Raw genomic sequence first — 124,889 nt, forward strand, 5'->3', positions numbered from 1 at the left:
AAAGAAAACAAGTCACACAGCCACCACTGCTTCATAGTGAGGAGCCATTATTAGAGTAATCCTCCGGGGCCAGCTCGGTTGCGGTTGGTCAGTCATTCACATATTCCTATCCGGCTGCCTTCATGCTGTCCAGGACATGAAGCAAATGAAGCCTGGCTGTTGCCCAGATGATCCATGATGTTGTGACCAGATGGAACTTCGCTTACAACATGTGTAGATGCCTGCTGGACAATAAACAGGCTTTTGCTGTCTTTTGCTCTGATGAACTCAAGGGGGTTACTGGCAGGTTAAAACAATCACAGCTCTCAAAAGATTTTTTTTTTCTTTAATTTATACCAGATGAGCAGAACAACAGGGGAAAAAAGAGGTTAAATAGATGTTTCTTTTTTGTGTTAGTGTTGATCTCTGGGTTTGTTTTTTTTTTCCATTTAACTTGGGATCAACAAAGAAAAATAGCTGCATTTCAGCTCATAAGCTTGTATTCGTTTATTTTTTTTTTGTCTTTAAATTGTGATAGCTGTAAGAATGGGTTCACAGATAAAGCAAAACAAATTTTATAGCCTCATTTCAGCTCTGTGGGGATAAGTATGTGCATGCATGTGTGCTCCCTGCCTGTACTTCTGCATGACTGCCCATCCTACCTTCCAATAACTTTCTACTAAATTGGACAATTTCAATTAAATACAATCTGAATTCTTGTGAATAAAAAGTAAATAAAAAGCCAGAGATAGGAGAAAGAGGCAGATTACAGTTCATGCTAAAAAGAAAGCTGCAATGCACACTCCTTTCTTGCTACACATCAGAAATAGGAATAAAGGAACTGAAGAGAGAGAAAGATAGGTACATACACACACATACCCTCTGTCTGTCCCACCTGCCGGAAAAGCCTTATTAGATACCTAACAAGATGCTGCTCCACAGACAGCCAGGCTTCAGTGGCCCTACTGCTCCATTTCTCAGAGTATGGATGTGTGAAACCCGAGTATATCATCAAAAAAGGAATGGGCAGAGGTCAAAGTTCGTGCAGAAATCTCATTTCTCCTCTGCACTCTTAGTTTTCATGATGCTAACAAAACCTTTGGCTTTTCTCAACATGAAACAAATACAGCTTCCTCGAAAGAACCAGAACCCAACAGCTCCTTGTTCCAAATTTCCTTGTTCATATCAGAGAATGCAAAGGCAGATCCCAACAACCACGCTTAATATGAAAATTCTCAAGCTTGTTTGATTGTTCATCACTCAGACATAATCGTCAACTCCAGCAGATGAACCTTGTAACAGCACTCCAGTGTGCTCCTGGAGAAATTCAGCTTGCTTAGATGAAACTGTGGTGGAAGCTTACACTAACATACATGTTTTTATGATAGAGGAAACACCCATCAGATCTGTTCCACCAGCAGCTCAGCTGTGGGGTCAGCAACATCCAGCTGAAAAGTCATAATGAACAGCGGGGTTTTTTTCAGTTGTTGTCTCTCAGATGATCTGGTAACCTCAAATGATCCCTGCAAGAACAGGAATCAAAGAAGAAGATGGAAAACGAGCAGTATTAATCATATTATTTCTTATAGTTCTATAAAAAAAAAGTTGTGTTACTTTCTTGAAATGCCACGTTAGTGTTAGGATTATGAAAAAAAAAAAAAAAAACCAAAACATGGTAAACAGAACACAGAAACTACAGGAACTTGGCAGCCTTTTAGTGAAGCTATTCTATGGCTGAATTTGCTGAGTGCTTATATTAATTTCAGTTCCTTTTTTTTTTTTTTTTTTTTTTTGTGCTAACTTTACTGATCCTTGTATTCCTATGTTTTCTGTTCTTTCTAAAAAAAAAAAAAAAAAAATTGTTTCCCAAGAGCTATTATGTGTTCATGAGGTTGAGGAAGAAATGGTGACCTGTACATTTATATTTTCATTTCCTACATCCCAAAGGAGAAGCACATGCCACAGTAACAGCCTAAGCAACTGTGCAACCGTTACACTTTTAAAACAAAACTTTGAAGAACAGGAGCTTCACAGATAATGTTTGCATGGATAATTGGTGCCAGAATTCCAGATACGAGAGCAAGGGAAGTGTGATGTCAAGAGGATTTCCTAAGGAAAGAAACTGACGGATGTCTAATCTTAAGAGGGGGGGAAAGCTCTGCATTTTATCATAGTGAATTCAGACACATAATAAGAAACTGTGGTGCAGAAATTAGTTTCCAGAATTGGAGACTTCCTGCCCCAGAGATGTTCTGACCAACAATGAATTTTCAATTTAGAGTGACAAATAACTCCGATGGAGTGGACACTTAGGAAGAATGCTCATCGGAAACATTTACAGAATCACAGAATTACAGAATGGCCAGGGTTGGAAGGGACCTCAAGGATCATGAATCTCCAACCCCCCATTTAACCACCAAACTCCCCATTTAATACTAGACCAGGCTGCCCAGGGCCCCATCCAATCTGGCCTTGAACACTTCCAGGGATGGGGCATCCACAACCTCTCTGGGCAGCCTGTTCAAGCACCTCACCACTTTCTCTGTAAAGAACTTCCCCCTGATGTCCAACCTGCCACCTGGAAGTAGAGAAGAGCTTCAAGGCAGCATGGTTAACCTACAGCTCCTTAGGAGGGGAGCGAAGGGGCAGCACTGCGCTCTGCTCTGTGTGACAGCAACAGGGCCCAAGGGAACGGCATGGAGCTGTGTCAAGGGAGGGGCAGGGTGGGAGTTAGGGACAGGGTCTGCACCAGAGGGTGGAGGGCATGGAATGGGCTGTCCAGGGCAGTGGGCACAGCCCCAAGCTGATGGAGTTCAAGGAACTTTTGGACAAGGCTCGCAGACATAGAGTTTGGATTTTGGGTGGTGCTGTGTGGAGCCAGTGGAGGTATTATATGATTTTATGATTCCAGCTTACTGCAGTCCCGGGCAACAAGGAGCAGCTTTCACAGCAGAAAAAGAGTGTAAAATGTACACCTGAACAGCAAAAAATCATGGTAACAATCCAAACCAACTGGGATTATTTGCCTACTCTCATCAAGCATCTCCCCCTTAGCTACATCATCCCTCTTTGTCTGAGAATAAAATACTCCCTTCTTTTCACTCCCTTTACCTGAAGAGGCTGTTTCCACTTTCCACATCTCTTCCCTACACTTTTCTGCTGTGGTTTAACTTAGCAAGTGTCTAAGCACCATACAGCAGTTTGCTCATATACCCCCATAGTGAAATGCGGAAGAGAATCAGGAAAAAAACAAAGTAAAATACAAAAAAAAAACAAAGTTGAGATAAAAACTATTTACTAAGACAGAAAAAGGAAGGCAAAAAAACAAAACAAAACAAAACAAAAAAAAAAAAAACAAAAAAAAACCAACCACAGGATAATAGTTATAATAATATGCATATATACATAAAAAAGCAATGCACAAGCAATTGCTCACCACTTGCCAATCAGTGCCCAGGCAGTCACTGAGCAGTAGCAGTGCACCCTCCCACCTCCTCACCATTTTCAGGTTTTATCCATGTTATGTCATTTGCTATGAATATCCATTTGGCCAGTTTAGGTCAGCTGCCTTGGTTCTGTCCCCTCCCAATGCCTTGTGTCCCTCAACCACCCTCACTGATAAAACAGTACAAGGAGCTGAAAAACTGAAATGTCCTTGGCTCAGGACAGCATTGCTCAGCAACAGCTGGAAACCCTGGTGCATTATCAGAATTGTCTTTCTCCTTAAGACTGAAAACAGCACCACAGTAGACAGAGTAGTGAAGGAAAAATCAACTCCCAGCTGAAATGAGGACACTTTCACAATCTAAAACTGGCTCCAATTGCTCAATTCCTTCTGTATGAAAAACAGACACACACAAAAAGATATACAAGATGATCATCTCCAGCTGTTTAAACCTCAAATGAAAGGGAAGAAAAAAAAAAAAGACAAGTTGTTATACATTATTGTAAGGACATTTTTTTGTCTGAAAAATAGCTGTCTCTGTTGTTAGCCTTCTTTCCCACCAGAAGCCACTGGCATTTGAAGTTCAGCAGTTTGGGTCAAGAAGAGGCAGCACAACAGTGTCAGCACTGCCAGAGGCAAGAAATTGACTTTATGAAGTCCCCGAGGGTTCTTTTGTCTTTTGCATGTCCTTCAGGACAGAAGTACATAATGTCAACTTACTGAGGTGTATTATATTGAAAGGATTTTAAAATTCCTTCAGGGAAATGATGGTTGAAATATTTCATAACATAGGTAGCACTCTTGCACAACTTCTGCAGTCTGTATTTTCTTAGTAGACATGGTAATTTTTGCAAATTCTTATGTACTCTTGCACAGCTGAGTAACAAAACAGATTGGTATGATCACTTGGCATTACACTTCTTAGTTTTTGCTTTAATTCTAAATCTTCTGATAAGCTATGGAATATTTTCTCTGAATAATTTGTTCTGATGGATAATTGTTAAGGCTGCAAAAAAAAAAAAAAATTCTGTACTGCATCTATTTACATATTTCCCATAGACTCAAGGTCTATCATCTTCTATCAGAAATCTGTTCCACTTCTAGGTAGTGCAATTTGCCTTCTGTCAGATAAATTTTACTAAGTGACCTCTCTTTACCAGAAAGAACTTCTAGATTTCAAATCATTCTTTTCTGGATACTCTTCAAATTTGAAGCAATCCAGGTACAGTCAGTAGTCACTCCACTCAAGCATCAATCTATCATTCTGTCTATGAGTACTGTACAGTATCCCTTCTATGCTGATCTGACATTCTCCTGCTTATACACTTTAGAGTTATCCTCTACTTGATGCAGCGGGGAATGTGACCACCGAGGATAAGGAGAAGGCTGAGGTCCTCAACGCCTTCTTTACATCTGCCTTTAATAGGCAGATCAGTTATCCTCAGGGCACTTTACACCCTCATCTGGAAGCCTGGAATGCTATGCAGAATACACCTGTGGTGATTCAGTTGGAGACAGTCAGAGAGCTCCTCCTCCATCTGGACTGTCACAAGTCCATGGGACCAGACGGACTTCATCCTAGGGTGCTGAGGGAGCTGGTGGGGCTGATTGCCGAGCCACTCTTGGCCATCTACCAGTGATCCTGGTTATCTGGAGAGGTCCCAGAGGATTGGAAGCTTGCTGATGTGACTCCCATCTATAAGAAGGGCTGTAAGGAGGATTTGGGGAACTACAGGCCTGTCAGCCTGACCTTGGTATCAGGGGAAGATATGGAGCAAACCATCTTGGGTGAGATCACACAGCATGTGTGTGGCATCCAGGGGATCAGGCCCAGCCAGTACAGGTTCACGAAAGGCAGGTCGTGCTTGACCAACCTCATCTCCTTCTACGACTGGGTGACCAGACTGGTAGATGAGGGAAAGGCTCTTGGTGTAATCTACCTAGACTTCAGCAAAGACTTTGACATGGTCTCTCACAGTATTCTCCTGAGGAAACTGGCTGCTGGTGGCCTGGACAGGTATACCCTTCCTTGGGTAAGAAACTGGCTAGAGGGCCGTGCCCAATGGGTAGTGGTTAATGGAGCTAAGTCCAGCTGGCGACCCATTACAAATGGTGTCCCACAGGGGCACTGGGGCCCATCTTGTTTAATATCTTTATTGATGGCCTAAATGAAGAGATTGAGTGTACCCTCAGTGAGTTTGCAGATGACACCAAGCTTGGAGGTAGTGTCAATCTGCCTGAGGGAAGGGAGGCCCTTTAGAGGGATCTAGATAAGCTGAGGTGAATGGGATGAGGTTCAACAAGACCAAGAGCCAGGTCCTGCACTTTGGCCACAACAACCCCATGCAGTGTTGTAGGCTTGGGGATGAGTGGCTGGATGATTGTGAAGAGGAAAGGGACCTGGGGCTGTTGGTTGATGCTCGGCTGAACATGAGCCGACAGTGTGCCCAGGTGACCAAGAGGGCCAATGGCATCCTGGCCTGCATTAGAAATAGTGTGGCCAGCAGGAGCAGGGAAATGATTGTCCCCCTGTACTCAGCACTGGAGAGGCCGCACCTCGAGTACTGTGTTCAGTTTTGGGCCCCTCACTACAAAAAATACATCGAGGCCCTGGAGCGTGTCCAGAGAAGGGCAACGAAACTGGTGAGGGGTCTGGAGCACAAGTCCTGTGAGGAGCGGCTGAAGGAGCTGGGATTGTTTGGTCTGGAGCAGAGGAGACATTATTGCACTTCCTGAAGGGAGGCTGTGATGAGGAGGGGTTTGGCCTCTTCTTCCAGGCAACAGACAGGACCCGAGGAAATGGTTGCAAGTTGTACCAGAGGAGGTTTAGGTTAGACTTAAGGAAGAACTTTTCCTGTCAGAGAGTGGTCAGGCACTGGAATGGCCTGCCCAGGGAGGTGGTGGAGTCACCGTCCCTGGCAGTGTTCAAGAGGCGTCTGGATGAGGAGCTACAAGATATGGTTTAGAGGCTTGTGGTAGCAGTGATAATGGGAGGGTGGTTGGACTAGATGATCTTGCAGGTCATTTCCAACCTTGTGATTCTATGATTCTATGATTAGCTCTCTGACATACAAGTTTGTACTGGGAGCTTATAAGAAGTAGCATTCTGAGTAAAACTAGGCACAAAATGTCCACCCATTCCTTACCCTCATCTAGGGTATGTATGTAAATGCTCAGATTTGGGCACCCACATTCATTTAGGTGAAGGGTACATACAGACAGAGTCCTCTCCTTGCAAGCACATTCTAGTATCAAACAAGGTACCTCACCAGCAAACTCAGCAACATTTTCTACATTGCTCTCTCACTGAAAACACATGATGCTATTGTGATGCATCAACACATTTTTCTCACAAATAGCTTGATACACTTGCTTCCAACTGTACTTCTTTAGAAGAAAATCAAGAAAATGTTTGGTGTTATTTTCAGCAGCATGCTAGATGTCTTCCTTATAAACACACTGTCCTTCCTAAGTCATGGCTTGACTTGGAGGAAGTGCCTTTTTGAGAATTTGTTCCTTAAATTGAAAACTCCTTCTTCTTTTTTTTTTTTTTTAATGTAAAATAAAGATATAAACACATCAGTGTAACTTTGCAAGAAGTGGCATAAGAGGCCTCAGTAAAATAAAAATCCTTACCATGAGTAGTACATGCTTCATTGAGTAAGTTCAGTGATAACATTTCTATATTTTCCTAGACAAAAACTGCATCCAATTGATGGCTTCAGTCTGTTCCCGTGCAAAGTTTCATTTTGACTTTGGATGCAAAAGATGTAACTAAATTTAAAGAGAAGCTAACTAGGCGAAAATTCAGACCTACAAAGCTAATTTTGGCAGCCCAAGTGAGTGAACATTCACTTACAGGATAGAAGAACTGTGAATTTACCTACTTACTGCTCTCCCATAAAATGATCCTCATGTATGTTAACTACATTCTGACTTACATGAAACAGCAAGTGATATGAAGTAAAACTAATGTAGGCCAGCATCTCAGATAAATGTACATTTACCTTCAGAAGATTATCTTATCAGAAGATTGGATCTTATTAGTTTTCTAGTCCTTGTTTTGAGAATCAAAATTGATTCTTGAAAATATTTGCATGCCATTAAAGCAGTTGCACTATAATAAGTCAACTTACAAGGGTTTAAATCCCCTTGTGTTAGTTTTAACAGCCCTCCAGTGCTTAACCTACAGCTTCTACAGTGTTACAAATGAGCGTTGGTTAAGTGACTGCATCCATTTCTTACTACATATGCACCTTCAGTGCAAATTTTAAGGGCAGCTAGCAGTACACATAAATGTAATCCTGTGGGGTTTTCTCCTTTTTTAATGTGAAAAGACCCATAATGGTGCACTCAGTGAACAGTCACTCCCAGTGGTGGCAGCTCTCTCAGCAGGGCTCACCCTCCCTTCCTAAGACTAAAGGAGCAGAGGGCTGCAATGCTCACAATCTGTTGTGGCAACAAGAGGACAGTGGTTTCATTCATGGGGTCTGTCTACATCTCAGCACACTTTTTTCCAGTTCTCACACCTGCCACTTGCCAGTTAGCAAGATTGACCCTGAACAAATATCTGTGGTATAAAAGCAGGCCCAGAGAATGACGTGTGGGTGGGAGAAGATGCTTCAGCTGTTATCTCCTCCATCAGCTGTTTCCCTATCCATGACTTACACAGGTTACATTTAAACAACTATGGCAGGAGATTAAAAAAAGTGCACCAGATCTGGGAATCAAAGTATCATAGAATGGCTGTGGCAGAAAGCTTCTGAGCAGACGGTAGCTTTGTAGGAGATGGAGGGAAGCTAGAGGATCTGGATAGGGTTATTCATACCGCAGCAGAGAGGAGAAGATGAAGTCTGATGAAATGATAGCTAATGAACAAAGATTACCATCCTTGCAATCCTTTATAATTATGTACCTTATCCTGGGCTTGATCCCAAAGTCTCTGACTCTGACTGGTCTCACCAGCCAACCCTTCCTTTTGCAGTTAGAATCACTGAGAGATTTCTCATAAACCTTTGGCATAGCCATAGCCATTCACAGGGACTTGCTAACCATCCTTCAAGTTTAAAGCATTAAATAAAGATTTATTATTCCACCTAAAATTGCAAAGCATGCAAGTCTACAGCATGAAAAGAACAAAAACATCTGCAGGTCTGTTCCCTTACATTTTCTTACCCCACTGTGGGTGACATTACTCATCTGTGGGGTAAAAAAGAAAAATAGAAGAAAAAAAAGAAAAAAAAAAAAAGAGAAAAACCCACCATATTTTTACTGCTTATTTTACAGGTCACATCAGCAAGTTAGTTTTTTCACTGACACACTTGGGCAGCATTTGAAATCCCATAAAAGTTTCCATTTTGTACTGTTACCTCAAGAAGGATGAAGTGCTTTACTCAGTACATTGCCAGCTGTTTTTATCTTTATTTTTCTGAAACTGTGCACCTGAGACTGACGCGTGCAATATTGTTTTAGTACTCCTTGTTAGTTCTTTAGGAGTCTCTTTACAGCTTCCCTTAATCCTGTTCATGTTTAAGATTGTGCATAAGCCTGGGAATCACTGGTTTAAAAATGAATAGGAAAACAGTCTCATTCATAAAGCTATTAATAAGAAAAAGGCTGAAGGTGTTTAACACAGTCATTGCAACAGCCACACAGAGAGACAAACGTTGAAATAGAGAGGCCCGCTCTCCCCCAGCTGCTCAATTCTGTTTATCCTACAAAATTCATTTGTGTATCAAAGGTTTTGGTTTGTCCAGGTTGCGAGTAGCATTTTGGCAGCAGAGCAGATCCCTCAGTTATGAGTTCTCTCAGAAAAAGAAGAGCAGTTACTAAGTCCATGTTTGTCTGCTCTGCGAATACATGCTAGCTTGCATGTTGTTTTTAATCATCAAATTCTACCTGCCAGTGTCCCTTTTAGATCAACTCTTCTTATTCCAAAAGCTGTCAGGACCACAGATCCTGGGGCATCAATCAGATCCACTCATTTAAATACAAAAGCAATTTAATGATCTAATTAGTGGCAGATTATTAAATCTAATAATCTACTTCTCATGCTTTAAAACATAACAGCAAATGATTTAGCGTTTGTTTTCCAGCAACTTTAACGTCCTAAAGAATCGGCACACAGAATACCATAGTACTCCATTTTGCCAGCCAAGTCACTGCTATTTCAGAACTGCAGAAACAGGGTAAGCAAATGCTTCTCTATCATTTCTAAATTGAGGAGAAATTACTCACTTCCTTTTTTCATCAAAGTCATTCAAAGACTTGGCAATGAACACTGCCTTCTGCAACTACAGCCCTGCTTTGCTTAAACACTTAGCATTAGAAGAAAAGGAGGAAAATGAAAGAGAACATTTTTCTTCCTTGTTATTAACAATATGAAAATAAAGACTTCCTTTTGTTCTGTAAAGTAAAAGCAGTGTTCACAATTACTTAGTAGTAACAAGATACAGTTTATCTCACATTATTGCTCACCTGATTCCTGTTCTTATTTTTTGAACATGGCATTATTCCTTTAGATTCTAACTTACAGAGACTTATATTTGTTTCATCCACATTGATTTTAGGTTTCTCTGATTTCTTATCTAACAGATCCTGAACACTGAAAGAAACAAACCAGAAAAAAAAAAGTCTTTTATGAGATCTCCGAGGTTTTTTCAGAACTGTTTTGCCTAAAATGTTCCTGTTTTTGTTTTTCCTCATTGATTCTTTCTTTCATTCATAGTACTTATTTTTTCCTACTTTTCCTTCCTGTTCTCCACATGCTTTTTTGTACTGACTCTGTAGAGATACCTTCTCACAGCCACTTGCCTTTTACAACCACATTCAGCAAGCTCAGCTTGTGACTTCTATGGTGGCCTTTGTGTGAGCACTGCCTTTTGCTTGTTTGAATGGTAAGGGGAGTACAAGCCCTGAAAACAGGAACACAGTAACGTCCTCTGGCTGCAGAGAAGTTTTACAGTCTCAGTAATTAGAATCTCTCCTCCTCCAGCTCTGCCTGTCATCCCATTGAAATACAGAATAATGATGTTCTGAACGATCCAGCAACAAAGTTTGAAGTTGTATTTCTCATCTAAAGTACCTGCAGCATTTTCTTTTCTGTTTCAATTCCATAAAGGCAAATGTCCTGTACAGGAACAAAGAGAGATTCATGATTTTTTGATGTGACAACAGCGTGTCTTGTCTCACACGTACACGGTTCAGGCCCAGATGACAGAACTGTGTTCTGTGCTAAGGATGGTTACGGAATCAATTGCAAAACAGTCTGTGCATGTGGTCAGTTGCTCTCCAACACAGCTCTGAAGTCTGTTGTTCTATCTATAGAAGCTTGTTCTGCCAAATAAAATATCTTGGAAGGCAAGCATTTCAGTTTTGCCTAACATACCCTAGTGTGGTTAAAAGCACAGTGTGACAGCCTTCTTGTTAGCTCTGCCTTTCACCGCCTGGAAAACTGATCACTAGTTCTGCAAGTAAAAATTCAGCTTAGAGAAGAAGGACTAAGGAACTGTTCCTCTATATTCCTGATAAACTGCACCATCGTGTTCCTGACAGCTCTACACTTCCAAGTGAGAGCTGTGATTTCATCTATCTTTGCACATATTTCCACCAGGTCTCTGAAATGTGTCCTGGCACATGGGCAATTTTGAAATTCTTGGCTTTATACAACCCTCTGCCCAATAATGGAGAAATACAGAAAATTATGTGTTGCTTTACATGAGAAAAATAGACAACGTATGAAAAAAGGTTCTCAGCAAAACTTCGAGAAAATAGAATCATGCAAATTACCAATGGGTTTTTTTGCTGCCTCTTTATTGCATATCAACATGTTCTGCTTGTGTTCTACAGCTTGTTGCGTAACTTAATTTTGTCTTACAAAATGCAAAACGTTCTCAGCATTTTTGTTTGCTGATACAGTGTATGTATTCATTCCTCCGCTAATGGTCAGAACTGTGTTAGATCTCAGAATTCTCTGATCTGTGTACAGCTGTGCTGAGCAATTTATTCCCGCATAATTACAAATTAGATCTGCGCCCAATAGAAACCAGAAAGTTTCCTAACGAAGTCAAGATGTCAAGTGCTTTCTTTGCTCCTTCCACCAGGCTTTATTTCCATGTTGACAGTGCTATTTCAAAGTACTGTTTGCAGGTTTGTTTGTTTGTTTTTCTTATGGAGGTATTGCCTGACTTTTTTCTACAGAATCTTTAAAAACATGTTGCAGAGGATATCAGTAATATACTTTACAAAGGAGAATATGCTCTGAAGTAAAATTTTCTTAGCAGAAAGTATTTTTGTACATTCACCACTAATAAAAACAGATTACTGAAGTACTCTTTATGGCTACAGCAGGCAAACTTGCTGAGTAAGTTCATTTTTATACGATCACTCTATTTATTAAAAATAACATTTGTTTCCCATTATTCCTATGAGGATACCATTCCAGGCTCTAGCCTTCATGAAACTGAGAAATCTCCTGTTTTTCAGCCTTAATCCAGGCACAAACAATTTCTAATTCCCAATTTTATATAAACTTTGCCTTTTAGTTTAAAAAATAGAGACTGTCTCCATGCTTAAACCCTAAACATATCAATAGAGGGGAGAAATTCCCCTTCCCTTTTCTTTTTCCTGACAGAACAAGCCCAGCCTTTTCAGCCCCCTCCTAGAAGAGAGAATATCCACTTTCAGCTCCTCATCCAAATAGCTCCTTTCAGCAGCACCTGTTCCTGGCTGTATTCGTCCTCTTGGAACAGAGGTAACTGTTCTGGTGCAGTGCTACAAAAGGCCTCTCTCTACTCCCTCCAACGATTGAATCAATATTTTCCTCTCTCTTCTAAATTCAACATGCAATTAATTAGCACAACTTTGATTAAAAAATACTTGTTGCCACTTTCAACAGTATTGTTAAGTTGTATGCAGGTCAGTAACAGCCCAGCTTCCTAACACAACAAATTATTGTATAGAATAAAGTACAAGTGTTTTCTGTCTTCAACCAATGTGTCAGTTTCTTTTCTAGTATTCTTGAGGTCCTGCACACTTCAGAATACTTCTTAGAATATAAAATCATTTGCCTTTCTTTCAGCTCTGTAACGAACAATAATGATGTAGAATACTTTGAATGAATAAAAATACATCAGTTCAGAGTTTTATCATTACTGTAAGGAATGTGATCCATTGGCTACCCTTCTACAGAGGAGCCGAAAATATCCTGAAGTCTCTCTTCTATTTCCTTGTACAGAGTGTGGGACTGTTTATTCCTCAGAGTTTGGAATGAAATCTATTTCATGTCTGGGATTCCCATACATCCTGGGTTACAGGACTTACTGCAATACCACTGAACCTGTATTATCCCTGGAGTTTAATACTCACAGGAAAGCAAGAATCACCACTAATTTGTTAGATGTGCTGTAGCTCTTTAAAGCAAAAGAATCACAACACAGAAACAACAGATTTTATTCATCAAAGGGTCACGGTAACAAATGATTATTGCAAAAAATTGACAAGATATAATATATATATAATATAAATCATGAAAGAAAAATCAAGGGAAAAAATAGTCTTTGCTATCTGAGATTTCTCAGTGACATCTCTTGGCAACACACATCCAAAATCAAACCCAACTATATCCTGTCTCAAGAATATTTACTTTCCTTATGGACCCTGAACTGAGCCCATCTCAATGGCCCCAAAGGGTAACAGCATACAGCTGTGCACAACTGAGCATCCGGAAAATCTCAGCTTCCTTTTCCTGTCAACAATCAACCTATTGTAATGGATGTTTAGTTCCCTTTGAATGTTTGTATAAAAGCCATTAAAGCCCATCTGTATTAGTATACCCACAGACTTTGTAATTGGCTTTTATATTTAACTTTGACTTTTTTTTTGACTTTTTTTTTTATTCTTTTTTTTCTGGAACTCATTTAAATTACAATTTCTTTGTCCTTTCCAGAAAATAGATCTTGCTTCACAATATGCATATTCACATAACGTTCTCTGTGAGCAGTAGAATGAAGCCTGCTTCCTGTCACCACTGCTGAAGTAAAAGAACAAATATAATCAGAAATCCCCCATCAGTATTATGTACACATACTACTTCCAGTTAGAATCCACCCAATCATGAGGTCTAAAGTCACATTGCAGTTGGGTTCCTATATATAATTTCATAAAACATCTCTTCTTCTGTACTACATGTGCTGCTGAAAGTATTTGTGCCCACTCTCTTACCATTCTGTTCATCATACCTCTTCTTATCATTCTGTTCAGTTTTTGAATAGTCCCTACATAGCTTTCCAAGAAACAATACATAATTTTGATCAAATTGATTAATGCTGATCCTGACAATACACGATGGCTCTGCTATGAATTTTTAATCTTCAGGTACCGTGCAGAATTGTGATCCTATTGTGATACTTTATTTATGCTGTAGAAGGCTTTTTAGAAATTAATAAAACTATCACAACTGACAATTTCTGTTCTTCAGTTTGTCAAACAGCATGGTCTATGTAAGACTGATTTTCACAGTAAAATAACTATGGGTCTTTAAGGGCACTATATATAGTATCTCTAAAACATACCTAATGTTTGGCAACAATTTTGCATGGGACTTCCCACATCAGATGGAGACATGAGATCACTGAAAGAGAACAAAAGATCCAATTGCTTTTTTTCCTGAGACTGGTGTGGTACTTGCAGGTCCCATGAGTCGGGACCCTTTATCAGAAGACATTTCTGCATCTAGGTTAGTGGTACCCTCTTTCAGTACGTGGTGGAAGACCTGATCTTTCTGGTTTAACCTTTATTCTTACAAGGCACAGGCCAGATTTAAACATGCAGAAGTTCACAAAGGCTCCACAACACAACTTAATCATGCTTGTCCTTCCCATGCTCAGATACACCCTTCTCATCTTTTATCAGAATAGTAGATTCGTTTCATTTCTGTAGCAGTGCTATTTTTGCCAAGAAAGGTGTTGGTCTTTTATTTAGACCTGCATCTGAGGATACGATCAGAAGACACACCGTCATACAACAAGGTTTGCATTATGCATTCATTTATAAAGCACAAAAAAATACAGAGTATTAGAGGGAAAAGCATCTTCCAAATGCAAGAACTGACTTCAGCTTCCTATTTTTTTACAGGTCTCAGTATGTTCTAATGTATTCAAGAAAGTAAGAATCTCCTGGTTTGTCTTCTTTTAGTCCAGCTAGAATTAGGCCTTCTCCTCTTACTACTGACTGTAAATGACTCCTTTCAATCCCAGGCTACCTCCTACCTGAGAGCACACAAGCCATCATGCAGAACACTGCCCATTGGGCTGGTTTTATCTCAGGGTGTGTATCATGTCACAGATGCATCAGCCAAACATAGTTAACAGGGGATGAGAAGCCATGTACTGACACAGTGGCTACAGCAGAGCAGCTGCAACATGAAAATATGCAACCTTTACAAGATTTGTTTGCTGGCACACCATACAGTCTTCTCAGTCAATCCTTGCTACCTTTTTCCCTTTGATTTCTTTTACCTTCCTATTTAGGCAGGTATCTTCCTCAGCCTCAAGTGTTGCTTTGCCTTTATTTGGTTGGTGGTTGACTTCCCAGCAGAGCTCATCACTGCTGCTCTGTTGGAGGGGTGACCAACCAAGATAGCTGCTGCTTCACCAACAAGATCACTTGGTGAAACTATGATTTTCATGGCACGTTATCTACCTATCTCCTTCAGGATTTAACGCCATGGCAATTATAGCATATGCACCATGGACATTTAAAATAACTTAAATTCTAGGATATAATTTCCTAGGTGGTGGGGCATTTTCTCTCTTTTCTGGAGTAATTGTAAAATGTTGTGCTCCATGATGCAGAAAATCCAGTCTTTGATAGTAGCATTCCACAACTTAGACTGCTTCAGGTTTATTTTCTTTAGTTCTGTTCTTCTTGGAACTGTGATTTTCAAATAATGAGTGGTTGAGGAGAAACAAAAAAATTGGCAGAAATTTGGAGGAACTGCTAGAAAGTTAGCAAAGACACTGGAAGATTAAGGTATGTATTTTAATTAATTCTGCTTAAGAAGATCACTGAATTTCCTGACAGATTCACAGGATGTAGAGAAGGTAAGGTTTGTTCATTTGTTCATTCTGCAGAGGGAGGAAGGTTTGATTCTCTGTATGCTTTGAAATTGAACATAGCTAGTGCTTCAATGACTGGGAAAAAGTTCTGGTGGGAGGTAAATCACTTGTGATGTTGATTTCTCCATCTTTAAAGAAGAGGCAGCCCTAGCTTTGAAACACACCTTTGCTAAGACTATTCCCACATAGGCTGCAAACATTGGAACATTGGAAGCATCTCTAGCTTAGTTTTCCAAAGGACCTCGAGCAGTACTTCAAAGCCAAAACCCTGAAGGTCTAGCGTGTAGCCCACTTTGTGAGAAAGTGTGTATCTGCAAAGAGAATCAGTGCAATGAGCATTTCTAACTAAGTGAGGTGAACATCCTCTATTTCTGCAAGACAGCAAAACCCCAAGGAGTGTTGCTGCACATGGATGTGAGAGCACAAGAATTTTGTAACAGAATTGTGTGACAGCTAACAAACAAACAAACAAACAAGATGGGGAAGCTTGTCCCATGATGTGAAAAGTATATGTTGCTGCAAGACCTTCCTCACATACAGGCATGTGACTGCCATTTGGGCTACTGACAAAAAGGCAATATAAAGGGGAAGTTACAATACATGATAATTGTTTTGATTTTTGTATTTATTTATTATTATTTTTTTTTCTGTTCTAGGATATAACCATTCAAGATCGGGAAAAATTTTAGCCAGATGGTAAAGTTCTGGCAGGAATGGATTCCACTGCCCCGAAGTAGAGCAGCCCCTGTCTGGAACTTGCTGTCACTTATTTTTGTGCAAAATAGCATTTTAATCTGTTGGGAAATACTGTGCATGCATATCACCATCTAAGCAGTCAGCATCTGCATGACAATAAGCAGACACTCCTTCCAGCAGGTAGGTTTGTGGCTGTGGGCAACAGGGCTCATGGCTGTGTCAGTCCTGCAACAGAGCTCAGGGAGCACAGGAGTGAGCACCGCTTGGCAATCCATCCTCCTTGGCAGAAGATGAGGGTTCTCCAACCCATGATGGTCCTACACTCCCCAGCACCACTTCACCAGTGTTTCTCAGCCCCTACGATGAGGTGTTCTCCTAGAACCAGTGCCAGCTTGTGAAGCCTGCCCTTCTCCTTATCCACTGCCCCTTCACAAGTCATGCTGCATCCTCAGTTTTGCAAACATAGATAGTGCAGCAGGCAGCAAGAAAAGCAATTCCTCTGCCACTCTCTGTGGGGCTACAGTTTGGGACAAGGAATGAAGGCAAGGGAGCAGCTGAAGAAATTCTTTTCCAAAGAGAGCCTTAGAAAGAGGAAGCACAATGAATCCAGCGATTAGCTGTTTCCTCCTTTCTGTCTCTTTGAAAGCCTGGGAAGAAGCACGGGTGTGAGGATCCCTTGCTCTGCCTCCATTTCGTATCTGGAGGAAGATTTATTTGTGGGAGCCAGACAGGGTGTTTGAGGCACAGAACTGCTATCACCGGGGATGGGTGGGACCATGGGAACAGGATGGGAAGGGCTGCCATAATCATCTGCCTTGGCAGCATTTTATGTAATCTTTGGCAGTGAACATGAACGCATTATTTGCAAGAAGGGCCAGAATCTCAGTATAAATGAAGATCCCTCTACACAGATGGTCTCAGAGGGCTGTTTCTGAATGTCTCTGGGCAAAAGGTTCTGTCCTCTGAGCTCAGGCTGTAACTTTCAGCCCTGCTGGCCCCTGACCAGGAGAAAAAAGCTCCCACACTAGAAGGAGCAGCAGCACTGTTAGCGGTCACATACAACAAACAGAAGCGGAAGAGAGGGTAGAAAAGGGCATTTGCGTTGTGGGTTTTTTTTTTTTTTTAAATCTTAGTTTTATTTTTTTAACAAAATCGCGTTACAGAGAATCACAACACGACCAAAGCAGAAGGATGTTTTATCAGCGGTCAGGGCCAGTGGATATAAAGCAGTATCAGCACTTAACAAAAACAAACAAACAAACAAACAAAGCCACCACAACAACCAACCAAAGCCACAAGATACACCCGCTCTCCGTCTCGGAATACTCCCCACCCCCTCCGCCCCAGTGCCCGCCCCTTCCCGTCCGGGAGCCGGGCGTCAGCGCCGCGCTCGGTTGTGCTCGCTGTGGTCTTCGCTGCAGCCGCGGTCGCGCCGCCGCCGGGCGCTATGGGGGCCCCGCTGGCCCTAATGGTGCTGACGGCCCTGGTGGCTCCCGGCCAGAACGCGGACCCCCGCCAGGAGCGGCCGCCCGCAGGTAACGGGTCGGGTTGGGGGTGCCGCTGAGGAAGAGCGGGGGCGGGGGATTGGGGGAGGCGGCGGAGCGGACTGCGCTGCCGGTGCCCTACGCCCACATCGCGCCGCCAGCGAGAAAATGGAGGCTGTGCCCGGCCATCCCGGCGTTGTCCCGGCACGGAGGGTTTGGGGCGGGAGTGGGCCGCGCGCGGAGCTGTGCCGGGCCGGCTGCTGCCGCTGCGCGCTGTCCGGTCTGGGTTACGGTGCTCCTCGTGTTGTGCGTGCCTGCACGTGAGGTGAAAGCAGCAGTGCTCTGCTAAGTCCCACCCCAAAAAGAGATACACGTACCTAAAGTAACTGCCAGCAGGTGATCGTAGAGCTGTTGTTTATGCGCCTGTGGTCTTGGGATTCTGTGGCGGTGCAGCTCTGCTGGGGCTTCGTTGCACTTAGATGTGGGCGGCCCTGGCACTGGGGAAGATGGCTGGGGCTCACCCGCTGGGTGCTGGGGCTGTAAGACTTGCAGGCTGGCTGCTGACATGTTCCAGGGCACCCATCTTGCCGAAATCCAGGCTTACTCAGCACAGTATTTGCCACAGTGGAGCTGCTATGGGATAGGTGATATATACGAATTTCCTAGAGAAAACCGAGCACTTTCTTTCTGCATGAGTGCAGCAAACCCTGAAAGGAACAGCACATACTTCTGAGCTATGTTTTGGCAACACAAGCAGGGGTTTTCCTGATGACTAGCACTGAGGTTAGCTGTAGCCTCAGTAACTGAACCGTTCAGAGATTCTAACATTTAAGCCAAAAATTAATTTTTTTTAGCTAACAAAAACATGAAGGGAATCTTGATATCACTGTGTATTACAGCCAGTTTCTTCACTGATCTATCTGTACTGACAGACTGTTATTACACAGATGCAAACGGATGTGCTGTATTAGATTGGAAAAATATGAACAGAAGAATGGCAACTCTGAAACGTGTTTATGATATTTTCCTTTGTTAAGATAGAGTAATTATTTTCTGCAGATTCAGTAGGGCTTTTGGTGTCCTGGTAGCATATGATATATGGACTTCAGGCAATGAGGAAGTGCCTTTCTGTTAGTTATCTCTTGCTCCAGGAGGTAACTTTTCCTTGAAAAGGCAGGCAGCAGTTATCTGAGTAGCTGATACGTGCCTGCAGCTGGGTGCTCATGTCAGCCTCTGCCTGTGACTCATCGGTGGTGTAAGGCTCTTGGCCATGGGAACTATTTGTATTTCTGTATCCAGAATGAGGCTTCTGATCAAGGTTACAGTGGCAACAGTAGATGTAGACTTTGATGCAGTGTCAGGTGTGTCTTGCACCTTGGAAGCAAGTTCTCCAGACAGCGTGTGTACTTCCTATTTGTGGCTGACCAGCATTTGTAGTTGTCTTTTTGGTTTGTTATTTTGGCTCTTATTACTGGCAGTCATAGCAGTTCTTCTCAGCTACAGACTTTCTAATAGTGCTCTATTTAGATATCTGCTTTAATGACTTCTCAGGTATAAAAAAAAATAATTAAAAAGTAGATACACATAATGCTGTAGTGGGATGATAATAGCAGGGTGGCAAAGTCTTTGGCTACAGCAAATGAGAACAAGCCCAAATGCAGCATAAACAGAAATGAAGGAAAAGAGCTGCTTACCTGTGGAAGGCCTCAGGTAAGCAAGGATCTCCAGCAAGAGATGCTCTCACCTCCAGTGCCAGCCCTTAAATGATGTCTGGGAAAGGGTAGATCCTGGCTTCACCCCTTCCAGTCACTCAGGTGCATTGCATACACCTGAGCTCCTCTAGGTTGGCCCTGCCTTCCCACCAGGTGCTCAATCACTGGTTCAAGCTGTGACTTAGTATTTCCACTACAGTGCTGAATATATAGAACAGTATTTCAATTTTACTGTCAAGGCAGTTTTTAAGATGTTCATCTTGTGCAACTTCCTGGGTTGTTTTTTTTTTTATGTTTTTCTTTAGGACGTTGGTCTAGGTCTAACACTAGTTCATACAGCATATTACCTCCATGAGCTTTCACTTGTAAACAATTTTAAAAGCACTGTGGGACAGCTGAAAATATTACCCCCAGTCTTGGTACTCTTTTCATCTGTAAATTGATCCTTCTTGAATTTAAGATCCTTTTGAGAACTTCTGATAGAACCTTATGCACTGAAGTGCTGTTGCAAGCTCTAATTCAAGCTGACTTTAAATAACTTGATTAAGAATATGCCACCAAGGAAGAGGAGTGGTGTTACAGTTAAGGTGTATGCCTCGAGTTTCTTTAGAGGAGTAAATGAATGCAGGTGAAGGTGAGCATCTGCAAACCTCCCGGTGCGTGCTACGTGGCTGCTGTCTCCCCAGGAGTGGCTGGACAGGTTGCAGGACCAACATCCTCTGCACCTTGCAGCCTGCTGCCAACCTGCCCTGCTCCCTGCTACAGTGAGCCTAGTGCCAGGGTGCAGACTCTCACCTCTGGGCTGCTTCCAGTCCATTCCTCAGGGAATTGCCTTTGTGCAACCTTCTGCTTTTTCTTCCATGAGGGAGAGATTTGGATTAGATGCTGGGGAAGTTTTTCACAGAGAGGGGCAGTGAGGTGCTGGCACAGACAGCTTACAGAAGTTGTGGATGCCCCATGCCTGGAGGCACTCAGGGCCAGGTTGGATGCAGCCCTGGGCAACCTTATTTAGCACCTGATTTAGTGGTTGGCAGCCCTGCCCACAGCAGGGGGATTGGAACTGGGTGGTCTTTGAGGTCCTTACCAGCCTAAGCTGTGGTGATTCTGTGATTGCTGTAGTCTTGCAGAAGTGTTCTCAGGGTCGTGTGGATTTACCTGGGCTTTTTAGCCTTTTCTTCCCCTTCAGTAGTGTTGATGGGCTAAAGAGAAACGATTTTTTTTAATATATTTGTGGAGGAACCAAAGCTGCTGCCCTTTCTGAGTGCTGTTAATGTGGATGTACGAGCTCAGATGGAGCAGAGAGCTGACATAAGGGGGCACAATGTTTTCCTAGTCAGTGACCCAGAATGATGGATCTTTAACTTTGTCAGGGCTGACAGAAAGGCAATAGAGACTTTAGCAACCATGATTTTGCACAGAAATAGAATTAGGTACGTGCATTATGAAACAACATTCAAGGAACCTTAGGTCTGTGGAATAAAGGGAGAGGGTAAGCCAGTGAGATCTATTTTTTCTTTTAACCTGACTAAAAGAAACTAGATATCTTTGGATTTTGAGAGTAAAGAAAAGTGTCAGAAAGTAAAGTAGGAGTAACAAGAGGCTAAGAGCATGCATAAATGTTACCTCAGGGTGACTTGGAAGATGAGCATCTAACAGAGAAGAACAGAAGTGGGAATGCAACCACAAAGCTGATCTCAGCAAACTCTCACCAGCGTCAGTTTAAGCAGCGTAACCAACATGCATAAGTCAGAGAGCAACGTAGATATTTACTTGTTCATATATAAACATATATGAACTGCACTGTTCCCATGTTGGTGGCAGAGACCTCTGCAGATGTGGTGGGTACTGTGGTGTCTGTGTATAAAAGCAAATATCATCTCAAGTGTGCAGTTATCTTCATTAAAATATTAGAACTTTGGAGACTTCAATATCTTCAGCAAACCTGCATAGCGGACAGGAAGGAAATGCATACAGGAGGAGGTTAAAAGCCACTGAAAGACTTTTGTTCTACTGCGTGTATATATTGCTAGGTTTCAGGCTGCTAGAAATAATATATATATTTTAAAATGTCTTCCAAAGTAAAATGAATCTAGCTTACCAAAGAAGCATGTGTACCTAGCTATGTGCTCTAGCAAAATAGCTCACAGAACTAATCCAGTAGTTGCACACAATATATGGTACAGTGCTGTCTCAAAAACATCAGTCAAACCAGGAAACACTTGCTACTAAGTACAAGGCAAACCTTGTTCTGTTTATTAAAATATTATTTTGTCTTAGAGGTCAAGGTGGATAGGGCTTATTGCAGGTAGAAATCACCACATTTTGAACTGGGAGTGAACTAGAACTATTTGAATGTCTTCTTTGGTGCAGCAAGATTTGATTTACTGGTCAGTTTTCTGCTCACTTTTTCCATACTTAGTTTCTCACTGTTTGATTTTGTGCCTTGAGTGTTGTGTGTTTGTGTTTGTTTATTCTAAATCAGAAGTTTTCTATTTGAAGGATAACGTTGTGGCAGCCGCTGCCACTTTCCTCGAGTTGCACATGCTGGACAGTGGAAGGGAACAGCTCATGATGTGTTTTAAAAAAATGACTGTTTCATAAATAAAATAGCGTTCAAGTAAAGTATTGTGGTGTTTATTTGGCAGTATGCAGAAACAGTATTTGTGATGATTAAATGGTAAAGCTTTGGAAATCTGCAGTGCATTTGGTGCTGGAATGGAATGTGGCTGAGCTGTCCCAGCCTGTGCACACATCGGGGGGCAGGAAGGAGGAGACATCATTAGAAGTCAGATAGACAATTTGAGGAAGAAGGAACTGTGAGCTGGACACTTAAGATCCTTTGAAAAACAAACAAAAACAGGGGAGGTAATAAACCTGAAGTAAAGAACTAAAGTTGCCTTGTCAAGGTTTTAAAAGCAGACTAGCTTATCCATTTTACAAACCCATTTCTAGGTCCTGTGGTCTAATCTATTGTGATACTGAGCCTCCACTTCAGCATCTTACACTGCTGCAGCTTAAGCTATTGCTGGCTGAACTGACAAAAATGGGCCTTGGTGACTCAAGTGATCGGGACCTGTTTGAGGGCAGAGATCGTGTCTTCCATGTAAATAACTAGTGCAATTAGGAAAAGGAGATGATCTTCCAGGCCTTCCTTGGTTTTAGAGTAGAACCAGCAATCCTCAAAAATATACACAGGCTGAGAACAATTAACATTAAAGTTACTATCTATTTATTAGACAATCAGAGATGAGACGGACAGTGCCTGTGGAGAATAAGGGAAAAGGAGCAAAGGTGTCATCCCCTAGGAAAAGAGAGGGAGGTCATTCTTGGCCTGTAAAACATGGCAAGATGAATGAGTTAAAAGAAGATGTGCTATAAACCTGCTTCTCTACTGGTTTTTTCTCTTACGTAGCATGAAGAATTTTAGCTGTTCAGCCTATGCTGAAGGGTGTGTTTTTGGTCTGTCTTTAAGGATATGGAGTGGAACATAAGAGATGGAGTGCTAGTTCATGGAAGATACTACTTGGCTAACATCACTAGAAAGAAAATCGTTAATAGTAAGGATGCAAGGGATGAGCTGAAGGTCTATGTGACTCTTGTTCCTGTAAGTGATCCAGGCCATCTTTCTGGGGGCTGAGAGGGCGGTTTAAACAGTGGTGTGGTTTGCAAAGAAGGTTGTCTTTTCAGCAGGAAAGCTTATTTTCTGCTAGTTTCTGCCAGTAGTCTCAGAGCTGGAGCATGTTAAAAGTCATCTTTTAATATGGAGGAAGAGCAAAGAACTAAGCTGAATAATCCTTATTGGAGCTGGAGGAGTGGAGAGATGATTTAGTAGATTGTTCTCATTGGTCACTCTGCGGATTTCCCGAGTATTTTGTTCCCATGCCTTAGATTGCTAAGTGGGAATAATGCTCACTTCACTTATGGGGGTGTTGGGAAAATACTTCAGTAGATATAAATGCTTTGCTGACTGAATATAGCAATAAGCGCCATATAAACATTTAGCTGGAATGATAACTCTTATGTAAGAATCACATTTGAATAATTAAGTCATGGAGATGCTTAGTGATTTGAATTAAAGAAAATACTCAAGTCTGTTCATTAACCCTAGAAGACATCTGTATGCAGAATAAAATGAAATTGTGGGGGCAGGAAAAAGCATAAGGGAGGAAAAAGCAAAACGTTGTGTAATTGAACAGCTAAATCCATGTAGCTTCTACTGATGATTCAAATATCTCCTGGAATTTCATTTCCTACTCTTCTGCTAAAAGCAGTTCTATTCCCACAATAGTACACAGCAGTAAGATTTCACAAGAGTTACTACCTCAAGTATTTACATTTTGGGACACAATATGACATTTGTGTGTCTTGACACTTCTTCTGTCAATTTGTCACCTTTTTTTCTTGTGGTTGAGAAATTGATGATTGTGTTCCTTTTTTCCAATAACTGAATACCACTTTCATACACGCCGTAAAAGAACTAAACCACAGCACCATTCACAGAGTGACGTCTATTATGTGTATCACATCTTCGTGGTTAATAGCATATCTCAGCCTCTCTGTATTACTTTCTGTAAAGTGCTGTCTTTGTGGTCTTGTTTTCAAGACATGAAAATTATTTACTTTCCCTCAGTAAATCACAAAGTGAAATGAGAACGCTTTGTTCTGTGAGAAGTTCCGAACGGGCAGGTCAAATATCAGCTATTTTTCATCATCTCACAAAAGCTAAATCAACAGAATCAAACATTGCGAATCAGAAATTGAGAAGCTAAGATGTGACAGTTAAAATAGTTGAGTAACCTTCATTTTTCCTCATCTGAATGCCGCATAGCAGCCTTGAATAGTCACAGGGTCATGTAATTTTCCTCCCTCTGCTTCTGTTCCCCAGTACCCCTGCTGCTGTTGGTGCTCAGACCAGAAGTTTGTTGTATGAGGAAAATATCAGTGCTATTTCTTATTTTTGTCACTTATTACCTTACCTCTAATGTTATTGAATGTACTTCAAATGATCTCTTGAACATGGAGCTACATGCTAACTTCAGTGTTCAAATTCCTTACAAATGTTAGTAGCTTTTTACTATCACACACTTAAAAAAAATAATAATACTGCTGAGGATGTAAAAATGTCCGTGTCAGAAGTTCACATTGAATCCAAGCTTTACCCAGCAGACCTCTTGTCTTTTGGCAAGGCTGTATTAGGAGACATTAGGACCCCCTGGAATGCAGAACCTAGATTCTGCAGCTTTGGTAACATCCCTGTGCCGCCCCATCTATCTGATTCAGTTCTGAAGAGCAACAGAAATCTGCAGGAGTTGGGCTAATCTCCTCTAACTTCAGAACACACACACTGTCTGTCCTGGTTTATCTGTGTAATATTGACAAAGCTGTGTCATTGTCACAGATGATGAACCTGATACATGCTCTCTGGTGGACTTGTTTTCAGTTTTCAGGGCATGGCTTATCTGAGGTTTTGGGTTGCAGACAGGAAGAAAACTGTCTCTGCAGGAAAAAGAAAAGTAAATCAGCATGCAGGGCTCAAATGTGTCAATAGTACTGGTGGCAAACAGGGTCCATTTGGGGGGAATAATCTCCAATTTTCAAGTCTAATTTTTCCAGCCATTTTTAGCATCTTGCCTTTTCCAAATAATAAAGTAATATATTTGACAGTTCTCATGTTTTACTAAGTGCAGTTGTTTTGTCTCTTCCAGTGCCTTCACCAACAGGAATGTTAGTCACATCCAAAAATTTCAGAACTGTCTTGCACTGGCAGTACCCATCCATGTCTGAACCTCCTTATTTCGTTGTGGAAGTCAAACCTTACCAGTAAGTTCATATTCTGTCACCATTTCCTGCACCTCATTTTTTCTTGAAGCGCAAAAACAATCAGTCCATGGAAAACAGTTTTAATTTTTTGTCCTGAAGTCCAGTAGGATGAAGGTTTCCTAAGTGTAAATAAAGCCAAAATTTGTCTAATTATAACATAGTTGAGACTGAAAGGGACTTATGAAAGTTATCTGATCCAAGCTCTGCTCAAGCAGGGCCACACAGAGCAGGGTGCCCAGCACCATGTCCAAGCAACTTTTGAAGATCTCCAAAGAGGAGACTCCAATCTGTGCCACCCAGCCACACTGTTATTTTATAACAGGCAGTGTATTGTTCAGTATTGTCCTATAGTGTACAGCTAATAGCTTTTTCTTGATCTTTTTACAGCCTTGGCAACTATACAACTGTGTCAACTTGTGTGAACATCTCAGCTACTTCTTGCGATCTATCAAAGGAAATAGAGGAAATTTTTCTGTCTTACTGGTTTCGTATTAAAGCTATTGTTGGATCACAACAGTCTGAGTACGTTGAGACAGATGAGTTTGTTTTGCAAAAGCATGGTAAGTTCCATCATAAACTAAATCTTGGAAATTTTCTCCCAGCATTTTCCTATTCTTTTTTTTTTCCTTTTTTTTTTTTTTTTTTTTTTAATACATAGAGGTATTCTTTTGTGCTGTATTATCATGTCTCATAAGGTCAGGAGTCCAGGGCAGAGTGAAGCATGATGATTGTTCAGTAGAAACTTCTGTAGTACTGCCTGTGCAGGGACTTGTTTGCCCTATCACTGGCGTATTTGAAGATCTTTTAAAAAGCTTCTCAGGGCAGAGAGAAGTGATGACAACAGTGCATTCCTTGCATGCTTCTTGTGTGCTTGCCTGGTGGATCAGATACTGGGATAGGGTAAGAAATTGCCCCCAGATGCTGTGGACCTTTGGGCATCTAGAAGTTGTATTCAATTGGTAGGTGATTCTTGAACAATAAAGCCCCACTTAACAAGTTGGATTTCATAATGGTAATTTGTTAGTTCCATTGTAGTAGCAGGTTCACTAACATCCTGAAATGCCTCTTATTTCCCAGTGTTGCAACTATATGTTATTAATAGCATTCAAAATAAATGTATCAATCTTCTCAAGTCTCAAATTTTAGGAATTTAACTGTACTTAGCTCGTTTTGTTGAATTTCTTTTTTTCAATACTATGTTAAAAATTTTGGCCTAATAGCAAAGGTAAAATGTGTTGCAGGAAAAATTGGACCACCGAAGCTGAATCTCTCAAGGCACGGTGCTGAAATCATAGTTGATATTTACAATCCTGAATTTCCATCTGTGGAGGTTCACCCTTGGCTTGAAAGAGTTTATTCAGAGCTCTCATACTCAGTGATGTTTAGAAATAGAGAAAGTGAGGTAAGTTTCAAAGTGAAAAATTAAATTCAAATTAAACATACGTTTGTGTGTTTTAAATGCTTAGCAAGGATTTTGCTGTCCATGACACACCCAGCCCACAGATACCAAGAAAATAGTTGAATGGAACAGAATAATGCTGAAGCTTTAAAATGTGGGTCACAATGAAAGAGATGATCTAAAGGTCTGAATGTTAGTTGTCCATTTGCATGTCTTCTGACAATAGTCAGATAATTGCAGTAGCTGTAGACAGAGATACTGCATCACACACGATTATTTCTACATACCTGCCAAAACGCAGGTATTTTCACTTGTGCTCCTTTCACTTGTTTAGATAGAACTTTCATTTCAGAAGGTTAACCTTCGAAGTATCAATACCACATTACTTAAAAGTCATGGAGGGTGAACTTTTGGAAAATGATAGCACATAGGTTAGAGTTACTTTTTATAACTATGAGCTATGAATGAAGGTATGGAATATGGATAGAGCATGTTTTGGATGCATCTGAAAATTGCTGATGAAAGCATCACGATCTCATCAAAGGAAACGTTTTAGGATGGCTCATAAATTGGTATCTGAAGTTTCCAACTGTTGCAAGGTATGTATCTGAAGGAGCTACATCTAATAGTGTTATTGTAACGTTTTAGAAGTGTTAGAAGATACTGTAATGTTTGTATTGAGTCAAATGATACAATAGGACCTTTTTTTGATTTTTGATTTTTTTTTCTTTCTTTTAGAGCAGAAAAAATTTCACTGCATCAGATTGTGAGATGAGTGAGTGTAGCCTGAACATTCCAGTTCCTTCTGAAGGTTCTACGTACTGTGTTTCGGCAAACGGACATTTCTATGATGAGCTGATAGTTGGTGACCAGTCGGAAGAAAGTTGCATTGAGATTCTTCCCGAGCAGGCTTGGAGTAAGCAGACTCTTAAATTGTACAAAGGATCTATCGAGTCTGATCAGAGATGTGATACAGCAAGTTGTTGAAGCTGTGGTGCAGCCATGGGATCACTTGGATCTCTATGGGAGAGTATGAAAAAAGGAAAATCTTGATCATTCTTTTTGAAATGCACTGTCCCAGTTCTAAAGGCTTTTAAAGATTATGTATTATTTTCAAGTAACTTTGATTTTCCTGGGTACTTTTCCAACCTCACTGGTATCCTAAAATGTGTTTTCTTTGCACCTGATCATTTTGTAATTAACAAATGACAAATGAATTGTTCATTGAGTTATATGGCTTTTGGAAACACAGAGCCTATCTTCTAATAAATGGCATCTTGCTGAATCATATCACTGAAGAAAATGTGTGTGGACATTCTGGAGCTTGAAGTGACTCTGAATTTGTAATAAAATTGAAGTATCATCTATTTTTTTCTTAATTAAAGGGAATGAAGGCAGTTAGTATCTCAAGTTTGTATCTCTATTACAGTTTGTTTGTTTGTTTGTTTGTTTTAATTACTCCATTTTGGTTCTAAACTTCAGGGAAAAGAGAACATTTCTAAAAGCAGTCATGTATTCTTTTTTTTGTTGTTGTGCACAGGAAGGGCAGTGTGGTTGAGGGGAAGACTAAGGAAAATTGGACTAGTGGACTCCTATTATTTTTTGATAACAATTCTGCATTGTGGAAGATTTCACATTTCAATTTTATTGCACAAAGATTATGTGCAGCAATTCTTATGTCAGTTAATAGGGTATCATGTGGAAAATGTGTTTTGTTTTTTTTTTAAAAAAAAAAAAAGTTTGTTCCCATACAGACTTGCTAAGGAGGAAAAAGAAACAGTTATTTAATTCCTTTACTTCTATAAAAGCGTGACTGTTGGATTAATTGAAAATCTTTCATTGTAATTTTTATTGATTTTTGTGTATTGTTTTACAAGTTCTCTTGAGTGGGGGGAAAAAAAGCAATAAGTTGATAAATTCACATGTTTTTCCTAAATGGTGTAGTATTTATTTTCCAAACTTCTTAATGGAATTTGTTCTACCTTCCTAGGTACGCTAATTACTATAATTGTATCTTCAATTATAGTGATTGTGGGCCTAATTTTGACAGTAAGTTTTGGCTGCAAGAAACTAAGGAAGAAAAACATAAAGCTGCCTAAATCTTTGGTAAGTTTAGCCTTGTTATCTGTGTCAGATTTGTCATCTCCAACTGGTAATTTTTTTTTTGTAACAACACCTTTATGGTCATCTTGGTTGTTCATGCCATGATCACATAGAAGTTCAGAATTTATACCAGACTCAAGATCCTGATTGCCTCTACAATTAGTTGTCCTGTTTTGGCTTTAGGATTAGACTTTGGTCGCTGTTTAACTGATGTAACATTACTTGATCTATTTTGAGAACTTACTTCCCAAAACCTGTTTGTGTGTACATAGGCAGGTTTGTATCTACTGGAGTAGCAGAGACATAAGAATTATTGAGGCTAGAAGATACTTTTTGAGGTTGTCTTGTTTTTGCTCAAGTGGGTTGCCCCAGACTTCACCCACTGGGGTTTTGAACATCTCTAAGGAAGAAGACTCCACAACCTGTCTGGGCAACCTAGTCTAGAGTTCTAATAACTTTGCAGTAGGAGACTGTTTTCTTATGTTCAGTTAGGATTTCATATGTTTGAGTTTTGTGCCCATTGCCTTTTGTCCTGTCACTGGATGTGCATGAGATTCCTTCATTACATAATAATACTGTAATACTGCTGAGTATTACAATGTTCTTAGTGATGTGCAGAGTAAGAAGGAAAAAAAGAAGTAATAACACTGTAGAAAAAGAGAGGAAAAAGTTCTAGGGAAATCAGTTCTCACAATGAGCAGTTACAGGGAAGAGGGTCAGCTCTACCTTAAAAGCTGTCTGCAGCAGAGTGCTTGAAGGGCAGTAGAAACCTCAGTGCTTTCATACCAAGCAAGAGTGAATGTCTGGCAAGTATCATTCTACTGTCCTTATGGTGTCTTGTTAGTTATAACAGCTGAACAACCAATAGCAGTTGAAACAATTTTCAAGAACTGTCATGTGAGGTAATAGTAATTCTTAAATGATAATCATATCAAATCTGTATCTTGGCAGTAAGTCTCATAAATACTTCTCTAGTGAAGAGACATTTCACATTCTTCAACTTCAGGACTCTTAAAGTGACGCATAATGCAGGGTAGCTAATACCTTCCTGGAACCTGCTTTGTTTGGAATAGAATGTTAGCAGGTGACATTGCTCTGACTAAATGAAGATGTCCTAGCAAACTACACTAGGTCCCATTGTCCTAAGCACTCATCTAGTCCACCAAATTGTGCAGACAGTCTGATTTGCAGCGCTCATATGAATTATTTTAATACGTGAGATATGAATAGTATGGGGAATGTAAAATGAGTAATTAATAACTTATGATTTATCTTTGTACAATTAAAATTATATTTTAAATACCTTAGATTATTAATTTAATGAATAACTAATGCAAGCAATAATTTATATGACTAAGTTTTAATGGAGGGAAGAGTTATCCCTGCAGGCATCTGTTACTGAACTTTCGTGCTTTCCTTGATCTTGTCTGAGAGTGAAACATCTCAAGAGTCTTTCCATGTGTCGGAAGGCTGTAGGCAAGATGTCCCACTGTAAATCTGCTGCCTTCCAGTGATCTGCTTCAGTTAGATACTATATAATCAGCTCATTTGAGTGACTTTCAGGAGGCTGAAATTCTACATCAGAAGGCTGTCTTAGCTGCTGAGATCTCACAGGCAAATAAGGGGAGAAAATTTGTTGTCATTTAGATCACAAGAGCTTTTATAACATTGTCGTGATGCTGTTCAGGACCTCCCAAGAGTGTAAGTCACATTCAGGTCTTTCAGTATGGACATAAAATGGTCACTACCATTAGAGAAGTGTTACTTTAAATGTTTGGAACGTCCTTGTTTATAACAGGGTCCCACAAGAAATATAGAGCTAGTGAAATGGGACAGATTCCTAACAACAATTCATGATGCTGATGTACTGCTGGATGACAAGAATCTGATGTTTCAGCTGTCTAGCTGCAGAGAGAACCATTTGTTTTCATCCAGTTACCTCACAAAGAGTATTTCAAGATGCTGTTTCCTCCCAGTCATCATCTTCATTCATTCCAACTTGTCCTGCATGTGGAAGCAGATTCCTGTTGTCAGATTTATGATAGCAGTTTATCCACTTTAAGAAGAGCCAGTCCTTAATTTACCGATAAGCTATGGCTATCTTTGTTTACTTCAACTTTGCTGTGTTTTATTCAGTGCCTCTTATCTTTAAATGGTGGAAAATGTTTTAGTAGGAAGAGAACACACACTAACTCCACAAGGCAAAGCCTCATCAAAAAGTATCAACTTACATTTTTATATCGTGCTTAAGTCAACTTTTCTGCAAGCTGCTGGTGCTTTTTCTGAGTGTGAAGTGGTGACATGGTTGTGTTCTCTCGCTGTTTTTGCATAACACTTAGAAATAGTGTCAGTTTGTGACTGGATTTTTTGGTTGTTAGGATTATATGACATATATTTTCAATTTGAAGAAACCATAATTGCTTGTCCCTGTAAAATCTTATTGATGATATTTGGCATAAATAATTACTGTCTCAAAAGAAAGAAGTTAGTTCATTAACATTTGTGAAGGATTTTTTTCCCTATGGACACTTACAGGAAGCAGCATAGTTTCCTAATTGCAGATTCACCCAGCATTAATTTGCTGTGAAATTATGCAAGGGCTGTGTCGATTTCAGTGTTCTAATACGATTTGGAATAGATCTCTTAAACGCTCTTCCAGAAAACCTGCTCCTGAAAGTTGCTGGAAATGTGGAGGTGGACAAGCCCTTAGTAAAACTGCTGATAGCACTGTCTGTTACTGGTAGTATGCACAAAAGAAAAATATTAACTCATTTATGGTAAACACTGGTTTTTAGATAGTAACCTAGATCTTAATTGCACTTGTTCCTGGAGATGCTTTGAGTATCATTACAGTTATTGTAGTAAGTTCTTTTATTTGAAGCTAGTAATGAATTCATGAACTGCTAAATTGTGTTGTAAATCCATGACTAAGTGACTCTCAAGTAACCTTTGCTACCAGGAAGCCCGCAAGGGTTTTTCCTTTGTATGGCTTCCTTCTTTTATGGAACAGAAATGTCTTGTATCACAGACAGAAAACCAGCTTCCTTTTCACAGACACAAATCTTAGATGTAGTTGTACAGAAGCACTGATTTTATTCTTGGGGTCTTTCTCTAGGCATTCCCAGCCAGCACTGTGAGATGCAGTACCTTTGTAGAATACAAGGCACCCTCTTAATGTAGTTTAGGACTGAGGCTTTAGAAGTGGGTGAAAATCGTAGAATCATAGAATGGCCTGGGTTGAAAAGGACCACAATGATCATCTAGTTTCAACCCCCCTGCCTTGGTCAGGGTCACCACCCACTAGACCAGGCTACCCAGAGCCACATCCAGCCTGGCCTTCAGTGCCTCCAGGGATGGGGCATCCACAACCTCCTTGGGCAACCTTGGGCAAGCACGATCCAGCATACACAGTACCATAAATGGGTATCAGGGCAACTGAGGGGAAAGTTTTGGGGTTGAAGGGAGAGATGCAGGGATGATATCAGTTCTAATGAAGTCAGCACACCATGCCAATAGGAATTTATTCCAATAGGATTTCACATATTCACATGTGAATATAGGAATTCACATATTCCAATCGAGGAATATGCTTGTAAAGCAGTCAGATTTGATCATTTGGTTGTGAAGGTCCTCACAGTTCTTACACAAACACAGATTGGGGGATTCTTTTTGCCTATTAGGAGCTTTACTGAAGCAGCACTGTTTTTCACCCTTTTCTAATCTCAGCCTACATCCCTTACTTCCCAATTTTTCTTCAACCTGTATTTTTCAGTCAAATTATGCTCTAGACCGTCTCAAAAAACAGTAACTGTTTGTATCTTATACAGAATTTAACTCACAAGAAGTAACTTATAGCCTGAGATATCTGTACCTGACTAATCAGGAAATTTGGAAAAGGATTCTTGAATTGAGTAACCCTTTCTCTCCATGCTTTCTTGTAGCATTAGAGGGCAACATTATACAGTTAAAGTTTATCCTTGTTCTTCATATATATTGTTTAAAATAACTTAAATCAGGAGAATCTAAACAGCCCAAAGGCATGTCTTAATGATTTAAAGCAAGCTCAAGCCTGGCTGTTGAAGAACGTAATGTTTGTTACTGCAATAGATTTTTCAAAGCAAAGCTTTAAGTCTGTTGCAGTATTGAGCCAGTGCTTAGTGATACAGGAAAAATAACCAAAAGTCTTCAGCATAAATGCAGCCATTGGGAATGTGTGAAGGTTCTTAAATCACTGTAAAGATCTCTTTCCAAAGATCTTTTCCTTTCCAGATGAGACACTTGCCACAAATATTGGTCATTACAAATTAGCGACAGGGTGTAAAGGTCCACAGCAAATTCAAGAGGAGGAGTATTATATCATTTTCTTCTTCCCCTGTTTCTTCTTCCCCACTGTAAACTTCAAATGACTTAAATTACGAGTGAAAATTACACGCGTGAAATGGATTTGGTCTTTGCATACATACTTGAATGTAGAAAGCATTTTGGAAAGGTTGTATAAAAGCATTAATGAAACAGCTGGAGTCATGGATACAGGCTGCTGACCTTGCCACATTTCGCTAATTTCTGCTGGAATTGGTTGTAATTCAGTCTGTATTCCAAACTTGTATATTTTTTTTTCTTTTTTTTTAATGCTCTAAACTTCAACAGAAGTTAAAGCCACTGAATTAATAGATATGTGGAAGTAAAAGTAATGTATTTTTTTCCTCACTTAAGGTCAGTGTGATAAGAAACCTGAATGCAGACAACAGCTTTGAATCAAGATCAGAAGCAAAAGACATTTGTGCAGTAAGCGTCATGCCAGTCCCATCTGTGAGTGTCCCATCATCAATGAATGACGATGAAGCCTTGCTGAAAATGGAGTCAGAAGAAGAAGCTGTTACTCCTGAGAATTTCAGTGAAGGAACATCTTCTGGTCCTCCTCTGGAGGCATCAGACAAAGTGGAAGAGATCTCTGTACGGGAAGATACAGAAGTACCTTCTGATGTTGAACAGAATCATAAAGAAAAAGAAAGTCATTTCATTTCTGATAGTAGCCAAACAGATGTATGTAGTAACTCCTCAGGACCAGTGATTTCTGCTACAGAAATTCGACAAGCAGTCATTCCAAGCAGCTGTCCTAAGTTTTCTGGCTATGACAAGCCTCATGTGCCGCTAGATATGTTGATAGACGTTGGTGAAGAACAGCCTGTGATTGCATACAGGTCAACAGAATAACTGGTATAGCTGAAATGTTTAACCAGAGCTTGTAAACAGCAGCATTACTGAAGAGAACAAAGAGCCTAGGCTATGTTTTGGATGTCTACAGGTTGTGCTTGTACTGATGGAAACAGCATAGCCAGGATCCAACTTAATGCAATGGAATCTTGAAATGGAACTGAGAATAGTGCCTGAAAACTGTATTAAAAACTTTGGGGAAAAATTCATGATAGCCTGTCTCTTATAGAAAAGTTTGTGTGTAGGACGTGGCTTACTATTTCTTGTTTGAACAGAATAACTGTGTTGTTTGAACAGTACTCCATGAAGAGCAAAGGTTTTATTGGGGAGTGTAAAAAGAGCTGCTGTGTCAACTATTCCCTTTCAAGTACTCTATTCCCTTGTTTCAAGTACTCTTCAAAGTTAATGAACTAAATGCTTAACGAGTCCTTGGTTATGACAGAGACGTGCTAGAAAAATTCAAATTTTTGGAGGTATTTTCTTCCTTATATTTGCATTCTCTAAAGTGCTTGAAGAGTACTAGGAAATGCTAGTATTTCCTTTAAGTAAGAATGTACCTGTAACTTTTTCCTGTGTCACTTAAGAATTTGATTCTGTGGCCAAGAACCAGTTGTTTATGCTCTTTTCTGCAACTGCAGGTATGCACCAGAGCCATTACTTAGCACATTTCAGTGAATAAATATAAAATATATATATATATATATATTTAACTTGAAAGCACAAGTCTTGTGATGTGAAAAGCTGTTCTTTAAAATTTCTGTATGACTGCATCCAGCTGCCTACATGTGTTGTGGAAACATATCACATTTTGGGTAGCTCCCATATAAGTGTACTAGGTGGTCCTTATTGGAGTGAGGGGGGGGTAGGGGGGAAAAAGAAGGATGTAACAGGCACAGGCAGTTACACAGATTCTTTGGGAAGAGGGGAAGTTTTTTCCAACTGCATAAGATGCGTAAAAATGCACGTCTTCTTCCAGAGTGTATTTTTCCTAAATCTTAGAAGAATGTGGAGTTTTCTAACAGAAACCAGCATTACTTCTGCCAATCACATTTTTTGCAGCAAGTTAAAAAATGACAAAAAGGTAGTAATTTTCATGACATAACTCAGGAGTCATAAATCATAGAATCACAGAATGGCCAGGGTTGGAAGGGACCTCAAGGATCATGAAGCTCCAACCACCCTGCTGCAGGCAGGTCCACCAACCTCCACATTTAATACTAGACCAGGCTGCCCAGGACCCCTTCTGATCTGGCCTTGAACACTTCCAGGCATGAGGCATCCACAGCCTTTATGGGCAGCCTGTTTCAGCACCTCATCATTCTCATAGTAAAGAACTTCCCCCTAGGAACTACACCAAACTGTAAACACTCAAAAATACATCTCAAGCCAATTGAGAAGTAGTGTGATAATTTGACGTTCTTACATCGCTGTCATCTGCTCTGGATGTTGTCATGCAAAATTATAATTTTGAAAAGTAAAAGATGTGAATTTTATTTTTTTTCTATTTAAAAACTTTGTGAGTCTGATGCCTACAAACCTGTTATTTGCCCTTGAGTCCACATTTGGTGGTGCTTTTTTTTATTATCTGATTATAGGAAATGTTTATGATAATACTTACCAAAGGTTAGTTTGAAGAAAAGGTATATTTTTACAGGTAGTAAAGCACAGGCTTAAGGTAATGCATGTAGAAAACTGTCTTTGTTTTAAAAGATTGTCTTTGTAGGTGTATCAGAAATGTTTGCTTGTTACAGCAGGCTGTTTTAAAGGAAGATGTACTTTTGTCCTTATATTTCTCAGTGGCATGAGTATTCCTAATGTAAAGCTTACATGGCACTACTGGACTGCTTCCTTTCCTGCGGATGACTGACATTAACCACAATTGTATGTGCTCAATTCCCAAAGGTTTAAAGACAATAGCAATTTTTCCCATTCTCTATTCACAGGAAGATAACAGTTCTATTAATAGTTTAGGAAAAACCAAACCAAACAGGTGAATTCTATAACTCTGGTATAATGGAGAACCCAGCTAGAAAGATTTCTGTGTTACTTGGCTGTGATTTGTTCCTTTGTTATAGTCAACTGTAGTGAGACCCCATGGTAAATTGTTTTTTGTCATGTTTGGTTTGAGTTCCTAGAAAGACTGTGAGTGAAGTACTGCTCAGAGTCCACTAATGTACGGACATCTTTACTGCACATGTGAAGAGAACAACTCTTGGTGTTACACAAAAGCTTTGAAAATTAGAAATAACTTGCAGTTGAACCTTCAGCTAAGCTGACTTCTAAGTTAATGGCATGGTTCACCACTGGCATGTGCTTTTAGCACTCTGTTCTGCTAAGGAGATGTTTTGTGCAGAGCTTCAGGGTGCTTCCATTCTTTCACTGTTATTTCTTTCAGGGTTTGTTTGTTTGTTTATAAATAGGAAATGCCAGGAATACCTCAGGACTTGATAGATTTTAGCTAAGTGCCTAAATCTAACTTAGGTTTGCCTCAAGGTTCAGAAGGGATAGGTAGGGTCTTAGAAATCATTGCATTAGCTTATTTTAGAGAAGGAAGGTTGTGACCAGATATTAATTTGTTGAGTAACTCTTTCCTTTGCTAATGCTCAGCATATTTCAGCTTAGCATACTTTGCACCTTATTTTCCTTCTCTCAGCTTTGTCCTGAACTGCTGCTGTACCCCAAGGAGATCAAAACTTAGCTGTTGTTTAGTGTGTCTGCCTCAAAACTATTCTGTCATAAGTATGTAAGTTCTTGGAAATGTGAGGTTTACATTCTTAACTTGTTGTTGGTACCCTGCCACTGTTAGAAAAATTATTGCCTGAGAGTAGGCATCATGGCTGTGTGTGAACAGAATAGCTCCCCAAGTATTTGCTATTCTGGAAAAGTATTTCTTTCTGTTAAATTTTTGCTGGAAGAGAAGTGGTATTTTTTTACCTGTTTGAGAGCAGGCAGACCAAGTGACCTCACTCTTTTTTCTTTTTTTTTTCCCCACCACTCTTTCATACTACTGCATTATACATTGTTTTTTCTGGATCATTTAAGATGTTGTGTGAGCCAGTAGGCTTTGTGTTCCCCAGGCCTTTCTACAGCAGTTGTCAGCAGGAATGTTAAGAGCGAGACTAAGAACAGAGCAAGTGCATGATGGTATTTCTGCTAGGATATGATATGACTCCCAACAACTGCAGTGTGAAATCTTTTTGGAGCAAGGAACGCGGAAATGCCTCACCAGCCACAGCATTCCTTTGGCAGCTCTACAGTACCAAAAAATTGAGCCATGTCGGTTTGAAGATAGTATAGGTGGTATTTAGCTATACGTTTTCATTTATCCATTGAATGTATTTAAATGAATAAGCTCATATGCTTTTGGTGCAGACAAAAGCTTTGCTTAAGCTCCCAAATATTTGTTTATAGCACCTTGACAATGGATATTAAGAAGCCTAACACTTGCAGGGTTAAAAGCACTTAACACACATGCTGCTTACTGACATAAAGTATCAGCTATTCGGTATGACACATAGGGAAGTTTTTACCACTTTTAGCTGTTTTAGGTGATTTTTACTCTTGTTATGGCTGCTCAGCGTCCTTCTCTTCCTGTCTCCTACAGGTGATTTGGGAGTTGATGGAGTGTAGGATTTCAGAACATTCTGTTCTTTGTAAAACCATGTGCATCACAGCCTTCGAGGCTAATGCCTAACAACTTCTCTAAGAGCTGCTTTCACTTTCCTTTTGCACAGATGTTGTAGGGTTTTATACTCTGTGGTTAGAGTCATAGAGTGCTTTGAGTTGGAAGGGACCCTCAGAGGTCATCTGGACCGACTCCCCCGCAATTAAGTATTGCAGCAGTCCGCTGTGCTGGCGCAGAAGCATAAAATGTTCTGCATTTATGATTTTTCTACATAAATAATGTAGCTTAGAAATAGTTATTTACAAATCTGTTGGCATCTGTGAAAACAAAATATAGCACCCGGGTTGCTTAGATAAGTTTGTATGTAGCCCGTCACTAGTTTGGATTCTGGGAAATAAGGTGTCATTGCAAAAACCTATTTTTCTCAACTAAGGCTTGAAATAACTGACTACTCTGAAATGGTGCCATGTAAACAGTTCAGTACTAGTGGATAGAGGTATTGCACTTAATTCGTATTAGTAGTTTCAGCATGTCTTTTCTTAAATGCACCTTTTCATCTTCCGAGTTACTGAACCCAAAATACAGATTTCCTATAGTGACCTGCATAGATTTTTTTTATTTTTAAGTCTGGTTTTTAAAAATTCAGTCCTTTAAATAGAAAGTCCATATTTATTCTTACACTCTGTGTTCTCTAAATGGATGCAAGCGTCAGACCGTGTGGGACCTCCACAGGTCTGCAGTTAGTTTGTCTCCCCAGGTGGGCATTGTTCCTTCTCCGCATCTATCTAAAGACCACAAAGCCACCAGGCAATCTGCTCAACCAGTTGTCATCCTTAGAAAGCATTTCCTTAATGCCTAACCCAAGTCTTCCTATCTTCAGGAACCACCTGCAGTGAGCCTGTCTCAATTTTATTACCAGTGTAAATACTTTTTATTAAAAATGTTTGTATATGGAATTAAAAAACCTCAAAAGACAAGTGTGTGTGTGTGTGCTCTCCTTTTTCCTTCTGCCAGCTTCTGTGCTGAAGACTCAGTCTGCTTTTGAAGTGTGCTCAGTTAACTCACAGTATGTAGCATGTGCTTGAGCATTTCTGAAAGTGAATGAACAGCACTGGGGGGCTGTGTAATTGTTTGTAGGCAGTTATTTACTGTATTCTACTAGCCAGATGTATTAGCATGTACAATTCATTTTAAACCAGGGCTGCTACTTGTTTGTTCTCAAGAGTTTGAGTGAAATACCACCTACTACAGTCAACGGTGATCCTCTGATCGACATGGAGGATACGACTGCACCTTATTGGAAAAGTTTCTCTCCTGTGAGGTCATACAGTGCCGTTCTCCTATTTTGGAGGGGTGGGGGCCTGGCGCACAGCAGAAGCTCTTTGTGATCCACTTGTTCTGGCTACATCATCAGCTTTGCATTTTCACGTTTTGCCCAGTAGCTCTGTTCACACTGCTGATGCAGCAGAAACTTCAGTTCTGATGGTGGAGCCTGGGGACCGTCCTCACACGCTATTTAAAAACATTGTCTGAGGGTCAAATGGTTGCACTGCTCAAATGGGTTCATTGCTGCAGAGTGAGAAAAGCCAGGTTTCCCTGAAACTCCTACTAGCATCTTTGTTTGAAGCTTAAAAAAACAGAAGACTCTTAGATATGTATTGTTTACTTTTTAATTGTGAACAAGTGCACTCTGATGTGTATCTTGGAAATCAGATGTTACTGTCATGCTAATTTACCCAATGGGATTTAAAATAGTTAGTTTTGATTTCATCTAATGGGCAAGTCTAGAATGTGCCATTTTGAGGTATTTTCTATTCCCTCCATCCAAATTCCTCCTTTCGAGTAATTTCTTAACATTATGAATAATGCTTTCTTCATGCTGCTTTCAGCTAGGAGAGTCAAGCCTTAGGATTTCAGGTTCTCAGAAATGACTGTACAAAATGCGCGTTTTTTAATGTGCCCATTTGTGATCGGGCCAGAAACTAATTTCTCATTTGTTTTGTGCTGAAGAAACTTCATTTCCTACTGTTCGGGTGTATCTTAAAAGAGAAAATGCATTGCAAACAGAGCAAGCAATGAGTGAACAAGCCAAAAGCATCCTCCAGCCAGCTTGCTGTGTTCTGCAGAACTAATCCTATAGCTGTCAGATACTTGCAGTGTGCGTGCAGCGAAGCAGTCAGTGGCAGTGCCAGGTGTGACCCAGCTCTTTCCTGTGCTGACGTCTCTGGAGTAGCACACACTCAGAAAGGTTATGCCCTTTCAAAAATACCCTTCCACGGAATGTATATATAGTCCCTTTAGATTTAAAATGGAGTGCAATTCTTTTCACTCTATCATCCTTCTGGATGTGGCAGTAGGTGAATGCAGGGGAGAGACCAGAGGTGCAGATGAGGCCCTTCTCCCACTCGGGCTCTTCCCAGCTGCCCGTCTTTATTCCCCATGCCTCTCCACTGCCCACTAGTGAGGTTACAGTTCTTCTCTGTTCACCATCTCAGGATGACTGGAGAAGCCTGGCCTTCTTTCAGGGACAAGATAGAAGCTAGTTTTTGGTTGTTGGTTTTTTTTTCCTAAAAGTCTTTTTGAATACAATTGGAATAAAGCACGCATGATTCAAGTGGCTGATCATTGAGAATCACAGAGTCACAGAATTGGCAGGGTTGGAAGGGACCTCAAGGATCATGAATCTCCAACCCCCCTGCCACATGCAGGGCCACCAACCATTCCACCTAATGCTAGACCAGACTGCCCAGGGCCCCATCCAATCTGGCTTTGAACACCTCCAGGGACGGGGCATCCACAACCTCCCTGGGCAGCCTGTTCCAGTACCTCACCACTCTCTCCGTAAAGAATTTCCCCCTGACGTCCAACCTATATCTCCCTTCCCTCAGCTTAAAACCATTTCCCCTTGTCCTGCTGTCACTCACCCTTTCAAAGAGTTGATTCCCCTCCTGTTTGTAGGCTCCCTTTAGGTACTGAAAGGCTGCAATGAGGTCACCCCGCAGCCTTCTTTTCTCCAGGCTGAACAAGCCCAGCTCCCTCAGCCTGTCCTCATAGGGGAGGTGCTCCAGTCCCCTGATCATCTTTGTGGCCCTCCTCTGGACCCGAATGCCTCTATCCTACTTCCAGGAGGAGCATCAAAATTGGCAGTTTTACTTGAGATTCACCAATGTCAAGTCCTGCCCACAAGGACTGGGGAAAGGTGACCAGATTAATGAATACCCCTGGTTAGATGAAGGCAAATTGGTATGCAAGGGTCCACACAGCCAAATTTCATTTCTTGTAAGATAAAAAAAATTGGGAACAAAGATGTCTTTGGCAGATAGGTTACCCTGTGATTCTTCTTTCTGGTTAAATGGTCACGGTGCAGTGAGCTCAGACACCCCTGAGCAGCATAGAAGCCAGTTCTGCTGAGCGTGAAAGATTCTATCCCAAAAGCTCATTCCACAGATTCATGAGTGCATGGAGACTTGTATCCACACGAGGCACTGTTGCTGTGCTTTTGTTTTTAAAGAAAAAGTCTTGAGAAACTCACGTGCTCACCAGCCTGGCTGTTTTGGGAGTAGCGATACTGAAAGTCATTAAAAGAGTTCAGTTCTAGCGTGTGCTCTCCAGAGGATAGGAAGCCCCTATTGAGAAGCTGAAGGATGAGCACCGAGGCAACCTGCAGGCTGGGAGGTGTGATGCTTGTGGGCCTTAACTTGCAGAACAGATGAGTGAGAGGGGATCGACTTTTTTTAATTTTTTCTATGTACGAATTGTGCAGAATGCAGGGTGGGAGGAGGGAAAAAGTCTGTGAACACACACCATGACCTAGCTTCCTTCCTGCATAGAAACCTCACAGAACTAAGCACATCTGAATTTCAGAATAAAGTCACTCTGTGATTGTCAGCAGTTAGTAGCACAATGTAATGAAGGAGCCACTGGCCTGAAAGGCACAAAGGGTTCCAAAATCAGCCTGCAAAACAGTTGTAGCATAGGTTCTTGCTGGGTCCTGTGCTTTGGTCAAAATAATCCTGTGCAATGCCACAGGCTTGGGGCAAAATGTCCGGAAAGCTGCATAGTGGAAAAAGATCAGGGGATGCTAGTCAGTAGCTTGTTGAACACGAGCCAGCTGTGTGCCCAGGTGGCTAAGAAGGCCAACGGCATCCTGGCTTGTATCCTGTGCAGCTATCAGGAGCTATCAAGAGCAGGAGAGACCCTATCTCTCCCCACAACAGCTGGAAGGGAGGTTATGGTGAGGTGGGGGTTGGCCTCTTCTCCCAGGTAGCAGAGATAGTATGACAGGGAATGGCCTCAAGTTGTGCCAGGAAAGGTTCGGGTTGGATATTAAGAAAACTTTCTTATCTGAAAGAGCAGTGAGACATTGGTACAGGTTGCCCACGGAGGTAATAGAGTCACTGTCCCTAGAGGTGTTTGAGAACAGTGTAGATGTGGCACTGAAGGACATGGTCAGAGGGCATGGTGGGGGTGGGCTGGTGGTTGAACTTGGTGATCTTCAAAGTCTTTTCCAGCCTTTATCATTCTGTAATTTCTGCCCATGCAGCTGACAGTTCAGGCATTGCTTCAGCTGCTGCTGGCAGTGCAGCAGAGAGCAGGCACTGGCATTGCCGGCCTTCAACTCACTTCTCTTTGCTCTGGTAGATGAACAAAGGCGGTCTGCCCAACGTTTGTACTATGCCTCTCCCACCTAATCTGTGTTTCAGCTGGCCAAGCAATCACCTGGCATGCTTCCTACACTTCCAACATTGCTTCAACTAAAGCAAACAAAAAGCCCTACGTAATAGTAACTCCACCTGTCTCTGCTGGTAGGCTTTAGCTTGCGGGTGCTTTGGGGGGGGGACCCACAAGTTGACAGAACCCAGGTCTTTTATCCATGTGCTAAAACTAGCTGTAGTGCTTTAGCAGTAGGAAAAAAAACATGAGGCTTAGCAAACGAGAGAAACAATCAGCCTCGTTAAAGAAACTCGTCAATGGAAGAACAGCCTTTGCACCACTTTTGTATTTACATTCTCTACAGAGAGTGAACTTTGGTGTTGGTTATTAATGTTCTAGTGCTAGGCAGTGTCTCACACATTGTTAAATAAATATTTTAAGTGCAAATAAGGACTTGCTACAGAGGGAGCCTTCATCATGTTCACATTTCTTACTATGAAGGTGCAGATATGACACTTGGCATTTTTTACTGTAATCTCCCAAACATTGAGGCAAGCCCACAGACAGCGAGAGGTGAACAGTTCATACCTGTGGGCAGGAAGCAATGAATACCCACAGTATATAGAGAAAGTCAGTCTCACTTCCTTAGAAACTTTTCTGTAATAACTCTTGTGATGTAACGCCTCTTCCCTGAAGGGCTGAGAAATAAAAGTCCCCGTTGCTTGGCTGTGGGTGGTTGATGTGGGTTTTTTCTGTTTGGATTTTTTGTTGTTGTTTGTTTTTTATGATTCATATTCAAAGTCACCGTTAAGGCAGTGAAGGGCTGCTGCACGTGATGTGCCAGAAGAGGCAGGGAGGTGGATCAGGAGGGGATCTCAGCACTGTTGCCAGCTGGATGAATGGGGCACTTACAGAAAATACAGGTGGGTTCTCCTTAGAGGCATGCAACCTGAACACAAAAAGCCACCGTCATGGGTTGCAGCAGGGAAATCCCGATTAGATATATGAGGGAAGAGCTCTCAGTGGGAGTGGTTATGTGTGAGGTGACCCTGTTATCAGCTGAGCTCTGGAGCCACCAGCCAAGAGAGGTTGTTGCATGGGTCTGAGCCCATGAAACCTATGTGTAGACCTGTATCCAGTCGTAGAGGTGGCTGTGGGAGGAGCCCTTCTGGGGTCACATTTTCTCCTCTTATGGTCAGGAATATCTTGCTCTAGCAGAAAATAAAGCAATAAGGTGGAGTTATCAGATGGGATGAGTCAGGCAGCTTCCAGCAAGAAGGTACTCAGCTTTCACCTCTGTGTGGCAATAGCCGGTCTTCAAGAGGAAGAACTCTGTTTACCCAGTATTTGGAGAGGTTTTTATTCCAGGAATGGAAAAAATTCTTGTGCCCTCAGCTCTGTCTCTTCACAGAACCACAGAACTGCTATGTCACAAAGATCTGGATCAAAGCAAATGCTGCAATTAAGTAAGCAATAATGTAGAAGCTGCTGGGGAAAGGAATGTTTTCATTTTCATTTCATTGTAAGTACCATTCAAAGTATTTTTAAGCAATACTGTTTCTTATATGTTTTTATTTATTTAAATGTGCTATAGATGTGTTGTACTCAAGATGAGTATGTCTATATGGGTGTGTGCAGCTGCCACTCACTAGAATGTAATCGTCTTTATCGCAAAGTGCACTGGGGAGACATGACTGAAGTTCATGAGAAAGAAAATGTTACAGATGATAAAAACATGGGGATTATCAGTGGGTGTTTCAATAATGGTGAAATTATGTGAAGAGATTGCATTACATTGCCAGGCCCAATTATAGAACAAGCACTATTGATGCTGTGCGGGAAGCCCTGACCTTTTCCATGACCCAGGTGTTTCTTTCACCATTTAGCCATAGCAAGGAGCAGACTTTTTGTATTTGGAAGGGAGAACCAAAGGGGCAACCAGCCTGGCCCCAGTCGTGCAGCCACCCAATCCCAGCTCTGGGAGGTCTTGCCATCATGGGAGGTGCTGCCACCAGCAGTGATTCTGGCAGAGCTCTACACTTGGATCCTGGTAAGGCGTATTGGTACATTTGAAGTAAGTAAATACACAACCTGTGACAGGCGTGACTAAAATTTGATGGCATTTCAGCCTGGTGATCAGTTCATAAAAGTTCCCTATTCCCGCACTTGAGCTCATATAACATGATGAAATACTCATTGTGTGTGTTGTGGGGAATTTCTTAAAAGTCATTGAATTTTGAAAAGGTGTTTGGTAAATGGATAGATAAAAAATTCCCAGAAAGTAATGCCAAGATTGCCTCTCCACCTTCTACCTTGATTTTCTTTTTCTTTTTTTTTTTTCTTTTCTGCATTCCTTCTCAGCTAACACCACGTTGTGGTAACTAGCTATTCAGAGTTACACATCTACAGTTTTAATGTGCCTGCTGCAAATTCAGCGCATGCATGATGACGTGCATGTGCTCAGTTGAACTCACCAAGACCAGATTCTTGATTAGGTTGTGTTTAGTTTGCCTACTGCAATCAATTTGATGCTTTTTGATCAAAAAAACACCTTAATTTGCACAATAACTTACTTTTTTTCATCCTGGCAGTGTTTTCTTCTGCCTTTTTTCCAAAGCCAAGATGAGGAGTTAGGCAAGCTGTTGTTTCTGCAGACAGAAATGACCTGTTCCTGCAATCAGGCAGTTTCCACCTCAGTTATTCATTGGTGGGCATTACTACTGTGTGCTGCTCCACACTGAGCATGTTTGGGTTGTCTCTTCTTGCCCACTGATGTGAGTGTGCAGGAGGAGAGGGCACCTGGTTCATGCTGGGATACCCAGTGTGCCAGCACTCGACATGATTGCGCTCTCCATACCACCCACTGGGCGACAACTGGCCCCCAGCAGGCTGGCACACACAGCAATAAAGGACCTACCACCACAGAGTGAGATCACTTTATCACAAGTGCAGCATCCCATTTTGGGGCTGTGGGATGTGCACACCGGTGTACAGCCTTCAGAGTTGCTGTGGTGCACACAGTGTGGCAGTACACCCAATGTGTGTCCAATACACAGTGGCACTTTGACCAGTGGGCTGGGCTCAGCCAGCCCCAGCCTCCAACCATCTCTCCACAGCAAAAAGTGTAGCAGTTTCATGTCCCCATGTCCCTCTGATGACATGTTTCTAAATGGCATCCTGCACTGAATGTTCCGACAGCCTTCACTCTTGTGTTCGACTCCAAGACAGGCCACCAAGATGACATCCCATCGCTGTTTTGTATTACTGCAGCAAGATTTTGTGTTCTGCAGCACTGAGTGACTGGCAAGCTGAAAAACAATATCCTAACAGAGTGAAGATGCAAGCTTGTGTGACATATTTTTGGGATAAAGCAATATTGCCAGACATTTGGGAATTAGTCCCTGAAAAAAAAGGACATTTTTCTCATTGGTTTGCTTCATAATTAGTTCCAAACTTCAGAGTGAGTGCAGCTTCCAAGTACGAAGAATTGCTTATGTTTAATTTAGAACAGTTCATTTATTTCTCAACTAATTTAAATCAGAGCCACAACAGGGACTTTATAAATGGGGAAGTCATTTTAATAATTACTTCCTCATAAGACATGCCCAAGAGGAAAAGAGATGCTCTCAGTCATGGAGCTGCTCTCCTAAGCATGAGGGGGATCAGGCTTTCCTCCCTCTGCTTTCTGATGCACCTGCTGCAGGACAAGATAAGCAGTAAGTAAAGGCTTTCAATTCTCTTCCTACTTGGGGAGGAGGGCTGGGTCTGCTCGCAAAGCTGGGCAAGTCAGGAAATCTCTGGATACAGAGGCTGGTTTCAAAAGTTCTGTCATTTCCAAATTAGTCTCGTTTTGTCTTTCAAAATGCAGCTGTAATGAGTGTGATGTTCATCGCAATTACTTACAGTTCTGTTACTGGCTTCAGTTCAATTTGCAGGAGTCTCTGGTTCTGAGATATACCACAGATAAAACTGCAGGCATAGGAAATCAGCTGGGTCACGAAATCCAGAAACCTGTTAGGATTTGGATGCTTCAGTGAGTGCTAACTGATTCTGTCACCTGTATCTGTTTCAGTTTGGAAACAGCTTATCTTGAAAGCTGTCAGGCAGCTTTTTCCGTCAGTTCAGATGGAAACAGCTTATCTTGAAAGCTGTCAGGCAGCTTTTTCCATCAGTTCAGATGGGAAAAACAGTGAATGTCATACTATTTTATTAGGAAAGAACCAACAAACACAGCTGTGGTAACTATTAAAACATAGTTACCATATACTATATACCATAGTTAAGATATAGTCCCTGCAGGCTAAATCTGAGATTGGAAGGACAGAGCACCTACCTTTAACTACTGGTGTAGCTGTGTACTGCGTGCTTTAGGAGCTGATCAGAAGGGTTTGTCTGGTGGGGTGTCCACTGGGCATCTTTAATGGCATTAAATTCAATTATGAAAGAAAACAAAAACAAAAACAAAAACAAAAAAAACATGATTTGTTCCTTTCACAATCTTGGCTGTGGTTTGTAATTTCTACATCTGCTCACTGCAACACGGAAAGTTTGGAACATGAGACTCAGATTTAACTTCCCTACCAGCTGCTAGCCTAAAACCACCCGAGCAGTGTGTGCCTAGATGCAGAGATGCCTGCCTGAGAGAAATGCGTGCTGTCACTGTTCCTTACTATTTGCAGCCTTTTTAGTCCTGGAAAATCGAGACCTGCGAGATGCAATCAAGCCACAGGGGGTACGGTTTTACTCACTGAACTTCAACAATACCCTGCACTGGCAGCCTGGAAGGGCTGGAGAGGGAGAAACCACGCTCTACTTTGTGCAGTATAAAGTGTAAGTGCCAGGGGAACTCCAGCATGCCTCATCCAGCAGCCCATCCCTGCTTGGCAAGACAAAGGGATCTCTCAGGTGCCAAAGGATACCTGGGGCACAGCCATGTCCTTCACTGCTGCCAGCTCCCTGCACTTATCACAAGCCCGTAAAGTGCAGATGAGCAGCCTGAAGGACATGGAGGTCAGGCACGTCTAGCAACGTGACACACAGCCTCATGGCACCTCAGTGTGGCACATACATGAAGTCTGTGGGTGCCCCAAGCAGGTCTGGCAGGCCAGGTGCCTTGCAGGAGCACAGTCAGAGATTTGGTGGCCTGCTGTGCTGCAGGGTACAGTGCTGTTACCTGTTCCTCAGGGGGGGCCTGCTCCACAAAGGAAGCCTGGTCCTGCCCCCAGCACATCTGGTTTAGCACCTCACAGCATGAAAGTCTTTGGTTCCTTTGGGGAACAGACTCTTACAAGTCTGCACGGATCTGTTTGGTGGTAGCTAGGGCTCACATTGCTCCTCCTTTCCCCAAAGGTATGGGCAAAGCAAGTGGCAAAACAAAGAAGAGTGCTGGGGGATTCAGAGCCATTTCTGCGACCTGACAGAGGAGACTTCTGACACCTATGAGGCCTACTACGGCAGGGTGCAAGCTGCTTCGACCGATGTCCGCTCTGACTGGAGCCTCAGCTGCAGATTCACTCCCTGGCGAGAAAGTAAGTGCAAACACATGGGCTCTCTGAGCATGGGACTGGATTTTCTGCAGCGTGGAGCACAGCATTTTTGCTCCCAATCTGCTGTCAAAAGTGATCCCCTTCTAGCTAGAAAACTGTACCTAAAGAAGCTGTGTGTCCACAGCTCTCAGTTGAAGTGTTTGCGATAAAATAACGTTCCCCACACTTGAACCAATTCCAGGTGAGCAGCATCTTAGCTACAATTCGGGGATGAGAAATGCCTGGCTCCCTTCCACTCAACCTCTCCCTCAAGGCATGGCACTCCACAAAATACTTGCAGCAGTTTCGGGGGCTGCTGGAAGGACTGAGCACAGTGTGAAGAAGGAAATGTTCTCTGCTAGAGGGAAAGGGGAGAAGAGAAGAGAGAAGGCAGCTGCATAGCCAACAGCCTTCTCACATGCATGTGTTTTTCCCACATGTATTTTCCTGGCAGTGGTATATTTAGAAAGCGCATGCACAGAGCTTTTAGTTAGTACAGCCACTGTAATTCCATAGTGCACAATGAAACTGCAGGACTGTTAGCACACTAAGCAGCATCAGTGTACCTACCAGTAAGCTCCCATAAATTATCAATTTTGTCCCTCTCTGGTCAATGTAAAACTGAAGTGTAGACACCAACACAAGTCACTCCATAGCCCTAAAGTGCAAACTAACTTGTCCTGTGTAGGCAAGACTGCATGCTTTGAGCTAGAGCTGCATCTTGCAGCAGCAGCAGCTCACCTTGACCTGCACCACATCCTCCTAAGAAGATGGTGCCTCTGTACCTTCAGTGGTACACAGGCACCATGTGAAACCCCAACTGTGTTTAACCAAGCAGGCTGCATGAGTTCTGAGAAGAATGATTGAAGCTGTGTCCTTGATCTGAAATGGTTCAAACATTTCTGCAGCTCGAGATAGCAGAAAAACATGAAGAAAAAGAATCAGGGCAAAGAATCCAAAGCATTCTGATCTGTGGATCATTATTAATAAACATGCTACAATCATGCTCACAGCTTTGTTTATACCCTTAGCTATGATAGGACCTCCAACAATAAAGGTGGTTCACAGCAACAAATCCATAATACTAAAGATCCAGGCTCCACGTTCGGCTCATAGAAGGAAGAGAGGCAGCATGATACCAATGACAAATTATTATGATCTTCTGTACCAAGTCTTCATAATTAACAACTTGCTAGATGAGGTAAGTACATATTCAGATATAAACTCTTTACCATTGAAAAGCCAAGAGAATATGGGCACACTCTTCCCTTTTACAGCCCTCTGGGATTGGAAGAGTGTAAATGGCTGTGTAAGTATCTAAACACAAAGTAAGCTTATTTTTCAGGAATTGAATTTGGTTGAACTGGGTTGTAATCCATCCCCACTTTCTTCATTCCCATTGGTGTAGTATTTCAGAATCTAAAGCCTAGTTGAAACAGTTGGGAAATGAGGGCAATTTGGGGTGGTTTTTTTTAAGAAAGAAAAGAAAACAACACCAAAACTAACACATAAATAACCAATGCTAGTTAATGTTGTTGACTTAATGCCAACCCATGTGTTGCTCTGAACTTTCCAACCTTTCCCAACTTAGTCATAGATACACATGCATGACCAGCTGTTTCTCCTCCCTCTGTCTGAAGCAACACAGAGTGCTGGTGTATGAAGGAAAAGACAAGGTGATCAGAATAGAAGATCTGAGGCCAGGAATCAGCTACTGCATCATGGCTAGAACATCAGTGCTGGTGCTGGGCCGCAGCAGTGCCTACAGCAGCAGACAGTGCACTGTGCTGCTGTGACCAGGTGGCCGCAGACCAGAGCCAGAGAGGATGCAGCAAGCTGACATCACCCCCTCCCCAAAAGGAGAAGGTGACATATGGCAGGAACGCTACGTTTGCCAGAGTTCTTGCATCTTCTTGGCTTGTTTCACTCCAGACGAGAATGATACACCCAAAAAGGTTAGAAGAACGGTGTGGATAATTATTTGCATGCTGTCAGAGTGCTCAGAAATGCCTCCTTCTTCCCTTTCTTCAAACAGTTATGCATAATATTGTTTCATCAGTTTTTACTGCCGTCAAGCAATTATTAACCAGGAAAATGAGTGGTCTCCAGCTTTGTTAACAGGCAATTGTGCTGCAACATCTCTAGGGATTTACCTAGTGTGTTTAATCTAAATGTACCCATCCTCACTTAATGGCCATTATTTAGGTGTTATGTGTTTAAAAACGAGTCGTTTATCAAATTTCATGAGTTTCTATGAGCCAAAATGCAAGAGTTATTTCAATTAGCTGGTCTGAATAGTCTGTTTACTCACCTCAATCACTGTATTATATTAATGTATCACTTGCTCAGCAGAGAGATTTATTATTCATCCTGCCTTGCAAGTGCCAAGGCGCAAAGCACATAAGGACATCTGTGACACTGGCCACAGCAAGCTTAAGTTTGGGTCCTATCTAAGGGAGGAAACGAGGAAATCTTCAGACTTTGAGCCTGTGCTCCTGGGTGCCTCCTGGCTATAGCTTAACTGTAACAGATTTTCCTTCTTCTCCTTCATCAAGTGATGTATACCATTAGTCTTTTTTGAGATATAGTCAATAGTTCAGGCTAAGGAGCTTGTTTCTAGGTGATTTCCCCACACTGCTGAAAAGCTTTCCCTCTACTGTACAAGGCTGAAAGCTCAGGCAAGTGCAGAACAGCTTACAGAGGTACAGAAGGGGTGCAGGCAGAAGGCATCTTCAGTTGAAATCCATAGCATGCAGCTTAAACATGCACTGCAGCAGCAGTTCTTTCTCTTCCCAGTTACTGCAATAATGGTGGAGGCTGCCTCCTGTTACAGGCCCAGCTGTAAACTGACATCTGGAGTCTAGAATATGGCTGGACTACATATGTGGATGCTTTTTAAATTAAACTTTGCTGCATTAAATAATTAATGCATCACAATCATCTAATGTTACACAAATCCCAAGGATTCTTTGTATGCCCTATAGCACAATTTAAGACAATATGTATCTGCATTTACAGAACAAAGTCATATATTGTAATAAAAAAAATGTGAAAAGCACTTGTGAAAATATCTTTAAGATTGTTTCTACGGTTTTCTATTTTAAAACTTGGAGTTAAAATATGATTTATGAATTAGAAGTTTCAAACACTTTGTTTCTTCTATAACAAAGGTTGTAGAAGAAAGTGAAATAGAAGTCCTTTAAAATATGTGTGCCCAGTGCTATGCCTTCATAGTGTCCTCAGCGTAACATTTCTGGTAGTGAAATCATCATACAATTAGATAGGAAATCATGTAAACTGAAACAGAAAAGATCTTTGCTTTCAGTTAATGACAGACATTTAAGGGGAAGAGACCTCTACTTTAAACCAGTACATGATGAACAAATGCTGTCCATCACCTGTGATTTCCAATAATTCAACTCTTCCTTGTCTTTGTCTCACAAGAGAAAAGTTTCCCTGGGCAAGGACTGAGTAGATGCACACTAAGCCACTCATGGAGAGGGGAAGTGGCTTCTGCCAGTTCTACTAGGTCTGTAACTAATAATAATCTTTATACTTAACATCATTCTACTATTGGGAATTATATGAGGCAGTGAGAGAGGGCCAGGCGTAAGAAAGCAAAGAAAGCCCTTGGGTAAATGGAGTTCCCTGCTACATAGTTGCTCTCCACTTGTCCCTTAATTTACAGATACGGGGGTGAATTAGTTAATTCTAAATGACAGACTTTGAGTTCACTTACACCCCATTCAAACTGTTTTCCAATTTTTTTGTCATCAGCACCTCACCTGCAAGCAGCACTGCTGAAAGCAGCAGCAGGATGCCAGCAGCAGGAATCTGGGAGGAGACCATGCTTAAGTAAGTGAATGCTGGTCACTCGTGTCCTTACCAAAATGAAAAAAGACATCACATATTAAATATTTCCACCATCTGATTCTAACAAACACATAATGTATTTGAACGACCTCTCTTGCAAGCATCTAACCATGTCCACACACTTAGTCCATAAAATCAGGTTTCCTGCTCAGTACTTCCCTGTTTACTCCTCTCATAGAATCACAGAATCATAGAATCATAGAATCACTAAGGTTGGAAAAGACCCACAAGATCATCCAGTCCAACCATCCACCTATCACCAATAGATCTCACTAAACCATATCCCTCAACACAAAAACCAACTGTTCCTTGAACACCTCCAGGGTTGGTGACTCCACCACCTCCCTGGGCAGCCCATTCCAGTGCCTGACCACCCTTTCAGAAAAGCAGTATTTCCTAACGTCCAGTCTGAACCTTCCCTGGCGCAGCTTGAAGCCATTCCCTCTAGTCCTATCACTAGTCACACGAGAGAAGAGGCTGACCCCCAGTGCACTACAACCTTCCTTCAGGTAGTTATAGAGAACAGTAAGGTCTTCCCTGAACCTCCTCTTCTCCAGACCAAACAATCCCAGCTCCCTCAGCCGCTCCTCATAAGGTCTGTGCTCCAGACCGCTCACCAGCTTTGTTGCCCTTCTTTGAACATGCTCCAGGGCCTCGATGTCTTTCTTACAGCGAGGGGCCCAAAACTGAACACAGTACTCGAGGTGCGGCCTCACCAGTGCTGAGTACAGGGGGACAATCACTTCCCTGTTCCTGCTGGTCACACTATTTCTGATACAAGCCAGGATGCCGTTGGCCTTCTTTGCCACCTGGGCACACTGCTGGCTCATGTTCAGTCTAGCATTAATCAACACCCCCAGGTCCATTTCCTCTTCACAGTTACCCAGCGACTCATCCCCAAGCCTATAACACTGCATGGGGTTGTTGTGGCCAAAGTGCAGGACCCAGCATTTGGTCTTGCTGAATCTCATTCCACTGGCTTCAGCCCTGCTATCCAGCCTGTCCAGATCCCTCTGTAGGTCCTCGCTACCCTTAGGCAGATCAACACTTCCAGCCAGCTTGCTGTCATCTGCAAACTTACTGAGCGTGCACTCAATCCCCTCACACAGGTCATCAATAAAGATATTAAACAGGACAGGCCCCAGCACCGACCCCTGGGGAACTCCACTCGTAACCGGTCGCCAGCTGGATTTAACTCCATTCACCACCACTCTCTGGGCCCGGCCCTCCAGCCAGTTCCTTACCCAGCCAAGAGCGTCTGTCCAAGCCACAGACTGCCAGCTTCTGCAGGAGAATTCTGTGGGAGACAGCATCCTCCAACTTCATCCAGTGGTTTTACTGTGCCCCAATTGCACAGTTTCTTAATTCAGGTACATTTATTTGGGAAATGAGACTACTTAAGCCTCCATACAATACCTAGCCCCATGACAAATTCCAGATCTCAGCAGCTGGTGATAAGCTGCAAGAACTGCATGCAACCTGCAAGATGCTGCCCTGCTCTACCCCTTGCACTGGGCAGAACCTCCATAAAACTGCTCAGGCAAAGTGATAGGAAACAGCACCTTGTGTATTGCAGCACTGGTGACTTTATCCACTTGTGACTTATCACAACCTGAAAATAATATTTGCAGTAGTTCAAGTTCTTTCTCAAATTCACTTCTTGCCTTAGTGCAGCTCATTTTACCCTTGTTAAACTAACATAAACTTTTATTATGGTCACATCTACTAACCCTGCTCAGGGAACAGTCTCTAGATACTATGCACATGTCAGATTCAGAGCATAAAAATGTTTAGAACTCTAAATCTTCAGCAGAATTTATAAAGAAGAAGGTGCCTGAAGAGTTTGGACCTGTCTGGGAATGTAGTAGGTGCCATGCTATAGAACCATAGAATCCTCAGAGTTGGAAAGGACCTTTAAAAATCATCTAGTTCAACTCCCAACTCCTATGGACTCACAGAAGTTGGAAACCAAATTATTTTTCTTTTTAACTTGATAAAATTATACAGAACTGTACACTGGGAAAAAGAATTAGAAATCTGAAGAAGTTTTGTGCTGTCATATTTGCTAACAAGATTTCACTTCCTTAGAAAAACACAGCCTTACAGAAAGTGGTGCAAGAGTTGCAGGAATTGCTTCCATTCTGAAAGCAACTTAATTTATTATTAACAACCCCATGATGTTCTGCAAAAGTCAATTTTCTCTTTCTATTTGGAATGTGAATTTATTTTTGGCATGGCTCTGCAATGTAATTTTACTAGGGAAGGTTCTGGTAAAATGGTTAGTGCCATATTTTTCTCCACAGGCAGCACAACAAGCTCCACTGGGTTTGCAGAACAGAGGGTTCATGCAGGGACGAGTACTTCACTGTAGCAGGTACCAGCTGCATGATCTGCACCCACAGCACCTAGATAGTGCTGGTAATGCTGTTGCTTTTAAAAACAAAATTTTGGATACCTTAGCCCATATGCTGTACTGCTGTTAATATCTCTGTGAAGGCAGAAAGGAGAAATAACTTTCTCCTAGGTTCCGAACTACAGCAGGGCTTTACAGAAGGCAAGGCAGTTTGGAAAGAATTGGAAAAGTGAATTCTGGCCTTCTTCCCCCTTCCTTCTCATGGGTACAAGGTCATCTCTGGTGTGAGTCCACCACTCAGAGCTGATATGTGGGGTTTTCAGCACATGTGCACACAAGGCAGGATGCCTTCAAGTTGTTGACTTGATCCCCAGAATGGGACTGTCCATATACTGCACATGATGGAACTCTCCTGGCCTCTTCTCTGCTGCGAACCATGGAGGGCCTTCTGCAATGAAGCCTGAATAGGGTGGAGGAGAGTACTGTCCATGCAATTCCCCTACAAGCCATCCCCTCTAGCACCTTTTCAGCATTTGGAGAGAGGTAGGCTCACAAGCCAGCCTTTCAGAGCCTTTGATTGTGAAGGGTGCCTGGCAGGATCCATGGCCTTCATGAGATTACAGTTGCTGACATTTCCAGCTAGCCTGTACTTCTGGCAAGCAGTTTGCAGGGCCCAGCTGAAAACACCCTCCCCCCAGTTTTTTTTTCCACTTGCAGAGCAGACACTTCCCAGCAAAGAGCTAAAGCCTGGGTTGAAACTAGATGATCATCACGGCCCTTTTCAACCCAGGTCATTCTATGATACATGATTCTATAAAATACTGGTTGCTAGAGCTACATCATTTCCATAAATGGAAAGATGAAGCAGAAGAACAAAATCAGGACTTGCATAATTTGTTCTCTAAGATCTTGCCTGCTGCATCACTGGGGATGTCCACAGTCACACACGCAGCCTGTCGCAATGGCCTCATCTGGCCACGTCCTCCTGTCACAGATGGAGATCCTGCCAACAAGAAATAAATATTACATCTTTTAGAGTATGCCATTATTGATCTTTCTGTGAAGTGGAACCCATCCCACAAGGCCAACCCTTTCTACCTCGCCATGCTGAACATTACCTTATCTGTGGAATAGAGTAGCAGGTAATCTCCCACTGTAAATGATATCAACTTCCTGTTCCACTGGCACACAGCTGCAATATTTGACTACTATGCATTCAATAACAGACTTCTGGAAAAGCTGATGGAGCAACACAATGGAGCAGATGCTTCAGCCTTATAAATTAGGAGAATATTATGCATAGCCAGCTGTACCATATAGATGCCCAGTTTTATACGATGCCATGATCCTTGGTGTTCATCATATGGTCTAGCACTGTGCCAACCCTGTTCACACCTCCCATATATTTGTTCTAATCAGATGTAAACTTGCAGGTTATTTGCTTGCATGACTTGATCTCATGTAAGAACCTTCCTCATGGCCCAAGGGCGGGGTGTGATTGTGAAATTATGTTGGTTTTTGCATCAGATCTGTCAGGTGTTATCAAGTATTCCACTCGCAGTGAATTTCTCCTAACTAGATGATTTTCTGTGGATTTCCTATGGATTTTGATGTTTGCTGCAATGATTGAAGGTATTAATCTGCAGGAAAAAAGAAGCAAGAAGAAAACAACTCCTGAGAGTTAGTTTGCCAAAAAGGACAGAAGACATATAGTAAGAGTACATGTGCAGAGAAACAGGGAAAGAAATGGCACTGGTGTTCATCACTGGCAAATGTACAATGTCCTTAGCTACTTGTTTTCAGGTTCTTTCATAAAATGCTTTCAAGAAGAAAAAAGTTGACAGTTGAATTCCCCAAATGATGAAATAGCTTGCTGTTGTATTGCAGGTCTTACAAGTTGATTTTGCTGAAGGCCTGGCTCAAACAGTCTTTGCTGCCAGAATTTTGTCTTGAGATGGGAAAAAAAAAAAAAAAAAAAAAAAAGGGAAGGTTGAGCCTTGATGTGTAAAAGAAAATTTCAGAAAGATAATTCTTGAAAAGGAATTTACCTGACTTAAATACTGAAGATTCAAAATCACTTTTATTTTTTAAATTATGTTGTTCTTTTCTGAGGTAGAGATTGTAAGGACACCTTACACTGATTCACATAAACACATACCCTCAGCGCTGACAAAATACAGCTCAACAGGATGACATGGTGGGGACTCCAGTGGCATCCTCATGCTTAAACAGAAGAAGGAATAAGTGAACATCCACTGTGCTAACTGTTGTACTTACAAGAGTGACTGTAAAACTCTCTTTACAATAATGTCCTTATGTCCTCCAAGCAATGTCATTCTGACATGATAGGGATACTGTTTATTAATTTTTTTTTTGTTTGTTTATTTATTTTTGTAATAAATCATACTGATTCCAAGAAACAGCCATAAGCACTTCCTTTTCATTTTGAAACAATGGATGAGCAAGTATTTTTAACATTGTTATGGAATACTGGGTTTGTTTAAAACCTGGTAAATTACATGCAATTGACTGTCATACGACTGGGATGAACTCTTATTTCAGGACTAAATTCTTATTCTTGATTTTTATATTGGAAAGCATGAAGGTTCTAAAATTTATCAGCAAAAAGAAAAACAGTAGAGTTGACTCAAAATCACCCTTCAAGTTGATCTGCAAAATCACTTAATTGTGTTCCCAAATGCAAAGAGAGACATACAAGTGGGGCAAGAACAGATGTAAAAGTTTGATTTAGGCAGAATGAAAAAGATTCTGGGGAACAGCAGAATGACTAATACAAGGCAAGAAGAGAGAGTGTGCACAGAAAGTGGCTGGAGATAAAATGCTTGCAGCATTAGAAGAGAAATGTGTGCTATTTCAACCAGCTTACAAAACACAAGCAAAGTGAGTTGGACAGCTACATGTCTAACTGCTGGCACAGACACTAAACAATTTGTGCCTTTGAAAAGGACTGTTATATTAGTATAGAGAAAGACTATTTTTATGAGCATCCACGGCCAAAGAGAAACCTTACACCTACAGAGGCATGATGTTCATGCATTCTGCTCAGAGAGATATTTCAACAGCCATCTTTAAGCCCAAAGAGCCATTATCAAGAAGATGTTAAAAGCTGTAGAGAGATTCATCCATGGTAACAGGAGCTACAATTACTGGAAAGGCTTATTCATTGCAGCTGTTCAAGGGATAAATCCAGACACACAGTAGGGCTGATTCATCTCAGCACAGATACCATTAAAGATATGTATATGTATATGATTTTGTGGTCATTTCACACCAATGAGCAGCTAGGTCCCTCCACACTGCTCTCTCACTCTCCATCCTCAAAAGACAATAATGATGAAAAAGGGTTAGTGGGCTGACATAAGGACAGAGAGATCCTTCACCAATTACCATCACCAGACTCAACATAAGAGAGATCAGTGTAGTTTATTGGCTGCTAATAGCAGACTAGAGCAGTGAGAACTGAAAGCAAACTAAAAATACTTGTCTCCACCCACTCCTCTTTCTTCCCCCCAAGTGGTGAAGGAGAACAGAGAATGGGGGCTGCAGTCCGTCTGTAACACTTTGTTTTTGCTGCAGTTCATGGTTACTCTCCATCCCTGCTCCAACATGGGATCTCTCCCACACCTTTAGTTTGAGCAAATAAGTGCTTGGGATGCACTGGCATATATCTGGCAAAAATAGCTTATGGAAAGATTTTTTCCCCCTTTTAAATAACAGAACCACATGAAAAACTGCAAGCACCAAATTATATTATCAACAGTCATCAAAAGGAACATAATATTGTTAATTTTGCCATGACTGACCATTGTCACAAAAACTATCCGGCTACTCCCAGACAAAGTAGGAAATGCAATAGTTTAAAACTAAGCAATCACCATGGTCCAAGGAAAGAGCTGTACATCCAAGAACCTGAGCCCTGCATCAGAAGCATGATCTCTCAAGGTCCAGTGACAGCCAGTCATGGTAAGGGATGAAGTGTGCAAGTGATGTAAACTGGGGAGGGCAAACTGAACAGCAGAGAAGCGTCAGTCGATTCTCTACAAACCCCAGCACTGCGTGGAAGTAGGACCAATGAAAACACTTCCAGAGAAATATATCTAATAAAAAAATTGCATTTTACTGAAAGGAAAACATTTATTAAAATGTGTTTCAGAACATTATGTTCTTCAAGTGAAAAGCCAAAGCGAGTTTCTAGTCTTTGTTTCCAAAAATATTTCCTTTGTTTTCCAGACTGAGTTTTCCAATGTGAAGCCGGTACTTCCCAAACAAGGTCACCTCTGATCAGTCTTTAACACATACTAAAAACAGAGGTGCCCTTTAGGAATGCTCCCAGTGAGATACCATTTGTTTGAAAGGAGACAAATTCAATAGCTCTTCCTGGAGTGCAGAATACAAACATGAATGCAGGAAGGAAGAAAGAGGACAATGAACTGCAGTGACTACTGTCCCAAGAGGAACGTTCACATTAGAAACTGAGATTGTTCTGATCATCCTCTGCTTTTTATTAGTGACATTCCTGTGATTTCAGTGACACAGACTGACATGTCAGCATTATATGGATGTGAAACCAAAGAGTCTCCTCTACCTCAAGTCATGGCTCCTCTTTGTTGCAGGAATTCCGCTCATTTCTTGCAAGTTCCACAAATACACCCTGAAAAACTCCATTTCCCAAATTCCTGCTACTCTGTCTAGAAAAGAAGAAAACAATCAAATCAAAGCCTAAAAATTTTCTGCTATGTAATCACAGGTGTTTGGACAGCTTACTGAGGCTTACATGTGGGGAACTAAGGATTAACTCCCCTTTCCGTGTTTCATTTTAGCTGGTAAACAATGTAGAGCATTTCTACAAACAATCACAATTAAAACCATATGTTTAATGTTTACAATCTGAGTGCCACTGATAGTATTTTTAATGAATTTCATGACTCTAGTAAGCTGAAGATTGATCAGACAGTGGGACAAAATACATACACATTTATATATCAGTATAAGAAAGGGAGAAAAAAAACAGTGCTAAAAATGAGGTAGTAAAACGTAGAATATCCTTGTGATGTGGAAAACAGAATTTCCCAGAGCTATTTACACTTTCTTAGGGATCAAGGAAAACAAAGGGGTAAGAGATTCACTTTTTCCTTTTCACTGTCTTGTGTTGGCAATCATTTCTCAGGGGCTGCTTACTTAACCCCATGCAGAATTTACCCATATAGTAAATAGAGCTTCCAGCTAAGGCCTAAGCAGGCACCAGCCAGTGTTACTGCATGTATTGGATGCAGTAGACCATAAGTTTGGGCTGATGTCACAGCTACTGCAGTGCCTGCAGAGCACAAGTTGAGCACTCTTCCTTTGCTTTAGGCTGTACCAAAGTCTGACTGGGTTTTCACAGTGTGATGGCCAGCTTCATGCCATGAAGTTGCTTAGAGAAGCATCTTAGCCATGATCTACATAAAAACACCAGATGCGAATGTTTCACCGCCATAGAGAAATCCAAACTGCTTGGAAAAGAGAATTTCTGTTTCTAAAGGAAAAAAAAAAAAACACAAAGCAAAAAAAAACCTCAAATCACAGACATGTATAGTTTCTTTGTACTCTATGAGCTTGTATAGTTTGACATGAACTGTGCATGGAAAAGCACATTTCAGAACTCGGGCTTTAATAAATGTTTACACTTCTTCCTTTATTTGTTTAAAGGAAAACATAAAAAGAGAATGAATCAAATTAATGTAGGTTTTGTGGTTGTTCTTGAAACAAGTCCGTTCTTACATTCTTGGGAGAGGCACACAGCTATTCCTCCATAGATGGACAAACAAAGCTGAAAAGAACAGTGCAATCCAAAATCCCAAGGGAACATTTTCCAAGTAAACCAGAGGACTATAGAGTACAGTCTGTCCAAACCATACATGGGATTATACTGACATGCTGTGGCAAGACAGTGGCAATACAGTGCCTGAGTTACTTCCATGGTTACAAGCTGCACTGCTACTTTGATTACAGCTATTGTTCATGCTTCCAACCAAAATAAAAACAGTGGTGAAATGTCAGATTTGGAAACTACATCAACTAAGCAAATTCTGTACACTGTCCAGGTATGATTTCCTTTTGGTCATGAGCATCATGAGCACCTGTAAGGCTTCACTTTTGTTTTAGCCTCTCTCTGATTGAGAGACAGAGAAATCTGAGGTCAGGAGCAGACAAGAAGCCCAAGAAAATATACAAGCAAGAAAGTGTGATTGGGTTCTTCTATGTTTCCAATGATGGTACCTGAAGCAACTGAAGCATTTCCACGTCAGCATAGTGGAAAATATCATCTAGCTCAAAGACAGAGCTGACTTTGAAGCCTGACCTGAAAACCCAACACCTCATACAGCAGCAGCTGTGTTTGGAGAACTCTAAATTGCCAACTTTTAGACAGCAAGAAACCTCTTTGTTTTCCAAAAAATTTTCCCTGAATGACTCAATTGAATAATTCTTCCCATATCTCTGCTGTTTAAGGGGAAAATGGTTCAGGCACAAGTTCAGTGCCGTGAGACAAGGCATTTCCAGAGGACAAGCCAGCAGTGTTCCCAGAACAGGGCAATGACTAAGCTGCCTGAACTTTATGCCTTTCACTCACGGTGACAGACAGCACCACCACAGCCAGCAGGACTTAGAATTCTAGTTTTAAAAATTTCAGCCTTTTCAAGCAAAATAGTTAGAAAACATGTTATAAATGTGAATATTGTGTGCTTCTCTTTCCCAATGTAAACTGGTCATCAGGTCCAGCATGGACTTAACCTGTGGAATCCCAAGAAACAGACTTAGTGCCAGAGAGCTTCACTGTTTGCCCTAACCAGAGAGCAAGCAGCTGTGGTAGGGGAGTGAAGGATGATACAAACAGTTCGTATGTAACACAGACAGCTCTATTGCACCACCAACCGCTAAACTGTCAACAGGAAAACCTCTGCAGAGTTATTTGCTGTTTGAAACCTTTCTGGGCAGTGAGAAACATGTCAAACATGGAGCCTCTCTGTGTGACCACGAAGACCACGTGTCATTCGAACATTACGTTAGCTAACAGGGGTCACACTTCCTAGGTATGAGGAAATGTGTTTCGTGAGGTATACACAGTATTCAGAGACCATTCACTTCAATGGAAATTGGGCAGCTGAACAACATCCCTAAGCTTTAGAGTGCCTTTGTATTTATCTTCCTGTGAAACAAGGAAGGGCTCTAATTCGGTCTATAAAAATATAATCATATATGGACAACCCCAAATACCTTTGAACAAAGTGATTTGCTATGATTGCATGACAAGATTTTGGAGCATAGGTCACTGAGCCTTTTTTTTTCCTCTGGTCTGAGGACCTCAGATCCAAGATTGCTTAATAGTGCTCATTGTTGTTACCTGAAAACACACAGTCCCCATTTAAATCCCTCCAAATGTGACATGAATGAGAAATCTGAATACATCTTCCTTTGAAATAAAGATAATGACACCGTTTATATTACAATCAATGGCCTCAGTGGTTAAAGATAGCCCAAATCTTAAATGTCATTTTAAGGTAAAACATCCATTCTGGTACACTGGATCACAAAGGACACACCATTACAGAAGGGCTGACTCAGCAGCAGAAGCCACAGTCCCTTCTCTGAGTCCACCCTGAACATTAAAAACACATACTTTTCTGCTGCAAGAAAGAAAGCACTAAACAAGCAGCAAAGTATTTTCACTGAGGAAAAAAAGTGTGTTCTCCACTTCAGCAGAAGATGCCCTCCAATGTAATGCTCAGGCCAGTGAAAACACGCATCCTCAATCTACAACTGGTGTTTTATGTTTAAATGGTGTTATGCACTGACATTTTAGCCTCTGTTATAACTAAAACCAGATTCCTATCAATGGCACTATTGTGTAGGAAGTGAGCTGCATGAAGCAGCAACAGATTTGTTCTGCCTACTGAGGAAAAGTTTTCCAGAAATGACCACAAATACACACTCTGCTGAAATGACATTTTTTTCCTCTTCCTCCCTTCCTCTATAATAAGCATGTCCAGACTGATGTGCTGCTCTTTCTTTAAGCAGAAACACGATGTACCACATTACATATTCCATGGCTGCATATCTGAGCTCCTCCAGTCACTCATTTGCCTTCCTTGAGCAGCAAGCTGATCTTCTGCAAGTTTTGTCTGCAAAAAAAGTAACTAAAACTCTCATACCACAACATGATTCTTTTCCTATTCTATCCTGCAATTATTTTTAGTTAATATAGTTCAAGCACTAATATAAAAAGAATCAAGAAATGTAACTTAATGCAAAAGAACTTTTTCCAGTAGATAAACAAATGTCACTGCAATATTTGTATCTACAGTGAAAGGAACGGTTCTTCAGTAGCTGATGGTCACTGCCTAGTGTATAATTCTCCTTTCTGTCCCAACATATCAGTCATTATAAGAACTGTGGATACAAATACCAATTGGCTTGAAGTTTACTCACAAGAAAACTAAAAAGCATTATCTGTAAAATAGTCAAAGAACAATTGAAGTGGGAAGATTAATACCTTTAGTACTTTAATATGATTAAAATTTCCTGGGTCAGAGAAAGAAAGGTTGAGAAAACCAATTCTGCAGCCCAGTGCTTCCTTCTGGCACACCCCCAGAAGTCTGCACCAGTAACCATTTTGGTATTTTATGTTACTGCAGAGACTGGAGAAAAGCATCCCAGGCACTTACAGCTCTCTGGTTAGCACAGCCAACTTCCCCCCCTGCTGCCTAAGAGCCAGCTGTTGCACTTGCTCCCAAAGCAGCACACACTGCAGCACCAGGAGCCCAATTTCAGTGACACTTATCTTTACTTCCCAATTTAATAAGAGAGGCAAAAATCCAGTGTTGAGAGTATGGGAACGTGAAGGAGAAGGTAGCAGCAGGGACAATTCTCCCCAGCAAGTTGGCTGCTTCTAAGACTGCACTGCACCAGGCATGATACCTAGAAATTAAATATTACACAGACAAATGTTGCAATGCTGAATGTTGCAATGCACAGATCCCACTTGTCACCCTATCCCTCCGAGCCCTGGCAAAAATGCAAGAGATGAGTTTAGATAAAGTCTTGCAAAAGTCCTGTGCTGACTAGCAAGCCCATGCAGGGAGTGGGCAGGAGGAGGCAATGTGCACCCAGAAGGGAGAGCCCACATCTCCCTCCACCAGCACCCTGAGGTTTGCAAAGGCCACAACACAGGAGCATCTGGTGGTTTGCAAGAGGGATACAGCTAAGTATTAGCTTGAAAACACTTGCGTGTTTGAGAATGAGAACCCTATGAGCATTTCCAATCTGGCTGCTAGCTGCAGTATCAACTACAGGCTTGCAGCAGAGTGGCTGGAAAGATGCACAGAGGAAAAAGGATCTGGAGGTGGTAGTTGATAACCGGCTGAATGTGAACCAGCAGCATGCCCAAATGGCCAAGAAGGCCAACGGCATCCCAGCTTGTATCAGAAACAGGGCAGCCAGGAGGAACAGGAGATTGTCCCCCTGTACTCAGCTCTGGTGATACCACACTTTAAGTGTTGTATTCAGTTTTAGGCCCCTCACTACAAGAAGGACATTAAGATCCAGAAGTATATCCAAAGAAGCTGTGAAGGGTCTGGAGCAAAACCTTGTGGGAGGTGGCTGAGGGAACATGGACTGTTCAGTCTGGAGGAGACTCAAGAGGAGATCTGATGACTCTTCACAACCGCCCACACCGTAGCAAGCAACTTTGTACCTAATGGATGGCCATGGTTGTTGGTTTTTTTTTCCTTCTTGTGAACACACACAATCCTGGCGGCCAAACTGCTAAGACACTTGATCGCCTCTGAAGTATGCAGTCTCAGCAGCCCAGTCAGTCTCCAGTTTTGGTCGCTCTGTAAATTTGCCTGATGACTTACTGACAAGGCTGGAGACAAGTTTACGTCTGTTCCTGGTTCCTTTAAACAGCCTGTCACTTCTCTCTGTTGTGCTACTGCTGCTGTCACAAGTGCATGGTAAGAAAGGAAGAAGCAAACCTATCAAAACAATGAGATTTCTATTGTGAATGTGAGATGGAAGTCAGCTCACGTTTACACACTCACTACCTTTACTGTTATTTGAAAAAACATTTCAGTATCAACCGAGCAAGAAACTGCCAGGTATTGTCTCATGTCTTAGAGTGACACAAGAACCCAACAGCATGATTCAATGGGACTGTAATTTATTTTGGTAGGCAGATGGCAAGAAAACACGCAAAGCATTCTAATAATCAGTGTGGGTGCTGCTAAGACATGAATTAAAGTTTACAGGCCATTAAATCTAGGATTTTATAGAGATGAACTGCATTATAGACACATGCTTTCGGTGTGGGCTCATCAAAATTATGAAAACGAAGATCATGGGAAACTGATGGGTGCTTCTGGGGTTGATCTAATTATGTGTCACCAATCCAGCTTTGCCTACGTCTAGCTGCTTCCTGCTGTGGGAAGCCCTGTCAAGCTGAGCTCTCTGGAATGTTTTCAAGGACTGAAACCCATTCTATAAGGTACGTTAAAACCAAATGAGTTGAAGTTGTGCCCTTGCACAGATTCTTTCAGGCCAGACGTCACACAGGAGACTAGGAGTTTCATTTAGTTCAGACATTTTATTCCAATTATTCTTTTCCAGTTTCCTACTGCAAGAAAACACTAGAACTCCACTGAAAACATGTTTGGGGCAGAATGCAGTCACCTAAATCAATGCTGTAAGTACATTCTAGGTGCTGAAGGATCCTGCCTGGACTCCAGCTATAACTATAAAAGAGACTTTAGGCTTCCCTGTGAGATGTTGCATCTACCTGTTCTGGCAGATGCCTCGATACCAAAGGTCACGTTTAGTACTTACAAATGACTGTACTTAGGCAACTACATCCTTCCTCAGCTGGCTAGTCAGCTGACTTGCTATTGAAGATGTGCAGGATACAGATTCCATTGGGCTCATCTCAAGTTGCCATTAGCTTGCAATGATCTGTGAAGATCCACTGCCTGTGGTGGCAGGTCAGACACCTGGTGCATATGTGGACACTTGCTGTTGTTTTCATACCAGTTCCTATAGAACAAGAGGCAGCAGCAACCAGCACTGGCAGCAAGATGATGTGAGGAGCAGAAGTCTCACAGACAAAGGGAACTGAATCACAGAATCACAGAAACTGTTCCTTAGTCTGGCTGCTGACAACAGAGAGGTGATACCAGTTAGTAGGATTGCACAGGGAGACTTATGCTGTGTGATGAGCTCTCTGTCCCTTCAAGGGATAAAGTGAACATTTTAACATCAGCTCAATAATTACAGAAGGAGGCTATAGGCACCTATCAGCATCTCTGTATTGGCCACAACTAGCAGGCTATAGACATGAGGCTATATAGGGCCTGTAGATAGCCACCTTTGGGAGCACTACCATTAATGTCTCACCTGTTCCCTAGCTGAGCAGCATTATTACCAAAACACATGCTACATATCAGTGAATGGCTTCTAGAGCCTGGCACGGAGCATGTGTGTTGTACAGCACAACGTCAGGCAGTGGTGACAAGGAATGGGGTAGTCTTACATATGACATGCACAGATGCCTGAAATCACTTCTCCTCTGAAGAGTTTACAGTATGGATGGAAGTATAAATAGAGCCACGGTGCAATACAAAATCGAAGTGTCTCTATTCTTCCCAGATCCTAAATGAAGATGTTACAGAAAAAAAAAAAGACTACTTAAAGAGTTCAGCAGTGACAGCTTATGCATAGTGCAAAAGATTTAAAGACTAACACATTATTTTGTGGTAATAAGAAATACCAACCATTGTGGTATTAAAGAGCTTTGTTTTCAAAATGATAGAGGTATGTCAGATTCCTTGAATATAGGTCCAGATGCTGCTGTGAGATGGCATAGCCTTGGTCACAGTATGTGCGTAGCTCTTGCCATACAACATGCAGTACTGTTCTGCAGAAAAGGCTTGTCTCATGCATCTGGCTATGTTCCTGAGATCTGTGTACTTAATTTTGCTGTCACACTTTGGCTGCATTGCCACTCGGATTCACAGATAATCAGCTCTCGTGACTTTGGTCCAGGAAATCCTTCCTCTTCTCTGCACAAACCATCACAGTTACACATGGAGATATTTGCTTACTTGAATCATCCATGATAGGCCAGTGCTAAAGCCAGAATACCAGACTTAAAAGGTTAATGATCTCTCCATTATGCTAAATCCTTTGCAGCAGCACTAATTCCTCCTATTCAGTCACACTTTTCCCAAGAGCTTGCAACAATACCAAAGACATGGAAGGGTAGCTGATGTATTGCTTTCATGCAAAAGGTCAGATGAAGGAAGGCCAGACACTAGAGGCTGCCCTATAAACTTAGTTTCTGACTGGTCTGTTTGCCTTAAATGTATTCTTTGACACCGAGAAAGTACTACGAAAATAACACAGAGACTTACAGTACTCCAATTATCTGTTTGTACTCCAATCAAATGAGAAAATAGGTTTTGTTACAATCTAGCATCACACAGTCACTCTGCAATGAAAGATAAGACTTTCAGATTTACCATGCTGGCTATATGTATATCGTATCTTCATGTTGGGGAAAATGATTAAAGTTATCACAGAAGATAATATGCAGTAAGGCTGTTAAGAGTTCTGTTACTGATCTAGAATAATCAGTGTCAACAGAAACAAGGAGTAAACATTTTTCCTTTGAAATAAACAGGTATATGACACTTTTCAGCTCAAAACTGCAATTTATGTCTATGGACAAAGCATCTATCAATATACATGCACGAGTACAGAAATGTGCTTATATGTAGTATATTTGTTTATGTGTATTCTAATATACACATAATTTAAACATGTATTAAATATATATAAGCATGCATATTCTCTGTAAACAGAGGGGACAAAAAAGACCTGAAACCATCACTTCTGAGCTTCTCTCTGTAGGAGAGTTAATTTCTGACAGTAAGATAAATGAAGGGGCAGCTGTGTTCATTCTCCAGCGCTCATGTTTATTTAGTATCCTGATTAATGATGAGTGCTATACTTAGTCTAATTTATCTCTTACAAGCCTTTATATGCTGTTCAGAAGCCAATGTAAAGTTTATGTGCAGATGCACCCACACAATAAAATGATTCCATATTGAAAATGACCACAGTTTAATTTCCAAGTGAGTCCCCAAGGAAATTAATGCTAGGGAGGCAGTATCTCCGCCTGCCTTGACTTTAAGCTCACATTGCAGATTCATTGGCAGCCCACAGGAGAGTTATAACATGCCACTAAAAAAAAGATGCAGTGGAAATTGTGAGAAAACTGTGACATCCAGTCACTTCTAAGATAAATTTTATAGTTTATTTCAACTCTATAGAAAGAGATGGAAAGAAGTGGGGATACTGATAGAGAAAAAGCTTTATATACTAACAGCCCTGCCTCAGAAGACATATCTGACCAAGGCAAGAGACTCCAACCTATATCCAAGGACTCCCCCTTGCTTTGCAAAGTCATTCCATCCCAGAAAAATGTACATGGGATGAGTCTTCAATAGAAAAAGCAAATTAAGGAGATCTGTCATGCCCTTATAAAAGCTTTTTAATGGCATTTCCTTTTTCAACTGAAGAAATATTTTAAAGGATGAAAGTAATTGACAGAATGGCATAAGTGGGGATCATCAGAAGGGCTTTCAACTCCACTTCATGGACCAGTTTATTGGAAACCTTTGCAATGACAAAGAACTCTGTGAGCAAACTCTGCATGGTCTGAGCATCAAGAGCTTGAAGAAGTTTGGAAATGTCCTGTGGTAGGAGAGTGGGTAACAGGAAGAAGCCATTTCATTATAAAGCCAAATGCAGAAGATTAGCCAAACGTTAACTCAACAATATTTTTAGAAAGTCCAGCAGAAATTGGGAATGACTCCCAAACTGATACATAAGCTCTTAAAAGCAGAAAAATTAGTAGTCAAGAAACAAAGGATATGCTAAATAAAAAATCAGAAATGAAAGAAAGTTCTTCACAGTAAAGAAAGAAAGAGCAGCAAAGAAAAAAAGCCAACAGAGTATATATCTGTTCTTTACATTTAGGTAATTCTTGCTTTCTGATGGGATGAATGTCACCATCTGTTTGGCAGGATACAACTGAGACCTGCTAAAGGCTTGCACTTCTCTATTGATTGACCTACTGGACACTGAGTTTGAGTCTAATCTTATTTAGAGCTGCATTTTCAACTGTGTGTATTTCCTCTTTGTTTAGTATTTCACTTTAAATTTAAACTGATGCCTTTTGAGTACAATTTCCCTAAATAACACTACTCTAGGATGATAGAATCATTAATCATAAAATCACAGAATGGCTTGGATTGGAAGGGACCTCAAGGATCATCAAGTTCCAACCCCTCTGCCATAAGCAGGATTGCCAGCCACTAGATCAAGTACTAAATCAGATTGCCTAAGGCCCCAACTAACAGGCAGTAAACACCTCGAGGGACAGGGCATCCACAACCTCTCTGGGCAGCTTGTTCCAGGACTTCAACACTTTCTCAGCAGATAATGAATATGGATATTCTTCTATTCAGATTTTAATAACAGTTGGTAAAATATGTAAACAAATCAAATTCGTCTTTAAACTCTGAGATTTTGTGATGAATATAAGCTTAGCATTTATTCTTCTCAAGCAAATCTTCTCTGACATGTCTTGTAGGACATGGACACTGATAAATGTAATGCAGAAGCTGCAGTTTCCATGAGAGTGGATTGTTGACATTTTAAAAATCAGATTCAGTGGAATTTACAATGACTCAAATATTCATCCTATCAAGCATTTGTGTGGCCATATTAATTTTTTTTTTTTAACATTGTAGGGAATTAGAATAGCAATAATGCATATTCCCTCCAGAAGTTAAGTGTTTCAGTTATAGCTAATGCTTTCAAAATTATACCATCATGGCTTCTTCATAGGCTATTCTTTTATTATTTTTTTTCCAGTTTCCTACTGCAACAAAATACTTGTAAAAACTTGATTGACAGATAGTCTACACGTGGGATACAGAGGTCCTCAGCACCTGCAGCAAATCCTTCAGCCCACCTCCAGAGCCCTCTCTGGCTACAGTGAGCCTTAGTTTGGGCACTCACCAAGATGCTTCTCCAGCCAGTATCCACCCCTTCACAGACCTCATTTAAGTCTTGGCAGTGGAGGAGATCTTGTTGGAGATCCCTGCATACTTGAGGCCTTCCAAGAGTAAGCAGTTTTTTCCCCCCCACTTTTGTTTCCGTGTCTGCAGATGCTGCATTTGGGTTTATCCTCACTTGCTGCAGCCTAGGACTTTGCTACCCCACTATCATTGCTGTGCTTTCCATTGCATTATGGTGTTACACATCTCCTCTACTAAAGAGCCTCAAGCTCTGTTTTAATGTCATCAGCTGCATTTTAGGTGGAAGCAGCAACTCAAAACAGCTGATGGGAAGTATCATCTCATATCAGCTACGTGTATTCCTGCTCCTCCTGGACCATGTTTTCCCACCTTTATGACAAAACTCTGCCTTCAGGCACCTCTTCAGTGTTCTTCCATAATGAAACACTGCTACAGTAACACTGAACCTGTGACATACATACCACCTCTTTCAAGAGTTCAATACAGGAGAATCAATTATTTATCAGGATCTAAGTTTTCTCCATTTACTTGATGTCTATTTCAACAGTCTCTTATGATTTATTAAGCATTTGCAATGTTTTGCTTTGCTATACTATTATAGCACATCAGTATCACTTTGAAAGGCATGGTTTCCACTGTTCCCAAGGGGATGCAACAGATCAAAATAATGTGTGATTACATTACAACAATCCCCAGAGCAATACACTTTAAATACTATTCTTCCTGTTGGTCAGCGAGACAGATTCATTCAGGTGACTTAATGAATCATGATTTATTAACTCCTTTCCAAGAGACAGCGGAGTAATATGCATTTCATGCTCCATTTGTTCAGGCTGCTTTGCACCAAAAGACTACATGAGTGCAACCTTCTGATACTGTCAGGGTTCTTTTCTGAGGACAGGATATATTAGATCTCTTCAGGAGGAACTTCAGTTGCTTTCTTCTTGGAGGCAGCATTAACTGCTTCCCACCTGCAGAGTCTTAACTGAAGAGGCACATTTCATATTGCATTGTCGGGCCCAAATATTTCTCAGAGTTATTTGTGCCTCAGTGATGTACAGTGCTACTATAATTAATATTTCTCCATCCAGGTTAGAATTTTCTGTCTCAATGAACTCACCTTGGATTTGGCTTTACAAAACATGAGTTCTCTGGGCTTTGGCTTTACAAAACATGAGTTCTCTGGGCTGTGGTCAGTACTTGGGTCTACCATTTGGACTATGCAAATCAGGATTTGTAAATACACCCTTCAAAATAGCTCTGCAGCTGTGACTTTGGAGGATGGAAGAATGATTTTCACTTCCTTTACTGCAATAGCTTAACTTTATGGGTTTTGGTAGTATCAACAGATGGAATGAAATTAAGACTGAATGCCATATCCTCCTACACATAACACCTGATGTAATCTGATGGTGAGTCATAATCTTCTCAGTTGAATTAGAGCAAAGGAAAGACTTTGGTAAACGTGCTAATGAGTGTGGTCACTGGACGGCTTGCTGTGCTTTCCTGGTCTATTTGTTCTTAGCTTATTTTTATAGGGATTATTGCAACCTTCAGTAGTCTGAAGTACCGTTCCGGGAAAAGATCATTTACTTTGTGATTTCCTTGTTCACAGAATCACAGAATGATCAGGGTTGGAAGGGACACCAAGGATCACGAATCTCCAACCCCCGTGGGGTCCCAGGCAGGGCCACCAACCTCCCCATTTAATACTAGACCAGGCTGCCCGGGCCAGTCTGGCCTTGAACACCTCCAGGAAGGGGGCATCCACAACCTCTTGGGCAGCCTGTTCCAGCACCTCACCACTCTCATAGTAAAGAACTTGATGAAATGCAGAGCAGCATGTGTGTGCAGCTATCTTTGCACTGAACTCAGCCAGTCAGGATAGTCTCTTGAGAAGGACTCACTTTAATTCAGCCACAATATGAAGGAGAGGAGGGTTAGCCACACACAGGGCCATGTCATTGCATGCCAGCAGGAATACCACTATAGCTGCTGTGCAAGGGAACACAAATACACATTCTATTCACTTGAGGCTGTGCTATATAGAGTGCTCCGTAAAGGGGCCCTTCTAATTATAGCCATGCATAGCAATTACTTTAACTGGCACAACAAAAGTATTCTTAAAGTAAAACAAATCATCAATTAATGTACAAAGAGCAAAGGAAGATGCAGTAAGTGATTTTTAAAGTATTTCAGTTCACAATAGCAGGCCTTTCTGAGATTCTTAAGCTCTCTTTTAAATGATATCTCTTAATCTCTTACTCAACTTCTTAGTGAAACGTAAATATCAGATCCTCTTCCTCAGCCCACGATCAAAAATAAATGCACCATATTTTGTATACCTTCAAAATAATGAGATTAATCTTCTATAGTAAATAACAAAAATATCTTATGAAACAAAATGATGAAGAACCTCCTTTGCAGGAGGTATTTTATGAAGGAAGATGAGCAGCCATTTTTAAATTGAAACTAATAGCATATGAAGAATAACCTATAATGTCTGTCTGGAGGAACTTGAGTCATCAAAACTCTCTTTACTAACATACACAACAAATTTATTTCGCCCTCTTCAGCTTTCTATTTGTGGGATCTGTCAGATTAACACATTAGGAAATGAAAAGATGCTGCTTAACTTAAAATTGCCTTTTACTGTCAAAATGTGACTGAATTCCATAATCAGAAAGGAAGAATCACAAATGAATGACTGAGCTTCTACTGAGCACAACAGCAAGACTGTCACCTTGATATTGCACCAACAAAACCAAATAGCCTTCACCTGAGAACTGGCAGAATAAAGATTCAACACAGAATTAGTGTATATGCAAAGCAGGCTGTAAACACAAAAACCATAAAACTGTACATTATCACAACAAATTTAGTTCTAAATCAAATGGCTAAATCAAAAAAAGAAATAAAAGTGGTCCAGCAGACGTTAAACTAGCATGATGCCCTGGTCTCTATCTGTTCAGGGACAGGAAAAAAAGAGAACTTACAAATTTGTCAGAATCAGAAAATGCCTACAGTGAGAGGAATGCAAAAGATGTTATTGCTGCTGACAGATGATGACAGCCACTGTTTCTCAGGACTGCAAGGAGGCTGATGTTCAGGATATGCTGGGCACACAGGTGTGTTCCTATAGTGAGCATGAGACACAGACACCACCTTTCTCAGTTCTGCATGGGGATTTCAAAACATAAACCTGATAGCATCTTTTAACATTTTCAAGCACATTTTCTTAAAGTTCCACTGAAGAATACTAAGCAATTGCTATTGAATAAATGCAAAGAATTCCTGAAATGTTTTTTGAGTAAGAGTTTAAGCTCTTCAATGTATAATTTTAAAAGTGGCCAGGGCAGCATCACTGCCATGTTTAATTACAGGCACCTAAATATTTCCACAGAAAGACCAATTATGCCATATCTGACCTTTCAGATTCCTTTCTTATTCTCATGTTGTTCTTTAATATATTTGGTAATGCCTGATGTTAGCTGCATTGAAATAAACCTTTTATTTATGCTCCTAAGTTAAACTATTTACGGACTAAAACATGTCTCATTCTCTGAAGCAATCTCTGTTTATTGGTGGAAAGAAAAGTATCTGAAAAGTCATTGCCTTCACTCTTTAGCACACAGAGATTCAGTGGGGAAGTCAGAGCTCTGAAGTAAGATCCAGTTCTATTCTGTCCAAACAGTTTTTCTATTACTTTCAGAATATAAGCACGCTCTGTAGTAATATCTGTGCAGTCTATCTACTTCACTGTTCATCCATTAACATATCCAATAATAGTCACCACCCAAGTGTAGTCAATATATCAGCAGCATCTGGCACAAACACATGCCAGATATTGCATGCCCCACTCAGGCAAACTTCCAATAGAAATCAACAAACAACTTTCATGGAGAAAGGAGTGTAGGATTAAAGATAGCCTTAAAGCCAAGAGTTGCATGTATATATGCATATATATGTCATTCTATACAACAAATGTATTAGAAATATAAACACTATTTAGAATGAGATAGAAAATGGTGGTGGTTCAACTTTGACTTGATTTCAACCAAATGGCACTTAATCAAGAAAAGGTTTAAAAAAGAACCACTGCCTTCCTAGTCAGACTGATGCATTCAAGTTGGTTAAAACCCTCAATCCTGTCATGTTCACCATCTCGTCCCTCCTGCTGGGCTTCTGCAGCTGAGGAGGTCAGGAGAAGAAGCAAAGAAGCATCCCAAGCCTGCCAGCAAGTTCCTTGGGGAAGCAGGCTGCTCTATAATAACCATCACATGACATGCTATTGGGAAAGATCACAATCTCTTTCTCACACCTGTCTGACAAAGGCAGGAACTAATCCTTAGTTACCACACAGCCTGGTAACTAAGGAGGAGTAAAAATCAATATGTCTAAAACTGGAGATGTTTTGCATAGGTACATAATCCTAAGTAGACTTCTGACCTTTTCCACTGTATAAATAATTTCACTTCTTGAACTACTGTTCTACAATAAGGAACAAATTACTCAATCAACTCAGTCTTTCACCCACTACAGATAGAAGTTAAATTCTGCTCTTAAGCACTCCCTCGTACAATGAATCTAGAGTAAATCTGCAGAAGTTAAGGGCTAAGGCCAACTTGCAGTGATGTAAATGAGGGAAACTGTTCCACTAAATTAAGATCTTCTACTATTAATTTGTTACATATACCCTCTGTTTTAGAAAAAAAAAAAAAAAAAGAAGAGTTGAAGAGGAAGAAAATTAAAATAGAAACAAATCTTAGTAGGTGTTTGGAACCTGAGTATTGTCAAAATCTTGAACAATCAGAGCAGTATTTTATTTGCAAGTATATTGAAAGTAAAATAAAAATGAAAAATTAAATCTGCAAAAAAAGGGAGTAGAAAGGTAAAAAAAATATTCAAAAGTGGAAATGACTAGATCTTTCATTTTCTTCTGCTCCTTGAAAGATATAGAGGAAAAACAAAAGAACAGAATCATATAATCACAGAATCCTTTGATTTGGAAGGGACGTTTAAAGATCACGTAGTCCAGCTCCCCTGCAATGAACAGGAACATCCACAGCTAGATCAGGTAGCCCAGGGCCTGATTCAGCCCTGCCTTGAAAGTCTCAAAGCAACCAATGTACTTGTTACAGACTATTGGGCATCTTTTCAGTAACTTCAGCACAACTCACAGAATAAGAAATTCTTTCACATTGCCCTGGTTCCTGCAACACTGCCAAACAGCTGTTCAAGTCCCAGAGCACTGCTAAGCTGAGTACAGCCCAGACAGCCTCACAAGGAGCTGTGTTGTATCTTGTGCCTGTTTGGTGCACTTGGGTATCATCAGTCACCAATATCTGTGCTCTGTCTACCTCAGGCCAGGTAAAATCAGGTTAGTGAAATCAGGTAACGTCAGGTCAGTGAAATAGCTTCAAACTGTTACCTCTCATTGAGCTCAGACTCACAACACACAATTACTTTTCCACTCTCTAAACTGATTCCTGTCGTGGGATCCACTGTGATCTCTAATTAAATCTCCAGGTTAGGTTACTGCTGGCTGAACTACAAAAACAAAGAAACTAGCGATGCATACAAGTTTATACCCTACTCTTACCACCCTTACATGAAAAGCATTTCTTCCAGTTACCAGCACAGCTCAGCAGCTGATGGAGGAGGAGCTACTCGACGTTGTGCTTTGAATAACTATGTGGAATTAACACTCATTTAAGTCTCCTTCTCTGCAGGACTGTCCCTGCAGACAACACCCCAAGGGGGGCTAGAACATACTTCTGAGTTCCCTACTGTTCTGAATACATGCCTTCACGAAACACCAATTTGCAAATGACTGGAAAATATCTGTGTAGAAACTGGACAAGTCAATACAACGGAAAGGGCGTTACAATAGAGGTGTGACGACGGGAGGACTGGTACAATAAAAAGATGCTATAAAGGAAGGGATGAAGATTGCTCATCCGTATCAGAAGATTCCAAGTTCACAGGAGAAGGCTTCACCAAGGAGGAATCTCCAGAAAGAGAACCTTCCCCAGTGGCAGTCAGCCCGTAAATGAAGTCAAAGAAGGGTGCAGCCAGGCTCCATCCCCTCCAGTCACACAGCAGAATTGCCTTCACCTGTGCTTCCAGGGCTGACTGGGTCTTTTCCCGGGATGATCAATCAGTGGTTCAGGCCATGACACAACAGTTCCCATACAGTCTGGGAAAATATTTCCCAGATTAATGTGCACACATTTCCATCTCCAAGATAGTTGATGACATCCAGGCTGGGATACATCCAAGCTAAATTACATGCAAGTCCCATTTAATGGAAAAGGATTCAAGCAAGAAGCTGCCCCACTTAATGCTTCCTTGATTATGCTGTGCTAAACCCTCTGAAGCCAAGGGCACAAATGCTCATGGCAGCTTCTGCTGTTAACAGGATCGCATTGTCCTTCTGTCCCATCATGCAACCCAAAGTCCCTGCCTTCATATTTCAAAACCATCTGCTGGACTGGTTCAGCTATCAGAGAATTCCCTCATAGGCCCAGGGTCTGACCTAACAGCTGTGTTTCACAAGACCCTACAGCAGGGATGGCCTGCATGTGCTGGAGGCTGGGCTGCTGCCTACTGGCTGCCAGCTGCAGGCCTCTGCCCCACAGGAGGGCAGGCTGAGGGCAACAGCCTGATTTTCACAGCTGCAAGCACTTCCTGTCACTTTAGCCTGCTTTTCTATCAGTACCTCTTCCCACTGACAAGTCAATAATGCACTAATAGCATGGAAAAAACCCACAAGTATTGCTCTCAACTTCCTTGTTACTTTGTGCAACTGCACCTCATATCCTTGTTTTACCACCACCTTTCTCTGCTCCAAGCCTTGCTTTCTTTGGACTCTGTCTCCCTTTTAAGCATTTCTGTGCCCCTTTTATCTTTCCACCTCCTTCCTTGTGCCTCTGGTGTTGCTCAACTGGTAGCTGTTACATCAATTTATTATCTAACTCTTCCGTTTTCATGCAACTGAAAGCAATGCACCACAGCCGTGTGTGCTAGAGGCAGCCCGAGGTGACTGCAGGGCTATGGGCAGTGCCAAGCTCTGACTGGAAGCAAAGATAAACAACATGTATTTGTGTAAAGTAAAAGAGAAGCAGAGACAGTGAATCTGAAGGGCTAGTTTCAGTCTGTATCATACTGACAGACTTTAGCCCTTGTGACAAACCGTCCACACTGGAAGCTCAGCTGAAGCTTTCCTCAGGCTTAAGCCAAGTCAGCTGGGACATTTCCACGAATAAGGGCAGGGGAAAAACGCCACAAGACCTCTTCTTCCCACTTCTGCTTTAAATGCCAATAATTTTTATCTGTAACAATTCAAGGAATTTCAATGGAATGTGACAAAATTTCCAGTTAGAAAACAGAGTATGATCTTTCATCAAAGTATGTCTTTCTCTCAAAAAAAACCAAAAAAAAAAACAAAAAACCTGGCCAAAAAATTCATTGACAGGAAAGACATTGAGCTTCAACTATCTGAACTTGCTATAGGGCCTATCACTACTGCATGTGTCCTTCAGTCTGAGAGCAAGGAGGATGACTAGCTGTGTGACCAAGGCTTTGGGCTGTGGAACCAGCACTGAGACCCATCTTTCTAATATCACACTCACATAGTGGGCCTATGTATCTGCACAAAGGCACCACTGCCCCATTTCTAAAGCAGATGGCAAACCCACAGGAGATGCTGGGACAAGATGTAGAACTGCAGAGACAGCTGATTGGACCTGGGAAACACTGCACACCATGTGGGAACAGCATGAGTCCATCAGAAGCTCTACCACAGTAACAATCACCGTAAGTTTACCACGTGCACTTCTTCATTTCTAATATTTTTCCACCAACCATTCACAGCTTCTGCTGTGACCACTGCCCAGACACCTGCACTCCAGACATTGCTACATGCTGGAGCCCTGAAACGCTCAAAACTCATGAATCTGTTTACTGTCTGACTTGCACAAACTAAAGTCCATTCCCACGCAGGTGAGACATCCACTTCTAGACACTGTCTCTCGTTCTATACAATACTCATGCTGGTCCCTATCCAGATCATCTTGGTATGCAGCTCTGCAGTGACACGATGGTGCTAGCTTCACATCGGCTTACAAGTCTCGCAGACTTTGCTTGCAAGATCTTCCTTTTAAGCAAAAAAGTCTAAGAGGAAGTGGCAGGAAGGTAGAAGGCTAGGGTGAAAGACTGAGACACAGTGGCGTAGCAAAGCATAGCTGGGTCAGGCAGGAGGGGAACAGAACGGCTGGGCGGACAGCGGGTCGCGAAAGCCGTCAGCTGATTAGCTGGAAGGACTCCTCCGAACCAGACCTCCCGAAGAAGCACCACGGCTCCCTTCAGCCCCGCCCCGGTCCTCGGAGCCCCGCCCGGCTCCTGCCCCAGCTCCTGCGCGGTGACGGTGCGGGAGCTCCGTGCGCCCTGGCCGGGAGATGTGACCCATGGGCACTCGCCAGCCGCGGCGGGGGGCGGCTTGGCTGCCGCTGTTGCTGCCGCTGCTCCTGCCGCCGCCCCCCGCGGCGCACACAGGTGAGTCGGGGTGAGATTCGATGCGATGGGTTCGGCGGTTTTTGTTTTGTTTGTGGATTTTTGTTTTTTTTTTTGGTTTTAATCACTTTGCATCGGTTCAATTTCCATATTTTTGTCCTCTAATATTTAGGTGGGATAAGAGTTCTGTGTGCTTCTTTAAGGCTGCTTCATCTTCTCTACGACTGTGCTGGAATTAGGTTTTACAACTCTGTGTGTTTTCTAAATGTTCATTTACTTTCAGTTGTTATTTGACAGCATGCTCTTGGAGTACTTCTTGTTCTATACGTTGCGTTAATTCCCTTAATACTTCTAGTATCTTCCTTTGTGCTTGACAGCCACAAGTCCCCAGGGTCCCACCTGAGCAGTAAGAGACAGGTTACAGCATGGGGCATGCTAAGTTTTGGCAGAGTTCTGCTCTGCATGCCAGCCCCAGCTGTGCCTCCCAGCAGAGCAGAGCAGTGCCCCTGTAGCAGCCTGTGTCAGGGCAGTACAGAGAGCATGAAAGGTGGTGGCTGGAATGGGTGAGTGAGCAGTCTGGTTAGCAAGGACTTGGGCAGAAGCAGAGATGTCACCAGATGAGAATAAGCTCCTACGCCTAAGCTGCTGAATGTACGCCTGTGGTGGGGCCCTGCTACTGCCAGAAGCATCTCACGGGATTTCTTTGTTATATCCCTCCAGTATATACAGTGCAAGGCATTGAGGAGATTAGCAGAGCTTCTAAGAAACAAATCCCTAACCATCTTTGTGCTCTGTCTCCTGCATATGTTACTGCCTAAGCTAAGCATGCAAGGATGGTCTTCTCCCATCTGAATTTACAGCAAAGTTTCCAGATCTGATGAGAGCTGGGCTGTATTAAGAGCATTCTTCGTCCCAGCTGCTCTTGGACATTACAGTTTCAGTTAGCTTATTTGACAAACTATTCTGTTATGCATCAGTTCTTTGGCTCTCAGGGACACGTGCTCAAGCATACCTCCCATAGGGCCAGTTTCCTTCCATGCAGCTGACCATGCTGCGCTTACCTCGTCAGGGTCTGCTGAGCACTGGATCAAGTGTTTGGAAAATTTGTATAACTTCCAGAGAAGGTTTAGAAAAATGTCAAGGGGGATAAGTTGGCTTTGAGTAGTAGCTTTACAAGGGAAGAGGGAAATATCTTGCACAGTCTTGAGTTTTAGCTAGACATCTTCTCTTGGTGTGCAAGATAGTAAAAGTTGTTTTAACACGCCCTGTCAAGATTTTGCTAATAACGGAGGAAAAAAACACACATGAGGTGCTGATCCATCATAGCAGCTCTCCCACTCTCTTTCAGCAGTGAGGTTATAGGTACATCAGTCTCCTATGGGTCTTTTCCTCCAACAGAACAAACCTGGGTTGCCAGTCACCAGCAGAGCCAATCCTGCAAATATCATAGCTGTCCAAGGGCTGGGTCTGCTGCTATTCTAGGAGCAGCTCACAAAGGGGCCAGGTGCTGTGGCAAGCAGTCTGACAGCAGCACTTCACAAACTTGGGTTCCTGCATCTCACAGGGTCTATACTACGCATGTCCTTTGGGAGTCTGCTATTTAATTCATCTCCAAACCAGCTAACAAGCAAAAAAAGCCTTTTTATGGTGTGATACTGGATACAGTCCTACCCTTACTTGTGTATGTTAACTGTTCTCCAGGTCCCTGAAAGTTAAAGTACTGCTGTCTGGGGCTGTGTGCCTACCTCACAGGTACCTTTGCAGTGCGCACTTACTACTGTACTTCATTGGGTTTTTACAAATTAGTGCTTCATTCACTGCTAAAAATCTGTGCTGTAGTACTAATGCATAAGCATGGAAAATGCAAAATGGAAAATGAAATTAAAAACAAAGGAAAATCCATTGTTTAATTAACAGGATCAGGAAATGCGGCAGTTTCTCTATACACGTCAGTTTAGAAATTTTTTTCAAGCAGCTCACAAGGTTAGGGAAGGAACGTTGGGATTCTTGAAAGCAATAGAATGTCATTCTAAGAATTTACCAAACTCCATCCACACACTTCTAGCTGAGGTTTCCTTAACCATGTTTTTCTGTAGTTAGAGAAACCATTAAATCTATCTTGTAGATACATACTTATTCTGTACTGTAAAAACAGAAATATTGTGCTGAACTTCAGGGATGTTTGCTGTTTTCATTCAGATGAGGCATGTGATTTTGAAGCAGATCTCTCATTCCTTGCACTTACTCTACCTTTGTCCATGTTGGGAAGCATTCTTGGCACTGGATTTCTCTTGGATGAAGCTGACCTGGAAGGAGTGTTCCAGGAGTCCATCTAATGCAAGTACAGCTAGTACAATCTTAAAAGGAAAAAATAATGGAATAAGTCTAGAAAAGATTCTTTTTTTTTTTTTCAATATTGATATTTCCGTGTAAGAAATCTACTTGTGCTGGCTTGCTTTATTCACCAATGTAGACATAGCTGTAGATGCAATTGAGTTGGTAGGTGGCTGTACCAATTACTTTTCGTACAGTAGGATCTTGAAAGCTTCCTCCTTTTAATGTTCTCTAATCATTGCATAAATTACTTGGTCTGCACTGACACTGACACATCTAGTCTAATTTGCTTCTCTCTTTTTCCACGTTATCATGGCATGTGTTTTATTTTTACTGATAAATATGTTTGCATTTTGAGAAGCAGTCATCCCTTTAAGCAGACTTGTTTTCTTCCACAGTCACTAGAGTGCTGAAACATACAAAACATCTCTTTTTATAAAGGAATTATTCTGGGAAATACAAAATAAAAGGATGGGATCATAGTACGGGCCCTGGAGCTCGAGATCTGGAATCTTGCTTCTGTCCAAGCACTGTATTTTATCCTGTGAAAACCATCCAAAAGGTGGGCAATGTTCCAGCGCTAATAATCCGCTTCTTTTCCTCCTCACCTACGCACAGTAAATTACTGGGAAGGCGTGCACCAAATCTGAATTTTTGAAGGAAGGGCGGAAAAGAAAAGCTGATCTCAAAGTTCAACAGTGCAGAGATGTTTATGTACTGACACAGGTGATCTAAGGTGTATTTTGGATCTGAGAAAAGGCTGATCTGTTATGTATACACAGCCAGTAAGTATTAGCTGAAGTGTTAAATAGCAGACTGAAGTGTCCAATATTTCATATTAAATGCATGCAGCATGTGTGTTATACACAGGCTGACTGCCCTGTGGATGTGCTCTGTGATGTCTTTGTGCTGTGAAACTTCACTGCTAATAGTGGAATTGTCTGGAAAGGCTGAGCTTTGTGTGCTGCAGAAGGAATTTTTGTGTCTTTTATTTTTCTGTTCTGTTATTTCTGGCTCTCTGCAGCATGAAGGAGAGAAGAACAAATGTAACATAGTGATAATTAAGAGGATATGTTGGCTGAAGGCAGACTACAATATATGCAGGAGTGTTCTGAGCATACATTTGAAAAACTCACCCTTATTTTCTCACCATAACCTACTGTCTCTGGTCAGGTTGTTTCAGATAATGCCACAGTCTGTGCCCTATGTGTTGGCTCTGCTTACAGTTTCCATAACTTGTCAAATTCTTATTGCCTGTTAATTAGGGATGTAAATAGTGAGAGTAGGTAATTCATCCCATAGAGAAATTTGAATGCTGTTGGGAAATTGGGATTAAAGCCCAAAACTTACATATGTTTTGCAGTTCCCAGTGTTACCATTGAGGTTCACCTCACTAGCTTATAATCTTATCCTTCCTTCACAGTTGTTCTCCAGCAGCTTTTGTATTTTTAATTCCAAGACAAGCAAGTGGTTAGTATTACTCAAGTCATTTGTATATGTGTGGTGTGGTTTCTGTTTGTTTTTGTAGTTGTGGCTTGTACAAATTGATTTTTACTGATTGATTTCTCTCCAAGATTTGGTGTTGATTGTCTACAACTAGAAGATTAATGGCTGAGGTCATCCTTTATAACCCAAACAAGACCTTTGTTTAAGAAGTTGAGGTTTGTAAAAGCCTGAATTTTGGAAATCAAGTCTATCTGTAGATAAAAATGACTTTTTATTAGAAAGCTGTGTTTAAACAGCACATCTGTTTGTGCTTTATTCTTAGTGTACTAGTAACTTACGGAGTTTTTATCCACTGCTCATCATATCTTGAAGAGTACAATTAAATTAGATGTAGCAGAAAGACATGGCAGTGGGATGTGGGACTGGAGGTATAGGGCAGTTTACGTATGAAGAGATTTAAATAAGTTCTGCCTCTTTCTCATGGAAAATAGATGACTGAAGGGGACTGCATTCATTTGTTTTTTTCCTGGCTGGCTGGCTAACTTAAAGAGTATTTTAAAGTAAAGGAAGGGACAGGAGAAATACCACAGTTTCCTCTACTTCATTGCCCAGCATTTTGAGTTACATCTCAGATGGCAGCTGAGCTGTTAGTCAGCCTCCCATTTTTCACTTCCTTTTCTGTGATGGAAATCCAAACGTGTCCAGAAAGAGTTATGAAAAGAATGTTGCTTTAGGAGAGGGAAAGAGGTTACCCAGATTTATGTAATTGAGCTTAATCACACTCTATGCTCAGAAGCTCTGTGGTGACAGGAGTTACTTTATTTGATAGTAGATTATAAAGGCTGGAGAGAGCAGTAAGGCTAATACTTATTTCATGTGGTTCGGTTTTTTGGCTTTCCTTGTGCCTTCTGGAGATATATCAGTATCCTGCTGTTAGGGTGTACTAAATCAGAATAGAAATGTACAGGATGTGGCTTAGAAACACTAAAACTGTGCCTGGAGAGGGCTGAGACACGTGTAATTGCTGGCAGCTTTTTCACATTGTGAGAAGGTAGCGGACAGACAGAAGTAGACCTGTGTGACTCCTCAGATGTAAATCAACCTGTAGCAGACAAACATGACAGCGAACTTCTCCATCAGCACAGTCCATGGGCAGGAACAACATACACGTGTATGCTGTTCCACTGAACTTCAGAAATGAAACATTGTCCCTTGGATCCAGCTGTGTGTCGCCACCTTGAATAGTATTTCTGAGGCGGTCTTTCCTAAGTTGTAAAAGAAGTAGGTGATTACACTGAATGACTTCCTCTGTACAGTGAAGTCACTTTGGACCTGTAGACGGGGTAAATGAGGCAGAAAATCATGTCTGGTGGTTTTAACAAAAAATACTTGTGAAGTCCAGGAAAGACACTAAAAATAATCCGATACCTATTATTAAATGACACTGTCTTGTTCACATCTGAACTTACCGTGGGAGCACTCTGAACAGTCATACGGTGCCTCGAAACACACCACAGTGTACCTCAGAGATTAGCAGAAATGGGCAGATGCCCCAGGAAACCTTCCGTTCTTGTGAGTTCTCTATAAGCAGTAGCTTCCCAAAGGCACAAGAGATGAGGTACTGTCAGCATGCTGGGTGCGTTAGCCCTGCCTCTCAGCTCTCCGATGCAGAAGGAAGTGTTCAGCCTTTTAGAGCTAGCTTTCCCTCAGAACTGAGGGCTTTTCTTCCACTGACATCACATTCAATCTCATGTCTAGGGGAAAGCGTACATTCAGAAGATAATATTTCACTAATTCAGATTTCAAGAAAAACAAAACCCCTTCCCTGGACAAGCTGAGCAAGGAGCAACAGTCTTTAGGCAATAAATAAAATCTTAATCAAAATCTAAATGAACAGCCACTGTTTCATAGATATAAGCACTAAATTGTGGCTCAGTTTATGTAAATATATATATATATATATATACACACTTTATGAAAGGGTACATTAGGATTGGTCTGCAACACGTTGTGTCAGAATTCAGCTGATAACTCTGACACAGCAGCAGTTTTACAACACTCCTTTTCAAAAAGAAATTTACTTACCCCTTCCTTGCATTTTGTAAAGTGTAAAATGTCAGAAATATTTGAATTAAGCACTCACTTTCTTGGCTGCTGGGTTGTAGTTGGTCTAAGAAGCAGTAAGTGCTTCATGCTAAATATGTTCTCAGGAGAAAAGAAAATCCTCAAACATGAAGCAGTTTGGCTATTTTTAATATTATATAATTTCAAAACATCTGTTTCAAAAAGCAAATGAGCTTTTAAAATTAACTTAGTTATTTTTGACAGAAAAGTACTTCTGCATTTCAAACTTAATAAAATATCTTCCAAGAAAAAAACCCACGCACCTCTGATGAGTGATGATTCTCAAAGTCATAATGGGGTTGTGAGTAATCTTAGACTTTCTGTCAACCTGTTTCATGCCAATATTGATCACTTAAAATTAATAGAAAACATACTTTCTCTTATTTGACTGCATCAGGGACAAAGTTTTGCAGTAAGACATTGTTGGGTAGTATGAGCTCTACCCTTGCACTCGCAAACTTTCAAAGTGGTGGGGGAAAAGCACTTGGGTCTCCAGGATATGGTGTGGAGAAATAAATGTAGGGTTTCACACAAAGGAGGGGAACATGGCAAGGCAGGCCATACCTTGTACTGGCACCCTCTCTTCATCCTACCCCGATGATCTCCTCAGTTTCACCTGATTCCAATGGCAGCCTGCCTATTTTTTTCCACAAACAAATCCACATACTTTGGTCTTGTCACTCATATTTTCCTACCTCTTCTGTAATTATTTCTGCTTTTCTGTCTGCTCCACCATCTCATTTTCATTTAGTCCAGTGACACTGTTTCTGTCCCCATCTTTCTCTCCGTTTTCCACATACCCCTTATAAAGAGGTTGTGACTGGTGGGTTTGACTCTGCTTCTGGAAGGGCAAGAGTTTGCTCTGTGGTTACCTCTCGAGCACTGTTACGATTACAACAGGAAATCACCTCCACAATCCTCCTTCAATTCCCACCATCACTGAAGTAAAAGGGCTTCACTAGCCCAGCTTCAGTGCAGAAGTCCCAGAGTTCCAGCAGCCCACCAGGAGAAAGACAGGATGCTCCATTGACTCCTGCCTGCCTCCTCCTCCTCCTCACTATCCAATCTGTTGAATTCTAGAAAAGAGCTCATAAGAATCAGCATATAGGAAATCTTTCAGGCTGACTTTGTTAAACAAACAAAAAAAAAGTTAACTCGTCTCTTTTAATTGTTGTAAAGATGACTAATATCAGGCAATGACATTTGCTAACGTGTATTCCTGGCTCTCTGGGGTTTCCCTTCCTCTCTGTAACTTCTGATCTCCCGTTTTGGCTCAGTTCCCCTGTTTACTATTTCATGCACTCCCTCACATTCCTGCATGGCCAGTGCCAGCTTGCTTCAGACTGTAGATATGCCAGAAAAGACAGTCACAGCCCTCTGCTAGCAAATGCTACTAAACATTATGTCAGCGGACACTTGTTCTGAGTACAGCCATTTTTATAACATACTTAAACGTGTTTGAGGCAATATTTTTCATTGCAAACAATGTATTCATCTAAGCAGATGAGCTGGAGGAAGAAAAAAAAGAGTATGAATTCAGCAGCAGAGAAGGAGCAAGTAAGATTGCACATTTGGTAGAAGTCACCCACAGCTGAACAGAAAGACAGGGCAATGTGTTACAGCACAGCCAGGAATGAACATCCAGTGTGCTCCATTGCTCCTAATTTACTTGGTATTTCACTGGTAGTTCTGATGCCAGTGAAAAAGGTGAATCAGGAACTTGGCACCTCTGAATGTCTGCTACCTTGTGGAGATGTGCAAGTTGGATTAGATCAATGGCCCTGAAGTGGCAGCTGCAAATCACAAGGCGTGGGGAGTGAATGTCCACTGTGATGCTCTTCATCTCAGCGTCTGGGGTAAAGGAGCCACTACCATCAGAGGTGGTCCCAAGGGCCACTTCTGCATCAGAAAATGTAAGAGCAATTGAAGTCAAAGTCTTCTCTGTCACTGTCAGAAGAGGAGTTCTTGACTTGTATAGAGGCAATTGATGAGGAGCACCTGCTTTTTACTGCCATAGGTGTTGAAAAAGCTGTGTTGAAGAAAGACTTAAGACTCTCCTTTCTGTTTTAATTCTTTCCACATCTCTCACTGACTTAAAATACATCGAATAGTTATCTAGAGGTATGCTGTGACTTTCTATGTCATTTTATTTTGTTGGAAAATTTGGTGGGACAGCAATCCTCATAGCCATGACACAATAAAATACAACAGGTGATCATTTGGATTGAGAGCAGCACAAACACCAATACTGACACAGGACACGTTTCTGTGGCAACAGCTCAGTTTTCAGTGGGTATTTGTCTTCTCCCCATCCTGTAACTTTAGAAAAAACAATTCTATATTTTTGTGTATTTATGTATGTTTATACTTTGCAGCTGCTAGGTTGTCTAAATCAAGAGACACGTTAACAAATGTGTTCACAGTGAGAGAGCTGAGGCAGCTGCAGCTATATTTGTCCTGCAACACTGACATTAAACACAGCCATTTATCACTGAATTAGGCAGCACTGCCTCCCTACAGACAAAAAGCAGACACGCTGAGCAGATAATAGTTATAACTGGAAATTAGATGTGCTTATATTTGTGTAAGTGTGCACACATATATTCAGGTGTATATAGATAGAAGTGGCTGTACCCAAAACAAGGTTTGAGCAGTAACAACTTGAGCAAGGCATATACATGGTGCTGAGCTGCGTGCGCTTAGAACCACATTTTTCAACCCAGCAGGCACTTTCACAAAGAGAGGATGAGGCACCTGCTGTGAAGTCTTTTACTCATGTGAATAGTCTCACTGACGTCAGTGGCCTTTTTCGCTCACATGTGAAGGTGTTTTCAGGCTAAGTCATATCTGTTTTGAAGAGTCTCACAGTAGCGTATTCTAAGATCAGGACTTGGCTCTTCAGTGTGGTGGTGAAATTTACAAGCCTATATTACTACATTCTTTCCAGTCCAGGTGTGCAAAGAATTATAAAGATATGAAGAACACCATTGCTCAAGGTTTGATTTACAGTATTTCCAAACACGGTAATAAGAGCTCCAGGTTTTTTTTACATGCAATAAATAAATAAAGGAAATTATTTCATTATACTGGAAAGTGATGACAGCGATTGCAGACTATCTATGAGACAGGCTGAACCTAGAAAAGCACATTGCGTGACTGATTTGTGCTCTCACGTAGGCCACTGTAAACTGAAAACAATTCATGTGACATCCATGCTATTAATCCGTTAATGGAAAGAAACTTGGAGTACGGTGGGTTATATTTTGTTTAGAGATGAGATACTGAAATAAGCAGCTGATAACTTTGGGAGATGCAAGCTATGTCTACACGCTATTTTATGCACGTGCCTCCTGATATTACTGAGCATCATGGAGACATGAGGGAGTTCTTTCTTAGCTCTTCTCATAGAAATAGTGGAGTATGGCAGTTTTATTCCTGTTTTAAAGATGCAGAATTGAGGAATAAAACACATGTGTGGTTTCTTCACGGGCAAACAGATGCACCTACAAAAAACACATATAGAAAGTAAATCTCTGCTGTAGCAGCTGATGGAAAGTTAACGGTCTCTGTCCCTCTGCCTCCCAAATCACATTGAACTTGGGGCAAATTGCAGTGTGTCTGCAGTGTGATAGTGCTTTAGATCTTGTAAAGATAGAGCCTGTGGGCTCTGCTGGCTGAGATTGGCTCATCCACTGCAGTCAATGTTTCTGTTTTGAAACTTCATTTACCACATCAGAAACCACGCTAGGCAGAGATAAAATTGAAAAAAAAAAAGTAAAAAAATTTAAAAACTTTTTAAAAACACGTTACTAGTTTAAAAATATTTTAGTGTAACAGATAAGTTCATGACTCCTGCCACTTTAAAATGTTTAAAATGTTTTTACTCAAGGTTGGGCAAATGTCAAAAGGTGCAGGTACACAAAACCGTTCAGAAAACCAGTGGAAGTAATTTGCTTTGTTTGTGATGAGCTGGCTGGTTCCATACACTGACCATGCATTAGCCCCATCAGCAGTACACATTTTATAAAACTTTAAAAGAAAAGAAGTGTGAAATGTGAGCTGACAGGGTAGGCTGTCCTCTACTCCACTCAGATATAACACTGTCTAATTTTTTATGAGGGTTATCAAAACAGGACTGGCAGTGACCTTAAGATCCCACCTGTCCCACTACCCTTAGGCAGAACCAGCTGTATTGTCTGGCAGATAGTACCCTGATCTGCCCTTTGAAACACCCAGAACCCTCCAGATAATCAGCCTTATGTGTCCTCTTCTGCCCATCAGGCACTGCTGTTGGTGACTTTTTCTATCTGAAACTGCCTTTCTTCTTTTCCTTGTTCATGGATGACATGGAGGATAAACTGTCCTTTCATGTGAAGAGTTGCAGTGTTGCCCCAGCTCCCTGACAAGGTCTATTTCTGGTAAGTTAGCTGCCAAAGAAGCAGAGATGGGGGCTGATCAGCATGGCTGCCATCTCCAGGGCAGGGAGGGAGAGGCATTGGTCCATCCTAACCAGAGAGAGGAACCAGTGCAGGCTGTGCTCACTGGCTCTTTTGCTTGTAATTAATGCAAAGCAGATGCCTCCCTTAGAGAGTCTGAGTTACCAGAGACATATCTCTTCCCCTTCTGCTGCTAGTTTGGGATTTTTTAATCTTGGCTGTGGAGGTTTTCAGACCCTTCAGTATGCACTTTATTTTATTCTTAATTCTCTCCTTGTTGGTCTTTCAGGTTTTACCTCAGTGTTCTTTAATGAGAAGCTTTTTATGGCTTTGGTTCCCCTCAACCTAAGAAATAAATCCATTTTCTATATCCTCCTGTTTGGGAATTGCAGCAGAAAGTTCATTTTTGCTTCAGTACTTCCCCTGCTCTCTACACAGATTTCCCAGTTGCCTTTTCCAGGACTTAGTCAGGGCTGTGTCACTTCTGGTTTTTTCCCTTCTTGTTCCCGCAATTGATGGCTTCCCTGTAGTCTCATCAACATTAAAGCAGGGATTTGGTGCAAATGATGAAATTTGATGAATGGATGATGATGGAAATTTGAAATGGATGATGAGGAAATTTGATGAATTTCCTGCAATCTATGTAATACTGATTTTGATTTGTTCTTCTTACTGGTATGCACTTTAATTAATTAATTAATTGTTTCTCCACTGAACAAATGTTGCCAACTTTTGGATGTTTATTATGCAGCTTCATGCTTACATTTGGAATAGTTTCACCTAGAGCAGAGGGGTTGTGGAGGACATTTATTTTGGTGGAAAGTGGAACTTTATTTTCTAGGTTATCTCCCACTTAGAAGAAAATGTTAGAGTAAAGCAAATGCCGAAGCCTTTGTGGAAGCCTCTTTCTGCTGCTTTTACATCCTCTGGCATCTCAAACTTTTTGATTTCATTAACTGATCCTGTAATATGAGCCCTTGTGAGATTACGGTCATTGGGCATTTCTGTGTCCAGGCATTCAAGGACATTCTACATACCATTGGTAAATAAGTAAGCTTGCCCTAGGGACTGTGCTTGACAAGATTCATTCTCCAGAAAAAAAAAAAAAAAAAAGTCACTGAACACCAGCTAAGTGCTAGGAAATAAAAGAGAGCAACATTAGAAACACTCTCCATAAACAGGTTTATGGAAAGCTGAAGATAGAGATGCAGGCATATTCTGAAGTTTCTTTTGAACGTTAATATGCAGAGGCTTGGAAAATCCAGGATTTCTATCATGACACTTTTAATATTTGGCCTTTACAGAATAGCTTTTTCTGACTGTTTCAAAGGCAACTAGAAATGAGTAAGTTGATCGGGAAAATGATGGGTTTTTTTTACTTACAAAAGCAGGTATGTGTTACACATGGTATGTTATATGCAATTCATACAAGAGAATGAACACTTTAGTAATAGTGAAATATACCACCAAGAAAATAATAAGGTCTGCTTAAGATCAAGGTCTGTTCATTCAGGCAGGTTCCCACTGTTCATGTTAATGTGTTGTATTTCCTCCTTTCTTTGTCATTTTTTGTTATCTTAAAAACTCAAAGTGCATCTCTGGAGGAAGAAGGTTCTAAAAAGTCCTGACAGACCACAGATTCACTTTTTCTCTTCCTTATTATGATCTCGTGGCCACTTGCAACAAGAAGCTGCTCCCCAGCAGCTGCAGCTTCAGGATTGATCTCAGGGCTGCTCAAAGTTGCTGGGGATTGGCTCACAGCTGGAAGGTTGGGATTCTGCCCCAGCCCCAAAGTTCTCTGCTTTGCAAGTAATTTAGCAATGTGAACATAGGAAACTGGGCTCTGAAGAGTCCTCGGACTTGCTTGCTTTGCTCATTTATTTCAAAAGATAGTTCAAAGAACAGTAATTTAGATGAGTGACATACCAGTAAGTGTTTGCTTTTTGACTTAATTGAGAATAAAGACAATATGTAGCAGTTTATGGCTTATTTAAAAAATAAGCTCCTGTTTGGTTAACTTTGAAGTATATGAATCTGCACATTCTTAGTGTATATTGTTCCTTTCTTATTTTCTTCCTCAGGAGAGTTGTATTGTTCTTTGCCCAGCCCTAGGAATGTTCATTTTGAATCTACAAACATGAAGAATGTCCTTCACTGGTTAGCACCAGAAGGTACAGGAGATGGAGTGCACTACAACGTGAAATACTCAGTGTAAGTGGGCTTCTTTATTGTATCCTTCACTGCTTTTTTTTTTTAGCATTTTAAATTTAAAAAAAAAAAATCTTCGTGCAAGATAGGGCTGCTAAAAAGTAAAGAAAGAAGAACTAAAGCATAGCTTATATTTAAGCGATATAGTTTTTAACTTTTACTTCTGATACTGCTTACTTCAGATCCAGTTAAAAAAAGTTATAAGGAAACTCTTCCTATGAAAGGAGTGTAGGATGTAACCTGAAGCCTTCAGGGCATTCTGCAGAAATGAAGCTAAGGAATGAACAGGGACAGTCCTGCGAATTGGCATCATGGTTGCCTTCTATATATGCTTGAATGGATCTGAGGATGTAGTATTTAAAGGAATATTGTAAGCAGACACAGTTTCATCGGTCTTTTCTAACACACTGAACACCCACAGGTTTATTTCAGTCCCCAAAGCTTCTCCAGTTTGGGAGTCAATCTAATGAAGTTTTCAAGTATTATAAACAACCAAGTAACATGATCAGAAACAGAGCTTGACCCTCCGTAGGATATCAAGGAATGTGAGTGAAGACCAGAATCCATTTCCTTCATTGCCACCAAGAGAGCGCTGGGTCATCGTAAGAACAGTACTGGAAGTTTAACTTATAAATAGGTGTAGCTCTGTTGACACGGATGTTATAATGCTCCTAGTCTTATCCCAGTCTAGTAGCTTTTTCATGACGCTAAAACAAATTTAGATCTCCAGAAGTTTCCTGCAACTTGTACTATTACTTAAAAAAAAATGAGTTGCTTTTGCACCTAGAGTCTGCAACCTCATTTCCCAGATCTTGCCATCTGTGCTAGCAGAGGAAAAACACAGTCCACATCTCTAGGAAAGGCAAGATTTCTTGACTGTAAAGAAATGAACAATAATCATATAGAAGGCAAAAAAACTCAGAGAGTGTTAGCTGTGCTGACTGCAGGTCAGCTGGTCCACAGTAGAGTAGTCATAGTTATGGGCCATCTTTCACATGTAATACAGAAATACTCATCTGTATCTCCAGTTAGCTTGAAAAGCAAGACTTTGAAAATGCAGTCGTGTAGATGCTGCCACATACCCTTATTAATTAGCAGTTAAATTGGGATTCTTCTTAGCATAATGTGAATTTAAGGAGTGGGAGTCCTGAGAAAATCCAGGCATAAATTTTCCAAGGAAACTTGGATTTCTTCTGCTAGTGCTTAAGATCAGTACTGAAGCATTATTGTAGCGTGTTTATGCTGCTGCTTCAACAAGAAGGATTTTGAAATGCATCATATTACAGATGCAGTCCTTATATTAAACAAGAAAAAAAAGTGACCAACAGCTTAGCACACATCTTTTCACAGCAGAAAGAGCCACTGGCCATTCTACAGAACATTCTGTCATCACATAGTTACCCTCACTCAGTTCTCACGTGTTCAGAATTTAAGTCAAAGCTGTGGAGACTGACGTTGAGACATCCATGTAAGCAAATGTGGACTTGAGTCAGTACTGCTAACATCCCAGTTACCTATTGCCACTTTTGAAAAGGACCTACACTGGTTTATTTTTCATTAAAAACTCATGTTTCTTTGTATATAACCAGGTGAATGATACAATGTCAGGAACGTTTGTACAGCTCCCTTGTCTTTCTCTTTCAACACAGATATGGTGTTGGCAAATGGATTAGGAAGCCAGAATGCAGGAATATCAGTACAACATGGTGTGACCTCTCCAGTGAGACTGCTGACCATGAAGAGCAATACTACGCGAGTGTGAAAGCCTTCCTAAATGGGAAGTGCTCTACCTGGATAGAGACGACACGATTTAACCCTCTTACAGACAGTAAGGAAAGCTAATCACAAAGCCAGGTGTTCATGGCCTTGGTTAATGCTGTGTGCTCAGACTGCATCTTCATAGTATGCAGTATTTTAATTTTAATGTATGTTTAGATTTTTTTGCTGCTGTTTGAGATTTATGCTGCTAGCAGCAGTAATTGAAGTCATTGTAATCTGTAATTTTTGTAATAAATCTTTACTCAAAGGGAAAAAAGGGGATGGCACATATACTTTATAAAGAACTCAGATTTTGAAAAGGCCCTATTAAAGCAAACAGTAATCATACTCGAAAGCATCATATCTCGTATCTGTACCAGATAATCTGACAATATACTGGTAATTCAGCTTGTTTTAGCAAATTTCGATGTTGTACATTCTGCAAGGTCACAAAACTTCCTAGGCAAAATTCCAAGTCAATGTTCAGCTTCTTACTGTGAAGTTTCTGTTACTTATGTGGAAAATAATTTTATATCAGTATAAATAAATTGTTCAAGTTTTTATTTAGACTACCCAAAATATTACAGAAATTCAGTATCATTCCCTTTAAGAAGTTGCACAGTCAAATCTTATGATTCACATAACTATTTCTTATAAGTTTTTATTTTTCTAGCTAAAATTGGCCCACCAATGGTAAATGTGTCTTCTACCGAGAAATCTATTTCAATCACACTGACTGTTCCTGAGAAGTGGAGAAGTCCTGATGGAGAATCTATATCTCTGCTTCAAGTGTATCCTGGCCTGCAATACAACGTGTCTGTCCTCAAGAAAAAGACAAAGAAACGAGTAAGCTCTGATAATGCTACAGAACTTTACCTATTAAGTCTGTGCACTGTGCACTGTAACACCAAGAACTGAAATAGGGCTCATAACATGACAGAAACTGTAGGATCATTGTCCATCTTTCTGTGTCAGGTAGACCAAAACTGGATGCACTACTCTAGATGAGGTCTGATGAGCATAATCCCTTCCCAACGCCTACTGGATCCTCTCCTTTTGACACAGCCCAGGATGCTACTGACCTCCTTTGCTGCAAGGGCATATTGCTGGCTCATGTTCAGCTTGCTGCCTATCCCAGCCCTCTTCAGCAGAGTTGCTCCCCAACCAGTCAGGCTCACCCCACATCACAACAAAGTGCATCCTTTGCCACCACATCTGAAAGTCTTCATTCTTCTATCTCTCCAGATTTAAATTCCATAAAGAAGTAATTTCCACCATTAACACAGTAGATAAGGAGGCATTTAGTGATTATTCATGAAAATATCCATTCTTCTGCTCCTGTCCTCCAGACACAACACCTATCTAGCAAATGTCTGAATTTCCAGAAAAGAGGAGAAAGGGTCTTACACCAAAAAAGTCCCCTTCTGTCAAAGGCTATATTAAAATGCTAAGATTAGCATTAGCTTGACAAAGAGCAGTTACTTTGGATTCCAAGACCTACATAAAAATTTATTTTAAGGCTCCTACCTTTACCAGAACATCCAAATTTGAAAGATTTTCAGAACCTGTATCATGTGCCTTTCATTTGCCTACACATCAGGAAGAGGCTCGTGTGGTATTTTATCTCTACTGCAACATCAGCATGAGAATGTGGGCTGGTGATGATACGTGAATCTACGCTACGTTGTGCAGTAGTAGTAGAAGGATGATTGAATGGAAGGTAAAATATTCAGAGATTATGTGACATAATAAATAACTTGAGTTTTGATTGCATTAGGAAAAAAAAGTGATACAGCTGGCAGTTACTGGAGTATTATTATTTATTTCAGGAAATGTGTTCTTGTGACAAATTTTATCTATAAAATTTTTACCTTTCTGTAAGTGAGGAGTTAAAGAGGAAAGGCAGACTTTTTTTATATGTATCTTCTAGTGGTTCTTCTCCGTCAGCAACAGCACCTTGGTTGTGCCCTGGTTAGAACCTGGAACAGCTTACTGTGTCAGTGCGCAGATCCATGTCACTACACCACTTCTACACAGTGGGTTTTCTAAAGAACACTGCATTTCTACTTTGAAAGGTATGTGTGAGCTGGCAAATTACAAAGTTAGAAAAAAATGGTGAATGAGTTTGTAATTTTTCATGTCTATTCCCTCTCTGCACATTCACACTGTTGAAATTATCTTTGACTTTAAGACATATTTGGGACCTGCTGACTGAAAGATAAGACAGTACCTTGGAAGAAAAGGCTCTGCATTCCTTGAGTCTCAATGAATGAGATCTTTTTTTTTCTCCTTGAATGATGCTTGGGAGTGACAGAGCTGGGACTATCTGAGGGGGTAGAAACTAGCAACAGGAGAGCAAAAGGGACGGATTGTTACTTCTTTTTACAGTTTTTTTAAACTTTTTTATAGTTTAATTTATTATCTAGACTAAAATAATAAAAGATTGTTCTGTAGCTCTTTTTTTTCCCCAATTTTGTGTAAATTCCTGTTTTATTTAAAATATTTGCATCCCATGTCCAAAAAGCAATATGGTAAATGTGTATGTTACTGTCTGAATACATTATTAAGTCAAGCAGTACAACAAAAATTTTTGCTTTCTTAACAGATAAAACAACAGATGAGACTATAACAGTTGTATTTGGATACATTCTGCCTATCGTGCTAGCTGTCCTTTTCACTTCAGTGGTATGCTGCTGTGTGCACAGGTACATTCATGTCAGCAAACAGAAGCATCCAACAAGCCTGGTAAGTATTCTTTGTTGCTGGATGATGCTGCCAGCTTTGGATCTCACAGCAGAGTTGTGCATTTTCCAGGTGGAAACCAAGGCTAACTGCAAATGAAATCTCTGGTTGCCATTCTGGTCAATTAAAACAGAGGAGTAACTCCAGTTAGCAACTGTGACTAGATATGAAAAGATGACCAAGGGTAACGAAGATTGGAATAGATCTGTTTGCTTGGGAAGGGTCAGTGCCACAGGCAGGGTCTGAGATGAACTGAGGTAGGTTCTGTAGGAAGTCAGCACTCCTCAAATGCATTCAGAAAGAAGCACAGAAGAGATCAGAAGAGATTTAGTGAACAAAAAATTGAAATCACAAACTAGAAGAGGAAGTAATTCAGGAGTACAGAATCGCCTTGATATTTTCTTGGATCATTACTAGGTGCTGCCAGATTTTCCCATGTATTTGGGAAGGTTTTAGCACAGAAAGGTTATTTAATCTGAATTTCAAGAGTTCTTTAATATACTGGATTATGTTTGCATCCAGTAAATTACCAACAAGCAAATTCTGTTATTTTTACTCTCCAAAGACACTTTCTATGTGTTTCTAGAGCCACTCTTTAAAGTTGGTTAAATTTTGGAAGGAACACATGAAGTCTAAGAAACGTTATCTGTTTCCATCTCATAAGCCCAGTGAAATTTTCTTACAGCTATCTATCTGTAAACAAGTTGATCAATCACAAATGTGCAGTCGATGAGCTCTGCTGTTAATCCAGTCTGCACGACACGATGTGGTGGCAGGTATACAGGAGGTAGTTTCAACACTTTGATCTTTCTAAAGAAATCCAGAGCAGCAGAGATAATAGGAGCGTTTTCAGAGGGTTTGGCTGCTTCATGAAGGGGTCAGAAGGAAGTAGCAGAGTAGCTGCTGCTGCAGTGTAGTCAGATGTGCTGAAACACCTGCAAATGACAAAATGCCAGCTTTGTCCTGGGTACAGGACATGGTAGGGGGAGATAGCAGTTTGCCACAGTTTGGAAAGCCAGAAGGACAGAGGTCCACAGCCAGAGGACTACTTAAAGAGAAATTCCCACTCAAGAGTAGACTAAACTCCAACTCTAGGAGTCTTTTCTCTTATAGCATTGTGTTGTTTTTGTGGGTCTTTTGGGAGTTTTGCTGGGATTTTTTTTGCATCCAGTGAACTTTATGTTAAGCTTGAAAGCTTCAGTTTTATTTCTGCACCTCTTAATTCAGCTCATGTTAAGATAATGAATGAATATGGAACTGCTGTTTTAGTGATGGGTTTTGCTTCTCCCAGTCTACAGACTATTCCACACAGCCATCCCCTGTGGTCAGAGGGAGGCAGAATAAGCAATTTGGTTTGGTCTGGCACTTCTGACCAGGGGAATCTTTCAGACTACATAGATTAGTGGTCTTAGTCCTCCATTCAGGTATGAAATGTTGAAGTGTAGCTTCTCATGGCTGTTATTCTATTGCATTTGCTTTTAATGTCTGCTATACAGTGCTTCTATCTGCTAGAAATACTAGTCATTTCAAAAAGATTGTATACTGTTGTTTATTTAACTAGATCATTTATTGCAGTCATAAATCCAGCCTGTGAGCAAACGCAGAGTGCAGGTTGTGTACACTGCTATATTTTCCTTCTCTGAGAGGAAACTTGATATTATTTAATCCTCTGTAAGTCGCACCTTAGCATGGTAACCAACTGTGCTTGTGGGATGTGGTTTTAACTGCACTTCCTCTTTGCTGGTTAAAGAGAGTGGAATAGATTTCTGTAGTCTGTGACCCACGTGTAGGTCTGATGTTTTCTCAGAGTCACTTGATTTTGTGCTGGTGGAAACAAAACCAGAATTTTGACAGAATTGTTCTAACCATTATTTTGGCGTAGAGAAGATGAGAAAAACGAAATTAGAGCTGATCATAATATACTTTTACTTCTGACAGAACAATAAAAGTGAAGCATTTTAAAACTCTTACAGGTATACATGATGAACTTCCTTTTTCCCTAAACTGAATTATTCACTCCTAATATGGTATAAAAAAGCTTCATCTTTTAAAAACAGACAGTAGTGTAAGAGGAAGCAATATGGTATTTTTATTACACTTAATTCAAAATACTTTTTGCTTTCCAGGTATGGCACTATACTGATAAATGCAAAGAAAAGGTTTTTATACCTTGTGAAAAAATAGTGGTCAACTTTATCACAGTTAACGTGGATGAGTACAAACCATCTCATGAATCCATTCATCCATCAGAAATGAAAAGCCCCCGTTATTATACTGTTTACAGTGGCACTGAAGGGAGAGATTTGTCTCCAAAAGAAGTGCCAGAAATAAAATACTTGCTGGATATTTCTCATGAAGAGATTTCACAAGAAGAGGACATTTTAGCTGAGGGGGACAAAACTGGAACAAAGAATGACCAGCCTGGAACAAAGAATACTTTGAGACAAAAAAACAGAGGGAGTGTAGAGTATGAACTTGGTGTAAGGGCTGAAGACTTCGGTCCTGGCCAAAACCTAGAAGAACTCAGTCTGAAAGAGAAGGCTTCTGCACCTGGGGCACCAGATGAGCCACAGACTGCTTTGGGAAACTTAGTTAACTTTAATACAGGAAAGGCATATTGCCCCCAGCTGGAGGTGAGGGCAACAGACCCATCTTTGGGACAGGAATTAGAGGAACTGAAGATGGCTGATGCAGTGGATGAATTGCTAGGTAAGACCCGTATCAACTTGGTGGACTCGGATGATGAAAAATCTGGGCAGACATCTTATCATCGGCTGGGAAAAATAGCACATGGTGTCACAGAGAATGAGAGTGAACAGACCATACTGGTGGACTGGGACCCACACACTGGCAGACTGTATATTCCTACTTGGTTCAGTGTTGAAAATGAGGTGTGTAAAGGAGTATTTAAGTGTGATGGTCCTAACAAAGAAGGAATTTTGTCCAGACTGTATGAGAAACAGGTATCTGAAGAATCGTCTGAGGACCAAGAAATGTGTCTGCTGCAATTTCAGGAACAGTGGGGACTGCATGTAGAAATGGAAGATTGAACAGCGATTTTCTAGAATACTGTACACCACAAAATCCTGTTTACTTTGCCAAAGAGAATGATGGACTCAGCGGAGCAAACATATCTTAATGTATTGGAAGTTTTTAGAACCGTCACAGTTGAACAACTTATTCATGATATTTACAACAACTTCCAGGCATGATATTGGTGATTTCAACTCCCATTATAGACCTCTCAGGTAAAATATAATGGTTGTGAGATTACCTTATTTTTAAAAAATAAAAATAAAAATCTCTGTAAAGAGGGTGCTGTTCAAGTTTTCATATGGTAATTGCTACTAAAGCAAAATATTTTGTTTTGAAAGCTGTTATTTTTAGCAATAAAAAGCAACAATATGATATTTTGCTGGGATGTGCCACGTATCTTGACACAACATAGCCTTTTTTATGTCTCATTCCTGCTAGTTTTAATGGGTACAGTTGATTTTTTGTGGAAGTAAAGGGTACCTCCACTATATGGTTTCTTTGTTTTATCTATATTCTATTTAATGAAGACATTCTAATCTATTTTCCATGAAAGACTCAACTGGAATGTCTGGTCGCTTCCCTACCACTGCTCAGATACACATCCAACAAAATTTCTTCTAACAGGTACAGATGCAGGTTCAGAAAACGTGGGGGAGAAGGTAGCAAGCACTAGTCATATTTTACTCTGAGGGAAAATACAGTGTGGGGGAACTTAGTAATACACCTGCAGTCTTACTGGGTGGACTGTGCCTCACCCAGCTTTAGCCACTAGCAGTATAGCAGCTGTTTCATGGTGAAATGACTCACGTCCTGCAAGTGACTGTTCCTCCCTAGTGACTTTAATGGCAGCATGACTAGCTCAGATGGAGAAGTATGCTCTAGGCTCACCAGTGCTTTTCCAAGTATATCCTACTTACCACAGCAGACCCAGAAAGTGTCCTGGTGAGCTTTCTTTTCCTACCTAATGTCCAAAACAGGACATTCAATACAAGTTCACTTTTTCTCCACATTCTGTAATGTTTACTTAGGATAGTAAAATTACCAGACATTCTAGAAATTACCTACTAAGGTAGGTGACACTTCCTTTCAAAGCCTGTTGGACCCTCTTCTCCTTAACAGACTTCTTTTTTTTTCTTTAGAACACCAGAGTAAATCACAATAATGATACGTTTCATTTTCAAGGAGAAACAAGAAAAGAGAAAACTTTTCTATTGTGTCTAATACTCGTAACCTCCAATACATGGTGTAATTTTGAAGGAAGAAATTTAGCAATATCTTTTTTTATTGTGATAATTTATTTGTTGCAGGGCTTTGGCTTTTTCTTTGAGTATTCATCCTCTGGAATATCTTAGTTGCAGTCATAGATTTTAAAACGAGAAATGACAATCAAACATTTCACACTGATGACTACTGATATAAAAAAACAACACCAAAAAAACCTCTCAACTGTCTTTATAGCAAGGATATATATTTTGCAGCAATGTTACATCTAAATGCTTATATCATGTATTTATCCTTCAAGAGATTCACAGAGGAAGGTCACAGCTCAGGCTGAAATAAGAAAATAGTTGCAGAGTGTCTCTGAGAAGCTGGGAAAAGGACAGAATTTCTGCTGTTACAGACCAGCTTCATTAAGCCATCCAAAAGTAGTCCCACTATTTCCTAAAGATTTCTTAACTAACTAACCTCTGGGATCACAGTCTTCCAATTGTCTTCTGTGATATGGGCACTTGTTTTTTTCCTCCCAATAAATAACTTCCTTTTTTTTCCTGTAGGCTGCTGAATTTTATTCACTTATTCCTGCCCTAAGATCAATTAATTGTTCATCTTGTATATCTTCCATACAGAAGAGCAAAGATGCTCCAACTCCTCTACTAGTTTGTTTCTGCTGCCAACCAACATTCCTTGAAAAGGAAGGCATCTTTATATTTGGCTTGCATTTTCTCTGGTTTTATTTCCCAGCTATTGGTGTGTGCAACAAACTTTGCCCCAATGGTTGTGCAAAGACACATACCACGATCATGTCACTGCTGATTAAATTTGAGAGCTTGATAAATAAATCATACAACTTCATTTCATCCAGTTCTTTGGTCATTGGAATCCCCTTTCTGCACATACAATCGTATTTTTTAACCTTCCATTTATAATTCAGTTGTATAGCAATTAGTTTCTCTCTTGCACTTGAAAAATGGCATCACCTTCCTAGCTAACACTACTTGTGATCATAGTATATGGTATTGAGATTCTTGTAATCAAGCTGCATTTTCAGGATAAAATTTCATGATGAATAAGTTTGCAGATGACACAAATTTGAGTGGCAATATCAAGCTGCCTGACAGGCTAGAGGAAAAAGATGCCATGCAAGGTCCTGCATCTGGGACGGGATGATCCCAAGAACAAGTACAGACTGGACAGAGAATTGCTCAAGAGCAGCTCTGATTTGGGGGTGTTGGCTGATGAAAGACTCAGCATGAGCCAGCAATGCATGCTTGGCCCAAAAGGCCAACCACATTCTGGGCTGCATCAAAAGAAAAGAAGTGTGACCAGCATGTCGAGGGTAGTGATTCTGCCCCTCTGCTCTCATCAGACCTCACCTGGAGTACTGTGTCTAGTTCTGTGGCCCTCAACACAAGAAGGTCATCAAGCTGTTGGGATGGGTCCACAGGAGAGCCACAAAGAAGAAGAGAGGACTTGAGCAGCTTCCCTAGAGGGAGGGGGAAGGGTTGAGAGAGTTGTGGCTTTTCAACCTGGGGAAGAGAGGGCTGTAGGAGGACCTTAGAGCGGCTTTCCAGTACTTGAAGGGGCCCTACAGGAAAGCTGAGGAAGGACTTTTTTTGAATGCCAGGACAAGGGGAAATGGCTTTAAACTGGAAGAGAATAGGTTTAGATCATATATTAGAAAGAAAATGGGAGAGTGGTGAGACGCTGGAACAGGTTGCCTGGAGAGGTTATGGATGTCCCCTCCTTGAAGGCTTTCAAGGCCAGGCTGAATGGGGCTTTATCAAGCTGGTCTAGAGAGAGGTGTCCCTCCCTACAGCAGAGGATTGGAACTAGATGATCTTAAAGGTCCCTTCCAACCCAAACCATTCCATGATTCAATGGCAGATTTAAGTTTCAAAATAGTGGCTAATTTCTGGGCAAATACATTTGCAATGCATTTGTTGCTTCCTTTTAATCTTAATTTGTTTTTAATTCACAACTGATACATTATGCAAGCAGTCCTTGTTCATTTTTATAAGATATACTTTCAAAGTTTTCTCAGGGTAATCGCAACTGAAAAAAAAAGAAGGGGAAACTAATGACTTTCTTTTTTATGCAAATAATTTATCTGGTTACTTAGCCAAGTTCTGGAATTGATTAGAAAGAAAAACGTGCATTAATTTCCAGCAATACTATAGCAGTAGTATGTTGAGAGCATTTTTATTATCCTCAAGGATGTTCATGTTTTGCCTTAAACCTTTCTAATTATATGCAATTGATTAGGTGTGGTAGATTCAGCAAGCCAAACAGTCAGCAAGGAACAAAATACTTCCACATCAAACTGTTACTCTATCTACAGATTTCAACTATTAATCACACAGAAGATGCAAGCAGTAAGAGAACTGACGCTTTCTCAGTCTTTAATACTTCATTAAACTTTGGTTAGCCACATTTAATGGACTCAATGCAGACAAAAGCAAGGCTATATATATAGGCTACACTAAAACACAAGCCTACCTATAGCCTTAAAGTCTGTGATTTTGAAAACAATGTAGGAGGTTATTAGAACTAATAGTGCATTGAGGACAAAAGAACATAAACTTCTTAAGCACAACAGCACCTCTGTTTGTACAGTTGATGCGACCACTACTAGAAAAATAGCACCCAGTTTACAAACTAAGCAACGTCATGAAGATAGAAGGTAAATGCTGCGATGGAAGTCTAGCAGTGCTCTTTTGAGCTTGAAAAACAGGAAGTCTAACTATCAAAAATGAGCTCTAATGGTGATGAAACTGATAGCTAGGTGTGGGCACACACCATTTTGGAAAAGGAACTGTAATTGTAAATGTGGCTTGCTGCCTACAATGTAGAAGGAGTGACAGGGTTCTCAAAGGAGTGACTGAAACAGGCATCTGAGCACAGGATACACCTGTGGTCTGACTTACAGCAGCTCCGGAAAAATTACTGCACAAAGAGAATGTGCTGATGGAAAAATACGAACATGGCTTGCAAAAATACAGCTTGAGCTGTGCACATAGTACAACACGGACTGCAGACTAAGAACCTGCACAGTGTGGGAAGTTAGTCAGATGAGGAAAACATGATAACTGCCTAATACAAGATGCAGGATAACATGGAGAGAAGTGATCTAATTCTTATAAGGAAAACCAAATTTCACATCCGTTGTATGCAAGCAATCTGGACTTCGCAGAGCACTCCAATCACTTAACAGAGAACTGCTGCTTTCTTGCTCTGCTGGACTGGACAGGACAAAGCTGAGATGAGCATGTTCTCTGCGAAAGTGAGATCAGAAAGAGTTCTGATATGGGCAGTGGACAAGAAGTCACACTTTGCAGAAGTCAGCAATGCATTAGCATCAGTGATGATCCAGTTATTTGCAACACACAAACAGTGCACTGATTAGGAAAGGTGAGGCTCTGGAATAAGCTGCTTGCACTGCTGAACAGATAGCACAGCTCTTCCTACAAGGGCTATGAAAAACATTCGCAGGGCCTAGGAAATTCACAATACAAAAACATATTTGTCCCAAGCAAAGAAATTCTTCAAGTTACATTATTAATTGATGGTACTCAACTTCCACTGATTTCAAATTAAAATTTAAGTGAAGCTTATTTTTAAGCACTTCACTGAAGAGAGATGACTTCCTGAATTTGATACTGACAAATTCTATCAATTTTTATCAAAAGAGAGTTAACTCAGAGTTCTCTATGGCCTGATCTGCAGCTACAGGCTTAAGCAGACAAAGTGATAGAAAAGTGAAGCAAAAGAAATTTAAATAGAACTGTGCAACAGCTTGAATACAAATCACGTACAAAGAACAACTGGCGTTTACTAAGTGCTGTGGAAACTCTCAAGTGACTGTAGAGGACTTTCAAACGAGCCTGTCTTTTTCAACAATAATGCTAAAAGTTAGATGATGCTTCTTGACCTAGAGTATGCTAGATGGTAGAACAACGCTCACGTTCTATGAAGTTTGAAAACTAATCCTTTTTTTCCTTTCAAATAAGAAATGTGGTTCATCCATACAGTGGAATATTAACAGTTTTTCCAAGCATCATATTTTTTAATTAGCTGCAGGTTTTTGTTTGATGTGATTCATTTTTGCAAAGTCAAAGATTTAAAACCATTCCACTATCTCTCATTGTCCATGTGAAATACCAATGGTCTCCTTAAGGGGAAGACAAGGTAATAAGCTAAGATTTTGCTGTTTTGGTTTTGCACATAGGTTTCAAGCTTCATCAGCCCAGGATCAAATAGCAGTAAGCGTAGGAAGTCATTTTCATATTTAGTGTTATCTACAAACCATAAATAATTTTGGTAATTTGTATATGTAGTATACAATGATAATACTGAACTGTTCTTAATTTCTCACTCTCTTTTCCTTTTTCTAGTTCAAAGAAAAGGGAAGAAAAAGTACAGACTTCTGTTTTTGAAAACCTCTAGAATCAGTTTAGTTGATACAGATTTTCCTGGTCTAAGCTAGGTTTTAAGAAAAGGACTTGCTCCTTAGCACCACATAGCTGTGAAAACCTCAGGTAGGGAATAGGGATCAAAAGCTTCGCAAGATTCCTCCAACTCTTCCTCAGCTCCACCTTTTGTATCCATTCTGCTGGAGGAGCAATATCCTACATAACAGTAATGTTTTTCCATCGCACTGTTTTTGCTGTGAACGCTGGGTGCTTGCCACTGCTTGTGACATTATTGTAAGCTCTGTGCAGGCTGAGAAACCAGCAGAAAGTGAACAGTTCTAATTCCACAGCACATACCAGATTGCCTGCTAGGTCTCCCTCCAAGGTCCAAGGCCTCACTCGTTGCCTTGTCAAAGTTACAGTTATTTATCCAAGCAGAGAGCTAGCATTGCTCCTGACCGAAGCTCTCTGCTAGCATCTGAAATTGCCACAGCAATACCCGTCGTGCCAGGAACTGTCCTTATTTCACAGCAACTCACACAGGCGCTGGTGAGCACAGCCTGTGCCATAAACATGCATCATCAGATCTGCCTCCCATAAACTGGCTTCCAGAAATATCTTCCAGCTGTCCAAAGTCAGCTGGCACGCTGACATAGCATGCCCCATGCCGATAACCTGTAATGCTGCTCTCTTCCAAGTAGTAGACTAGTGCAGTAGGGATGCTGAGAAAAGCAGACATTCAAAATGCTAGGGAGCAGAGTCCTGTTTTAGGTCTGTGAATGTTTCCAGACAGTGCTACAGTACTGCTGTAAGCTGCTTCAGTCTAAACAGAGGCAAACCCCACTAGACTCTGTGGCTATCAGTAGAACTGCTTCTGCATCTTCCCTTTGTTCTTGGCCTCAGATGAGGCATGGGATGAGGGAAGTGGTACTTCTCTGTAAACCCCCTGTTTGGGTGAGATGGGCCCCCTCCACCTCTGCTCCAGTGTCTCAGTCCTGCCTCTCACTGCCTGTGCCTGCTTCCAGACTTCGGCTCTTCCTTACCATCCTTAGCCCAGAGCTCTCCCTGAATAAGCACTGATCTGCAGCTCTGAAGAGATAGTTTTTTCACCAATACTCTTTTGGAAAATATTATCTGGGTTTTTTAATGCACTTTTAAAATGCATTTTGATCTTGGTTTAATTATTCTCAAACACTTTATATCTATTTGTACATCGATTTCTTACCCCACATCTGTAAGAAGAAATTAAAAAAAAAAAAGATGTTAAGATGTTCCTTGGACAACCCCTTGCTCCCTGTAATGTAATTAACTGTAGCTCTACTAAAGATCAGATCACAAGGATTCAGCTTGTGCAACATTATTTACTATTACCACATTGGACTTAAAACCTTGGTGTGCTCTGTCTGTCTCTGCTCATCTGAGTTAAAAACAGCCCAAAATATTTGTCTGTCTAAACTGAGTATGTTTACATTTTCCTGTGTGATTCTCGAGACATTTTACAATTAAAGTAGTTTCCACAGAAAACAATTCTATTTTTATCATAGAATCATAGAATGGCCTGGGTTGAAAAGGACCACGATGATGCGCAGGGTTGCCAGCCACCAGACCAGGCTGCCCAGAGCCACACCCAGCCTGGCCTTGAATGCCTCCAGGGATGGGGCATCCACAACCTCCTTGGGCAACCTGTTCCAGTGCTCACCACCCTCTGTGTGAAAAACTTCCTCCTAATATCTAACCTAAACCTCCCCTGTCTCAGTTTAAAACCATTTCCCCTTGTCCTATCACTATCCACCCCCGTAAACTGCCGTTCCCTCTCCTGTTTGTATGTTCCCTTCAAGTACTGGAAGGCCACAATGAGGTCTTCCCGGAGCCTTCTCTTCTCTAAGCTAAACTAGCCCAGTTCCCTCAACCTTTCTTCACAGGAGAGGTGTCCAACCTATTTATGATTAAATAGGTTTCAAAAACAAAGCTTAAAAACTGTTGGGGTGAACTTTTCCCTTGTACAAACATTTACTATTTACCTGGCTTCATAAACAAACAGCACAAATGTTAGTAAATACAGCTTCCATGGTCAATCCTATTTTTTAGCTCTGGAAAAACACAGATAACAGTCTCTTCTACTGCTCTTTTCCTTTGTGCAAGGACTCACTTTTTAAGCAGTAGCCAAAAAGCAACCAGCCAGCTAGAAACACCCAGCAGTTGTTCAGGGGTAACAAGCCAAATTAATTTTGAGCAATGCTGTTGGTGTGTGCAGCAAAACAGCAAGAGAAAACAGTAAAAGCCATTTAAGGGAAGCTTTCTGCTCTACAGAATCAGGCAATTAATTATGACTGAGATGAGTAGAGAGGCCTCGCATCTTCCCCAGGTCAACAGCAGGAGCCTTCTACCCTCTTCTTGGAACTTGTTGCCACTCAAAAATCAAGGCGCCTGCCTCCCAGCACTGACCTACTGGAGTTCTCAATGTGCAGAAATAAAAGCTTTTGACAAGGGGCTACAAATAAATTACAGGAACAAGTTTAGACTCTGCCTTTAGTTGTCACTTGAGGTATTTTTCTAAGGATTACAAGCAGAGATACTTCTAGAGGAAAATAGGAGTAGCGACAGGAAATTTGACTCCTGCTCCTTTCTCTTGCTCTCTAAGGACCTCACTGTAGCTGCTGACAAGTGGCCCGCAGCAATGTCACCTGCTCTGCAGAGCCTCTGTGCAAGCACTGACACCAGCAAGGAGCTCTGTATGCTCCTCTCCTTTTACAGTAGCAGAGGTTGTCAGTAAACCAGCTCCATGGCTTTTCAAAATGAATTAAAAATATATATGTATTTTTTTAAATCACATCTTTGAACACATCCCTTACACTCCAAACTGTCTGTTGTACTGACAGATTGACGGGTAATCCACAATACATGTGGAGTGCCTTATACCAATAGGTGAACGTTAATTCCATTTGTGTCCCTCCTGTATTTATAACATCCTTAACTTCTCATTGCCAGCATAAATATTTCACCATGATCTTTTGGGATAGCTTTAATTCTATCAAAAACACAGGTGTCAGAACTATAGAAGCTCCCAGCCATTGCCAAAACATTCCCAGAACTCTATGAATACATTCCAGGCTGACACATGGAGGTACTGCAAGACTGTTGTTACCTTTTACCCATATAGTAAACATTCCATTTGTGTCACAAAAAGAAAAAGCTCTTACTTCCATGACATCAACCAGTAAGTTTCTCATATGCAGGGGCCCCACATGAGATCAGTTCAACCCTACTTACACCAGTATTTTTAATAGAAACCTTTCTATAATCAACAGAAGTTCAAGATAAGCCCACTTCTGAAGAGAAGCAGAAACCATTTGTTTTACAAAGCACATAATATGCTTCTGAACTAAAAAAGCACTTCTAGTTTTCAGGACTTTATCTATACTGTTGATAAAAAGAAGCTAAGGAACAATACCTGACCCAAGATTGAGACAGAGCCACCAACCTACAACCTCTCTAGAGCAGAATGATGTGCAGTGTTATACTGCATTTGGTCTTAGGCCTTCTGAATACTGTATGATCTATTTTTTGTCATTCTCAAGTACACCCTTGTAACAGCAGATGTTTTACCCTGTTACTGATGCCATGCAAGGTTTTCTCAAGTCTGCTGAGAATTTTCTTTTTCTAGTGAACCTCAAAGGAAATCTCTTCAAAAATCTTGGCACTTCAGTGCTGCTCTCAGACCCACTACACACTCTGGCCAACTGAGCAAGCAATTGCTGCAAGACCAGGTGCCTTCTCAAAAGGAGAGAAAATCTATGGCTTCTGCCAGGGTTGTCACAATGGAGCCTGAAGAGCAGTGTGGTCAGGGCCTGAGATCCTCAGTGACTGCACTGAACATTGGACACAAAAATGAACTCAGTCCTAAGCCTGATGGAAAATGCAACTAAAGATAAAAAGGGGAACACCAAATAATTTCCTGTGGGCATTCAGGAATGCAAAATCTCCTACCACTAAGTATCTTCCTCATACCTATGGCTGTTTTTATGCAAAACCATCTCAATTACCATTCATAGTTTATGCACTGATCAGGTCACATTACTCCTGTCTGCCTTAAAAAACAGCAGACTAAGTAAATGTCCAAAAGAGATAAAGCATGCATGTTCAAGGATCCTGACTGATCCAAAGCCAAATATTCCAGTAAATGGCTATAATGAAAATCCATTAAGAGGATGAACCAGTTGCAGCTTGTTTTCCCTAGCTTTTTACTGTTATGTCTTTCATCATTAAGAAAACAGCTCTGTTCCTCATAACTTTGTTAGCATTTATCAGAAAGCTATCTGCTGTAGCAGATGAAGAGTTCCTGGGAAAAAAAAATACATAAAGACGAAAACAAGCAACTAGATTTGTAAATTTCCTTATCTACTAACTCCTGGTCACCATAGCACACGGCAGATGGCCAGATCTGTTCCAGTCTTATTTGATTACTACTCGTGTTTGTCTTTTCTGCAAAAGAGCACAAGACGCTATGCTGAGTTAGCTGGGAAGGACCTCCTAAAAGCTAACTGATCTTTTTACTCAGCTACCCAGTGCCCTCTCCATTGCTCCAAGTAGTAAAGAAAGCAGAAGGTCTTGTACTAAGTTGAAAGTCAGTTCAACTAAGTACCTGAACTAGGCAGTCTGAATGTTATCCATTAAAAATGGAAATCTCGTAGCATGGTAAAAGCACGGTAAAAATATCAACAAGAAAAGTAACTTAAGTAAGGGATGGAAAGTTGTTTGCAGTTAAGTACCAAGACAGGAATTTCCCATTTAATCCATGCTAGCAAAAAATTTCATTAGAACATCATGCAAACCAATTTATTTCTTCCTGTTTTCTATTTGTTTCTATTACTGTGAGCTTATTATTTATACAGCTCTGCAAATCTCTCCCTGATTTTCTGCCTAATGGAATACATGCGGAGCCTCAGTTTCATGCCTCAGGTAGCTTTTGCCAATGTCAGAGCAGGAGTAGAGTTAAAGGAAACACAGAAGTGTTCTGGCTGCCAAGACGCATTGCAGCTAATTATAACAGTCACCAGGAGCTTCAGGGGAAATCCTTTGATTCATCCTCTAAACCACAAAAGCTGCTTGGCAGAGATGTGTCACACTACTGAGCGGGAAAGCCAAGGCAGCACCTAAGATTCTGCTGGCCAGCAAACGCTCTGAGACAAGGAAGCACTCCCACCTTTCCACTTATTAAAGCAGTAAGGAATTCTTGAGTTTTCCCTCACTGCTGCTAAGCAGTGCTAGCCTACACAGGAAGGGTACCCACTGACTGAAAACGTCTTCACAATCAGACCAGAAAGTGCTTTCAGATTATCTGAATCCACTGCAGTTTTTTGATTATTTAAAGCTGTTGCAAGCAATGCAGGAAAACACAGACAACAAGTCACCCACCAATTACAGCTTCACGGAAAGCAAATGACTGAGAATCTGTTCAAAGTCACACCGAACTCCCCATTCACTGCCATTTTTTCCTCAACTACTTCATTTCTGAATTATATGCTGAGGTCATAAGAGCATCAGAGCACAGGTCAGATATACCTAATTTTTTCTGCACCTTTTCAGTAACAGAAAAAGTACAAAATTAGTCAGCTTAGATTATCCAGTAGTGGCATACTCAATGCAAATCTTCTGGTATGTAATGAATGCCAAGCCAGAAACAAGCAGCAGGTGAAATCACATGCTACTTCCATACCTAGGAATGTAAATCAAGTGGAGTCACTCACAATGATTTATAAACATACAGTAAGGCTAAACTTGGCAGGCTGCCTGGAAGGAGCACAAGTGTGATACGTAACTGAGGTTAGTACACAAGTCTAAAGCGTTCTTGGCTCTGCAAGTAAATGTAAGTGAGCACATGCACTGTTCAGGCTCACATTCATCAATACATTTAAATTCATTTTCAAATGAGACCCCTGCAGCACTTTATGAAGGCCATCTCATGATCTTGCATTTGATCTCAAGGGCTTCTTATTCTCTCATCTGATTCCCATTAATCAAAATGACAGTCTCTAGCTAAATAATTTTACACGGGTCATCTAGCCGGTTAGTTTTATCTGTGAGGTATTCAGCACTGCCATGAATTTTCCCTTACAGGAAAAACTTAACGCAACTGAGGCAAACTTCAGGCACATTCATCCAGCTGTTCAGCAAAACATGGAGCAGCAGAAACCTGAGACTGAATATATACTTTTGCATTAAGGGAGCAGAAGCAACTTTTGGCAGGTTGGAGTGAAGGAAAACGTAAGAGCTTCTGCCGATCAGATGCAGTATTGAGCCCAGGGCCTCAGCTCACACTCTCACTTGCAGAATAGAGGCAGTCATTAAGAACTTGAGATACTGGGAGAGCTGAAGGTAAAGAAAAGATTTCTCATCTGCCCTTTCTCAGTATTTCACTAGCAAAAAGCAAAGCAGCCAAGACACACTGTGCAATTTCCCTAAATACATTTTTGTTTCTGTGTGTTTATTCCTTTTTTTTTTCCCCCTTCTTTGCGTAACCCAAGTGGAGGTTTTGTGTTTGTGAGACCTTGATGTGGGTTGATCCTGGTGTGCAGCCAAGCCCTGCCCAGCCAAATGAGGGAGTGAATTGGAAGGGCCAAAGAGAGAAACTGTGGGTTGAGACAAAGACAATTTTACCTTTAATAGTTAAAGCAGCAGTTGCACACACAAGGAAAAAAAAAAAAAAAAAAGTGAGCAACTCACTCACTAATTACCATCTTCAGGCAGATGTATTTCCAGGAAAGCAAAGCTTCATCACACATAATGGTTGCTTGGGATGACAAACAGCAGAGCCACAAAAATCTGTACTTCTTTTTTCTACTTCCCCCAGCTCTTAATACTGAGTACAGCACAGGGAATATCCTTGTGGTCAGTTGGGGCAGCCATCCTCACTGTGGCCCTGCCCAATGTCCTGTGTACCCCCCCGCACACTAACTAGCATGAGAAACAGAGGCCTTGGCACTGTCCAGCAGTAGCTAAAACACCCCTCTGTTATGAATATTGTTTTGGTCACAGGTCTAAACCGTAACACCACACAAGATACCAGGAAGAAAATTAATTCCATTGCAGCCAAAACCAGCACAGTCCTGCCAGAGATTTTTCAGAGATAAACACTAAACAACACAGCTCTAAACAAAGTTGCAGATCCAGGACAAGACAAATCACATGCCCTGCTTGCAACCTTTTTGCAAGACTAGTTAGCCCAGCATCTTGCCATAATGCTTTTAATGGTCCTAGTCACCAAATCATTTTGTTGTAGGCACTAGTATCCCTGAAAAATATTTTGCTTTGTAGGTATAAATTTAGAGCTAGTGGAACTATTTCTACACTTGCAAAATAGGTAACAAAATAGTGCATTCTGGGACTGAAAAAGGGCCATGCATGTAAGTTTCTATACTTTGCTCTGGTAGTCAGTCTAATAAAGATGCAATCTCAGCCACAAAATTCACCCATGGCATAAAGGCAACTCATATCACCCAGGACATCTCAAAGAGGCATTTTTATAAGTAAGTCTGCTAAGCTTGACACTCCATGTGGAAAGGTGCAGATCAAGGATTCTGGGGCATTTCAGGGCTACGTTACTGCCATATTAACAGTTCTATAGGAAAGCTGCAGAAGTGCACACATCCACCATAGACCTTTCCAATATTCATAGACCAGGCATGTTTGAAAAGCCTTCTTTATCTTCTCTATAGCCTATAGATGAGAAGCTGCCTCCACGATTATCGATACCTTGTCCCCAGAAAGGAAGCTTTAAACCAGTACAGCTGGCAACTGAGCTTTTCAGGTGAAATTATTTACTACAAGCAAATGAAGTGTCCTTAGGGGCCACACCCCTGCACATGAATCTGCTAGCAAGGTTTTAGGTGGGGCAAGAGATTTTTCCATTACAGTACCTTGTTTGTGCCAGTTATTTTGGCATGGGTTAGCATGCCATCAGGCTCTTAGAAGTTGTTGTCCCTTCCGCACCTCAGTTGTGGCACTCAGGAATCTGCTAGGTAGCTCCTGCAGGTGGATGAGAAATGATCAGGAGTTGCCTTTACATTTTTTTTTTTTTTTTAAATAAGACTACAGTGTTTTCAATCTATTTTCTGCTTGCTTTAAGTACGTGGTATCCACATGTAATATGTTATCCTTGATCAAATGTTGAGAAGTCACCCTTACCAGTGCCCCTGTACCCCTGAAGGCCAGTATGTGGGTATTCAGCACTGCATGACCCTCAGGCACCGCAGCATGCAGCCACAGCCCCTGCTCTGGGCACTCGCCCACACCCTGCCTGTGGCAGGCACTGTATCTTCTTCAAGCCCTGTGTGCTGGTTCTAGCCATGACTGCTCTTATCTGGCTCTTGCCTGAGGGGTTCACAGCAGATAAGACTGCAGTTCAGGTCCAGCACCGGTTATTTCTCCATTTCTATTAATTAAAACATGCGAGGCAGGGAGGAGGAGGAGGTAACAGAGACCAAAAAAAGCCTGCCCAGAGCCGGCAATCTCTCTTACCCAAGGCTCCGAGACCGGCAGTCCCCAGGCAGCTCCAGAGCACGCCTCCATGCACGAGGGGCGGCTCCCAGCCATGCCCGGCGCGGCCTGCCCGGCGGCTGCCGCCATCTGGCGGTGGCGCTGAGGGGCGCCCGTGGAAGGGCGGCAGCTGTTGGCTGCTCTCTGCAAACATCCCGGCTTGGTTCAGAAAATGCTGGGTCAGACGAGTGCCAGGTCGGAATGAAACGACAGCCATTTTATCAGGCACGTTCTAGCAGTTACCTGGCCTGGTCTGGGGCTAATCCCTGGAGATTACCATTCCCTACATTCTGGAGCTGTCTTCAAAGACTGTCCAAAATGACCGCTCTGTGGCAATGGTAGCACCAGTGTATGTCAGTGGTTGGATCACTCACCTTGGAAGCAGTCACAGAATTTAAATTCTTCCTCTGCCCAAGGTCAAATCCAAATCCGTACTGATTTGTGCACACAGGATCTTTGAAGGCTCTACAGCAACACAGGAACTTTGGAGGCTATAATGACAATTCAGGGAGGAAAGCTTTGCGTCTCTCTTGAAGAACGCAAATGGAAACAACTGTGAGTCATGTTTCTGCTCTCATTACTGCTTTATGTTTTATCCAGAAAAGTAAATGCTACTTATAATGGAAAGAATAACAATTCATCTGAATATTTGCTGGATGCAGAATATGGCAGCTAGCATACAATCTGTGGGGATACTGGACTTGTCAGTGTGTATAAGACATCCTCTGAACACGCAAATGGATAAAGCCCAGAGGAAGATTAGGCCAAAACCCAATTGATTTCTGGATCCCAGTCAGGCTCTGACATTGTCAAAGCATATCTCATGCCAATACTTAGACACTGCTAAATCTGAGCCCATCTATCTTTTTCAGCATTTAAATACCCCAGTTCCCTCCACCCCATAGCTCCAGCACTGAAATAATAATATTTTCAATGAAGTATATTTTGTCTTAAAACAAAGGAAGGGGAGCTGTAGAAGACAGAGAAGTTCCACAGCAAATGTTGTCTTAGGGAAGAGCAGGCTATATCCCAAACACTTAAGAAAGTCCAGTCCAGTTAAAAAGAGCTGAAGGACTTGAGAAAAAACATACATAAACACAGGAATGATCCAAGGATGGTAAAAAAACCTTTTCTTCATTTGTTACTATAGTATAGAACATAATATAGAATATGACAAGTAGCAGGACATAGCCAAACTGGCTCAGAGATATGGATGTGCTAAACTGCTAATTGCTATCCATGATTTGGAAACCAAGCATGTAATAGCAGAGAGAAAAATTAGACTAGAAATGAGAACAAAGTTTCTTACTATTGGAGAATTAAAGCTGTGCCCAAACCTGAACATTTTTAAGAGCTTCATGAATCAATGAGAGGGATTCTATTTGAGACTGGACATAAGTGACCCTGCATATTGTTGGCAGTTACAAGGTTATGTTTATTCACGGAGCAGAGAGTCAACAAAGTCCTTGAGAGACCCATCACAGTCACTCTATTTCAAAATCAAAAAATACTCTTAGAACAGACTAGAATTTCAGCCAGATTGAATAATAATGCAGACAAGGCCAAGCTTTGCTTCTAGGTCTTCAGATGTTAGGATATCTATGGGTGAAGTTCCCATTCTTAGCTGTAACTATCTATATCTGTAACAAGTTTAGAGCAAATTTTGGACCACATTCTTATTTCCTGCACGTGGGGGTGGAAGTCCTCAAAATGAGTGAGAGCATTTTGTTGACCTCATACTGAAAAATGGATACAGATAGAAATCGTCCGTGTTCTGTTCATTGTTCAGTGAGGAAAACATAATGCCAGGCCAAGGGGCTCTGTTGATGCCAGGGAACTGGCAATGCCTCGACATGCAGTGATGGGAAGGATACCTCTTCTGCAGCAAGTGCTTCCCTCTGCTGGAGCAATCCCATAAAACTCATTTTATGTTTGGAAACTGCTCACGTTTCACTAGTGCTTGGGCATGTAAGTATAGTCCTCTTCGTTTCTTTCTTGGTGCAGCTGAACATAGTGCTGACATCTTTTTCTCTTGAAATTACTACAAAATGGAGGCTCTGCTCTTGGAAGGATGAGCTTCAGACAAGTGCCCTTGAAGATAAAGCTGGTACTTACCAGGCTCCCTGCAGCAATTTTACTGGTAGTTACTTTGAATTAGTACCTCTAGATTCATGGATTTTTAAAAGTTATGAATGCTATAGGTGGACTGGAAGTGTGAACTTGGTAGCAATCCTGCAGAGATAATGATACCAGGAATTCAGATTTTGCCTTTAGATTACCTTCTTTTTTCTTCTTCTTTTTTATTTGTTTAAATAAAAGCAATTGCTTTTTCCGAGAAATACAAATAATCAAGAGATTTGTCAAGACTTCTCAATTGCTTTTCTCTTTGAAGATAAATAGCATGCTTTTATGTCCATATGCACACTCTTTCACATATGACAGTTTCAGCCTATCAGATACACTGGCAGTCTCTGAAAAACAACCAAAGTGAAGGAGTCCTGCTTTCACTGTTTGCAGTTAATACATTCTGCATTGTAGAGCGACTGGGGAGAAGAAATGTAGGTTAGAAGACAGAAGTACTGTATTCCATACAATTACCCATCTTCAAAGAAATAAAGGCTTTGGTGATATATAAAAAAGAACAAACTGTGGTGCTGTAGTTATGCCATATTTGCTGCATCCTGTGTGAATTAGTTTCCTACAGCTATGAACTATGTTGGTGGTTTTCTAATTTACTTTGTCCCTCTGAATGCTATCTCGTAGTGCCTTTTGAGAAGAACTTGGGGTTTTAGACAAATTGAATACTGTTCTCTATTTCATGCAGATCATCCAATCCAGTCAATGATTCAGTTTTCTATAATCCTTTTAAAATTTCATTACATTTTTAAAATACAGATTTTAACAACAATTTGTTGGAGCTTATTCTTTTGCAGAAACACATTGTTCTAGAAATCACAAGTGGCAACCCATAAACACACAGTACCCTTCCAGAAGTATCAGAGACCAGAGGTGCAGTAGAGGCTGTAGAAAAATGTGAGGCTGGAGTACAGCACTGCTATGCAATGCCATATCATGTGTTACAGCAAATATCAGACAAAGTGGAAGAGGTACTTACTCTTCAGCTTATTTAAAACCTTTGCTGAGCTTGTGACTTTGGGAAGGGAATGGGGGAACCAGGGAGACTTCTCTTGCTCAACAACATGGCAGTGGCAGCACAATCTGAAGGAAATAATTTGCTGTGCTCAGCTGTGACAAAGCAATGTTTCTGTTTTCCCTGCCACAAGGGAACCATCAATCCCTCTCATGAAATATTAGCCCATAGAAGAGAGCTCCAGCTCCAGATTTCAAACCCCTAGACACTCTGGCACTAGGGACAGGAAAATTGAAACCTGAAGCCTGAATCTGCTAAGGTACTTCTTCTCTTTCATGGGCAGCCCTGGACTGAACAGCACAGAGGGAGTCTCTAGAGAAGTGGGATTTGTTTCTTCCATTTTTCTGCATCTTTGTGACAGTTACTACCCTATCAATTTCCATTTAGACATATGCCACTTACATCCATTTCACTTTTGGAAGCTGTGTTTTTCTCCACAGTAGAAGTGGCTGGGTCTTTGGGTACAGTCTGTGACAAGGACAGCATGCGCAATGTCACAGACATCTGGATAGGCACTTCTATAGACTCCTTAACAGTTTCTACTATGAGGAATAATAGATAGCCAGGTTTAAAGAAAAAGGCAAAATGAAACATTGCAGAGTCACAAATAACCACCTCACCAGGATTTTCAGGGTCAGGCATGTGAGTTCAGGAAAACCAGAACCAGTGCAGCTCTCTTCATATGGTGCTACACCCATGCAAACCAATCCAAACAATCCCACGATGACACACAGAGCAGTCTCACATGTGTCCACACCTAAGGCAATCTGTGATTGAGATAATCTTCCCAGGAAAAATGAAGACTTATTGTACACTAATCTCCAAAGCAGACCAGCCCAAGAGTGTCACAAGCCTTTTTACAGAGGAGGCACCTGAACTTCAGAGCCCTGCAGAAGGCTTTGGGAACAGTAGTGCCCAGTTTTGAGACTGCCTGGTGGAGTCCTCTATTGCTGAGGAAGAATACAAACTTGCAGATAACTCGGAGTGGATGCCAACAAGTAGAGAGGACTCATGCAGCAAACTAGGCCTGCTAACACAGGAAATGCTGAGTAGAGCAGTGAATCTTAAGATGTCTATTGACAAGCTATTCAAGTGTTTGTATTCACTTGCTGAACATGGTAAATTGTCCATAGCTTGAAATTCACAGTTTTGTCATTTTTGCTTAGCTAATAAGTACTAACCTCTGTCTTCTACACACTGTAGCTGCTCTTTCTTTGTTATGTTACCACAGAAAGATCAGGAACATTTGTTATCTGTACTATATATGTTCACTTCATTGCTATAGAACACCAGACAGTGCAATCCTGTGCAGCAGCTTGGCTGACCATTTCACAGCAAACAACCTACCATAGGCTCAGAGAATTTTTGTGTAGAGAATCAGAGCAGCTGCCCTATAGCAGAACTCTCTGCACTCTCTGCACCTTCCTTATCTCACTTCCACACCTGTGAGCTTTCTACACTATTTCATTCTCTTCACATATAAGTCATTAAGGAATATTGCATAATGTATTTACTAATAAGAAGTAACTCACATAATGCAAACCCACTTTAGGTGAGGCAATGTTATCTCTCTGCCCTGACAAGTTTGTGAACTGTGAGTAATTTCATTATGAACTTGATGCAGTTTTATCTTCCAGTGGCATAGATAGCTGCAGAGGATCACTCAATAGTTTATTTTGATTGCAAATTCTTTGGGCAGAGACCATCTCTTGCACAGGCAGAGCCTACCACAATGGGGACTTGATTTTGTCTGCACTTCCAGATACTTCTGGGATGCAAATCCAAAGTACTATCAATTCACATGGCTGATTTTTTCCTAACATGCATTCGTGCTCACCCCACAGACACAATGCTCACAGTATACACAGACACACGAGAGTGAGGTGGGGCAGAGAGATGGTTAAGAAAAGTTTTAATCAGAAGATACAAGAAGACAGGACAGACAGCAGTGACTAGGCTCAGGGCTTAGCCAGACAAGTGCAATGGCTCTGTTTGGTATTTGATATTCTTGATCGGAAATCCTTTAAGGGAGCAGATACTTTCCTTCTGCACACTCGTAGATGTAGAAGCATATATAAATTCAGCAGGCACATAGAGGCGAGGAGTTGAACCAGCTGAGATCCATGGCTCCAGGAAATGGACTAGAACAAAGAGCTCCGTGGGAACAAAGACTAACTTAGCTGCTAAAACAACCTGCAATCCTTCCTGCTCCCACATAAGGCAGCATTTGTTGGCTCTAGTCTTGCTCCAGCGCTTGGAAAATCACCATTGTGACTGTGATTGCTTCAGCTCTCTCCAAGGCATAGGACACTACTGGCAAACTCTGAGATAACTGATGCAGCTGTAGAGTGCAGTGTTTTGCTCCTGAGACCAAGTGTTAGGTGCAACACATGACTGCCTCCATCCCCTTTTTTGTAGCCCTGTTGGCTAAAAGTAGCTCAGGAATGCCTATATCTCACCCGCTCAGCAAATATAGCTGCCTTTGTGCCCTCAGGTGGAGCTGGAAACCTTAATGTAGGGGTGAAAAACTCCGTAGGTTGGAGAGCAATTAAAATAATGTTTTGCCATGAGCAGCCTTTGTACCACTATCTGTTTTGTGCCTTGGGAAAGTTCAGCACTGCACATCTATAGCCGTGTAGCTTCTGATGCTTTAACTGATCTACCAGCTATGTGAATCAAGTTGTCATTGAATCCTGTCATTTCAAATCAGATCAGGTGTTAGGCTTTGAATTAGAATGCTAAATGTAAAAAATGTTTTACCCAAAACTTAATGGTTTATAGGGATCTTTCTTTATTTCTAACTATGCTGAGTCACTATTTTGACAAAGCAGAGGAAAACAAAAAAAAAAAGAAATCAACTTCAGGTAAGAACAGTTGTTAAAACACAGAGAAGTCACAGAAGAGAGTGAGTATAAAACACTGAAGGAGAGTTCATCTAACCTCTATTCTCTACCCCTGAAACTGTGGCGATATCTTGAGGAAACCTCTACAAGTTTTCTTCCAAGCAAAGACTTTACAGTAACACATGAACAACTGAAGTGTGTCAAACCAAAGGTCCATCTTCAACAAAAACAGGTGCCTAGGCTGAGAACAAGGGGCTATGAGTACATCCTTTGAATACTCTTCAAGCCTCAACATATTTCCATCTCAAAGGTCTTTCTGATCTATGTATGGATTTCTATATTTATTAACTCTCTCAGGACTTCTCTCTCATATACTTGGGTCACAAGTGCTACTAGTCTCCTGCCTCTTGTGAGAAGAGCATTTTTATTTGTTTTGAACTCGGAGTTGCAGCACAGTCCTCACATTGGCTAATTCAACCTGCAAAACGCCACAAAAAAAGTGATATTTAAACCTCAGGGCAATGAGACCCAGAAAAAAACTCACAGCTAAAGGTGGACAAGGCCAGTCTGCAGTTGATGGGACTAAGTAGTCGTATAACTATATATATATAACTGAGTTATATATATAACAAAATATATAACTGAGCAGTCACGGGCACAATCTTTCTGCACCACTTGCTGTGTAGATGTGGCCAGGAGGACCAACAAGGCAAGACAGGCACAAGAGATGACAATGTGAAATGCAGTGGAACTGTAAATAATAGAGGAAAGAGACTTTCAGCTACAGATTAACTATCTCAGATCTTTAACTAACAGTCATTTAATTTGAGATGTTCCCACTTAATGCTAATTAATTCAAGATAGTGTCAGTATTAATGCTTTGTCTTTATTTCCATGTCCCATTTTGCACTTTTAATGTACCAAACCACTAAGTTAGGACTACATCAGTCAATGGCCAATCATGCACCTCTAGACACATAAAAGAAGAAGACTTCAAAGTCAGCCCATGTGATGCATATATATTTATTATAGTGGTTTTAGTCTCTTGCTGTTTCATATGCTTGTTGACAGCTACATGCAGTCACTCATCTCCCAAAGAACTGTTAGAATAACTCAAATAAGCACTTTTCCCACAGGAAACTGCTCCACAACTCCAGAAACATAACAAGAAAAGGTCCCTAAGCAGTATCTCAGTAAAGCTTGTGACAGGTATACCAAATCATACTTCCCTGACAGCAGCTTTTTTACACTCCTCTCTGCTGCACAACGGGGAACTCTGCAGCTTTATGTGCATCATTTCCTAACCCGAAGAGATGCTTACAGCTCATAAGGGACCTATTTTCTTGAACCAACTTCTTTCTAATCAGTTTCATTGGTACTGTGGGACCATGACTATGTAGCATAATAGAACAGGCTCTTTACTTTTTTTGAAGCACATTGATCTCACCAAATCTACACAATTAAATCATAGTACAAATCAATGGATGAAAACTCCAATAGCCGTGCCTCCTTTTGCAAAAAGAAGTAACAGCACAATTTCAGGAGTGTAATTCTGTTTGCAGTTGAAGAGAGCCCTCAATGACCTGGCTGTTTTCCAAATCTTTATTTATTTAAATAGACATGCTGGTCCTAGAGCACAACAACTCCTGTCTCAACAGCCATAAGTAACACACTCCCTTGAGAAGCTCATTTAATCTTTACCTCACATTATATTAACAGACCAAAAGTAGACCCAAATTCTCACAAGTCATTAAGAAACAAGCTAGCAGAAAGAAAGATGAATAAAATAGCTTGAAATCTGTAGGCCAAAAAAAACCCCAACACTTAACACTTTTGGTTTTCTTCTTTTCTGGCAATACGGTAATGTGAATGTCCTTTTATAGAATGACATTCTGTGTTATTGAAAATATATCACTGATATTTACTGGAGCTGCTAGCTCACATCATGTCCATATTGCTGCTTCCAGCACATGTGGCAGCAGGAACACTGGGGCTGGACATGGGAGCAGGTTTGCTTCTGAAAGAAAGAGAGCAGCAACCTTAAATGGTTGTGAGGTTTAAAATTTCAGCTGCATATACAAAGGCATAGACAGAAAAAGGCAGCAGATGTATTTATTTCAAGCTTGCCAGGTACCAGTGTGCCCTGGATAGGGTCTGCCCTAGTCATTTGTAGGCTCCTAAAAGTGCTCTGGTGCCAATGGTTCCAACACAGGTAGCTCCTGTGGACACGCTTCATGGGCTCCCCATTTTTACATTTGGATCAGATAGTGCCACTGCATTTAAAGTAATCAAAATGGTCTACTTCCATGTCACTAGTACTCAAAAGTTTATTCACAATTTTGATTGAAAACTGTAGAGCAACAACACCGTGCATCTTTAGAAAAGTCACTCTAGGTTTTGGCTTTCTTCCTTTCCTGATAGTTTATAATACTCTTAAGTTATTACTCAAACTTATTATTTTAGTCAAAATTAGAGCAGTTTTCTGCATGAATCTGCAAAATTGATCTTGTGTGTCTCTATTGGCAGCCACCCATAGTCAGATTTCATGTGCCCTAATGCTGGAAATGCACTTACCCAAATTAGATATCCCATCACTGCAGAGTGCACTGAGAAGAGGCATATCAGTACTGCCTGAGCCCTGGGAATCAGCTGCTTACTCTTTATCTTGCAGGAGATTGAATTTATGGCATTTTTTATTCTAAGGCTCAACTGTAAAGATGCCAGATTTGTGTGTCAAGTCAGTTCAAGAATAATGCTAAATCTCTGATGTTTTCAAATAGGTTTTAAAGCTTGCTGTAGCAAAGCCACTTTACAGAGCTAATTCTTTATCACAGTTCTTACCTTTACATCTTTGTTTTCCCAGACACTTCAGAGGCAATGAAAATAAAGCAGCCACCAACCTAATCCATTCCATACACTGAATTATTTTGCAAGCTCAGCCAGTGCTGTACAGCCTGCAAGAACTTGCTTCTTCAATAAATCTTTTTTATTAAAAAAGAAAACCAAAAAAACTATTAGATTTGCATTTTTCCTTTCAGAAATACAGAGGAAGCTGTGATAGAAAATAAATAAAATAAAATAAAATAAAATAAAATAAAGGAACAATTTCTGTACTGGTAATATCCTGTTTGGTCAGCACAGACAACATTTGTACTATTCCTCTCCCCCACCATGATGCCACCAACTGCTTGTGATGAGATTCTCGTGTAGGACATGGGCCACCCTGAGCAGGGGGGTCTAAGGAGGCTGTGGTCATAGAATCATGGAATCACAGAATAATATGTCAATTTGGAAGGGACACACAAGGATCATTGAGTCCAACCCCTGGCTCCACACAGCACCACCCAAAATCCAAAACCTATGTCTGACAGCCCTGTCCAGATGCTCCTTGAACTCCTGCAGCTTTGGGCTGTGCCCACTATCCTGGGGAGCCTGTTCTATGCCCTCTGCCTTCTGGTAAAGAACCTTTTCCAAAAACCATCCCACCCCTTCCCTGACACAGCTCCGTGCTGTTCCCTCGGGTCCTGTGGATGTCACCAGAGAGCAAAGCTCAGTGCTGCCCCTCCTCTCCCTGTGAGGAGCTATAGGCCTCCCCTCAGCCTCCTCTGCTCTGGGCTGAACAAACCAAGTGGCTTCGGCTGCTCCTCACATGCCTTGCCTTCCAGATCCTTCATCATCTTTATAGCACTCCTTTGGACGTTCTCTAATAGTTTTATGTCCTTTTTGTATTGTGGCTCCCAAAACCACACATGATGCTCAAGATGAAGGACAGAGTAGAGCTGGTCTTCCTGAGATACTTTGGGAATAGGCCCCAGCAGGTGATGGCCCAGCACCATGAAACTCCTTGCTCTGGCAGAAGGTGCATTTGCCATTGGTGACAATGCCACAGCAATGTGAATAAACAGACTTAGGGTGAGGGTGGCAATTGTTTTGCTGGGTCTTGTGGGCTTCAGCTCCTCAAGTACAGAACTCTGCTTGTCAAACTAGGTCATTCTAAAACCCACTTCTGACATGCTTCTTGGTGAAACACAAGACCTTAATGCAGCAGAATGCTTTCACTTTGTGTCCTCTTGAACGAAGGGTTGGTCAAGGGACAATATAAATATACCCTTAAATGTTTTGATACAAACAAAAGGACTACTTAATTGGGGCAGGAACCTGTGATGACCAACAGGGAAGGTGTTGCAGTGACTGCTCTACTTTGCCATTAGGAGGAATCTGCATTCATAGTGCAAGGCATCAGAGTTGGCTCATTTACTTGCCAGGGTGTTGCAAAGCCTAGATTGTACCAGCAGGAGCCCCATGGGCGAACAATTTCCAGTTTCAACCCATGCATCAACCCTGGGGATGCAGCAAACCTCCATAGTTCTGAAGGCCTTCTTCACTGTATTTGTTCATGATGTGTGTTAATCAGTGATAATCACAGAACAGCACGTCTTCCACTTAGTACAGAAGAGGGAGATCTGATGACTTTTGTCTGCTGGCTGCAGCTTTGATCTCCCTGACCTGTCACTGGGATACAGGCAAAGTTCTCTCAGTCAAGAACATAATTTCCAATGGTTTTGAGTAAAGGCATTGAAGTCAGTGAAAGTGGGGAAAGCCTAAAGCTTGGGTAACTATTAGCAGAACTCTTGCAGAATGTTCTGTAGAAGAGTCAATTCTGGCTGTTATCTTCCATGTTTTAAAGCAAGACATGATAAACCATAGGGAAATAATTTCATGTGATACAGATACATAAAACGAAGACTACTCTTTGGAGCTAGTTATTCCTTAGTATCTCTACTGAACTGCAGCTTTAAATGCAGCTCATTTGATAAAAGACTTTACAAATATACTTTATCACTGTTAGGTAGATCCTCCAAACGAAAGAATAATCAGCACAGTTTTTATTTTATGACAGAGCTGAATGCAGCATGACTAGCCCCAGTTTGTTCAAGTCACTACAATATTCAAGTAATTGAGAGGAGTTCAGCACCCAGAAGGTAAACTAGGACATGACCAGATGTTACACATCATTCTATTCATGCTTGGCTGTTATTAATGAAAAAATAATTTGAAGAAAACAACAGTTGAGCAATTTCATTAGCCCAAATCTGCCTGTAGGAATCATTGAAATGTGATGCTGACTTAGCAGTAATGCTTTTTTGGAGAGGAGCTCTTCACAGAGATCTGCATCTTATTTTTCCTCCGTCAGTTGTGTTGTGTGAACATCAGCCTTCTATTATCCAACAACTATTCAGATCCAGTAGCCTGTTAGCCACTGTGTTGAGGAAATGCAATTATTTTTTTTCTGTAAAATTGTGATAAGGACATACTTAGCTGAATTTTCTATGCATGTCATGAAATACATTGTTGGACTTTTGCTGTGACAGTGAACATTCACTCACTCAAGGAGGTTCACTGACACACCTCTTCAGGGCCTACGTAGGCTTGTGATGTGGCCGTCAGAAGGGAAAATCCATGTTCTACCTTTTAAGCAAGCATATACTGTGTGGAATTGGATAAACCATACTGGTTCATCTTCAGGCTTGAAGAGACGCTTTGAGGGCTGGAAATCCATATAAGAGAATTAAGGCAATTCAAAATACGAGGAGCTAATGATAATATGCACAGCAGCCTGCAAGTGTTTTTATTTATTGATGATATTCAGTATTTCCAGCAGCCTGCAAAGCTTCATGGCCAGTTACAGCTCATCTTTTGTTCTTGATGCACTATGTCAAGTAAAAGCAATCTGTGATCGTGGCAGCTATAGCTCTTTTTCAGAGAAATCCTGACTTCAGTTAAAGAATTGTTGACATTTGTCTTGGTTTGTCAGGAACAAAATCAATAGCATCTAATCAAACAGCGGTGTAATTTCGAGAGCAGAATGGATACTGCTTTAATTCAAAAAAAGACAAATTTATCAACAAAATGAACACGTCTAGTGCAAGATTTCTTATATCTGTCTAGTCAGAAAAAATCACAAGATCTCAAGTAGCTCCTCCTGTCTCTGACTGTCTCCAGACATTCAGGCTGCCTCTCTTCTTCTTGTATCACTCTTCCAGGGCCCCAAATTCAAGAGCACTCACTGCAAATTCATGGCAATATTTGGCCCTGGATTTCTGATGCTGTCACTATTTCTTTCCTCATGGAGAATGCCAAACTGAAATTTGCTGGAAGGGCTGGTTTCCAGCTCCCTGTGGATGTGTGTGTTGGAGACAGGTGCAAACAGAAATGTTGTGCCTTTCTGCATAAGTAGCTGTGGTTTTGTAACATTTTTCCTATCTATCTGCCACAGTCCCTTGTACCTCCCCTGGCAGTGTTTCCATGCTGCTATTCAAATGCAACATCTAGCATTAATGTGATTGGCATGAATTCATTCCTCATCTCTCCCTGCAATAAACCCAAGAACGGCAAATCAGCGATAATGATGGCAACCCCTTTGCAGGTTTATAGCTTTATTATTCAGAATGCTCTTACTGGGAAATGATCTCCTGCTGGTTTTACATGCAGAAAAAGTACCTGCACCAGCTTTCACTCAGGGAGATCTGGTACTGCCACGCTGGCAGTGAAGGCCCTCCCACCTGCGTGTATCCTACGCATTGCCCAGGAAGCTGGTTGGCAGCCACAACTGAGCTTTGCCAGGAGCTTGTGGCACCCCTGCTCAGCCTTGGAGCTGTGCAAAAGGCTTCAAGAAGGAAGCTGGGCTTACAAGAACCTGCTGGTCCATCTGCCTCAATGCCTTTCTAGAAAAAAAAAAAGGGGTGTGGGGAAAAGAAGGAATAATACAGCAGAAGCCTCTGTTGCAAATCTTCGGTGTTAATTTAGAGACCAGAGCAGAAGGCTTACACCTTTCTGTGCACAAAAAGCTTTGCCTGCAGCAAACAAACATAATGAAATTAGGGGATGCACTAGCAATAAGCAAGTGCTGGACACTCAGAGGAGCATGAGTGTTGTTTAACAAACTGAAGCGTATTTTTTCAATATTGACTGGTTGCTGA

The 124,889-nt window shown here is 41.1% G+C and overlaps 3 protein-coding genes and 2 long non-coding RNA genes across 10 annotated transcripts; 3 read left to right on the forward strand and 2 right to left on the reverse strand.

Moving 5' to 3' along the window:
* The first annotated feature begins 17,422 nt into the window (after nt 1–17,422).
* IFNGR1 (interferon gamma receptor 1) lies at nt 17,423–34,964 on the forward strand. The gene is made up of 7 exons (XM_031611063.2): nt 17,423–17,771; nt 25,138–25,252; nt 25,640–25,812; nt 26,494–26,654; nt 27,390–27,567; nt 28,642–28,757; nt 33,468–34,964. Exons 1-7 carry the CDS (start codon nt 17,684–17,686, stop codon nt 33,966–33,968), a joined length of 1,332 nt encoding a protein of 443 aa, XP_031466923.2. The 5' UTR covers nt 17,423–17,683; the 3' UTR covers nt 33,969–34,964.
* LOC116240625 (uncharacterized) lies at nt 27,584–40,137 on the reverse strand. Its single transcript, XR_004169353.2, has 3 exons — nt 38,840–40,137; nt 30,694–30,758; nt 27,584–27,671 (listed from the first exon to the last, which is right to left on the reverse strand). It is a non-coding gene; the product is annotated as an uncharacterized LOC116240625 (long non-coding RNA).
* A 2,381-nt stretch (nt 40,138–42,518) lies between these two features.
* On the forward strand, nt 42,519–51,635 carry IL22RA2 (interleukin 22 receptor subunit alpha 2). 5 transcript variants are annotated; one of them, XM_090135724.1, is made up of 8 exons: nt 42,524–43,169; nt 43,658–43,768; nt 44,133–44,296; nt 45,445–45,962; nt 46,926–47,076; nt 47,596–47,774; nt 48,803–48,972; nt 49,412–50,823. In XM_090135724.1, the coding sequence occupies exons 4-8, from the start codon at nt 45,848–45,850 to the stop codon at nt 49,565–49,567; spliced, it is 771 nt and encodes a 256-aa protein (XP_089991850.1). In that variant the 5' UTR covers nt 42,524–43,169; nt 43,658–43,768; nt 44,133–44,296; nt 45,445–45,847; the 3' UTR covers nt 49,568–50,823. The 5 variants fall into 5 exon arrangements, with proteins under 5 accessions (XP_089991852.1, XP_089991853.1, XP_089991850.1 ...); XM_090135725.1 differs by having other exon boundaries at nt 45,471–45,962; XM_090135726.1 differs by lacking the exon at nt 45,445–45,962 and having other exon boundaries at nt 42,519–43,169.
* LOC149919034 (uncharacterized) lies at nt 46,104–111,969 on the reverse strand. Its single transcript, XR_016464343.1, has 5 exons — nt 111,898–111,969; nt 111,297–111,405; nt 54,911–55,000; nt 46,580–46,661; nt 46,104–46,257 (listed from the first exon to the last, which is right to left on the reverse strand). It is a non-coding gene; the product is annotated as an uncharacterized LOC149919034 (long non-coding RNA).
* On the forward strand, nt 77,234–99,921 carry IL20RA (interleukin 20 receptor subunit alpha). 2 transcript variants are annotated; one of them, XM_090135722.1, is made up of 8 exons: nt 77,234–77,708; nt 87,852–87,988; nt 90,088–90,217; nt 91,864–92,042; nt 92,646–92,818; nt 93,903–94,047; nt 94,578–94,717; nt 96,841–99,921. In XM_090135722.1, exons 3-8 carry the CDS (start codon nt 90,144–90,146, stop codon nt 97,762–97,764), a joined length of 1,635 nt encoding a protein of 544 aa, XP_089991848.1. In that variant the 5' UTR covers nt 77,234–77,708; nt 87,852–87,988; nt 90,088–90,143; the 3' UTR covers nt 97,765–99,921. The 2 variants fall into 2 exon arrangements, with proteins under 2 accessions (XP_089991848.1, XP_031466903.2); XM_031611043.2 differs by lacking the exon at nt 87,852–87,988 and having other exon boundaries at nt 77,238–77,708; nt 96,841–99,914.
* Nucleotides 111,970–124,889: the final 12,920 nt, after the last annotated feature.

Source organism: Phasianus colchicus, chromosome 2 (genome assembly GCF_987193195.1).
Source record: "Phasianus colchicus chromosome 2, bPhaCol1.hap1.1, whole genome shotgun sequence".
In the NCBI taxonomy this organism is placed as follows: Eukaryota; Metazoa; Chordata; class Aves; order Galliformes; family Phasianidae; genus Phasianus; species Phasianus colchicus.

Excerpts from the sequence above, each read along its gene's own strand:
- IL22RA2 (XM_031611052.2), top strand. The coding sequence starts at position 45,848 with ATGCCCAAGAGGAAAAGAGATGCTCTCAGTCATGGAGCTGCTCTCCTA. Across the intron at positions 45,963-46,925 it reads GCTGCAGGACAAGATAAGCA|CCTTTTTAGTCCTGGAAAAT; the intron begins GTAAGTAAAGGC and ends TACTATTTGCAG. Across the intron at positions 47,077-47,595 it reads TACTTTGTGCAGTATAAAGT|GTATGGGCAAAGCAAGTGGC; the intron begins GTAAGTGCCAGG and ends CTTTCCCCAAAG.
- IL20RA (XM_031611043.2), top strand. The coding sequence starts at position 77,621 with ATGGGCACTCGCCAGCCGCGGCGGGGGGCGGCTTGGCTGCCGCTGTTG. Across the intron at positions 77,709-90,087 it reads GCCCCCCGCGGCGCACACAG|GAGAGTTGTATTGTTCTTTG; the intron begins GTGAGTCGGGGT and ends TTTCTTCCTCAG. Across the intron at positions 94,048-94,577 it reads CTGCATTTCTACTTTGAAAG|ATAAAACAACAGATGAGACT; the intron begins GTATGTGTGAGC and ends CTTTCTTAACAG.
- IFNGR1 (XM_031611063.2), top strand. The coding sequence starts at position 17,684 with ATGGGGGCCCCGCTGGCCCTAATGGTGCTGACGGCCCTGGTGGCTCCC. Across the intron at positions 17,772-25,137 it reads CCAGGAGCGGCCGCCCGCAG|TGCCTTCACCAACAGGAATG; the intron begins GTAACGGGTCGG and ends TGTCTCTTCCAG. Across the intron at positions 25,813-26,493 it reads GTTTGTTTTGCAAAAGCATG|GAAAAATTGGACCACCGAAG; the intron begins GTAAGTTCCATC and ends AATGTGTTGCAG.